Source organism: Chelonia mydas, chromosome 3 (assembly GCF_015237465.2).
Source record: "Chelonia mydas isolate rCheMyd1 chromosome 3, rCheMyd1.pri.v2, whole genome shotgun sequence".
Taxonomy (NCBI): Eukaryota; Metazoa; Chordata; order Testudines; family Cheloniidae; genus Chelonia; species Chelonia mydas.
Genome location: NC_057851.1, coordinates 148839413 through 148961308, shown reverse-complemented (window position 1 = coordinate 148961308; position 121896 = coordinate 148839413). Strand labels below are relative to the sequence as shown.

The 121896-nt window shown below is 44.8% G+C and overlaps 2 protein-coding genes and 1 long non-coding RNA gene across 6 annotated transcripts; 1 reads left to right on the top strand and 2 right to left on the bottom strand.

The window, feature by feature from the left end:
* Window positions 1-18305: 18305 nt before the first annotated feature.
* Window positions 18306-42070, bottom strand: LOC102942567 (solute carrier family 4 member 1 adaptor protein). The gene is made up of 14 exons (XM_037895556.2): window positions 41510-42070; window positions 38292-38484; window positions 37399-37521; window positions 36315-36375; window positions 35269-35408; window positions 34820-34980; window positions 33547-33616; window positions 28630-28819; window positions 28076-28187; window positions 27428-27650; window positions 26444-26533; window positions 25103-25173; window positions 22114-22186; window positions 18306-20910 (listed from the first exon to the last, which is right to left on the bottom strand). The coding sequence occupies exons 1-14, from the start codon at window positions 42068-42070 to the stop codon at window positions 20861-20863; spliced, it is 2118 nt and encodes a 705-aa protein (XP_037751484.1). The 3' UTR covers window positions 18306-20860.
* On the top strand, window positions 42071-63034 carry SUPT7L (SPT7 like, STAGA complex subunit gamma). Of its 4 annotated transcripts, none has more exons than XM_043543517.1 (5): window positions 42071-42198; window positions 43086-43677; window positions 52004-52328; window positions 55017-55254; window positions 61815-63034. In XM_043543517.1, the coding sequence occupies exons 2-5, from the start codon at window positions 43265-43267 to the stop codon at window positions 62075-62077; spliced, it is 1239 nt and encodes a 412-aa protein (XP_043399452.1). In that variant the 5' UTR covers window positions 42071-42198; window positions 43086-43264; the 3' UTR covers window positions 62078-63034. The 4 variants fall into 4 exon arrangements, with proteins under 4 accessions (XP_043399452.1, XP_037751485.1, XP_037751486.1 ...); XM_037895557.1 differs by lacking the exon at window positions 42071-42198 and adding an exon at window positions 42245-42375 and having other exon boundaries at window positions 43081-43677; XM_037895558.1 differs by lacking the exon at window positions 42071-42198 and adding an exon at window positions 42248-42375.
* LOC122465158 lies at window positions 46038-47172 on the bottom strand. The gene is made up of 2 exons (XR_006289771.1): window positions 46455-47172; window positions 46038-46314 (listed from the first exon to the last, which is right to left on the bottom strand). It is a non-coding gene; the product is annotated as an uncharacterized LOC122465158 (long non-coding RNA).
* Window positions 63035-121896: the final 58862 nt, after the last annotated feature.

Sequence of the window (121896 nt, the reverse complement as noted above, 5' to 3'; positions counted from 1 at the left end):
AGCTTGAACCATTTGATTAGGGACTGGGGGAAATGGTATTTTTTAGGGTGAATACATCCTAAGAAATATGGGTCTTGTTCAGGTTCTAGATTCATAGTTTCTTCAAACTCTGATTATATCACAATGTGTTTACATAGTAGTAACGTATATAACATGATGCTTAGCACAGTAGAGTTCATGCTATGAGGATGAAGCATGGGTGGTAGAGAGGGGCTGTCAGCATGGAGAACTCTCCTGACTTCTCTTTTCATGATGTTCCGTAAAGGGGTTTCTGGAATGCCACCTGCTGTAGAGACCCTCCTACCACTTACAGAGTTCACCTCCCAAACTGTAGGCTCTTCTTGTCCCGTCACACACCAGTGTCATGAGCCTGCTCCTACCACCTTTGCTCTGGGGACGGGTTCCTGGAGCATGAGTTCTTCTGGGCTGCAGTTGTAGCACAATCACCTGGCAACATGAACATCAATTACATGGTGGCATTGAGACTGCTACGCTCATAAGGTTGGGTTTTGGGTCAACAGACTCAAACAAGCCCGTTCAGAGAGGCTCAGAAATCCCCAGCCACCCTATTTTATAAGGGAGCCTAAGAGCGAAGGGAAGTAGTAGACTATCTGTGAATGATACTTATTGTGACAGGTATGGCAATTTCTTGGCCAAACCTGATTGAATTAATGTACACCTTACAGAATTAAATTTAAGTATTTTAGCAGCTCATTGTATTAAAAATGAAGCTGCCCCCTGAGGAGAAACCCATTGTCTGCTGATCACCTGTTACACGAGGACCAGACCAGAGGCTCAAACTGCATAAAGGAGTGATTCTCAGATTCATGGGGGTGCTTGTTCTGAGCTAACAGCTGTTATAAACTTGTGAGCTTGGAAGAACCCTTTGGGTGGGGTCTGAAGGACTGTTCACTGGCCAGAGTCCTTGCTGGAGTTGGGGGTGATCTGGTAACCTTGTTAGCACTTGAGTTGGTTCTTTTATTGTTTAGCAGTTTTCTCTGTAATGCTTTTACCTTAAGCATAAATGTGCTTGCTCAGAAAGGGCTGTGTGGTGCCATGTACCTAGGGGCAGTTACACTGTTTATAGCCTCTGGGGAAAAAGCTAAGCAGGCCTCCTGAGGCAGTCTGACTTGCGGGGGAACTCACAGTGTGGTCAGGGAACCATTTAGCCTGAAGATACCCCAGTCAGGAGGGAGCGACACGTGTGTCTCTGCCCAAGAAATGGGCGGAGAGCTGGGTGCCTGAATGTGGGTGCTCTTGCTGGACCCTGGAGGGGGAATACAGATGCTGTTGTCCCGAACTGTGACACTTATGAGCGCCTCACAATCTTTAATTCATTTATCCTCCCACCAACCCTGGGAGGCAGGACAGTACTACAATTCCCATTTTACAGATGGGAACTGAGGAACAGAGAGGCAAAGGCCCAGATCCACAAAGGTATTTAGGTTCCTAACTTCCATTGAAATTAGAAGCCTAAATACCTTTGTGGATCTGAGCCTATGTGACTTGCCCACAGTCACAGAGGAGGTTTGGGGCAGAACAGGAACTTGAGCCCAGGTCATCCAAGCCCTAGGCTGGTGCCCTAAGCACCGAGGCCATGGTTCTGTATGTCATGAGACTGACAAGAAGCTTGCTGATGCTTCGTAGTAGGTGGCGCTCTTCTCTCTGACTTCCTATTAGATCCATGTCCCAGCATGCTGGTGGGAGACACTGTGCTGCTGGGAGTTCAGTCTTTTTAAGGACAGGCGAGATCAAGGTTCTGACAAGAGGTGGGTGCTACTTTGTTCTTGTAAAATTCCAGTTGGGATAGTTACATTCTGCCTACCTTAAATTCCCCCTAAAATTACAACTGGATGCAATTGCCTTCTTCATCTCATGAATGAAACTCTTTAGCATCATTGGAGGGTGTTCTTCTGGATCTGCAATACTCCCCGCTAGTGGCTTCATTGCAGCAACAGACAAAGTGATAAAGCACTTTGGGATCCATTTGGATGAAAGGGTCTATATAACGTAGCAGAAGACAAGAACCCTTGATCCCAACTGCAGATCCAGATACAAACTTCTCATCTTGCAAAGAGAACAAGCTAAATCCCTGCCTGGATCTGTGCAATCCTAAACATTGGGATTGCAAATCTGAATTGCCACTGATTTCAGGGTGATGGAAATTGGTGTTTGGACTTGGGTCAGCAAGCTCCAACCTGGATCCAGATCCAGAGATGGTTCTGGCCTGTCTTTAATATAAAGATTGCTCTGATTCTCTAAATATTCCCTTGACTAGCTCAGGGAAAATATGGAGTCTGACATGAGACTAACCTCAGGAGCTCAGCTTTCAAAGAGGAAAAGGTTAGATTAGAGTTGCTGGAACTAGGGGTGCTGCTGCACCCCACCTTGAAGTGGTTTCCATCATAGACAGGGTTTACAGATTAGTTCAATGACTCTCAGCACTCCCACTATAAAAATTGTTCTAGTGCCCCGGGTTAGATATTCTAGCGTTGTGGGTGTTGGTCACGATATTCTAGAGACCACAAAAAGTGTGGGGGAAGGGTGGAGACAGAGAAAGGGAGTAAATGGAGTTTTTTCCTCCTTCCAAGACGCTTCAGGGTGTGACACAAAATGGCCTTCTCAGAATGGAAACAATGACCGCTCTTCAGGCTAAGTATTGTTCTGTGCTTATGAAGGGTGGGAGCAAAAGTTGCTATTTACTTTCCATACTGTTTGTGTTTGTTGACAGCTGGTATGCAAAGAGCCCCATAGCAACAGCCCCTCTTTTTAACTCTACCTGGCCAAGCACTTGGCCAGGGAGGGATAGCCGTCAACTGACTTCCCAGCTTGCCTTTGGGGGCAGAGAACCTACCAAACCCACCTGATGTCAAGGGCATGGAGAGAGTGAGTTGTGAAACATACAAAGAACATGCAGCTGCGTGGGGAGAGAGGTCCGAGGAGAAGAAAAGCCAATACATCCAGGACCTGACAGGAAGGTGAAGAAGAGCTCCATGCGAGACAGAAAGGAGGAGGATCCATGAAAGAGAGTGAGCTTGTGTGTGTGCGCATATGTAGATGGGCTCCCATGTCTGAATGTCACTGGAATTGTGTGAGGGGGCTCCCCTCACAAAGATAGGTTGTTCCAAACTCCCACCCCTTGCTTTGGGGTGGCAAACCCTACTACAGCCTTTGGGGAGCTGGGAACTCAGAGTCACAGAGCTAGTCCAACAACTTCATCTGCGTGGCCAGAACCACACTGCCATTAACTGGCAGAGTTAATGCAAGTAGAATGAATAAATCCAAGCTGCTTAACAAAGGAGCTCTAACGCCATCAGTGACCGTACAGTCCAATGGCTCCTCCAGCTTCAACCCACCAGCTCTCAGAGCAGAGGCTGATTCTTGAGTGAAGTGTAGTGCAAACCTAGTGACTTCATACTCAGGCATGCACCCCCCGGCCCCTTTTATGGTCTTTTATAGAATGTCCTTCCCATCTTCCAATGAGAGTACAGCTAGCAACAGGACAGGGTTAACATTTCCTACCAGAAGCCATGATGGGGATGGTCAGGCCTCATGGTCAGAGCCATGGGGCCATAGCCAGAATCAGGAGTCCAGAGCAGGGTTGGAGCAAGGCCAGAGTGGGAACAAGCCTGGAGCAGGACTAGGAACAGGTCTGGAGTAGGCCAAGGTTTGGGGAGTCTGTTGCCACTGTCAGGCAGGGAAGCGCTCCAAACTCTGGAGAGACATTGAGCAGACTGAGCTGCTAGGCCTCTTGTGAGGCTTATATACCTGCCCTGAGAGTCACCAGACCAGTTCCTAGCTTGTGGATTGGCTGGAGCCTAGCACAGGAATGACTCATCACCTTACACTACCCAACCAGGGCTTGGGGGAGAGCTTGTCCAGTCAGTCCATCTCCTAACCAATCAAGGTTGGTCTTCGCACCACTGCTCCTGCTATGCAGGGTGGAGCTCCATATTTGTGTATGAGTAAGACCATGAGGGGTTTTTCCCAAACCTGGGAAAGTTCTGATCCAAACTTGGTGGCTTGGACCTGTCGTGGGGAATGTTTGCGTCTGGCTCTGCACTGTGTGGCTCAGGCCCACCTCTTGAGCATCTCAGGCCCTAGACAGAAGTGAGGAGGGTCATCATCGGCTGCAGCAACATGTGAAACGCCACCGTTCCCGTTTGCAGGGGTTAAGACATGTGTCAGGCTGCAGGGCTTCGTGCAAACCCCTGGCCCTGCCCACCCCCGCCCTTGTTTTTCAGAGTGTGTGGGTTCATACTCTGAGTCTGGGGTTTGGCTTAAAATGATATTCATTGGAAACTGCTAGCTGCTGCATGGTTTCAAAGGGAACCATAAATCTTCCCTGGAAGCCAGGGATTCACTTGGAAGAGGGTGAGAGAGGCCCAGACCTGAAACCAGTGGAGTGGTTGGGGGCTTTTGAACAAAAGTCTTCCATAGCTCCCTGGAGGAGCTCCAGTGAGAGGCATGGCAAACGCATGGACAGACCCTGCTGCCCTCGCTCTCCAATCTGTTCCCATGGAATAAGGACCGGCAGTTCGGGGCTTCCTGAAATGGGCTCTGTGTATTCGCTCAAAGGCTGCCTCTGAGCAAATCACTGAGACTCACTTCCCATTAAGTTCCTGCCTCCCCCATTACTCTTCACAAGCCAGACAGCATCTGTCTGACTAATGACTGACTGGCCCGAAGCGTCAGGTTTCAGTTCTAAAAGTGATGGACGGTGTGCGTGGAGGGGTATGGCTATATGGAGGAAAACTGGACAAGATTTACCCTGCAGGGGACACATTCCCCCACCTTAGGGCTCATGGAGTTGCACCAACAGTGCGTTAGGGTAGGAGGCTTTTCTTTCATTTCACATTCCTTGATAGAAGCGCTGACTGCTTTGGGTGTTTGCTTCATACCTGCTCTAATCCTGCTGCTGCCACCAATGTTATTCCCCCCCATGACAACCCCCCCATGTCACCCCCTGAAGACCAAGAAATGCCTGCTGAATACATTGCCCGGGGGGGCACTCTGCACAGTCAGACCGGCCAGCCACTGTTCCAAACAAGGTACTAGTATTTCACAGACCAGATGTTAAAATAATCCCGCCCTCCCCTCTCTGGGTTTTTAATTGATCCCTCCAATAACCCAAACTTCCTACAAGAGGACTGGAGGCCTTTACTCAGATTAATGAATCCCAGAGCAGGATTTTCATTCCTTCAGCTGGAGATCATTAGAAACTGTTACGGCTCCTTCACCAGAAGAACCCCCCTCACTATCTTCCCCCCCACAACCAATGGGGACTCACTGCTGCTGCTTTCTTTATCCTCCTCCCTTTGCTTTTGCCCCCCCCCCCCATTCCCTTTCCATTCTGGGATTTCTATTGCATGTTTCGGCCCCAGTGGAATATCTGCCTCTCACAGCTCCCCACCACGCCACTCTACATGCGTACACGTGTCACACGTCACCTTCATCACAGTACATGCTGGGGAAATCTGCTACATGGAGCAAGGGAGGGTGACACATTCCTGTCAGTAACTCAGAGACCCCCTATTTCTGGTCCTAGTTCTTGATCTCTATCACCCCCCTCACTTTACTCACTCATGATTCACGATGTTACTTAGCATAACCCCCGAGTGTGGAATACTTAGCTACAGAACAGGCTACAGCTTCCTGGATCTTGAGGGATCAGCACAGTTTAGGGGTGAAGTGCTGCTTGTCTCAGGGGGGTGGCAAACCTTAACCCCTTGATGGAACAACTGGCGAAATCCTCTGGTAGGGGAACCACACGGAATTTGGCTCATCACCCTCCCCACTCCCTTGTCTCTCCTTCCACATGCTTTCCCTGGGGGAAGCAGTGATCTGGCCCAAATACTCCAGCTGGCCTAATTCCTCACGGCACAGTGCAATGGTGCACGTACAGAAGTCATAGGTGGCTAGGCTAGGCTGTTAACAGCTGTGAGTGGAGCATAGCACTGCGATGGAGGTGCATTCTTTTTGAAGATGCCTCAGATGCCTCGCTGGCAGGTCAGCCACTGCCCTTCCTCCTGTGAATAGTATGGAGCACACGGTGCACTGCAGAAGCCACTCCGCCCTCATGAGGGGAGAAGAAATTAAGCTGAACAGACATCACTGAGGTGGTTCTAGCTGTTCCTCAAGGACCAAAGCATGTGCCCTCTTGAATGGGCACACAACGCCTGCAAAGCATGGGCTCTGCAGCGGTTCTGTGGTGAGGGAGGTCAGGCCAGAGAAAAGCCCTGCAGGAGGCACTCCTGCAGGTGAAGGGGTTGGTGGAGTGTTGGGGAGATAGGCAGCAGGGGTGCAACTATGTGCATCCAGTGGCCCAAATCACTTTCTTATGTACATGGGGATGGGGGTAAAGGAAGTTCAGGCCACACTATGGCCTGTGGGCTGGAATAGCAGCAACAGAATGACTGCACTGGTATTCCATTCCCTGCCCCTGGGGATGTCTCATGTACTTAGTCTTTGCAAAGGCAAAACAGGATTTGGTCCTGAGGGAGAGGAACAGTCTAGTGTCCTGAGTACCGGGCTGGGAGCCTGGAATGCCTACAGCTCTGACACCCAGTCCGTGAGCTGCTTTGGGCAAGTCACACTGAACCTGTCTGTCTGTGAGCCCCTCTGTAAAGTTTGCTCAGTTGTGGGAGGCCAGTGTGATAACGGATTAGCTAATGTCTGCAAAGGGCTAATTACTTTTAGCCAATGTCCCTGGCTTCAGGCTTACCAGGGCCAACCACAGAACAGTGTTTGCTCTGCTATGGTACTCCAGGGTGTTGGCAGCATGTGAAATTACAGCCCCTTGTCAATGGCACATGTGTGGTCTTATAACTCCTTATTACTACACACACGTCCACTCACTTGCATGTTAATTTATATATCCCACGATGCACTTGTGCATCTGTTCCTTATTTCCTGTGTCTGCATTTGCTTTCCTAGTAGTCTTGAAAATATTGAAGCAGAGAAGGTGAAATGCATTGAACATTTTGATTTACTATTTAAGTCTTTCATTAATTCCTTTCAAAACACTCCCCATTTATTATGGCGGGAAAAGCAGCTAGAAATAACCATAACAGTGAATTACCGCACGCACGCACACACAGACTCTGGGGCAAGCTCTCGTCATGTAGGGATCTCTGGAATCCTGGCGTGTGGGCTCCAAGCTGGCTCCCCACGGACTGGACACCCTGCACGGCACTGATATCTCACTCATACTATAGCAAGAGGCAAGACCCCCTAAGTGAGATTTGCAAGGCCTTTGGCCAAGCATGGAGAGCAATATATTTAAAAGGTGCCTCCCATGGATTACAGGGGTACTGTTCCGATTTCCCATGTTCTGATGCTCCCTATTGTGTATTGCAATTGCTGGAGAATATTTTCATTCGACTAGTAAGTTCCATAGGGGATCAGTATGAGGCAGGTGCATGACTGTACAGTGACTCCCTATATTATTTTATATGCTTGAAGGTCATCACAAGTTGCTCTGGAACACTACCAACAGCCCATGACACATCTCTCTCCCACTCCTGGACTTATGCCCCTATTACATTGTCACCAATTATAGCAGTGTTCTATACCCATGCACATGGTTCAATCCCTCCCCCCAGAGATTTTCTGTTTGATAAAGGTTCAACAACACAGCTGACGACTGTGTATATAGGCTTATCTGAAACAAAAATATTCCACTTGACTCAAGAGGGTTACACCAAGGATGAATTTGGACACTCCCTCTTCTTCTCAGATTCTCCACTACATTCCCTTCCTCTTTGCTTCTTCAATCCCCTGTGCCAGTAAAAGTTAACAAGCATAAGCCAAGGAGATTTGTTACCATGGGAGAAAAGGACTAACTCTATCCAAATGTTTGTCTTCAAAAATGTCCCCTTCCTGCTCATTGGTTGTTAAAGACAAACAAGATGCACAATAGGAGGGTATGTGTATAAATGGCAAATAAAGGCAGGCAGGCAGACAGATGGGGGGAGTTGGGAAGGTGAGGTCACCCAACTACTGGTGTGTTACCCATGTAGCTCAGCAGCAAACAGTCACTCAGCTCTGACGCTCCCCCTCGGATAACGGTGGGCGCTAATCGAGCAGACAGTCTCCGGTGCAAATCCCATGACAAACTTCATCCCATTAATGTTATGTGCCACAGCCTGGGCAATGAATGTTGCATTGTGCCCAAATCACAGCACCCTTGTACGCACCGCTGGGTGGGGGGTGGAAGGTGGTAAACCGAAAAAGAAAAGGAGGGGATCGCACATAATATAAATGTCACGGCGGGTTCCAACATGTCATGGTACAAATGCCGCTGCTCTGATTCACACATCGGAATGGCAACAGCATATTGAACTGGGTTAAGAAGGTGAGGGCTCTGACTCTCCTATTCCCTTCCAAGGAGGGAGAACTCCGGGGCTAAAAGGCCCACAACTACAGGTGCTCCCTTAATACCAAGTCTTTGGCTAGAGAATAAATCCCTCTTCCTCCATCTGGAAATTCATGCTCTAAAGCCAGGCTCTCTGCAGGTTTGTCATTGTTGACCCGGAGTCTCCTAGTGTTGCTGATTTGTGAGGAATTGCTTTGTCAGCAAATGTCTGGCTCCAATTCCCACAAGAAGGAGCTTCTTTTGTTCTGGAGTGATAGCTAATTTCCTTCCTGGTTCCCTTGTCAGGCACCATCACCTACGGAACAGGGGGCTTATCACGACACCATTTGGAAATCTGTATTGGGTCATAGCTCAATGGTGCTGAAGGGCTGGAATTCGAGCAGATTAGGACTAGGGTTCCCCAGATAAGACTCACAAGGAGCCCAATCCTGCTCCAACGGATGCCAATGGGAGCAAGAGCAGGACCACATGCTGAAGATAGTTCGTGTTCCCCATGCAACCTTCTAGTGCGGAATCCCCCATGCCCTGGTTCACAGGTGGTGCTGCCCGTTTACCTAGGGACTGTCTCACTTCAATACTGAATCTGGAGTCTCAAAGGAAAGCTGTTTCTCAGCTTGTAGAAAATTCTTTGCCTTGGTTTACTGGCACTATTTGTTTGGGTAGTAGTTGGCCTGGAGGTGTCTGGGTCCACTGTATCACAGCCCACCCCATGTAAAGTGCAAACACGCTGCCTGTCTGGGGTTTGACCACAACAGTGGGATAAAGCTCAGCTCATGCCTTCTGCTCAAACTTGGCTGCTCCTAGGGTTCCTACCATAGGATTGTTCAACCCACACCACCTACCTCACTCAGTCAGCAGATCCTATTTAACTCTTTCCCAGCAGGATTAATCCCTGCTAACGGGGTGGGGAGTTTCAGACAAATGCTACCACCTTGCTACTAACCTTAGACTGGCACTGGATTTCGCTGTTAAAGGAAGCCAATAGCTAGGGATCCTCATCTTGGGAACTGCTCCCCAGTCCATGGGACCACAAATACTGGTTTCCCTAACAATCCAAGTCTTTGAATAAGAGAATCCTAAAATTCCCCAGAACATGGCAAAATCTACTGAAGGCAGAGCTAGTGCAAATCACCGATATAAGCTCAAAATCAGAGGAAATATGGCTGCAAGCCACGTTCACAGCTGGAATCTCCCATTGACCAAATGAGGTCGCCCCATAAGATTTCGACCCATTGCATAGAAAACTATTGACTGCACAATTAAATGAAGCTAAAGATCATTTCGCAGCTTGACAGAGGGATTTGTGATGTACACAAGGAATTACCAGCTATTTCAGCGTAATAATTGTTCACCCATTGTTTCTCTGCCTTCTACTGGCTTTTATAATTCATGCTGTGCAGTCTCCTACTTGACATTTCCAAACCCATTCAAAAGCACTGCCTTTTCCTTTTCGTCAACACGAGAGCAGTGTTTTCAATCACGATACACCCTTCATGTTTTCCTGACAAAAGGTTAACCTAGGAATTATTCTTAGGGAAAATATTTGCCTGTTTAGAAAGGATGTGTGTGTGTTGGAGTTTGCATTTACTCTGGTTATTTACAGGCTTCTGAAATAAGAGCTTCCCACCCACTCACAAGGGGAAGAACCAGTGCTATAAATGCAGAGACATTATTTCAGGCTGAAGGGAATTCAGAAATGCCCTAAGTTTCTGTGCAAAAGGTGACAGGAGCTAAAGGAAAAATAAGGCCCAATCCAGGATCTCATGAAAAGGGAATTAAATGGGCATCTTCCTCATACAGTGCTAATTTCTAACACTCTTTTATTGACAGAAGAGAATCATTTAATTGGTTCAGAGAGCTGATCATTTAATTAAACCGTAATAACCATCTACTGGTGTCACGGAGTCACAGTCTCAGTGCTCTGGAACTGCTCTGAACGAAGTCAGACAGGACTTGAGTGTAGCATGTCTCCCCTCAGGGCACACTCTCACGAGGGCAAGAAGCCTCCTCAGCATCAGTGCCCCTGGGTCTGACCTCGGAGCGTTCAGCACCCCGGTCACACCGTCAGCTTCCCGCAGGGAGTCCACCTGAATGGGACACCTGGGGAAGCATTACATGGGCCCTGCACCCCAACTTCGCAGTCTGCAGTGACTCTCAGCCAGCACTGTAAAACAGAATGGTTTATTAGTCGTTGGGAACACAACGCAGAACAGATCTCGTTAGCACAGAAAGTAGGAAGTTACAGCAAAGTCCATCTTGGAGGAAAGGGGGAATCCAGAGCCCAGAGCTCTGCCCCTGAGTCCCAAACCAGAAGACTGATCAGCTTCCAGCAGCCCAGACTCAGTCAAGACCCTCTGCCCCGCCTCCATCCTTTGTCTGTTTCCTGGGCAAATAGGTCACCTGGCCTGCACCTCCAACACCTCCAGCTGATTCTTGCAGAGGATGGGCCTGAGACATCAGCTGCCAGAATACAGTGTTGGCCCTTGTCTGTGCCTAGGCAGCCAGACGGCAGTCATACCTGCCCTCTTGGGGTCTCTGCAACGATCACACACCCTTGTCCCACCACCTAGATACTTGAGTAACACATAAGGGAAACTGAGGCATACACACAGTATTTAGAAAAACATTCAGAACATTCCCACTGCATCACATCTAGCCAGAAGATTGCACCGAATGATAGAATCACAATGGAAGATTAGTTTGTCCATCCACTCCTGCCAGGACAGGATAGCTTCCTACAGGATATTCTCCACTGCTTTCCCAGTCTGCTGTTATATGACTAGCTATGAGCCAGATCTTTCAAACACACAAATGAGTAGCATTACTCGCAGGAGTGGCCCCATTGCATTCAGTGGGACTATTTGCATGAGTAATACTACCTAACATGCATGTTACAGGATCAGGACCAATGGGGATTCCACCATCTCCCTGAGGAAACAGTCTAACTTTCTATAGCAGAGGTTCTCAATCTTTCTGGGCTCAGGACCCCTTTGTAAATGTTTATAGCCTATCGCAACCCAGTAAATAAGCCTTGGGGTGGGGGTCCAGGGGTGGTTTCCGTGGGTCCTGCCCCCCCGGGGGAGTTGGGTCCTGCCTGGCACTCACCCCACAGTGGCAACTCCTGCGCTTTGGGGCTGGCTGGGCTTGGCTCTCCGCTCTGGGCCCTGCCCCCTAACTGGATCAGATTTGTGCGAGTGGTGTTATGACCTGCCTCCTCGGGTTGCAGTGCCACTCACTCAAATTTGGCCTACCCTGACTCCTGTCATCATGATGGCTGGGCCAAACCTGAGTGGCACTGGGACCCCAGAGGTTGCAGTGCCCTGCAGCAGGGAGGTGAGCCCAGATAGCCCCGTGAGACAGGAGCTGCCACGCGACTCTTCAAAATGTTCTGGCAACCCAATTTTGGGTCCCGATCCACAGGTTGAGGAACCCTGGTCTATAGAGTCTGCCTTGCTGTGTATGAGTGACTGTGCTGTTTGCCTCTTTCCAGTGTTGCACAGACCCTCAATTCCTTTGTATTCTTTGTTTAGATTGATCTAAAACACACCCCTTCATGGCTCTGAACACACGGACACTTATTTTCCTTTAAACCCTACAGATATAAAAAAAACTGAACAAACATTCACAGTTAAAACCCTCTCTAGTCTACTCAGGCTTGGTCTATAGAGGGATTGTCTTGGAGAACATGTTCACTAACACAACGTTAAGCACATTTTAGCACCTAACACAGACCGAGGCAAGTCATGATTAAAACGTGTTGGCTACTCCTGGTTAAAGCGTAGAGCTGCCAGAGGTTTCTTCCTAACCCCCATCAGTCAGAGATTGGCTTATGCCCTAGAGCATGAAATTTTTTATTCAAATGAGATTGCAAAACTGTTTATAATCCTAATTACATAGTGGTCACCTTCTGCAAACACTACAGATGTGGCCAATGGCAATGACAAGATATCAGAACATGGTGGCATAAAATACATTAGATAAAGCTGTGTCTGTTCTTGTTTGGGTGGATTTGGTACTAGGTTCCCAAGTGGAATGAAACCTCCTGCTCTTTCCTGAGCTGGGACAGAAACTGGAAAATCTGTAGTTTGTCACTCTGATCTCTTAATGAGGAAGGTATCATTCTTGATTTTGGACTGTCTCAGTTCACTGATTGACGCTGGTTCACATGACCCCAGCTTGTGAATGGAAGATTAGAGAACACGAGGTGGATGGAGTTCATACATGTGATGGTTGGTTTTGGTGGTGGTTATAATGCTGGAGGCATTTCTCCCACGTGCAGGTAATGGGCTGAATATCCATTTCTCTGCTAGAGAGATTTCTTTGGGTTCAGCTGTACTGCATTTTAAAAGATGAACATACGTATCAATCAGAGCTGCAGTCTCTAGAATTTACTTCTGATCCCCAAAAGTCAACCTCTGTATTTGTTGTCAGGGAACTCCATTACCATGGTGCTTGTTACCTTTAGACAGGATACTTGTGGCAGGTGTTTTTGGCACACTGATACTGCAACCCCATTGTGACAGAGACGCCCATTTGTGATTCACTACTCTGCGTCAGCAACTCTTGTCAGGTTGGACATACTCACTATACCTAACAAACTGGTATATACCCAAAAGGTAGCATGTAACAGATCATTGGACAATAACTGATGCCTTGCGTGATGTGTGTACGAGGTGTGTTCAAATAGTTATGGATGTGTGCTAGAATTATGTTCTTAAAATGTACTTGTCGCACCTTAGAGACTAACAAATTTATTTGAGCATAAGCTTTCGTGAGCTACACTCACTTCATAAGCTCACGAAAGCTTATGCTCAAATAAATTTGTTAGTTTCTAAGGTGCCACAAGTACTCCTTTTCTTTTTGCGGATACAGACTAACACGGCTGCTACTCTGAAATCTGTTCTTAAAATGTGTATGGCAAGCAATGCATAAGCCCAGTCTGCCCTAGAATGTGTATCTGCTTGGCTGAGCAGCTGGTTTTCAGGCAGAGACAATGAAGGTGCACTTACATAAAAAGTAAACAAAGACATCAAGCTAACAAGGGGAGGAGGGAACGACTCAACTGTCACCAGCCGGGAAGGAAGTCTTCACCCAACCACATGGCGTCTCTTCCCAGATGGAGAAAAGGATCGTTATCTGAGACTACATTTCAATGGTTTACTGCACTATAAAGAGAGTAAACCAAATGATAATTAATTGAATCAGCTGATTTATATAATAGTACTCTATTATAAAAGTGTATCAGGTAAGATCTTATGTGAGAGCTAATGACACACTGGTGATTAATATCATTGTAAAATGCACATCTTAACACTGTATCAGGAACTATGAATACTCACTGACATTATGCTTCAAAGTCTATGACCAAAGGGATAAACAGGTTTCCTCCCAGACAGGAGGGAAGGAGGCTATTCACCTATCTCCAATGAAATTAAGCTAGGTGTGACCAAAAACAATGGAAACCCTATCTACATACAAATCAACAGGGGATGGATGGGCAGTCCACAGGAAGGGAAGAACAGCATGAAGTCAGCTTGAGTCTGGCGACGAAAGACTGAGTTTGGGAAGATATAAAGAGAGAGAAGCAGTCATCTTGGCATCCATCACTGGACAGACACAAGGGACCACAACTCTTGCAAACTGAGAAAGATGGGTCCTTCAGCCAGGGGGACTGAAGCCTCTGGGAACTGAATATAGGTGAGAAACCTGCAAAGATCTCTCACCTAAGATGACAAAGAGAACCAGCACTTTCTACTTCTGTGGAAGGTCTTGACTCAGAGAAAGTCAGACATGGCTGCAAAGAAGAAAGGTTGGGAAGAAATCTGCCTTGAACCAAGGCTGCAGCTGATTAAGTCTTAGGGTATGTCTACACTACGAAATTAGGTCGAATTTATAGAAGTCGGTTTTTTAGAAATCGGTTTTATATATTCAGGTGTGTGTCCCCCCCACAGAAAATGCTCTAAGTGCATTAACTCGGTGGAGTGCTTCCACAGTACCGAGGCAAGCGTCGACTTCCGGAGTGTTGCACTGTGGGTAGCTATCCCACAGTTCCCGCAGTCTCTGGAAATGAGATTCAAAAGTTTGCGGTTCTTTTCCTGTCTACCTGGCCAGTGCATCTGAATTGAGAGTGCTGTCCAGAGCGGTCACAATAGAGCACTCTGGGATAGCTCCCAGAGGCCAATACCATCGAATTGTGTCCACAGTACCCCAAATTCGACCCAGCAAGGCCGATTTAAGCGCTAATCCACTTGTCAGGTGTGGAGTAAGGAAATCGATTTTAAGAGCCCTTTAAGTCGAAAAAAAGGGCTTCATCGTGTGGATGGGTGCAGGTTTACATCGATTTAACGCCGCTAAATTCGACCTAAAGTCCTAGTGTAGACCAGGGCTAAGACACTAGAAAGCATATTTTACTTTTGCTTGTAACCATTTCGTATTTTCCTCTTGTGCTGAAACTCACTTAAAACCTCTCTTTTTGTTAATAAACTTGTTTTACTTTTAATCCAAACCAACCCAGTGCTGTGTTTAAATTGAAGGGATTGTTAACTCCAGTTAAAGCAACAAGCTGCTGTGCTTTTGTCTCTTTAAGGAGCAATGGACCTTATTACTCCTCCAAATCTTCCAGGAGAGGGCTGGATGTTTCAGGGCAGATGGTTTTGGGGAAATTAGGGACTGGGGATGCATCGGGATCACCCTGCAAGTAGTAACCAAGGCTGGGGGAGACGAGGGTGGGGCAGTTGCATTATAGGCAGGCTGCTGGGGTCCGAGTGCTGAACCAGGGCTGTGCAGCACACGGACATTCAGGGAACCGTATGCTTGCCTTCTTGCTGTTTCCGGACTATGAGCCACAGGAGCAGAGCATTTAAGGCACCAGGGTTACAGGGCAGGCGGTGATATGGTCTCTCACTGGTCTGAGTTGAACCTTAGAATGTGTCACCCAACCCATTTGCTGTCCACGACCGGCCCGTCACTGCTTTCCAAGTTCTGCTTTTCACCCATCTGCTCCCCCTTTGCTAGCCTGCATATGTCTTCCCTTAAGTGGCTCAACTTGCATTCGTCTAAGTAAATGCTTTAGCTCTCATTGGATTAGTTCCCTGTTTTCATGGGTGTTCATATCACTTCTAACAATATATGCAGATTTTAGGTGTGACCACAAGGTGCTAGGCCTCCTACTCATCCTTTGACTTCAGACCCCTAAATAATAATAATGCATTCAGGTTTCTCTTTTTTCTTGCTCTATCCTTCCCAGCATCTCCATGCTCTCCAGCTACCACAGTGGTCCTCATACGGCTTCCTTTTTATGATCTCATCCCAATCCTCAGTACTGGTTTCTGACAGTAGCATCAGCTGCTGTTCACACTCCTCCTCCTTCTAAGCAACGGAGATCCATTTGCCCTTCAACCATACTTACCCTCCTCTGCTGCTCTAATAATACATTTTACATAACACCTTTCAGCAGAGGATGCTAAAGCACTTTCCAAGCATAAGATGAAATCGTGGCCCCACTGAAGTTAAGGGGAGTTTTGTCATGGATGTCATAGGGGTCAAGATTTCACCCGATAAGGACATGGGTACACTAGAGAGTTTACAGCAGTGCAGCTACACCAATGCAGCTGCACCATTGTACGTTCTCTACTGAAGCTGCTCTAAGCTGATGGGAGAAAGCTTCTCCCATTGGCTTAACTACTCCAGCCCCTGCTAGCAGAAGCAGCTCTGTCAGCAGAGAAGCTCTCCTGCCAACATAGTGCTGTGCACACCGGTACTTATGTCCATGTATCTTATGTCACTCGGGGGTGGGTGGGTGGGTGTGTGTGTGTGTGTGCGCGCACGTGTGATTTATTCACCCCTCCAGAGTGACAGAAGTTATTCCGACACAAACTGTAGCGTAGACATAGCCTTAGTTTCTTAACGTCTCTGAGATAAGTTAATTATCTCCCTTTTACAACAGATGGGGAATTAGAGGTGCAGTGATTAAAATGGAGATAAGTAACTTCTTGCAGAGATGTTGAGAGACTTAACAGATGGAACTTTGACCCCTGGACATCAGTGGCAAAACTCCCATTAACTAGGCATTCAAAATGCCTGCATTCTGATCTTGACTCCCGTGCCTGAAGTCAGAGAGCGAATAGGAGTCAAGTTCAGAATATAGGAGTTACTAATACCCAAGCCTGAGCTTAAGCCACTTGCTCACACTTACCACTTATCTGAATGATTAGAGAGACAGAAGAGATACTGCAGCTTATCAACTATCAACACATCACAGTACATTTCCTTGTGTGACTGCTTCTCAAAAACAGAAGCCAGAAAACAGAGTTTGCAGGCAGTGCACTAATTTTTAGAAAGAAAACGGCTGTATCCGCTTTGTGGTGAGAAACACCTGAAGCTAAGGGAGCTGCTTTAGAAGCAAGAACAAAATGGTCTGCGGGGCTTACAGCTGTGCTTTCAACACTGGAAAATAAATCAGCATTTCAACACAGACCCCAGCAGAATTACATACAATAGCCTGTAAGAGCTGCTAGGGTGTTATTGGCTTGCTGTTATGAATCTGCCTTGGTTGATGTTTCTTAAAGACTGTTGAGAAGGTTATTTATGGTAAGGGGATAAAAAGGTTGATAAGCAAGTTACAAGACTTACAGATTTATAGTACCGTTTTGTTCTGACATCAGAGAAACATCACTCACTTCCTATCATGGGCTTATAGCACTGCCAACTACTTTCTGAGGAAATTCCCATGGACAATATGCTGCTGCTTCCAAAACAGAACAGATGCACGGCCGTTCTAAAAGGGAAATATTTCGCTAGTAGATCACCATACTTTCTTGTATTGTTTCACTTCACATTACTACAATTTTATTTATAGAGCAGCCTGCACAGCTCTGCACAAAGGCAGACATGGCCCCTCCTATAAGGAGCTTGCACTGAGACTCCAGTCCTGCAACTGACTCCAGGCAGCTGCAGAGCTCTTCCCACACAGAATTCGCTTCAGGACCAGGCCCTAAACCAGACAGACACTATAGATCAGCTGATAGGTCACCATCACAAAGTAGGGTGGGCATCTTTGAAGGATCACTGATGAAAGGCTTTGTGAAAGTGCATTCCGAAGATAATTTGAGTGAAGGGGAGGATATACTAAAAGAAAAGGGGTGATATGAAAAGAATATGCAAAGGGGAAGTAGGAGAAGGGTATAGGAGTGGTTTGTAGGAAACCTCAGGAGTTTAAACTGCAGGAGGAACTGAACACAAAGATACTGGTAAGATAAAATTGTGCTGTGCCTCAGAGGGGAGGATGAGAAGCTTGAACTTGATCTAAAGACAAGGGAGTGGTGGTGTGATAGGGAAGATCAGGGAGAGGAAGCTAGTAGCAGTGCTCTGTGTAAACTGGAGATGATAGGGAGCATAGGATGCAGAGTCAAAGGAAATCAGGAGAAGCTATTTTCAATTAGAGTGCCTAGAGGGTACCCACCCCTATATTGCAGGGTAAAGGCCAGACTATCTTCCCTCTACATAAAGATGTAATAAAGACAGCTCACACAAGCAATGTTCTCTCTTCAGAAACCATCTGTATTATATTTATACAATAATATCAATAACACCCCCTATACCGTTAAGGGTTACACCTGTCTCTAGGAGTGTGAACCTGGTACCTATGAAAGTGAGGGGCTAGTCAGATTAGTGCAGATAAGCACTATGCACATTTCTCCTGATCTGGAATTTCACAACTGCTGAAGTCTCAGGCTCCCTCCATACAGTTCTGCCAGTGCAGATCAGTTGTGACCTGCAGTTCCACTATTCTAGTCTAGGACATTCGTGAGCAGTTGTGTGCCAGAGAGAGTCAAAGTGTATGATAGTTTGGGAGAACAATCTTATTTTCACTTGCGATCAAAGACTAGATTTGAAGCCAGGCTCCAAGTGAAAGACTAGTCCGCTGAACTACAATTAGGCTGCATTTTTATTGAGTATGTCTAGTGAAAATATGAGACCGAACCTAGGTTTAACAGGTCATCAGAACCCAGAAACAATGCAATATATTCATGTTGGAAAGTATACATACACATGTGTATACATATAGGCACACACACTGGGGTATCAGAAAAAGAGAGCTTTTGACATTTCATTGCACTTAATTTCTATCATGATGCTGAGAGCATCTAACGCTAAATGTCGCACTTAAATCAGAATGTAAAAGCTTGTAAAAACCTATGGCATTTATATAACTATATTAAATGTATAATTGTTTGACGTGAAACAGCAGAATGTGTTATGCAAATTATCAAACCAACTGCTTCACGCACAGAGCTCCAAACCAAAATATTTTGAAGGCAGCTGGCCAGATATTAAGTGCTTAAAGGGCTTTGGGTATGCCTTATAAATTAAAATGTATTTATCAGGTGAATACATAAAAGGAAGGTTTGTAGCAAGGGAAAGTAATTACAATAATGAGGTAAACATGTGGCAGAGAATACAATAATCATGTCCTCTGCACGGGAAATGGCAGCTTTAGACAATTGGTCCTTGAATGCTGGAGAAAGCACTGTATCCTGGCCACATGTTGGCACAAGCAGCGAGAACAAGTGTGTGGATGCTGTAGCTTACTGCAGAAACAAAGACCCGTCTCAATAGCTGGGCGACTGAATGGGCGGGTGTGAAATCACTCTTCTACACCAGGGTTTGATTTTAAAGCTAGGGGCGTAAGTGTGGGTGAATTTTCAGCTTTATGGGAGCGGGGGGTGGGGGGGGGGGGGGAGAGTTAATTACGAAGGGAACACTTCAGAGGTCCAGAGGAAAGGAATTGGACATAATACAGCTCATAGATGGAAGAGACCTATGACACAGCATGGTTTGTGCTTCACTAGCTCCATCTGCAGGTATTTTCTCTTTAATTATGGATTTTGAAAGAACTGGTAAGAGGACATTGATGTGAGTGGACTTTGGTTACCAGGGAGAAATACTCTCAACCAAGCGGGTCTTGAATAGGGGAATACAAAAGGCATCTGCCCAAACACACAATGCTGAAAAGATAGAAAAGCCTGAACTATTATGACCATCCTAGAAACACGTCTGATGAAAAGAGGAAGGTGAAGAGACACGGTCAGGATAAAATTCATATTTTTAAAAGAAGAATTTCCTTATGTATAATACAACCACTACCGTAGCATTTTATAGAGCTACTTTACATAGGAAATGTTGGACTGCCTCAGACCTATGGTCAATTTAATCCAATATCTTGTCTCTTGACAGTGGCCAGCATCAATGCTTTAGAACAGTGGTGGGCACCTGTGGCCCGCATGTGGCCCATCAGGGTAATCCGATTGCGGGCCGCGAGACATTTTGCTGACGACAATCCGCAGGCATGGCCCTCGCAGCTCCCGGTGGCTGTGGTTTGCCAGGTTCCCGGACGCCGGTTCCTGGGCCACAGGTTGCCCACCACTGCTTTAGAAGAAGGTGCAAGAAACTGCACAGTAGGCAGATGGAGGGTAATCTGCTCCCAACAAGGTCTCTTCCTAATCTCTTAACATTCGGAATTATTTTAAGCCGCAAGTTTCATATTATAGATAAATGAGGTATTAGATTCTTTCCAATACTCTTTTTCAGCATGAATTTTTATAATTCTGGATATTCTTGTTATCCATAGAATGGTCAAATCCCTCTTTAGTCCTCACTAAGTTCTTGGCTCCAACAACATTCTGTGGCAATGAGTTCCACAGTCTAATTATGCACTGAGAGAATTATCTTTTATCAATTTTGAATGTATCATTTTTCAAATTTATCAAATGTCCCAATGTTCTTGTGTTATAACACAAGGAGAACAGAAACTCCTATCTCCCTTTTCTAGAGCATTCACTATTTTGGGGGCTTTTATCATCATGTCCCCTCAAATTTGTCTCTTTTGAAAGACAAATGGAAAATATTTGGATTGCTTGTCTTCATATGAGAGTTTTTCCATGCCTCTAATTATTGTATTTTTCTCAGTGTTTCCAGCCAATTTCATGCTCTGGTTTTCTTGCACTATTCAGTGCAGAAATGCTTGAGTTCCAAAAGTTAAAAAGGATTTGGGGGGGGGGGGGGGAGGGGGTTAAAAATATATTTTCTTTGAAATAAAATGTCATTTTAAGTATAATTTGGAGGCAAAAACACTAGTGTTCTCATTTTTATTGGATAAAACCAGCTTGGTCTCACCTCATCAAGCTTATAAACAAAGTCCTTACAAGTCTAACATTCCTATGCTGAATACAACGACCAGGCCAACTGCAGAAGGAAGAGGTGGAAAAATTTATGTGCAAGGCTCAGGAATCCTTAGAAGTGTTTTAAAAACAAAGAACAAATTCAATGCTTGAGATAACTGTCTGAATTGGTGCTGATGCCATTCAGTCTTCAACAACATCTGAGAAGCTAACTCTTTTACCCCTCACTCAACTCTGTGCAGGAAGCTGTCCAAAGTAGCACGGTCCCTTAGACCTCAGAGCCCCTGCCTGGGGCCTGTGAAGCTTAATAGCCATATTTTTCATTCAGATGAGTCTTGCCATCACCGCTTTGACCTGATTGACAAGAGACAAAAATATATATATATATTTTCTCTTCCAAGATCAACTCAGAGCAAAGAATGAAACTGTCTGCACAGAGCATACATTCGACAGGCAGAAAAAAAAGTATACCAACCCACACAATGGATACTACAATACTAGTCTCCTTTTGATACATAATTCCTGACAGCTGGGAGTTATATGCCTTTACAAGACTACATAATATCTTTCCTGTTTATTTGGTTCCTCCAGTGTCCCCATTATGCCAGCTCAGACAGGAGACAAATCCGCCCATTAGCAGCTGGAGACAGGAAAAGAGAGCTCCCTCAGAAAAGGAAGCTGGCTAGACACACCCAGTTCAGCCCCTCTTCTGGTCAGCTGAGCCAGGAATTTTGCTCTAGTTTTTACTAGTGCTAATGGAGTGCAGTCCTTCTGTTCACTGAGCTCTGGGATAGAGCTCTCCTCAGTGAAGTTCCTTCCCCGTCTCCTCCCTCCCAGTGAGGCCCGGCAATGTTTTAAACCCCTAATTATCTGTAATTTTGAGAAAGACTACCATGAAACCATATGAAATCTAATCTATGCACTTAATATGAAAAGCTATATGCATAAGCCATGCTCTCATTAAAAAAGTATAATTGAAAATTCATTGCATCATTAAAAATAACCACAGAAGGTTAAATCAAAACGATTTGAAGGTTAATTAGAAAAGTTAATCTTTACCTTTCACCCTCCACACAAACTGGATTTGTGCCCCTATTAAAAGTCATTCCATATCTCTGCCACAATAAGTTAATAAGGCTTGTCTCTCCAAAACATGTGATACGAGTTGTAGGAAGATTTGTGTTTCAAAGTTTTGGCCAAAAAGTCTTCACAAAAGTTTTAGAGGACCAATCCCACAGGTTGCGGAATGTCCCAATGACTTCAGTGAAAGTTGAGGCTGCTCAAAACCTCACAGGCTTTGATCTTCCTTTCAAATAATAAAACCACCACCATACTTGGCGTAATGAAGCGGATATAGAACTGCAGGAACTAATAGTAGCACATGTAGCAGCGTGAAAAGTACATGGTTGTTACATGTGGTATTTGGGATGGGTGTATGTGTGAAATATCCATACTGGTTGATTTTTTTGGGGGGCCACACTTCAGGGACCTCAGGACTATTTTGCAAATGGATTCCTGATTCATTGGAGTAAGAAGTTAGAGGAAATTGCTTGGTACCTGCAGGAGGCATCCACACACAGTAGTCTGGGTCATCTTCTGGGTACTGCGAGGAGGAAAGCGCTTGCTGGAGCTGCAAAAAATAAAAGATACAGCATTCCTAGCATAAAGTTCCCAAGTGTTTCAAATAGTCAGTTTTAAGCTGGAAAAAAAAAAAAAAGCTACCGAGAGGTGGAAGCAGTTTCCCTACTTTGAAGGGTCAATGAGGAAACACAACAGGAGTGCAGTGGGCTGGTAACAGAGCCGGTCTGTCAGGGCGTGTCTACATTACCCTCGGCATCGACGGGCAGCGTCAGCTGTCAACTGACCACAGTGAAGACATCGCGATAAGTAGATCTCAGTAAATCGACTTCAGATATGTTATTCATGTAGCTGAAGTTGCATAATTTAGATCAATCCCCACCCGCCCAGCATAGACCAGGCCTCAGAGTATAGATTGAAGGACAACTCCACCCTCCGATATAGCCATGAAATTCCCAATGAAGTCAGTAGGAATTGAGTGTACTAACGAGGGCAGAACTGTTTGTTGCTCTTGACAGCATTACAGATAATACAAAACACAGGATTGTGTCCGGGGTGTATGCAAATCGAGGTTACAATGAAAATGTTAATTTTTGTATTTGCTGACTCTCGAGGGTTTAAATTTGTAAGCTTAATGTTACATTGATGTCAATTTTACAGTGAATGTCCCTGTTTAAAGGAAAAAGGGGAAGGTGAGACTTAAGAGTATTTAAGTGATTTAGGAGCACAAGTCACACTGGGAAAAAAAAAAAAAAAAATCATATTAAGGCCAACAGTTTCAAACTTGAATGCCTGAAGTTAAGCTGTTAAAATAAGAGTGGCCTCGTTTTCCAAGGAGATACATGCTTCCAGCTCCCATTAATTTCAGTGGCATTTGTGACTGCTAAGTGCTCCTCAAAAATCAGGCTATTTTCATCGAGGCCTAAATATGGAGATAGCAAGTTAAAGTCAGGTTGAAAATTTAGGGCCGAAGCAGTAATCTTTTAACTGCTTTCATCTTTTACTTCCACAATTATGTAGTCAAAATCTAACAACTCCATAGTGAAACACTGAAAAACAAACAAACAAAAAAACCCAACCCACCTATATTTAAGTCTTTAAATCTACACAGAGCATACATTGCTTCAATAACTCAGCCAGAGGTTAGGGGTCTATTAGAGGAGTGGTGGGTGAGGGCCTGCAGTGTGCAGGAGGTCAGACTAGATGATCATGATGGTCCCTTCAAGTCTATGAGTCTATATTTACTAAGCATTGAATTTATGTACTGATTATTACATAAAACCTTAATACAGATCTATCAGCATGATCAAAGCAATGTTTCAGTCCGTCAAATCTGTTTAATTTTCTAAAATTAACCTGGATTAGAGACCTCTGGAAGATCTAGCCTCCTGGAAAGTGTCAGCATGTAAAATTCAGCTATTTTTATTCTTGTGCACAAAAAAGTCAAAATCTTTTCAGAAGGAGAAAGACTTTTTCCAGTTTTGCATGACTCAGAAGTGCATAAAAAGATTTTTTCCTCAAACTTTTTAAAAAAAAAATGCTACCTTTGGGCTGAAACCCACTATGGAAAATATCAAGCAAAAGGAGAGTGTGTGCAGAAGATCGCATGTGCAAAAAAAGTGATTTGTAATGAGAATGTGAAGATAACCTAAGGTATTTAATATTATGAGAATACTATAACATTAGAATGCTTGGAGTGAATTAGTGCTGGTTAGAGGTGCTGGGTCTGAAAGCCCTGGAGACTGATACCTTCTAGTTATCCACAGAAGGGGTACAGCACGGATTGTAGCAGTGCAAATGTATTGACACTTCCCTCACTAATATGCTTCAACCTAGCTACGGAGGGACCTCCTCTGAAGGATGTTCCCATTCAGTCCTTGGCCTCTTTGCTGGGATTGCTAACAATGGAATCAATTAACACCAATGGAAGTATTATTTTGGATTAGCGGATCCTGCTAGTGGCTGATGGGCAGTACATCTCTTTGCTACATGATGCAGTGTATTTGCATAGCATTCTATCAATTACAAAACCTACAACCAGAATGTGCTGCGTAGAAATTGCCACACTGGATAAACTTGTAGACCATCTAGTCCAGTACCCAGTCTCCAACAATGGTCAGTACCAGATGGTTTAGAGAAAGGTACAAGCCCCCATGATGCTAAATTATGCAGTAATATGCCCCCAGGAAAAGGTTCTTTCTAACCCCCAGCAGAAGTGGTTATCTTTATGCCCCAAAACATGGAGGGTTCATATCCTTTACAGATTTTTATCCTAGAAACAACTCTGTCCTCCTTGTGAATGCACTGAAGGCCACTTACACCTTGGCTCCCAGTTACAATAAATTCCACAGCACTAACAATGGTCCCTTTCCACAACTCCCAAAAGGATGAAGTTATATTAAAGGCAAGACACGTGGACTACAGAGGTGGCCCCCAGGTTTTTGTCCAACAGTATCAGTTTTCCAGACTAAGACCTTTGCTGCGTAAGCCAGTGTGTGCAACATCCCACGCTAATCCACAAGAAAGCTCTGCAGACACAGGACTGGGCCTTGGAGCATGCCAATTTTTATGGCAAGTTGGAGCACATACAAGCAAATGAGAGATCACATCACTGTGACACAGCACAAAGCGTTAGCAATACAGTTGGAAAGGAAGCTTTGATGAATGGACTGGTTTATTTTGACTGTAGTTTTTACGGAGCTTTGTCAATCCTGAAATGCTAGATCATAGCTTCTCAGCAGGCACACTCCTTGGTGACTTGTAATAGCTCTCTATGCCTGCTGCAGCAGTAGTGTATTAGAAGACTAGTCTCACACACCATGGAAGAGACATCACTGTCACAAAGCTGTACTCCAACCACGTCACCAGCCCGTTTCGCTCAGAGGGAATCTTTTAAATTAGACTGTTGACTTCTTGGGGCAGGGACTGTCTTCCTATGAGCGAGAGAGCTTCAGGTACCATTACTTACCCTGCTTGGGCCATAAACTTTCGTCTTTTTCTTGGGGCTCTCTTCAAATGTCCTGCACGCGCTCTCAGACGCTGGGAAGAAACAAGATCTGTTTTATAGCACACGGTATTGCTCCTACATCACAAACCAGCAGCTCTATCAGAAATAAGTTTACAAAAGGCCCACTTAAAAACAGACTTGTCAAAGGAAATGGTACATTAACCTTGTTGAACCAAAATTCAGTTCTTTTATCTGTTGAACAGGATCCTACTGTTATAAATTTATTGAGATTAAACAAACTACAGTTGTCACTTAAATGTAACGTATTCGATCCTCTATCTGGCACTCCATATATCGACCTGAAAGGGGTTAGGATCTAATAGGTCTTTTCTATGTGCAGTTACTATAATGATAAATTTTAATAGTCAAGCAATCTTCTCCCTGCAGATTACAAGAGGATATAATACTGAAGCTGGAGCATGGAAGTGCCCTGGACTTCGGCCATCAAGGGTCTGTACTCTGGGCCATGAAGACCGAAAGCTACTTTAGGAAACACATGGAACCAACATACGAAAATGCCACTTCTCTGGATACAGGAATATCAGTTAGTGGAAGAGAATAGTGAGGGAGCATGTAAGATGAATAGCCTTGACTCTCCTGCCATTTAACCTAAGTGACTCAAGATCTCAATCTCATCAGACATCAAAATTCACCCCTATAAGAGAAGAGGACAGTCTCCCTGAGGAATCTTAGGCTGCCATAGACTGTCAGGTGGGAGAGCAGAGTAAACGAATTCATACAGATCTCTTCCAAATGTTTTGCATGCCAAGTCAGGCTTTGATCTTGAGGATCAGATGGACTTTTGTAAAATGCACGGTAACATTTGGTCAGCTCAGAGTGCATGCTACTGCCATATGGTACTTGAGATTTGTATTGGCACAGATCTTCACATGCACTTCCCCTCTGACCAACTCTTAAGACAAGACAAGACAAGGAGGAGAAAAAGGGTGCATCATTTTTTATACTTGGTTCTTCCTCACAAGATCCTGCTGTCACGCTACTGCATTAAAATAATGTATTTATATAGTGTCTTTCATCCAAGGAACCCAAAGCGCCTTACAGATTTGGAGGGGCGAGGAGAATTGAAATACAGAGATGAAGTGACTTGCCCAGATGTCACATATTTAGACTGTGGCAGAGTTGAAAATAGCCCTTACACCCCCTGGATTCCTAGTTCCCTGCTTCAGAAACTAGACAATGCGGTTTCCTTTTGCTAATTTGCACAGATAATAGCTCCTTTGAATACATTTTTAAGTCCATAATCTCCTGCACAATTGCTGAGCCTCACATTGCATTGCTCACCTGGAGACTTCTCTTGTGATAGGTCCACCTGATATTCATTATCTGGTGTCTTTAACCGATTGCTGATGGGCCGAGACTGAAAACCAATCTCTGGGGAAAACAGCCAAAAAGTCAACAGAATACACTTATCAGGCATCCTAAAAAGTAGAGCACTAGTATCACTGAAACACAATATACTAGAGTAAACTTAACTGCATTCATTTCAGCACTGACATTCAAATAAAGGGACAATTCTCTCTAAACACCTAAAGGGTTTAAACATAGAAAGACTATTTCAATGCAACATTGGGAAGGGAGTTTAATTAACCCACAGAGCCAGTTTAAACTAACAACTTGGCCATATCGCACATGATACCATACATTAAAGCAAGGAGGTAGAGTTGCAGATATGAGGGAACAAAATAACTTACTGCAATGTTATGGCTGAGTTTTCACATGCACAGAGTTGGTGAATGCAAAAGGGTTTGAATTTGGATATACAGTGTCACAGACACAGACAGTGTCAAGATCCTGCCATTATGACTTTTAAAATATTTTACCTCTTCAGTTTATAAACCTTCAAATGTATTCTTACTCTGAAATCTGTTTTCTTTTTAATTATGTTCCTTTACAACAATGCCATGTACTAGTTTGTTACTGTAAGACACTCAAGTGCTGCACACACTGGTTTATCAATATGGCCCGTCACAATACAGAAAGATTTCTTTTCTTGTCTTTTTTTTTTTTTTTAATCCCAAAACTATGGGAAATTTGCTGTTGTGCAGAGCTTTAATACAAAACCAGGTGAAACTCTTTGGTTCCTGGATCTGTTTGTGCCCTGAATGCTGAACTCATAGGCACAAAGCTGTGAAAAGGAAATCTGCAAAGTGTCACATGAACATCTGTGAAGCCCAAAGCTCTGGAGGTTTGCAACTCTGAAAAATCCAGTAGTTTATACTCACATAACCTAATGCAGGGAAAAGGGAAAAAGCGGTCACTGTTTACCATGGGTGGGTTCCACATTCTTGCTAGGAGAACTGGCAGGAAGACTAATCTCTTGTTCTGCTTCTTCTCCTGCCATTTTCATCTCTGCTTTTTGTGTCCTGATATTTGTTGCTTTGATTTCCTGCTCCTTATCTTCATCCTCCTCTTCTTCCTCCACTTCAGGCCCATCATCTTTCATCTTTAACAAGCTTTCAGGGATAACTGGACGTCTGAGAGGCAACTTCTGTGGCGTAAAAGCAAACTGATGTAGCAGTGTTTAGGTAATCTGATGACGAGTGCTATAAAAAACCCTGAGATATATAGACAGGTTGATACAGAATGGCCACAGACAGACAAGACAGGACAAAGCATGTGTGTTCCACACATAGGAAGAACTAGGAAAGAAGTGCCAAATGGATGACGAGCTATTTTGTCCTAAGGAAAGGTATCAGTGCAGGTGAAAAAGAAGAAGGAAAAAAGAGATACAGTCATTGTCCCCAGAAGAGCAGGTCATAGTTTTTGGATAGTCATATTGAGAATTAAACCAATAATGCATCTGAATTTAACTAAAAGGCCAACAAGAATAGAAAAGAAAGTGAAGGGAAAGTCAACGACCTAAGGAAACGAAAGCAACGAATACCTGAAAACTGGCCTCTTCATCCAACTTACCCCTAGGTTTCCAGTTTTCAGTTTGAATTTTCTTCCCCCTTTCATTGCACCAAAGAGAGGCAGTGTTAGCTTTTTAGGCTTGTTCTCCATTTCCACACCAAGACTCCCAGTCCTAACAAAATTAGATACAAAGAAAAGTGATTAGCAAATGCACAGTCTACAGTAAATACCTAAGCATCAATCTCTTCTATTTAAGAACAGAAACATTTGCGGAACAAAGGTGATGCTATGAAACAAGAACTCAAACCTGTGCTGTGTGATGCTTCTGCAAGACATGTTATTAAGAAACACCACTGTGTGCGCGCATGTGCACACACACAGCAGGTGTTGATCTTACTGCTTTAACTCCACTGTTGCTGCATCTCTCTGCAGCATGCCTTTGACATGGCTATGGGTCAGTGGCACACTGACATGCCAAAGTGACATCTCAGATGTACCACAGGAGGTGGTACCCATTGTATATTTTGCTCTTTCTACATTTTGGCAGCATTTCACTTGCCAGGATAGCACAATTTCATATGGACAATATACAATGATTATTGATGTAGACTCACTGTGGCTTCAACTCCGGCAGCTCTGCAGGTTTAACAATCTTTATTAACCCTTTCAGTCTCTGCTGTTCTTGCTTCAATTCAAAGGACCGCAAGTGAAGCTTCTTCCTCATTACGCTGTCTAAGGAGCAGCCTGATTTTATTTCAGTCATGAACTCATCCAAGGAATCCTGAGAAGCCGGCTGGGATTGGGCTGGGCAAGAGGATTGCAAAATATACAAGGTGGCGGTAGGGGGGGAAGAATAGAAAAAAAGATGAGTCTCATACCCACCAAATTTAACCTTTAAAGATTGCAAAGTGTGTCATGGGGCAATATAAGTACCCAAGACAGATAACTAGCTAATACACCACCCTCTGTGCAAAACTCTCACCATTCAGCTAAATGATGGGCCAAATTTGTCCCTGGGGAAGAATTCAATGGAGTTCTCTAAAGGATGAATTTGATTCAATTCATTTTAGTCTGTGTAAACCCATTTCTGAATTTGTGACTGTTAACTCAAGTAATCACCCCCTTGAAGTCTGTAAGTATTTCCTATCTTACATAAAAAATACTTCATCTGTGACTCCTGTTCAGACAGCCTGACATACTGTTAGAAAACATTGCCAAAGTAACAGTTGGGAAGGCTGATTTATATTTGGGAAAATAAAAGATATGGGGTTTTTCCTCCCAAAGGTGAGAGTCCATCTCTTTGCAGACATTGCTGATTCCTCCCATATATGTAATAACAAAGTTGTTTCTTTTGCATCTCAAATTTTGGTTCATGAGGCTTTAGAGCCTCAGGTTTTTCTTGCTAATCCATGACTTAACAAGGATCAGAAAAGTTCTTTTCTTGGATTTTGACAATGCTACCGAATTTGCAACCTCTGAGTTATGTCAGAGGCAGACAATGAAGAGAACTAATTCTGTGTTGTCAGAATTTCTGAGCCCTTGTTGTTCGGTAAGAACTTCTGCCTTATTTTTACTATTATACGCTATGCTAAAATTCAGGCAAACTTAAATCTTTGTAACTGTATGATTATGTGTGCATGTAGATATGTACGTGTGTGTCTGTACGCAATTATGTAATTTGCAAATTTTTAAATATCTGCCCTAATTATAAGCCAGGCCAAAGTATTTTAACTTTCGGCCCTAATTAACTCAGCCTTAATTATAAATCAGAATTGGTTGAATGTAATTAAAGATGATTTTTTTTTTTGACTTTGTTTAAATTTTTTGTGATGAGTATATTTTTTAAAGTGATTGTAAGGAACTATTAAGCATTTCTTCTAGTTATGCAAACATTTTTAAAAGGCCTCAGTTCATAAACTGGGTATTTCTGATATAGAACAAAATATAGTTTCAAGTTTCACACACACACACACAAGCTGTAGCAGCGTGTAACAGTAATTACTCAAAGATCACTTAGTTAATAGGACGCAAGGAATTATTATTACTTGGCATGCTATGTGCCCTAATGTCCCTTAGGAAGATGATATATCAACGTTAATAAAAACGTATTGTAAGTAGTCCAGCCAAAGTAGCTCTCATTAAGTCTATTTCTCTCATATATAATTAATAACTTTACACTGAGTGTGAATCAGGACAAAAGCTACCCACGAACTGACTGTTTGAACCTTTTAAAATATAGAGATACTGTATATCAACATTCGCCCTTATGTGCATAAGGATGCCTACAAAATAACCTTGAATTAAAGGTGTGTATATACACACACACAGAGCACTTTAACTACTAAACTTACACACATTCTGCACTATATGATGCATTCTTAGAGAGATGTTTAGCATACCACCAGATTAAGTATCTGAACTTTGAAGTAAGCCAGTGAATAGACATGCATGCTCTAGACTCAAAAAGATCCTGACCTGGGAAAAAACCTTGAAGAAGTCAATGGGAATTAGGTGCTCAGCACCTCACAGGATTGGGCCTGAAGTTGGGCACAATGGACCAGCCCAGAAAATTGATACCTACAACCCTGCCCCAATGCAGAAAGGATTAGTTGTTTCTGCCTAAAGTGCTGCCACCATTTCAAAATAGAGACTCCGCAACGTGTAAGTGGATGTGGAAGTTTCAGCATTGGGTGGCAGCTACAGAGGACAGCCGTGTCCCAGGTAAATACAGCTTTGGACAAACCAGTCTGTCCTCTGATGAGCAAATGCACAGCAGGATCTATTACCTCAGCATCACAAAGGGAATCTCTACCCCCCTGCTGCTTGAGGGACCAGATTTCCCAAGCTCAGGCTATGGAATGCAGTTCACAGTCTCTCTTAGGAGGTGATATCTGCAATCGCACAGAAAATTGCTGGGGAGATGAAAATTAGTCATCACTAGGAGCAGGATTAATCATGGATATTGTATTTTATGTTATATGGACAAAAGCTCTAAGGCCATTTACTTCACTATCAGCTTGTCCGTGAAGAACATCATCATCGCTAACAAAAAATAAAAGTGAAAATCTCTGTGTATTTGATTTTCATTCAGCTGCACTGAAGTATGAGAGAGAGTTATCAAGCTTCCCCATCAGTAGGTAATTCAAAATGAGTTTAGGAAGCAATTTGTAAACCTCTATTGATGTCGCTCTGACAACCACTTAATTTCTACAAGTGCTGGGTAAGAGGCACAGTAATTCAGCCTGTCACTCACTCGTCCATCTTTCTGGAGTGCTGCCCTTAGAGGCCAGACATGTAATGACTTAGAGAAAGCCAAACCTTGATAAGGTTTCACAACCTTGTGCGCTGTAATAGTATTGACAGACTACCAATACAATGATAAAAATCACCTATCATTAGTGTAAGTGCTCTCAGAAGCTGTAGGCCAGCACCTATGGTTAATGTGAGCTACCAATTTAAATTGCAAAGAAAAAAGACACGCAGCCAACACAAGGATTAAAATAGACTGGCCAGTGATCTAAGACTAGTTATAGTCTATCCTGGCCCAATGTCAGGAAAGCATTGTTAAACTGAGGTACCAAAGTAGCCCCAGTACTGTTTCAAAGTAAGGTCTGATACCTCGCAGTCTGACAGGTCTAGCAATAAATGCTGGCATTCCCAGTGTTCCAGGGCTATAAAGGATTCATGTCCACCTCAGTGAGTCATGACACGCTGGAATTAACAGTACTAAATGCTTTCAGATAGATTTTCCAAGCAATGGTCCTGGACAAATGACCAGAAACAAAATTGTTGATCCAAACTGGCACTGGTATTGGGTTGGCTTACCAAAATGAAATAGCGGATCATGCAGACATAAAAGTATAGCTACCATAAGTTGAAATATATTACCACCTGGAAGACTCTACAATTCTCAGAGAAATCTTACTCACACAAGGAAGACCCATCCTTTGTTTATGCAAACTATTTCTGGTAGAAAATGTATAAACAAACACCTAAGTACATTTCCCCCAGATAACACCTGGCCACATTACACATAGCCTACAAGTACATTTTCTCTCAACTTTTTCTAGTGGACTTTTTATGTGCCCAATATTTGTTTTGTTTAAAGAGAGAGTCAATTTGAATTTTTTTTAAATTCAGCTTACAATTTAAAGGCTGTTCACTAGAGATATATTTTTTTTAAATTCCCTTTTGATAAAAGAGGGGAGGAGAGTTTGCATTTCCTTGCTGCATTATCAGGGTCTTTTGAGTGGGTCCAAGAGCAATGCCACAAAATGTCCTTGGGAATGCACCTGCCTGCTGCCTCTTCACCTTCAGTTGTTGCTAGCAATAAATACTTGCTTGCAGAGCCTGTGGAAGAGTATAATTTTCTCCCTCCCAACTACATCTCATGAGAGTGAAGCAACTAACCATTAGAAAGCAGCGTAACAGACTACTCAATAAGTGCCGTCAAATGCACAAAGTAAATCCGAAAAAAAGACAAAAATATGCTTTCCCCTCTGATCTTTCATTCTAGTAACCATAGCAGTTACTAAAACAAAAGGAGGTATAAAATTTGCAGATGGAAGTAGGATTTTTGAGTGACAGCATCCTTTTAACTACCTCTATGAAATGCAAGAGCACATTATTGGCAGACAAATTTAATGTGTTTACATACACCTATATTCAGAGGTCATTCCACAAGGAACCCTGAAGACAGAACCTTTTGTTTCCAAATATGTTTGCAGGGGATGAGGGGATTGGTTAAAGTTCTCTAGGATCCCCTAACCTATTCCTCACAGAGTCTCAAAAGCTTTGCCTTATAGTTCTCTTCAAGGAAGGTTAGGCCTGACTCGAGTTGTGGAATATGACCATCTCACCTGACAGTAGCTTTCCCCTACACTACACAGACCCAGCCCAGAAGAGGCTCCCCACCCACCCCAGAAGAGCAAGGCTGGAACCCAAACTCTGACCTCACGTGGCAACAAGTTGCAAATTCACCAGACGGACACAGGGTCCTAAACTTCAAGTACTTTCACTGTGCACTTTTCAGTTTTTCTTTGCTTTAAACTTTTACATCTGCAGTGACAAAGATGACCTGAATAGAGACCATCTGCAATTGGAGAAGCCTTTGGTCTTTTGTTTCCTGCAAAAGGATTTGGAGGTTGTGGAAGAATTCTCTTCAAATAGGGTTGGTTTCACAAACATGTTTAACACTGATGAGCACTAGTTTACCTTGTTAAACTCATCTAGTTAGTACACCATCCTCCCCTTACCTGAGATGTTATGTACTGTTAAGATACCCTGCATTTGTTATTAATGAGTAACTACACCTATATTATCTACTGTCTGATCCTGTGTACTGGATTAGGTACTCTCTTTGGGACTGGTGTGAAACAACAGTGAGCAAAATGACCTGTAAGTATGCCTGCTTCTAGACTCCACTCCTCCATTTTCATTTAGCAACTATATGTAAGACATATATACAGACTCTGCCCTCTCCTCCACAGCGCTCCCTAAAGCTCTTCAATCAGGGATACTTGGTGCCTTACCTTTCCCTGAAACCTTCAGCTTCTCTGTTATCTCAGAAAGTTCTTTTTCAGCTGCATTTAACTTTGCAACCTACGAAGAGCCACACAATTAAAAAACATTTTTATTTTAAAGATGTTTTTAAAATAAGTTATTCTGAAAACCAATATTCTACACATTATCCTGTCTTTACACTGCTGATCTTTGGCCAGGAGGTTTACTGGCTCAAAGGACTGACTCTGCTCCTAAACCATTTCTCATCTCATTTTCCTCCTGAAGCATCAAGACGTGCACATCCCTGGGTAACCATGTAATATTGTCATCACCCTTGTCCTTCCTTCTCACCCTCCTTGTCTGAGTATGACCCTAACTTGTCAAGCCAGGTTCAATCCAATTTGTATGGTCTTTGAAGCAGGGACCAGATCATCTTGTTTTGGGAGGTACCACGTGCACTTTCGACACTTGGAAATTATTTTGTGATGGCCTGAAACTGTTTGTGTCTTTGTTCTGATACTCAATTCACCCACCTCTCTGCCCTGTCCTGTCAAGCAGAAGAAAAACTGCACAGGCAAGCACAATAGACTACATTTCCCTAGAATAGAGTGTGCACTACTTTCTGGTAACTCATTAAGCTGAGTTTATTATTATTTTCACAGCTCTGATCAATGAAGTTGCAAATTCCTCTTGCCTCCCCTAGTTTGTGTGTGAGAATTTAGGGCTCATGCCAGATGACTGACTGGCCCGGGGACTGAAGTACTCTATCCACAGAGCAGGCACAGCAGAGACAGCAGCAGAGCAAACTTCCGCAGTATTGCCTTCCCTACACGCCTCAACCTTAAGCAGGCGCTGTTCTATGATGAGAAAGCTTGTTCTCCATGCACAATCAGTCCTCCTCCTTTCTGCTGAGGCTGCTAGTAGAAGTTAAGTTGTACCAAAAGTGGTGGCAGTTTCTGTGTTCACTCAGTTAGACTGGGACCACCAGATAAGTGCCCACATGCTACTGAAGTGCTGGTAGCAGCAGCTTTCTGGCACTTCCATCTTGTGCTGGAGTCAAAAGGTTCCATGCATACGCCAACATCAATCTTCAACCCTCCAAGTCTCTTGCTCTATGGACACGGAGCCCTACTGACTCCACTCCAGGCTGATCAATTGGTAATTACAGGCCTGAGATGGTATCAAAGCACTGTCTAACACAGAGCAATTTAAAATCCCTTTGATCTTTCTTTCCAGCAACAGTGTATGCAAGACTGAAGCTAACAATGCCCTGTCTGGCTAATAACCTGATGTTCTTCTTACCAGTGAATCAAAAGTCTCCGGCTTCTCTTCTATTTTCCCAGCTTTTTTCATTCTGTTCAGTCGTTTCTTTTCAACAACCCCAGTTCGGTCAAGGAAGGTGTCATCATCACTGTCATAAAAATCCTCCTCTTCCCAGTTCTTTGCTTTCCTTTTCCGGGATACTGAGGGGGGGGGGAGGGGGGGGGAGGGAAAAGGCAAGAAGCAAAAAAGTTAAAAGCTCTTGAAAAAGAGAACAGTTTGAAGCTAGTCATCTACATCATTGATTTAAGCCTACCTAGTCTAGTTAGTACCACATAATTGACGAGATATGTAACACACATTGGAGAATGCAAGATTGTTTAAATCAACTCTAGGCATATGCAGCAGGCTCAAGCTTTCTCGGCAACTAGACGCCGCCCCTCAGAGAGCATCTTCTAAATAGCTACCAAAGAACGTGACCAGTTACCGACCTGCCTCTTGCCGCAGCACACCTCTAGCATCCAGTATTCGGCAAGCTTCCAGCGCGCACTGTATCATTGCTTCCTTTTTCTTTCCTGAATGGATAGCCTCTGCCACCAGCTGCTTCCCTGATGCATCATCCACAGGCAACCTATTCAATTCAGAGTTACAGAACATCGCTGAGACACTACTAGGCTCCTATGTTCTTTATGTTGGACATCACTATTTCCATCCCACGCTATTCTCTTTTTCAGTAAATATTTTCATGTTACAATTTTTTACAACATTAGTCAAACCAGTTAGTTTCCAAAAAACTTTCAGGCAAATCTTTAACTAGCCTGAGGAACAGGACTTCCTATATCCAATCCCAGGCCATAGCAAAACAGCACAGACAAGCCAAAGGAACTAATTTAGGCCCCAAAGTACTTTTAAACACTCATGTCCTGTAAATTACCAATGCTAGAAATTAACATTATGCCATACTGGAGCAGAGATTCTCAAAATGGTATAAGCCATTCCAAGCTATTCTATTTGGTCATAAGCTATCAGTCCTTAAATGTCACATCATTCCAATTACAATCTTGCTTTCCCCTCACCAACACCAACATGAGATGTTAGTGGCCTCTCTGAAGAGCCTTTGAAGCTAGAAACCACTGTTTTATACCATCTGAAAGAAAGGAATCAGATTTCAAGTACTATAAAGCATGAATTTCTATCTCCATTAGTTTGTGAGATACTGCTAGCTAAATTCTTCCTCGCATAATATTTCAAATTGTTGTGTTTCTCACAGCAGGGACAACTGAAAGAGTTGTCACAATTTGATGTTCCTGGGGGATGGAAAATACGTAAGCAAGAAAGACTTAGGGAAAGAGTACAGACACTAAACTAGGTAATGATCCATCCATCATCCTTCTATTTCAATTTCAATGCTTAAGCCTAATTTCACTTTGGTCTCAGCTGCAGATGTACCAATCAAACAAATGACTCTCTCCGTTTCTGCTTGTGAAACTGAAAGGAAAGCCTCTAATTTCAGAAAGTCAATGCATAGTATACCTACTTAACCCTGCAGAGCCAGGTATTGTGTCCATGGTCATCATATTCATACTCTAGTTCTTCTCCTGTACAGGAAATAAAGAAAAAAGTTGATGCAGCTGCCCACATTGTAAAAACCAGCAACCATTACTTGTGGTAGGGGACGATAGCGAGGATTAAAGGAAAATAACCCCTTTTGTGCTTGATACTCCCCTGCTTATACATCAACAGATTGGACTTGCTCTTAGCCACCACAACATCCTGGGCAGTTTGTTACCCACTGTGACCTTAAGTTCTTTTCTGAGTCATGACTTTCCCAAACACAGTCCCTCACATCCTAAGAACGACCCATATTCTTGGTTCATCGTTTGTGATCTTACATTTTCTTATATTAAAACATATGCTGTTAAAGGGAGCCAAGCTTACAATGAGATCCAGATCCCCCTTAGAAGCAAGCTGTCATTATTTAACACTCCACCAATATTCGAGTCATCTGCATACTTTACCAGCAATGATTTTAAATTGACGTCAAGTTGTCACTGCCTTCTGTTTTTGCTGCTCTATAATACTTTCCTATAAAGCCTCATATCACAACCACCATCCCCTAATCAGATGGGTCTGAACTATGAGGCCTTTGGATCCCTTAAACATTACTTTTGAGAGTTGGTTGTAGAAGGGGTGTCACTCAAGAATGATTCAAGGTGCTTACACAATTCCCAGCCTGGGAGCCAGGAACAAAGTTTGAACTCAGAATATAAGAACAGCCATACTGGGTCAGAACAAAGGTCCATCTAGCCCAGTAGCCTGTCTTCCAACAGTGGCCAGTGCCAGGTGCTTCAGAGGAAATGAACAGAACAGGTAATCATCAAGTGATCCATCCCCTGTCGCTCACTCCCAGCTCCTGGCAAACAGAAGCTAGGAACACCATCCTTACCCATCCCGGCTAATAGCCATTCATGGACCTATCCTCCATTAACTTATCTAGTTCTTATTAGAACCTTGTTATAGTCTTGGCCTGTGCGTTGTGTGAAGAAATACTTAGTGGTGCATGTGGTGATGCCATAATCGGGAAATGCTCTGCTGACAAAGGACAGACACAATACACATACCTTCCCTGTCAAAGAAACCCTGCAGTGCCTTCCTAGGGTCCTTCAAATAAAAGGCTTCTTGCTCCTCCTGAAACTCTATGGCAATAGGATTTTCTTCAACTTCATCTTCCTCGGCATCTTCCCCTGGAGGAAAGCATGCACAGAAGTGCAGATGAAATAGGAAAGGAGGTTGGGAAGAGATGCAAGTAAAATTCAGCATTCATCAGTGTGAAAAATATGAGCCGCAATTCAGAAAAACCCCTGTATAACAAGTTTTGCTTAACCTTACTAGCAAAAGGCAGGTGAATCTGTGAGGGTAACTTATCAAAAGAATATAAAAGTTAAGTATATAATAGTAGTTTACCATTTTAAAGACATACTTAAAGTATTGGAACTTTAGCTATTTAAAATTATGGTCCACTTTGTCAGCTCTCATATGCTGACTTGAGAGGGTCGGTTTTCTTGAGAATTAAACCACAAAAATTAGAAAACCCAACCTTACTGCCAAACACACACACACACGCAAAGAATTCAGTTAGGGCTAACTCCACTGTGTAGTGGTCTCCAGCAATTGTATACATTACATTTGCTGCAATAATATACACAACATAGCAGAAGTTAAGGACAGAGCATAAACTTCAATTCTTAGTTTCTTGCCTTTTTGGTTTGAAGTCAGAACCTTAAAGTTGTGTTTTTTGTTTGGGCATAGATCTCCTTCTGTCTCTTCCACACAAACTTACTTACACAAACAATCCTTTTTATAAAAAGGAAATTATTTTTGTCTTCAAAAAGCTCTCATAATAATACACCACTGCAGCTGGAATTCAATGCTTAGTTTTCATCTCTCTAGTTTTTGCTCAAAAGACTTTAGCTCTTATTTTAGCAACTTTATTCAGGGGTACAATATCTCTTACCCATTCCCCATGAGCAACTCATATCATTACTCTGACTGCTCTCATTTCTTTTCTCTTCCTTTTCTTCTTGTTCATCTTCATCTGAGTCCTCGCCTAACATTGTCTTCTCTAGCTTTGCCTGTTGCTGCTTGTGCAGAGCCTTCAGCTGAGTCACAGTTAGTTCGGACTCAGACTCCTGATCCTCCTCAGGTCCCTGCAGCACAAGACACAGACAATATCTTTAAAGAGTGCATCTGGAAAAGATACCATTTTGTAACAGAAAAGCAAATTATTCTAGGATACTGTAAATCTCTCTTTACATTTTTTTTTAATAAAAAGTTCAGTTTACCTATTGTACTCCACAACCCTAAATCCCCTGCTACCGGACACAGTAGATTTAATTTCCTGTCTACAGACGAGCAGCATTACAGATGCAGCGTTCGATTCAAGATGTAGCTGCATTTTAATGGTAGGACAGGTGACCCCTATATATCCTTTAATTCACAAGGGTGTGTTTAAGTATGAGTAACTAATGCTTATGAAGCCCTTTGAGGGCCTCAAAAGAGCCTGTTATCACTACTTTTAATAAAAATTTTCCTGGACTGTTAGGCATTAGTGTTTTAACTCCTAGAAATATCATACAGCTAAACTAGAAAATGAAACTGATTGCTTTAGTTCCTTTTTCTTTTAACACAAAAAACCCCCCAACAAAAACAGATTTTAACTCTTAAATTTGATTTTTTAATTTAGATTAGTTTCATAAAGTCTGCATTTGCCAAAGCAGCACATGCAAGCTTTTCTTCAAAAATGCAACTTTCCAAGATATGCATCCAATTCTTTCACTACATATCTTGCTGCAAGAACTAAACATACAATGAAGACAACAAAGGCACTCCTCATGCAATCTACACTACAGGACCATATAGCTAACTTGTCACTTTGGAGAAAATAATAAAACAACAACAAAAATGTTCCATCTAGTTTGATGCTCCGTTTCTGAGCAGTGACTGGTACATTATATTTCAGAAGGTGATTCTTTTTTCCAGTTAATGATCAACCAAGCCAATTAGAGAGCATTTTTACAGGTGGTGAATCAAATTCCTTCCCATTTCCCACAAGTCTAACCTATTTTCTTAAGTTGCTGAATAAGGAAGTTAAGCTACATGCAATAGTGTCCTTAAAAGGATGCTGTCAGTTTGAAAGCTGGTCAATTTCAGGGTTGCCAATTCTTGCAACTTTATTATAGCTTTTACAAGGGGTAAACACTGAGATGGCAAAATCTGCAGACAATACAAAACTACTCAAGATAGTTAAGTCCCAAACAGACTGTGAAGAGCTGTGAAGAGCTCACAAAACTGGGTGACTCGGCAACAAAATGGTAGATGAAACTGAAAGGTGATAAATGAAAAGTAACGTACATTGGAAAACAATCCCAATTATACATATAAAATGATGGGGTCAAACGTAGTTGTTACCACTCAAGAAAGAGATCTTGGATAGTTCTCTGAAAGCATCCAGTCAATGCGCAACAGCAGTCCAAAAAGTGAACAGAATGTTGGGAATCATTAAGAAAGGGATAGATAAGACAGAAAATATTATATTGCCTCTATATAAATCCCTGGTACGCCCACATCTTGAATACTGCATGCAGATGTGGTCATCCCATCTCAAAAAAGGATATATTAGAATTAGAAAAGATTCAGAAAAGGGCAACAAAAATAATTAGAGGCATGGCCCAGCTACTACATGAGGAGCTACTAATAAGCTTAGGACTTTTCAGCTTGGAAAAGAGACGACTAATGGGGATATGATAGAGGTCTATAAAATCATGACTTGGGTGGAGACAGTAATTAAGGAAGTGTTATTTACTCCTTCTCATAACACAAGAACAGTAGTTCTCAAACTTGTGTTCTCGTGACCCCTTTCACATAGCAAGCTTCTGAATGTGACCCCCCTTAAATATATAAAAAAGCATTTTTAATTTATAACACCATTATAAATGCTGGATGCAAAGCGGGGTTTGGGGTGGAGGCTGACAGCTCACGAATCCCAGTTTGAGAACCCCTGCACAAGAACTAGAGGTCACCAAATGAAATTAATTGGCAGCAGATTTAAACAAACAAAAAGAAGTATTTCTTCACACAATGCATAGCCAACCTGTGAATTCTTTGCCAGAGGATGTTGTGAAGGCCAAGACTATAATGAGGTTCCAATAAGAACTAGATAAGTTCATGGAGGATAGGTTCATCAATGATTATTATCCAGGATGGGCAGGGATGGTGTCCCTAGCCTCTGTTGCCAGAAGCTAGGAATGGGCGACAGGGGATGGATCACTTGATGATTACCTTTTCCGTTCATTCCCTCTAGCCACTGTTGGAAGAAAGGGTACTGGGCTAGATGGACCTTTGGTCTGACCCCGTAAGGCCGTTCTTATGTTTTTACAATGTCTAGTGCATTCTTAATGCTCCAGTTCCTGGAATCACGTGAACGTGAGAGACTCAACTTTTTTAAAAAGTGAGTTTCTTGCCTTCATGGTTGCAAAGCCAAGCCTGAAAATGTGACCCAAGAGCACACTAAATGCTGAGAAGCCAGAAGACTAAGAAAGAGACTCTGAAATATTTTTTCAAGAGTCATGAATTTTAACTCATGATTTCTGAACACATGGGTTTGACATAACTGCATAACTGCATAACATAGCTGTAACTGCAAAGAGTGAGAGTCAGACTCTGTGTACACTCAGGGCAGCATGTAGAGCACAGGAACCATATGAATGAGTACCCACTACAGTGAAAGGCAGGTTCCATCCATACTTGTCCGATGTTGTGTAGCTACAAGGGTGGCAGTAGGATGCTACAGAGCTAACAATAGCAGTGTAGACCCGAAGGGCATGGTTTGGGTGGGTAGAGCCCTGCAGGCCACATACCTAGGTTCAGGTACATATGGAACTTTGCTCTATTCCCTAAAGCAGTGCTGCTGTTAATTAATCCCGGTGCTAACTGGGCACGCAGTCTGTACTCTGCGCATCACTGCAAGTGCAGCCCCACTTTCAGAGGCATTTTTGGTGTTGCCTGGGGACAGTTTTGGGGGCTTACAGCTCACAGACAACTTTCCCCCCCCCCCGTACCATAGATGCTGGAACTAGAGGCGCCGCTGCACTCCCTGGCTTGAAGTGGTTCCCATCCTATACAGGATTTACCCGTTTGGGTCAATGGCTCTCAGCGCCCCCGCTCCGCACCCACCTGCAGCACGAAGAGGCGGGAGCTGCCCCCGAAGCGCAGCGCGTGCCCCACGCGCACCCGGCAGTAGGTGCGGGGCGGGAGCCGGGCCTTGTTGAGGAAGGTGCCGTGGGTGCTGTCCAGGTCGTAGACGTAGAAGCCGGGCTGGGCCTGGCCGCGGTACTGCAGCACGGCGTGGTGCCGCGACACGGACGGGTGCTCCAGGGCCAGGGCGCAGCCCGGCAGCCGCCCCACCAGGAACCAGCTCCTGCCCTCCAAGCGCAGCGTACCCACGATGACGCCGCCCTTCAGGGTCTCCAGGCCGTAGCCGGCCTCGGCCGGGGGGCAGGCGCCCCACGGCGGCTCCTGGTAGCGGGGCCGCAGGGCCGCGGCGGGGAGGGGGCCCGGGGCCGAGCTCTGCTCCCGGGGCTGGGGCGGGCTCTCCGCCGGCGGCTCCTCACCCGCTGCTTCCCCTTCAGCGTCCCGGGGAGCGGCGCCCACCTCCTTGCCGCGGAGCGGGACCGCCGGCGGCAGCGCCGGTCTCTTGAAGGCCCCGAAGTCGGGTCCCTCGGCCACCGGCTCCATCCCTCTTGGGCTCAGCCGCCACCAGCCGAGCGGGTCCCCCCCCCCGGAAACCTGCTCCACGGCAGCTCGGGTTCCGCCCGCGTCTCAGCGCCGCAAGGGCTCAGAGCCCCGGAACCAAACAAGCAGGGGTAGGAAGAGCGCGGCGAACACCCCCACCCTCCGGGCAGCGCGGGACTCCGGGGGGCCATTTCCGCGGCGGAACATCGTTTGCATCCGGGTCAGCGGCTCAGGGGCAAGTCGGAGTCGGTCGGTTGCGAGGTCTCCGCAGCGGGAGGCGGCCGGCGTCTGTTGCGGGCCGGGGCTCGGTAAGGGCGGGGCGGGATCCTCTGTCCCGGCCCCTCCCCCTGTGCTCCGCGCAGGGCTCAGCCTGACCTACGGGCCCCGCTCCCTGGTTCCCCTCCAGCCGGGCCGCAGCGCTCAGAGCTCCGGGGGCTGCTCCCGGGCTTCGCCACGGACTCGTTGCGCGGTCCTGGTCCGGCCCCTCTCGGCCAGTGCGGGCTGCCGCCCCCAGCACGGTGCAGCCGCGTGCGGGGCCCGGACTTCCCTAAGGTCTGGAAAGCCCCTGGGAGCCTGCGGGGGACAGCGCTGCACAAGTGCAAGGCGCTGCTGGGAAGAATACTTCGTGCCTCTGCAGCCAGCCTGGGGCTCCGTCTCCGGGGGGGGGGGCGGGGGGAGGTATAGACCAGGCCCGCCGGCTGGGGGGGGGCGGGGAGGGAGTAAACTAAGGCAGTAAGTCATATGGTTTGTTCCAAAGTCTTACTGCTCTGGCGTACCGAAAATAGATTGATGTGGCGTGCTCAGATGAGTGATCACCGAACACCCCAGAAGCTAATTCCATACACACACAGTGGATTTGGGACCCACTGAACTTGTAAACTTCTGAAATTTCCCCCTAGACAGGGCAGAGTGGGTTGTCAGGTCTCCTGTGAATTCTTCCTTTAGGTCAGGGAGAACTAAAGTCTGCATTATAAATATGAAACAACCTTACATCCGTCTCTCTTTTTCTTAAGAACAGCACCATCTTGCAAGTGTTCTGAAGACCATACTTCTCAGCATGTCCTTGAATGAGAAGTTGTTGCTGTTGATAACTGGAAGGGTGCTTGGAGTTTCCTAACTCCTTTGTTTCTTCTATCAAAAGCCCACTGTCTTCTCAAAAGTCTGTTACTTTAGGTACTATACCTTATTTGTGACAAAATGCTGCGATATTGGGGTGAGATTCCAGTGTCGACCAGTCAGGCCAACCGTAGCTCCTTTGATTTGCTTCAGCGGGAGTTTCGCACTGTGGAAGTCCAGGATCCTCCATTACATCAGCCCTCTGCAAACAAGCCCAGGCCACCCACCATGCTGGACATCCCCTCGGAGCCCTGTAGCCTCACCATTCACACCATTCAGCTCATCCAGCACAACAGACGGCTGCGCAGCCTCATCGCCATGGCTCAGGCCCAGAACCAGCAGCAAGTGGAGGGCATAAAGACGGATGAGAGCGAGCCTCTGCCATCCTGTCCTGCCTCCCCACCCCTCCCTGATGACCTGCTTCCTCTGGATAGCAAAACCCCCAAAATGCCATTTCAGCTAAGGCACAGTGACCCAGAGAGCGACTTTTATAGGTGTGTTGGTGTCACATTGGATTAAGTCTCTGCTGCAGTGAAGTCAGGCAAATTTATATGTACAGAGTCAGTCAGATGGATCCTTTTTGGGGAGTGGCTATCAGAGGATCATTAAGGAGGGAGGGAGACTAAGGTCAGAAATCCTGAATTCTACTCTTGTCTGTATTCATTTCCTATCTGTAAAATGCGGTTAGCAATTCTAATTTATGTCTCAGTAGGGTGCGGCTTAGTGTTTATAAACGTGTTTTGACATCTGATGGAAGGAGCTGTAGAAGTTCAATTATGGGTTGTCACGGGAGATAGTCTTTCATCTTTAGATTCCTCATTTAAATCCAGTTGCTGATTCAAATCCAGTTTAGTTTTGTAATGGCTGAAAGTCTATAAGCCTTACATGTGAGCATTTGGCTGTTCAGTGGCCTGTAATGATGAAAGTAGTTGATGGTATCCCTCCAGTTCCTAATGGCTACACAACATAAACTTCCCTGCACCACAGTTGGCATTGTTCTCTGCTGAGATTATCAAGAAGTTGAGAATTGTATGGTCATGGACACTGAATTCCCTTCTCCCTAAAACTGGCTTTTCCAACAGAGGGAAAGTGGGACAGTTTGTAGGAAACTTATATTGCCTCTGCTCTACCTGTTCTTTTGGGGTAAATAATAGGGGTCCAATCTCTGGGGTTTTCCAACAGCAATCTTTATTTTGCCAGCACTACATTAACAAGAGAAAGTGCTTTTTCTACAGGATGCTGAGGTGCTTTACAGACTGTAGAGTTTTATTTACAGAGATCACTCTCTCACCATTATAATACACTATGTTCTTAGGTGGAATAAGGTAGCAGCCACTCCATACATGTTGTAGGTGAGAACAACAACTTCTATTGAAATAGGGGAAGTTTAGGTCAACAGAAAGTGATTAACCAATTGGGTTCAGATAGGACCCCAGGGTTAACACCCTTCCTACTCCTGCTGTGGGATCTTTAATGACCACAAATGGTTAAGAATTCTACTTTGTCTTACTTGAAAGTGGAGCTGGGTGACAATTTTCAGCCAAAACTTTTTTTCCAGTGAGGAATGCAGATTTAACACCAAAATATTTTTCCAGTTTGTATAGATTTTGCCAAATTGTTTGGTTTAAAACCAAGCAAAAAATGAGAAAAAAAATCAATGTTTTGACATCTTCGGAACAATATTGTGGTTTTTTTATTTGAAACAAAACTAAGTCAAATGTTAAATGGTCTAAATCAAAACAAAATATTTTGATTTTGCTGAAACTAAACAATTTGTTTGGATTTTCTGAAAATTAAAAAACAATTTTTGGTTCAACCCAAAACAATTTTTTAAAATTGCCAGTGAACTGGAAAGTCCTAGCTGTAGTAATGCAGTTCCCACCATACACTATGTTGGGGCACTGTTTGAGTAATCACTTTGAAAGATCATCATCATCTTGTAGAGAAAAGGTGAGCTGAATAAAGATAAGACTGGGAAAGCGAATTACATCAGAAAATAGTTTAGTTGTTTATATCAAGTTAAAAAATAGTAACAGTAATATGTACTTCAGTATGGTGCCTTATGTCCTCGTGGTTTATAAATATCAGTGAATCAAGTCTTGTAGTACTCTTGCAAAAACGGGCATCATCCCTGTTTTACAAATGGGGAACAGAGGCGTATGAGTGAAGTGGCTTGTCCAAGGTCACTCAAAAAAAACTCATGTTCCCAACAGAGCCTAGATCATGACTCGTAGTCATGTAGTTTAACCATTAGATGCAATTAATGCATTTGCCCTACTGACTTCCTTTTTCAGAGCTCTTCAGGAACCTAAGATGAGAAGTCAAGGGAGGCTTACTTGGATCTTGTTTGATTTTGCATGCAGTTTGCATAGCTAACTCATTCTAACTTGTTTCATTTCACAGATGAGTTAAGCTTTTTTTTTTTCCTTCAGTTGAGCTTTCATTGTAAAGGTTCAAAATATTTTTGATCAGATTTCACTTTGGTTTAGACAAATGTAAATCCATTTCATGTTTAGAGTAATTAAGATAGTTATTGATAAAAACAGAACCCCAACCCTGTCCTTGTCCACTACAGTCATTGAGGATGGTCGAGGGAAACAACATTTATAGCAGTTAGACACCTGGGAAAGCTTAAGGACAGAATTGTGAAAAATTGGTGCAGTGCAACTTGGGAGTGACATGTTTTGTGGATTATAAAGAGGGAGTTTTTAAATGGGATGCGGTGAATTTGGAGTTTAATGCAAAACATGGTTTAATTGTGTGCCTCACAGATTAAACTGTTTTAAACTCTTGCAGAACAGGAACTTGAAGGTCCATGTAGTGTATGCTTTTTTCTCTGTTCTAGCCTAGAACAGAGAAAATCTGCTGTATAGACATTTTATGTGAATAAAAATAGCAGCTGTAGTTGCACTAGCTAGAATAAAAGTACAAAGGGTATCAGCCCTTATTCCTCTTCAATGTGTAAGATGATCATAAACAGAGATAGGGAAGTCTTTTCCTCCTTATGATACAGTTAGCTTTTATGTTTTCCTCTGAAACATCCATTGTGTTCCACTGCCAGAGATGTAGTATCAGACTAATCAGTTGACTGAACTATTTCAGTTCCTTTATCCACTGTAAAAACAGTCATTCTAGAGGAAATGGAGTGTGTATATACACTTACAAAAAGAAAGACTAGAAGGTTTTCATTGGTGTAGGAACTGAAAACAGAGGGTTAAGTTCTCAGCATTGAAAGTTTAATGTATAGCAGCGTGACAGGGTTGGGACTCACCACCACAGCGCCTCCCGCTGGCACGTCTGGGAATTAGCTCTGTCCTCTGCAGGGTGCCCTCTGCTGGTGATATCCCATCCATCATTTGCTCCCCTATTGGTATCCGGACCCACATTGCTTCCTGCTCGGCAATATCCGCTTCTGGTCACTGCCCTCCAACAGTGCCCCTTAGTCCATCCTCACACCCTTCCAGGGGCAGGGGGCTTTTAACAACAGTCTTTCTGCTCACTTCTGCTGCATTGGCCAACCACAACCCAAAGTCTAGCCTCTCACGTGTGGGGCACGTTGCAGTCAGCCAGGTGCACGCAATGTGAGGGGAAAGGGGTTGGGGGGAGACCCAGGCCTACCTGCTACTCTGGGTCCTGGACCAGGGACCCTCTAGCAGCAGCCTCCCTGCCCTCCTTCTTGTCTCTTGCTCATCTATCCTCCCTGAGCTAATTCCCCTCTGGCCCCTCGCACCCTCTAGGCCCTTCCAGTCAGGGCCTGCAGCCTGGCAGGTATTGGGCTGGAGCTCTCCTCAGCTCCCCCAAGCCTATGCTGCACTGTCCAGGTATTCTTCCCTCAGGAGACAGACCTTCTCCCTTGAAGGTCTGGGAGCAACTGCCTAGGCTGCTCCTGGGCAGCTTTTATATAGGGCTGAGCCCTGGCCCTGATTGGCTCTCCCACAGGCCCTCCCTAATTGGCTGCCAGTCTGCGCAGCCGCTCTGGCCTGCTCTAGCCCAATCTCTCATAGGGGTGGGGCTGCTGCCCCACCACAAGCAGACTTATAATTACTGTCTGAGCTGGAGACTTCTACCATAACATGACTGCTAGTTTTCTCTCTGTCTGCCTCCAACTGCCATGGAACCATCTTCAAAAGAGACACAACCTACTCCCTCACCCTCTCCCCACAAAGCATCTCAGATGCCTTTTCTCACTTGTCAGTAGATGGTTTCTTAGCTGGCCTCCGTTGCTGTTCTCTCTGACTCTGTTAGTTGCCTCCCTGACCTTCTGGTTGAGGTGCAGGCTCCACACCCCTTGCGGGTTGGGGAGTGGCAGCAGGCAGGAAGTATCCACTAATGGTTAGGAATTGATTTTTTACAATGGGGTGGCAACTTCAATGGGGAGAATGTGCTGAGGATTAGGATTTCTGATAATAGCGACTGGGGGATGCAGAGCAGATCAGCCCTCTTTCTCTGGACTAGTACCCCAGTTTATCCCCAAAACCCAGCGAGTTTAGGTATATAACCCACCTGGGAACTAGTCAGTTTTCCAAGGGTGAAATCAGCACTAATTATACCAGTTGCTGGATATCCCTAGACAATTGGGTGCAGGCAGGTGAAAGACAATGGAGACACTAAAAAAGAGGTGTATTCAGAAAGGGAAAAGAGTCCCCTACCCCAGCAAAGCTCCCCTTATTGTAATCATTGTTCTCCAGCACACAGGCTCTCAACCTTTCCAGACTACTGTACCCTTTTCCGGCATCTGATTTGTTTTGTGTACCCCCAAGTTTCACCTCATTTAAAAACTACTTGCTTACAGAATCAGACATTAAAAATACAAAAGTGTCACAGCACACTATTACTGAAAATTGCTTACTTTTTAATTTTTACCATAAAATTATAAAATAAATCAATTGGAATATAAATATTGTACTCCCATTTCAGCGTATAGTATATAGAGCAGTATAAACAAGTCATATGAAATTTTAGTTTGTACTGACTTCGCTACTGCTTTTTATGTAGCCTGGTGTAAAATCAGGCAAATATCTAGATAAGTTGATGAACCCCCCTTGAAAACCTCTTTGTACTCCCAAGGGTACATGTACCCCTGGTTGTGAACCACTGCTCCAGCACACTTTGTAACTAATTTACCCTTGTTTTTCCAGCATCATCTTTTGCTCTTTTGCATGGGGGGAAAATGGTTCTCAAGTGATGGGAATTTTTGCACCTCATTTGGTAGAAATCAGCTCAGCAGTGTAATGTTTCATAAAATTGAAGTGCTTATGAGAAAGCAGTCTTTTCTTTCCCTAGACCTGCTGCTAGCTCAGTGCTCACTTTTGACAACCTATGACTTCCTTCCATTATTTTACATGAGTAAAGCTCAGTTGTTGCTCCACATATTGAATTGGCCCAATTACTTTCACTTTAACACGCTAGTTAAACAGGAAAGGGCCCACCAGATTTTCCTTCCTTTAAAGGAAATGGCCTTGCTAGAGAGTGGCTTGGACACAAGAATGCTTTTGATTACTTCATATGGGAGCCGTAGATGGCATGCTGTCATGTTAAGAGACTGCCACAGAAAATGTGTCATTTTAGGAGGCTGGCAACCTCATTCACTCTGAAGGTTACGTTTGATTGATCTGAGTTGGCACATTTGTCAGTCTGCTCTAAAGTGATATTCTGTACATTATGGGCCCATTGACGGGGATGGGGAAAAAACAGCATTTCAGTTTATATATTCTTGGTTTGGGTAGATGGTTTTTCCTCCGTATTGTCTCCTGCAGTGGTGGTCCATAAAAACGTAGAGGTATTCCTAGATCTTTATGTAGATCTCTGATGTAAGTGAGGATTTATTATTGTCAAATGGGCCAGTATCTCATAGTATTTATGGTAACTGAAAATAGCCTAGATCCTCTTCTGCAGAGATGATCACATTCTAAGCTTTCCAATTGCACACTTGCAAGTCTGGTGCTTGCCAACCCACAGTGACTAAATCTTAGGGGTAAAGATTCTTCTGTTTATTCACAGCTATGTGACACCGATTAAGTGTTAAGCAGGCTCAGGTTTGGTTGGTAGCTGGATGGGAGACTTCTTAGAAAGCATTAGAAGCTGTAGGAAGTGGCATTCTGCTGTCAAAGTCAGTAGAGATAAGTGTTTAGGAGTGCTGTGTTTCTGGAGATGCCAAACTTTGAATGAGGTGTAAAGCCAAGGTTCTTACTAGTTATGGCCATGTGAAAAAATAAAATAAAAAATCTTATGGCCTTTTTTGCAGAGGTTTGTTGGTACAGGGACATGTGCAATTTAAAACTCGCTCTTCTGCCTGAAAATGTTTTCCTGTTGATACAAGCATGGGCAAATATGAGTATAACTCAAAGGAGTTGAGTGGGGGAATTTTCTCTCTCCCCGACCCCAGCCCCCCAGTCTGTTTACATTGGACAGCACTTTGTTTATGGGAAGTTTCACTGTTTCCCCTGTATAACTAATTCGTTAATCATCTTCTCCTGTTGTTCCTGTGAGGGAAAAAACCCACCAAAACAAAAACAAACAAAAAACGCAACCAGGAAACTGTGTTCATAAAACTACAAAAATTGGGATGGATACACAGAGAGAGGCACAGTACCTGGAAACTGTCTGTTTCTGTCTCTTTCTCTCTCTCTAAATGGGTTAGATTTTAGATTGACTATATTCTTTGACCTCAGTGTCCTGGCCACATACTAATTGGGTAATTAGGTTCTTTTCCAGCATTCTTCTTTGTTGCTAAATATTGCTGTGCATTGTTAAACAGTAGCTGGAGGTGGTGGTGGTGTATCCCAAATGGGCTAACTGAATTATGTCTCTAGTGTATTAGTTTAAGCTTGCAAAGTGCCTCATTTGACAGCTAGTAATTATATTTAACCATACCCCTCTACCCACCTAAAAAGAAAGGACCAGTCCCTGGCTTTGACAGTGGTTCTCTCCCGCTGTGGAAGAAAATGGAGAACTAGGCCCCTGTGTTGATGTTGTAAGAGGCCTAGGGCTCTCCGTGAGCTACTGAAGAGTAGGACAATACAAAAAGGGTACAAAACAGCATGGATGATGCTTGGGCTACAGAGAAACTAGATGATCTTTCAATTGGTGTATTAGAGGTTCTGTTTTTTCCATTCTAAGGCAAATGACATAATTAAATAAAAATCCAGGTGAGTCACTTCACAGAGATTAATAACTAGGAGTTAATGACCTGAGGTCCACACAACTATTCTTATTCCCAGGTAATACCTTGAACTGAGGCTTTTCCTGTACTATTAATTGTTTTCTTTAACTTCATTATTTAAAAGCATTTCATACTAGTGAAAAATGTGGAGTTGTGAACCTGGCAAATGATGAAGCCCTCTAGTTATCCACAGAAGGGTTTTGGTACTGATAGCAATAGTGCAAGCTTCCCTCTCACTACCTGACACACACATACCATGGCTCAGCCCTGTTTTGCGGGGGCCCTTTTTAAGGATCAGAGGGGAGCTGAAGCTCTGAGGTCCGTGCATTTTTTCTGAGACTGAAAGGTGCCAGTTGTGATGGATGTTCTATGGCGTAGACACCTGCGTGCTAGGCACTGCAGTGAGACCAATCTCTCATCTTAAGTAAGCCACTAAGCAGTTAGCAGATGATATCTGTAAGGTATCAACTGGTGGCAAGTCATTGGAAACGCTTGGTGGTGCAAGTGTTTGTGGAGGAGGTGAGGAATTAGGAAGTTGGGTTTGTAAGGAGATCAGAAAAGGAAACTGATCAGAAACTAAACGTGAAATTGACTGGTCTACTTTAACCACTGGAACTGAGTGAAGTATTAAAAAGCAAACAAAAACCATACCAAGTGAACAGAAACTATGAATTTTAAAGTCTGTTGGGCCAGACACATGCTCTTTTGTCTTTCAAATTCTTCAAAGCTTTTCTTTCCCCTGTGAAACTCTCAAATACTAACCCACCTCAGTAAAAAATTCTCACCCACTCATTACAAGAATATTGTAAATGTTGTAAGCTAGTGGTTCTCAACCTCTCCCATACTGGGACCTCTCCTACCTTCTGCTTCCCATCTAGCTGGGATGTAGCCAGGACCCCCCTCTCCCATTTAGCAATATGAGGAAGGGCAGTGTGGTCACAACCCGCAAGCTGTGAACCCTTGTTTTAAGACAGCACCTTCCTCTGGATCTTCCAGCATGCTTTGTGTTACATTGCAAATTGTACTGTCTCTCTCTTCCTGCTTCTTCCATAGCACCAAGTGCATTGCTTAGAGGTGACATGGAAAAAATGGGCTTGTACCTTTTTGTGTATACTTTGATTTAACAAAGTGTGTGTGCTCTGCTTGGTTTTTGTACATTACAAATTTACATCTTGTCTGTCTTGGAAGCCTCTGTGGATGACTGGAGAGCTAATAGGCCTGTGACATTAGAGATAACAAAGAAGTGAAACCTGATTAAGAGGGGAAGAGATTTGCATTCATGTTGTTAAAACTCCTTTTTTGTGTGTTTAGCACCTGTTTAATTCAGACCTCTGGGATAAAAGCTCTTGGTTTAATTAAGGGCTGAGAAAGCTCAGTCCGCATTTGAGTCACCCCAGGAGTCTTCTAGCATAAAAAAGAAAGATGAGACTTGACATTTTTGATATTTGTAAGGAAAAAAAAAGCAGCCATAAACCTTCCAGGCCTCCTCCATACATAAGATGCCATAAGGGACCCAAACCCAACTGCATTTCCTTTGCAGGTCAGGTCACCTCTGCTAAATTAATGGCACAGACCTTTTAACAGTCAACAGTTTTTTCCTCTTCCCCATTTTCCTGAGGTGGGCAAAGGCCTGCTCATGTTGTCTTCTCTGCTTTTAGAGGGAAAGGGGAACCAGTAACTGAGCTGAGTTGGACCTCCTGCCGGCAGCTTCTCTACCAGTCCATGGCCACCATCCTGGCCCATGCGGGGTTCGAGTGTGCCAATGAGAGCGTCCTGGAGACCCTGACAGACATTGCTCATGAGTACTGCTTGAAGTTCACCAAGCTGCTGCGCTTCACTGTAGACCGAGAAGCTCGGCTTGGGCAGACGCCTTTCCCGGACGTAATGGAACAGGTGTTCCACGAAGTGGGCATTGGCAGCGTGCTCTCTCTGCAGAAGTTCTGGCAGCATCGCATTAAGGATTATCACAGCTACATGCTGCAGGTGAGGATAGAGATGTAAAAAATGCTGCTTAATGAAAGACACTCCCAGTGCAATCTCTTGTTGCTATATAGAGAACTGTCTGGATGAGTGAATTAACGTGCAACAAGATCTCTTACTTTGGGGGGGGGTCAGGGAGGGTTTTAGTAAACAACCAGAAGGCAATAACCTCCCCATGTGGGCTGCTAGGGGGCTAGGAGCGTTGTGGTAGTAGCATGCCTGCCCTCTAAGGGAGGAAGCCCCTTAGCTGTCCACCCTTTTGCTGATCTAGAAGTATGCGAGTGGTTGGCCTGGGAGGAAGCTGTGTTTCAGAAAAGTGAGTCAGCTCAAAGAAGGAGATAAGGAAGGAAAATTGTTGGGATCTTCCCCAAATTCTTTTCTCCACCAGAAGCTCCCACAACTTGTTTAATATTGAAGAGATCTATTGTTTGAAAATAGATGATCAAACAAGTAAATTCTTCTACAGAGAGAGCCTATTCAAGCAGAGAATTTGTGATTAAATTACATCAAATACTGGATCCATAATTTATCTGATCTTCCATGGATTTGTGTAAACCATCCAACAACAGAAACAGGATACTTTGATTTCCTCAGGTTCTCTAGAGTCTAGTTGAATAGAATGGTAATCATGCAGTGAGTGAGGAGATATGCATAGTACTAGAAAGCCCCTGGTATTTATCAGAATGACAGAGTGCATTAAACAGTGTTCAGCTTGACATGAAACAGTTTCCATGTAAACAAAAATTCAGAAGAAGAAAAAAGTCAGTACCGATTTATCAACTTGATTTCTATTTCTGTGGGTCAATGGGATGTTTAGCTGTATTTTAGTAATGTAAAGCAGTGAGCACACAAACCAACCTAATTTTAATGTATAGCTTGTGACTTGAGGTGGTTTGTTGAAACTGTACAGAAAGTTCAGTCTGAGAATACGCTGCCATGTAGTTTTTCTGTGAGCTGTTAAACATCTGCTGCCTCCTATTCCCAGCAGTGGCTGCATTTTTCGGTGAATGCTGAACCAACTCCAGATTTGATAAAGCTCTTTGGAGTGAAAAATGCAATATAAATTTCTGTTACCCCTGCAGGGAGCTGGTTTCTTTTGAACTAGTTTTTCCAGAGTTAAACGCTGGCATATTGTTTTAGTGACATAGACATAAAGATATTCTCCCCTTCATGTACTCATGTAATGCTATGAATGTGAAGGAGAATAATATTGAGGCTCACTGAGAGGAGAATTGTACCCCCTGTAGAGTACATGACCTGAGGCAAAATCTGTCTGGTCTGAGCTTCCTAGGGATTTATTCTGTGCTTCCTACCTTGGTATTTGAGAGACTTCTGGAGCAGCTCAGTTGCACTCCCACACTCTTCCTGCATGGCACCCTGTGACTTGCACAGAGTTTGCATAAATCAGAGACCTGCAAATGTCAGTGGCATATAAATTGTTAGTGGTTCTGATGTTTATCAAAAAAGCTACATCATCTGGATTCCTCTTCACTAAAAGATTTTTTTGATTCAAAAATGCTGATTGTATTAGTTAAAAGACTCTTTTTGCATTATGAATACCTTTTAGTTCAATGTAAATGTTTATAAAACAGATGGACTTTAGGTAGTAATATCAGTCCCCACCTACAGCACTCCCTGCTGTTTTGAGGTCTGGGTTTCCTGCATAGCTGTAAGCCAGGGAGGGGGAAGGGATAGCTCAGTGGTTTGAGCATTGGCCTGCTAAACCCGGGGTTGTGAGTTCAATCCTTGAGGGGCCATTTAGGGATCTGGGGCAAAAATTAGGGATTGGTCCTGCTTTGAGCAGGGGGTTGGACTAGATGACCTCCTTAGGTCCCTTCCAACCCTAATATTCTATGATTCACTACAGCTCACTCTTGACTTGCAGTAACCTCTGCTACTTCAGGGTGTGTGTAGATGAGGAAGTAGGTTTTGTTTTAAAACAGCAGTACCACTGCACCTCAGTCTAGACCTTAACAGTCACTGTAATTCCAACCTGGGCCTATCTGGAGCAAAAGGCTATTGAACATTACAGAAATGTGTGATACAGACAAGTACTAGTAGTAGCTAGACTTAGACTGCAAAATTCACTTAATTGATGGTGTACGGTTGATAAAAACCTAAGTTTCTAGAGGTGAAGGGTTGCTGCTGAATTTCATCCCTATATTCATTTCACTGAAATAGCGGGAGAAAATGTTCATTGCATTTCTGTTGTTGATTGAACAGAAGATAGCCAGGTTCTGTAGGTTGTGATTAAAAATGGTGACAGACAGCTCAGAAGTTAAGTAGTTAAAGTTTAGGAGTGGGACTCAGGACACACATGGGTTCTATTTCTTGTTGTGTCCCAGACTTGCTATGTGATTGTGTGTATGTGTGTGTTAATTTCTGGGCCCCCGTTTCCCCATCTATGAAATAAGGCTGCTGATACTTATTCACCAGACAGGTGTGAATAACTTATTGGAGCCTTAGTAAATTAACCCCGTTGAAGTACTTTGAAATCATCAGATGGAAGAAGTTCTGAAAGGACAAACCATCATAATTATTATTAATGTGTATAATTTATATCTGCTCGAGTACCTGTTTCCTTTGATTAGAAACCAGTGATCTTTTGGGGAGAGGGAACACTGTAACACAGTTGCTTTCACTGCTTTGTCTGAAAACTCCAGCCTTTGTGTCTCCAATGATCACTGGCAGGTTAGCAAGCAGCTCTCCGAAGAGTACGAGAAGATTGTCAACCCTGAAAAGGCAGCAGAAGATACAAAACCTGTGAAGATTAAGGAGGAGCCAGTCAGTGATATCACCTTTCCCATAAGTGAGGAGCTGGAGGGAGATCTGGCATCTGGCGACCAGTCTTTGCCTGTGGGAGTCCTTGGAGCTCAGAGTGAGCGTTTTTCTGCCAATCTGGAAGTAGAGGCGTCCCCGCAGGCTACAGGTAAGGGGCAGCCTTCTGTTGTAAACACTCCCTCAGCTTTTCCAAATGGCCTCATGTATTTTACTTTAGCAAAGCTACAGCTGATGGGAGTTGTTTTTGGTCATGTGAGAGGAGGGTTCCGTTTTAAATTAAAAAGCAGCAGTGAGATTTGTTTAAAACCTTGCACAAATACAAGATACAAAACAGGGAGCAAAATGTAATGTAGTTAATGAAGTGCTAGAGATTTACACCACAAAAATAGATAGGAGTATTCTGCAGTAATACTGCAAGATGCAGAGTTTGCACTAATGTTACTCTAATGATAGCAGCCATTGTGCCAGCATAAAAAGTATACAGTAGAAAATATTCTACAGCAATGGCTACAGTCAATGGAAGCATGTGAGCCCTTATGGTGTTATATTCTACAGGAGGGGTGGGCAAACTTTTTGGCCTGAGGGCCACATCTGGGTATGAAAATTGTATGATGGGCCATGAATGCTCATGAAATTGGGGGTTGGGGTGCAGGAGGGGGTGTGGGCTCTTGGATTGGGCAAGAAATGAGGAGTTCAGGGTGCAGGAGGGGGCTCCGGATTGGGGCACAGGAAGTGGTTAGGGGTTGAGGCTCAGGGTGGCGCTTACTTCAAGCAGCTCCCGGAAGCAGCGGCATGTCCCCACTCTGGCTCCTATGTGGAGGTGTGGCGCCGGCCAGGCGGCTCTGCGTGCTGCCCCATCTGCAGATGCTGGCTCGGCAGCTTCCATTGGCCACGGTTCCTGGCCAATGGGAGCTGCAGAGCCAGCACTTGGGGTGGGGGCAGGATGTGGAGCCCCCTGGCTGCCCCTACATGTAGGAGCTGGAGGGGGGACATACCACTGCTTCCGGGTGCTGCACAGAGCCAGGCAAGCCCCTAACCCTGCTCCCCAGCTGGAGCTCGAGGGCTGGATTAAAAGGTCTGATGGGCTGGGTGCAGCCCACAGGCCGTAGTTTGCTCACCCCTGTTCTACAGTAATGGTTCAAGCACTGCAACTTACAATGATATTACTCAAGTGTTTGCTGCTACTATCGTAGAATTATGGTAGTATATGTTTGAATAAGGGTAACCTTCTGCCAATCCAGTATAACGAAGGGAAAATACTTTTGAACACTTGTAAAATGTGTATAAGAGGAGGGCCAACAGACTTCCCTTTTGTATATGAAGCAACAAAAAAAAAGCTGCTTTTTATTCTAATTCCTAATGAATAAACAGTTACAAAAAGGATTCAGTTGATTTTCCTTTTCTGAGGTGGTGCCAGGAGTTTACCACTTCCTGAAACGAACAGCACAGGAATAGTTTCACTTGCAATGAGGAGCTTGCTTGAGGATGCCTGTTGCTGGATTATTTGGGGCTTGTTTAGTTCTACCAGCTGACTGCTGTGGGGAGCTTCTACTTTATTAGTATTCTGTGAAGTTTTACAGTACTGAACACACTAATCAAACTTGCCAGGTAGCTCATGACTCAAGGCCAGAACTTCATGTTATCAAAAAATTGTGGTTCACATTCTTTGATCCAGGAATAAGAACAAGAACACAAATAATGAGGGAAGGGGGAACTGGTTGAGTCAAAAATTGTTAATGGGACTTACAGCTCATTTGTCCCAAGTTGGTAGTGATTGATCATCACCTTCTGACTGCTGTTTAGATTCATAGATATTAAGGTCAGAAGGGACCATTATGATCATCTAGTCTGACCTCCTGCACAATGCAGGCCACAGAATCTCACCCACCCACTCCTGCGATAAACCTCTCACCTATGTCTGAGCTATTGAAGTACTCAAATCCTGGTTTAAAGACTTCAAGGTGCAGAGAATCCTCCAGCAAGTGACCTGTGCCCCATGCTACAGAGGAAGGTGAAAAACCCCCAGGGCCTCTTCCAATCTGCCCTGGAGGAAAATTCCTTCTCGACCCCAAATATGGCGATCAGCTGAACCCTGAGCAAATGGGCAAGATTCACCAACCAGGTACCCAGGAAAGAATTCTCTGTAGTAACTCAGATCCCACCCCATCTAACATCCCATCACAGGCCATTGGGCCTATTTACCATCCATATTTAAAGATCAATTAATTGTCAGAATCATGTTATCCCATCATAACATCTCGTCCATAAACTTATTGAGTTTAATTTTAAAGCCAGATAGGTCTTTTGTCCCCGCTGCTTCCCTTGGAAGGCTATTCCAGAACTTCACTCCTCTGATGATTAGAAACCTTCGTCTAATTTCAAGTCTAAACTTCCCAATGGCCGGTTTATATCCATTTGCTCTTGTGTCCATATTTGATCATTTACGTGAAATGGGCTGGCAGCACTCTGTTCCATTCTAGTAGATGAGTGTTCACATCACAAAACCACCACTCCAGTTAGCAGCTTCAGCAATGATAGCGAGGCCTGATTGGGCCATGGAGACTGAACTCCCCTCTTGCTCCTAGAAGTCATCGCTCCAGGTCAGAATTGAGGCACGTTGATTGGCAGTGTGGGAGAATCTTGTACCACTACAGCCTGTGTTTGTACCTGTTCGGAATCTACATACAAGTTTCAGTATCTATGGCTTTCAGTCCAGCACCATGCACCGACTCTGCGTTCTCTGGAAAATTCTGAAGAACCCCCACACTCAAAGAACCTGTGTTTTGATTCGTATATACAACCACCTGAACTCAGCCATTCCCCGCAGAAATAAGTGTTACACTCAGAAACCCAGATAAAAGTGATGAGGTCTCTTCTATTAACCTTAATCCAAGTGAGGGGAGACGTCAGAGTCTACTGGTTGTTTAAAGAATAACACACTGTTGAGTTTTAAAAAACATAAATCCCTCAGATGTTTTGCTGGGAACTTGTATTGTTTTCTGCAGTGCCTCTGAAATGTGAAGTGCTCTTATTTTGTGTGAGAGGGAATGGTGAACTACTCTGGTGCCGTAATGGATTATGACTGATTCATCTGAAAAGCTCGGTATTAGCATTTACCACTTGAGACCCAGAGGATAACATACTAGCTGTATATTAAATGCCCTGTGCTCCTCTGATATCAGATTGATGTTCTCTACTTATGAATATAAGTGTTCTATTCCTTTCTGAAAATCCCTGTTCACTGCACAAGGGCCTCTGTGTGCTGGAAACCACATCTCTCTAAAGGAGTCCCACTGTGGAGCTGGGCAATGTTGAGTGCATAACATCAGATGGAGGGAGAGGAAACTACTGGAATTAGGATATAAGCATCTTCAAAATGGGAATGAGCCTATTAGGAAGGCAGCAATGTCCAGTGGTTTGAGCACAAAACTAGGAGCCGGAGGCTCCTGAGTTCTAATCCTGCCTCTGAGTATGCCCTTTGTTGTGGTCATGGGCAAATCACTTCATCTCTTTGCAGATGGGGGAATGGAGACAAACTTTGGAATACTATTTCCTTGTCATGTTGTGAGAGTGTTGTGAGGATTAATCCGTTAATTTGTTATGTGCTTTGATGTTAAAGTGCTCTGAAGATGAAATGTCCTGTGTAAACGTTAAGTAGTTTTACTCATTGGTGACAACACTCAGTGACAAAGGGAGCTAAAGGGAATAGGCCTTAATGGTGAATCAACATTGGTGAAAGCAGGAAACCCTCCGATTCTTGCTTAGACTGGGACTGTAGCCTTAAACCTGAGAGCATGTTAATGATGTATCCTCGTGGTTGAGAAGAGGGTAGATTCACTTGAAATGAACATAATGGGGATTTTTAGTGAAGCTTCTGGACACCAATAGGCCCTGTAGTTCTTCCTGGCTGTCTAGCTCATAGACCAGGGGTGGCCAACCTGTGGCTCCAGAGCCACATGTGGCTCTTCAGAAGTGAATATGTGGCTCCTTGTATAGGCACCGACTCCGGAGCTGGAGCTACAGGCGCCAGCTTTCCAATGTGCCAGGGGGTGCTCACTGCTCAATCCCTGGCTCTGCCACAGGCTCTGCCCCCACTCCACCCCTGAGCCTGCCATGCCCTTGCTCCTCCCCCCAGAGCCTCCTGCATGCCAAAAAACAGCTGATTGGGAGGTGTGGGGAAGGAGGGGGAGGTGCTGATCAGCAGGGCTGCCAGTGTGCGGGAGGGGCTAGGAGCGGGGCCGGGAAGCTGCTGACTTATTACTGTGGCTCTTTGGCAATGTACATTGGTAAATTCTGTCTCCTTCTCAGGCTCAGGTTGGCCACCCCTGTCCTAGACCAGCACAGCCTGTGCTGCCTGATGCCCACCACATAGGGTCTCCCTCAGCCCTGGTTTAGGCTAAGCAGTTGTGGAAGGTTTACAATGCAAACACCATTGTGATGTTAATGGAAGGATTCTCTTTGTATAACTGCTAGTAACAGGGGAAGTTCAAAATGTTTGGTTCAGCACCCAGAAGCTTAGATGCTTATTCAAACTTGAGGTAAGCCTCTTGAGTCTGCAAACTAGGTTTGGAAATATCCCAAGCTGGCTTCTTAGTTTGCATCTACATTTTATTTTTCATGTGAATTTAACCCTGACGTCCAGGGACCACATGTGAGGAGCGAGACAGGATTTCAGTCTCCCTTCAGTCCTTGGTTGTTATGCTAAGACTCTCAACAAGGGGCCCAATTAGTATCAGTTGCGGTAGTGGGTATTTTGTCTTTTTTTCTTTCAAAATAAATTTGCAGAAATAACAAAATCTATAATTATCCCTCTTAAGGACAAAATTAAAATAAAACAAAATCCACCCATCACTGTGTTGGGAAAAAAAAACAACTTGGATATAATCTTACACAAAATGCCATCATAAAAATGAAAAATGGGCAAAGGTTTGGTGGTCCATTAACCCAGCTTTCACTGACCTCCTAAAGGACTTCTTGGTTGAAGTTTTGGGAAGAAATTATTACCACCTTTTTATTTTGCATTGTGGTAACACCCAAGAGTCCCAAGTAGACTCTGGACCCCATTGTGCTAGGTGCTATACAAACACCTAGGACGTCACAGTCCCTAACCTGAAGCACTCAGTGTAACTGAAGAGAAGATGCAAGAAAATGAGTGTAACAAACAATAAGAGGGAAGGGCGGGAGAGAAGATGAAGGTGACTTTAAGAACATCAGACAGTGGCGTGGGTGAACAATGTGCATGACCAATAATAATGAAGAATGTTTATAACATTTATTTAAACCAATCACTCTTAAAATTCCTTATGAACTCCTGGTCTCCTTAACAACTGTTCTTCCTCCTTCCTAGGTCATCTTAGGGCTTGCTGCCTAGTTTGTTTGTTTTTCTTTCTAAACAGACTATCCCTAGTTGGCACCTACCTAGAATGATCAGTTCCTTTAAAATAAATACAAACTATACCCACAGCTCCCTCAAACAGCGCCTCCCACCATAGAGCATCTGCTCAGCAGGCCTCAGGGAATCACTGAGTCGAGGATTCCCCCATTTCCCATCTCTTCATAGAACAGCTTGGAGTCCGGCACTGCTGGCACTTTAGGGCCTGCTGAGGCCATCAAGGCATCACCCCATGGTGATACTGCTGTGTCCTCCAAGGCCAGGCTCCATGGAGGGCCTGGGCATCTTGGGTAGAGCCCTGTGCTCTTGGCACTAGCTGATGCTGCTGAGTTCTTGGAGGATGCCTGGCCCTTCTAAAACTGACTCATTCAATAGCCACACTATCAGAGGCTCGTTCACCTGCACATCTACCAGTGTGTTATATGCCATCACGAGCAAGCAATGCCCCTCTGCCATGTACATTGGCCAAACTGGACAGTCTCTACGTAAAAGAATAAATGGACACAAATCAGACGTCAAGAGTTATAACATTCAAAAACCAGTCGGAGAACACTTCAATCTCTTTGGTCACTCGATTACAGACCTAAAAGTGGCAATTCTTCAACAAAAAAACTTCAGAAACAGACTCCAGCTAGAGACTGCTGAATTGGAATTAATTTGCAAACTGGACACCATTTAGGCTTGAGTAAAGACTGGGAGTGGATGTGTCGTTACACAAAGTAAAACTATTTCCCTGTGTTTATTCCCCCCACTCCCACTGTTCCTCACACATTCTTGTCAGCTGCTGGAAAGGGCCCACCTTGATTATTACTACAAAAGGTTTGTTTTCTCTCCTGCTGGTAATAGCTCACCTTACCTGATCACTCTCGTTACAGTGTGTATGGTAACACCCATTGTTTCATGTTCTCTGTGTATATAAATCTCCCCACTGTATTTTCCACTGCATGCATCCGATGAAGTGGGCTGTAGCTCACGAAAGCTTATGCTCAAATACATTTCTTAGTCTCTAAGGTGCCACAAGTACTCCTTTTCTTCATTCTCTTCGGAAATTCCATGGATGGCTGCACTGAAAAAGAGGCAAGGGGCTTAGTCAGCCCCTGCTCTAAGCGGAAGGTGATCAAAGTAAATACTGCTTTTATATGCTTTGTCTTTTTGTTTCACAGCTGTTCTATCTCCAGCCTCATGAGCCCAGCCTTAGGGGTTAGCCTGCTCTTGCTCTTTCTCCACTGATCGGGCTGTCCTTTGCACCCGTACATCTGTTCCCATGCACTCTTTACTAGGTGACTAATGAGTACTCTCTCTCTCTCTCTCTCCAGGTGCCGAGGTCAATGCTTCCCCTCTCTGGAACTTGGCTCAGGTGAAAATGGAGCCTCAGGAAAGTGAGGAGAGCAATGTTCATGGGCATGGGGTCCTAGGCAGTGACGTCTTTGAGGAGCCCATGTCAGGCATGAGCGAAGCTGGGATGCCACAGAGCCCCCATGGCTCCGAGAGCAGTTATGGTTCTCATTCCCCTGATAGCCTGATGGGATCCTCACCTGTCTTCAACCAACGCTGCAAGAAGAAGATGAAGAAGATGTGAAAGGGAAGAGGGCTTTTTTTTTTCGAATCCTGCTCATGGCTTGAAATGAGCCAACAGGCCCTTGGTACCACGTGGACTATAATAAACAGGGCTGGCCCTGAGTTTTGGGGGACAGTCTGTGAAATTATCATGTGAGGTTCGATCTGCAGTGCACGTCAACCCACCCATCTTCATTCTGCCCACGACTCCTCTTCCTTGGGCTCTGCTCTGTATCCCCATCCACGAGATTGCAGGAGAACTCAAAATGGGACCCATCCCCATCCTACAAACATGGCAGTGTCACCAGATCTCTGGCAGGGTGGGAGTGCGGGGGAGAAAGCAGGCTAGTAGTCTTGTTGACAGTGGCTGTTTATACTCACTGAGCCGGGGGGGGCAGGGGTCAAGGCTGCATCTTGACAGTGAGCTTCTCAAAGTGGAACCAGGAGCAATTAGCCTTACCTAGCGCTGGCCCTGGTAATAAACAGCTTCCTTTATTTTGTTGGATTGTATGTGGCAATTTCAACCCAGCTGAGTTGCCCTGTTTGAAGCTGCTATCTTGACAATTTGAAATAGCTTCTGTTTTGGTTCCTGTTTTTTTTTAAAATGGCGTAGCTGATTGATGGCAATAATTATTTTTGTATTGTGGATCCACAGATGATGTTCAACTCTGAGCCTTTAATTTGATTCATTAAGTGTCTCTCTTAACAAAAGCTGGAATGATCATGAGTCAAGTAGGAACTCTGGCTTAAACCAGCTCTATAGCTATAACCCATTGGGAGGTTCAAGGGAGGTTTACTGAGCCTCATATTTGTCCTTACAGTTGCACATTAATCTTCTGAAAGAACAAGCTCCAGGCACATTGTTTTTGTTTGTTCATATAACAGTTATGGTCTTAATTCTCTTTCTTGATTGTATTTCATGTTCATTGTACAGAAATAGAAGCCAAACAAATAAAACTCTCCTGCGTGTCTAATAAGACTCAGTGGCAATAGGGTTTCATGGACATCTATGTTGTCTCAATGTTAAAGGTACTGTCTAGTGGTTAAAGAACTATCCAAATATTTAAAGCATGGTTGGTTAAACAGAGGACTTGGGAAACGGGAGATCTTTGTTTTGTTCTGTTCCCGGCTCTGTCAGTGACTCATGTAACCTAGGGAAGATGCAACCCTCCTGATTTTGTTTCCTTACTTGTAAAAAGGGAAAAGTAATGTGATGGGTTCGGTCATAGAGATCCCCTTGGGACTGTCACCTGATGTGCTGAAATTACCTCTGAGCCTGTTTTCCTTGCCAGCTTGGGACTTCCAGAACCCTGTCTTGTTGAGCCAGACACACTAGCCTGCTGCAACACAGACCAGGGTCTGGTCCACGCACCAAAAGCTGCAGACTTAACTGAAAACAGCTCAGCAGGTTACCTATCTCCAGCACCCAAACACTCAGCTCCCAATGGGATCCAAACCCCAAATAAATATGTTTTACTCTGTGTAAAGCTTATACAGGGTAAACTCACGAATTGTCCACCGTCTATAACACTGATAGAGAGATATGCACAGCTGTTTGCTCCCCCAGGTATTAATCACTTACTCTGGGTTTATTAATAAACAAAAGTGATTTTATTAAGTATAAAAAGTAGGATTTAAGTTTCAAGTAATAACAGAACAAAGTAAGTCACAAAGCAAAATAAAACAAAACATGCAAGTCTAAGCCTAATACATTAAGAAACTGATTACAGGTAGTATCTCACCCTCAGAGATGTTCCAATAAGCTTCTTTCACAGACTAGATTCCTTCCTGGTCTGGGCCCAATCTTTTCCCCTGGTACACTCCTTGTTAGTTCCAGCAGACATCTCAGGTGGTAAGCAGGGGCTTTCTCATGACTGGCAGCCCCCTTTGTCCTGCTCCACCCCCTTTTATAACTTTGGCACAAGGCAGGAATCTTTTGTCTCTCTGGGGTCCCACCTCTCCTAAATGGAAAAGTACCAGATTTAAGATGGATTCCAGTATCATGTGACATGGTCTCATGTCACTGTAAGACCCCTAGTCTCCATTCTTCCTGGGTTGGCCCACAGGTACACGGGAAGGCTTGCAGGTAAATAAACCATTTACAACCTTTTGACCTAGTCAACAGGAGCCATCAAGATTCTAAAGCACCATTAATGGCCCACGCTTTGCATAATTACAATAGGACCTCAGAGTTATATTTCATATTTCTAGCTTCAGATACAAGAATGATACATACATACAAATAGGAGGAATGTATTTAGTATGTTATAACCTTTATTATACCTTACAAGAAACCTTTTGCATAAAGCATATTCCAGTTACATCATATTTATAAGCATATTTCCATAAATAATATGGAGTGCAACATCACAAGTAATACCTGCCTTCCAGTGGTGGTGTGAGGCTTAATTAATATCCATAGAGCATGTCGAGATCCTCTGATGAAACGTATTATGGGAACTAGTATAACTGGGTGGGATTGTTGCAGGATGGAATGGGGAAGGAGAGCCCTGGCCACTGAATGTTTTCAGGACTTTTAACTGGCTAAGGATGAAAGAATAGTGTATCTGCCACTCTCTGGAGCTTTAGAAGAATCTCTTAAGCCTTAGTCTTTTTTTAGATTGCCCAGGTACACATGCTTCTCTCATTTTTAATCATGTTTTTGTACTGCTTCCCTTCCACCCCCATTTCCCCCATAATACACTCTGTAACAAGCCAGGCCTGCATGCTTCAAATATATATTTAAATACAGTGGAAATTCACCCTGTATTGATTCTGCAGTGTAGCTGCAGTGGCAGAGATGTGCTATTGATTCTTTTTTGAGGGTTGTTTATGCAGAGATTAGAAATGTACCAGCGTAGCTTGTACATTTTAAAATGATGGCAGAGTAAAATCTTTACTTTCTCTCTCTCTCCTCCCCACTCCCCCATGTATACTAAGTGTTGCTTCTGACATTTGTCTGCTTGGTGCTTCTTTCTCTTTTACAGATGGAAGGTTTAAATTCTGGGCAAGTAATTCCCCTAGAACAGTCCACAGATTTACAAAGACATTTATCATGCACAAAATAGTGACATTTCAAGCCTCACTTGGCAAATGATAATATGGACAATGTGCTCTTTTGAGGTATCAAACACGATTTTACTATGCATTAATGCTTGCTGGGGCTCATAGCAGCTAGTGCTGCCTCTGAGGAGTCCATAGACCCATGGGTATAGAGATTATTGTAGGAGTTAGAATTGGTGCATTAACAGCTTGATCATGAAAAGGAGCTCTCCCACTGTTTATTTTTGTCGACTCTTGGGAAGGAGCTGCGCTGAACTAGCCTTTTCAGAATCCTTCAGTTTCATTGGCTGCCTGTTCTTCCTCTCTTGTTTCTGGCTGCGAGTGATAGTGTGGATGGCCAGTCAAAGTGCAGAATATTGACAAAGCTCCGGTCTCGGCAGGATCTGCCCCGCTGTCTGAGTCAATGGCAAGCCTGCTCCATACTATATTTGTAGGGTGTTTTGATTAGGGGTGGAGGAAGGGCAGTTCAGGTGGGGTCCCTTTATATATAATGTTGAGGTCTCAAATCTTTTCTCTCTTGAAAGCTCTCCCTATCCTCCCATCTGGATACCAATGTTGTTGTACCAATAAAATAAAAACCAGCAGGATCTTATTAAAGGGAAAAAGGCAAAATACCACATTTATTGTGAATACAGAAAGAATCATAGTAAGCAGTTAGTTACAGCTATAACATTCCATTCAATCTCATCTTTATTCACACATTCATTCATTCATACACACACACACACACACAAGTTCTGCAAGGTTGTTATCATAGTAAGCAGTTAATTATAGCTATAACATTCCATTCAATCTCATATTTATTCACACATTCACACACACACACACACACACACACTTACACACACACACACACACAGGTTCTGCAAGGTTGTTATCATAGTTACCAGCCTTAGAGTCGCTCATGCCAAGCCACTGGCCAGGTGGCCTGGACATGAGGAGGGAGCAGGGCCTTGTCAGATGCTCATCTGATGCTCCTGGAAGTTGGTTTGCAGAATCAGACCCCAAAGTTCTCACTTTTTAGAGTCTATTTTTATAGGAATTTCTTCCTATGCCAGTCTATGGGAATTGCTGCATCATGCTGTTGCTGAATCAATCAGCAAATGGCACATTCCTGACGGCTCCAAGATGTTATCTTGTTCTTTGGTTCTCCCATTCTTGAGGCTGTTGGGTGGATTCCAGTCTGCCCTCCGGGGGTCCTCTGGTTATTTCCACTTGACGCCTTCTTCAGCCGATGGACACTGGATTCTTAGGCTGGCACCTCCCTGATCATTCAGTTATTATCCACACCAAGCATCCATCCACATACATCCTCTATCTCTATTTTAATCACAATTGTTAATACAACAAAAGGGCGGGGAGTCTCTGGGTGCTGTTTCTGTTGTTAGAGTATTGCTTTGAGTCTCTGTGAATTGCTTTGAGAACAGACTCTGTCTTAGAATGTACTAACACAATTAGCAGCTTGCAAGTTTCACACACAGAGGGAGAGAAACAGTACCAAAAACCAAGAGACCTCTTAATTAGTAATACCCTGGAATTTAAACTATGGGGAATCAAACTCATTTGTGATTTTAATACAGAACTTCTTTAATATGATCCAACAATGTCAGACGGGGGTTTGCAATATAAGGTTCCCTGCAAACCTACACAGGAGCCTTTGCATGCAGCTCAGAATCCCTCTGTAGCTTGAGCCTTAATTTCAAGACCAGCCTTGCTGCCTTAGATGTGCCTGATGCTTTACAGAAAGATCGAGATTTCCCCACCTGGAAGAACTTAAAAGTTGCAAAGAGAATGGGTAACAAAACTGAGAGGTAGGAGGGGCCAATCTGATTAGAGGCTCACTGCTGAGGCTTAAGGCATGTGTCTAGTGGGTGATGAAGGGTAGTGTAGTTAAAATGTTTGTTTTTTTTAAAAATGTATAAAAGTGAAATATGCAACGCAGGCTGTGTTACCTGGGAGCAAAAGGTGGCTTGCAATGCAAATCCTTTTCTTTTTACTCTATTGAAGGGAGTTCCCAAGAAAATAAAAATTCCATCTCTGGAAATTTCAATCCCCAAGGTGAAATTTTCAGAATGGGGTGTGTGTGAAATGAGGATTGGGTTAAAATGAAAGCTTCCCTGTAAGCGTCCCTCCAGATTTTGAACTTGGGCAAGCTGTAGTACTAGTGCTGTAGCACAGAGAGCGCCCCAGTGGTTTGTAGCACTTGTCTGTTTGAGAGCTGAGTAGATTACCCAGGCGCTGTGGGCATTAGAAACACCATAGGAAAAGGGAGTGAGGGCTGGGAATGTTACTCCAGAGTATTTCCATGGGGTACCAGCCAATTTACATTAGTGCCAGAAGAATTAGTCCCTGTGAGCCCAAGATGTTGTACTGGGGCTCTGTTGCTTCTGCAGCAGAAGCAATTCAATGCCTCAGAAGCATTATTATTCTTTATTGTATTAGCACCAAGGAGCCTTAGACAGGCATGGCTGCCAGCTGTCTCACGTGCTAGCCTGCTAGTGCTGCCTGTTGAGAGAGAGAAGAGAGCACGTTCTGTTCCCATCGTGGGGTAAGTAGTGCTTGGATTGCAGTGACTGGAGGGGAGGATGATCCCTCAGTAATGGAGGGATGGAAGAGTTATTGCTCAGACTTCGGGACCAGCCTTGGGTTGTAATAGGGAGCCAAAGGTAAATGAAGTTCCTGGCTAACATCAAGATAGTGGCCTTTACATGCAACTCTAGGTCAGAATCCTAGAGGCAAGTGCTTTAATCCTAAAACTGGCATCAGATCTGTGGCTGGGATCCTTGCAGTGCAGGATTCTGCTGCCTTTTAGAATATGCGGTGGCCTCAACTATTCAACCTGCTAGAAAGTAGGGCATTTAATATCTGATGAGAACTCTGTGGTGGGACTACACTCTGCCATGCAGGAGTGTGGACTCAATGCTCCCCTAAGTCTTCTCCATCTCTTTACTGTGATCCTAAAACCTCATGTTAGAAGCACTTGAGTTTTACATTTTTGGAGCTGGGGTGAAATTTTCCCCTTTGGCCACATGGTGGCACTGGCTGCACATGTGAATTAGGACAAGCCTATAGACAGGAGGCCCATTTCAGTGCAGGAATTTGTTTAAAAAAACCAAAACTCTGTCATTTTCAATGGGGGTTTTAAACTGGAGATTAGAATCACCTCCATTTGTTGCTATGGAAACACCCAAGAGAAAGAAAACTACCTTATTATTATTCACACTGATGAAATCTCCTCGGGTGTGCTCGGTGCTGTGTTCCTGTTACTGGTATTGGTGGAACTGGGGTGAAGGGGCTGACTCTCTGCTGGAAAGTCACCCCTTTGAGCGTTGATAGTCTCTGGGCCCAGCTGTGTGTGATATGATCCCTTGGTGCAAGCACTTTGTTCTCATTTATCTCAGTCCTCTCCTTTTTGGAGGATACACAGATTCACTGGACTGCAGACAACTTCTGTTCACAGAGCCACTCTTCTGATGCAAAATCATCTGCAGGAGCAGCCTGGCTTTGAGTCACTTCTGTGCCAAGGCTGATGATAGATTGTTTTTGCAGAGTTGCAGTGTTGGTGAAATAAGCAAGATGCCTGCTATCTGGGGCTAGAACCTGCCCAGCTGTGGGGGAGGGGAGGGGAGAGGGAGGATCTGATGTTCTAAAGGGCCTTCTCCTTTTGTTGGTGTCCTTTAGGTTTTCAGCCTGTCCATTTATCCCTCAACTTTTTCTTCCTTCGCTCCGACCTCCGTGCCAATGATTCTCAAATCTATCTTTCCACCCTTGACCTCTCTTACATCCCTGGCTCTTTCTGCCCTCTCCTCCTGAATGACCGACCTCCTTCAGCTCAACATTTCCAACCCTGAACTACCCCTCCTTTCCTGTAGTCCTCCTCCGTTTCCTCTTTTTTCATCACTGTTTAGAAGTCCATTTTCCTTCTCACCTCAGTTTTGGGGTCCTGTTTGACTCTTCTTTCCCCCCATATTCAGCGTCTCACTAAACCCTGCTGCCTTTTTCCTCTTTCAGACCTGGCTGGTAAGCAATTTTTTTTCTAGTGAAAAAATGGACAAATTTTTAAAAATGTCATTTTAAAAAAACTTTTCTTAAATGTCAAACAACTGAAATTTGGAGGTGCTTTGAAACCCTTGAATGAAAGATGCCATATAGAAGGGCTAAGGTTTATGACGATGGTAGTGCTGCCCCACTTCATTTAGGGGAATTTGATCAGTGCCATTGGGTCAGTTTGTCCCTTCTTTACATGGGACTCCCCTTATAAGAGGGCTTTGGGTGGAGCAGTGTCTCGTGGGGGGAACTCATGGAGTTTTCAGTACCCAGTGTGGGTTTTTTCCACTCAGGGGACGGTCTGGCCGTTCCCTTTAATTTACATTTAAATCTGTGTAGATCAAATGCTGATGACTTATGTTCAGCTGAGGGGCACGTGGAGATTGTATCTTAGGTGAGTTTTGAACTTCTACCATTCATTTGCCAACTTCCCTCCTGGTCTGCTCTGCAGATCACATCCCACCAGGCATACAGCTGGGCACGTTCATGCCCCAGGAGAAACAGACAATGAAATCCTGGCTTTTTTATGAGGCTTATTCATCTGTGATGCAGCCCCCATCGGAGGACAGAGCTGAAAAAGGGCCTGGTGCAGATCTCACTCATCAGAGATTGAACACCAGGCAGGATTCTGTGCCTCTGTGTGAGCAGCACACGGAGCCTGTTGCTAGACTTGTGAGGAAGATGACGGTCACCACTGTAGCCCTTGGGCTGGACCTAAGGACTGGTTTTGCTGTAATGAATGAAAATAAACAATTCTCTCAGTTGGATGTGTAGGCTCCCAGGCAGCGTGAAACTGGAGGACAGTTGGAATCCCAGAGGGAGCAGGATCTGGGGACAGTCAACTTTGCTGCTCTGACAGAAAACCTCTTTGAGGCAAATCCCATTGTGGAGGAAATGCTGCAAAACAAATCCTTCCTGGTCTTCTCTGACTACTGCTGTTTTAATCAGGAGCAGGGATGGGAAAATTCTTCCCTTTGCAAGCCCTGCATACAAGCACCATCCAGACTTCAGAGCTGGCACTCACACTGCCATCAAAGAGAAGGAGTGCAAGGACCCGGTGATCTTACGGCACTACTGGCCCTCCCTCTGTTGTCTGGTTCTGAGAAGGAAGGGTTAAAGTTTGCCAAACAACTTGGCTGCATTACTGTGGACCTAATGAGTGAGACCTTGTCTTCACTTCTAAAAAAATGTGCGTGTTTTACCTCCTGGAAACTAATGTGCATTAACTATCCTGAGGTAAAATGCCATGAAGACAAGGCACTTGAGTTTTACCATGAAGTCAACCCCAAGCAGGGGTATAGAGCTGACCTCAATGAGTTTGCCTCATGATAAAATGGAAGTGCCTTGCTTTTACCTCAGAATAGCTCATGTGTGTTTGCCTGAGGTAAAAAAAAACATACCATTTTGGCAGTGAAGACAAGGGCTGAGAGTCCCATTCCACCCCATTTTCTTTCCAAATGCCATTCAAGGAAGTATCTTAATTTGCAAACAGCTCCATTAGTATCCCCTCAAATGCCCTAGGGGTGTTCCACTACTTGGGCCTGGTCCTGCTTTTATTGCATCAAAGAAAATTTTGCCATTCAGTGGGAGCAGGATCATGCTGTGTGTGGGTGGAGAATGAATTTGTGTGTGCATTAGCTAAAATTTGCAAAGCTGGGTACATATTAGAGGTGACCAGGAAGGGACTCCTTAAAAAGGCAGGTTTGTCCTTTTTCTGCCTTTTTTTTTTTATGGCGGACAAGGAAGGCCATAAAAGTAATTGTTTTTAAAAACTATTAATAAACCCTGCTTTTGTTTTGTTTTTGGTCTTATTTTTTTAACCTTGAAAACCACAGGAATGTCAAATGTAGTCTTCTCTGGCTTTGCTAGAAGAAATCTTGAGGTGATCAGAGTGTGCATAGTGCGAACTCTTGCCCCTCCACTGAAGGGAGAGTGATGTTGGATCTTTAACAGAAACATCTTCTCTCTTAAATAATCATTAGTGAGTGGAGTCCAATGGGTGTTAACAAAACAGACAGCAGAATTTAAAATGCCCATCTTCCCCTCTGGTGGTCAGTTTTCAATCTCTTGACTCTTTTGATATCATTTCACTAATTCTCCAGTAACTATAGAATCTTCCCCTATGACCTGAAGTAAGAAAGAAATCTATGTACATGTAACTCTTATGTATAACATCTCACCCATATGGATTTTGTTAATCTTTAATAAAAGTTAGTGACTTAAAACAAAGCAAAAACCAACTTTCAGGACTTTCTTGTGCACCATAAAGAACCAAACAAGGGTATGTCCCCTTTTTTGCCCCCATTGAGGGTTATGTTGAAAGTACAGCATCTCCATTTTTGTTTAGGCATCTGAATAAAAGTGGCCTGATTTTCAGAGGGGCCGAGTATCTACAACACCCATTGACCCATCTGCAAACCAGACTACTGGCTTAGGTGCCTAAATATGGATTTAGGTGCCTAGCTTTCAGCAGCCAAAGGGTAGAACCCAGGAAGTCTGGTCCCAGTTCTGACCATTCAGGTTCATACAGTGTCATTTCAGACAATAATTCGAGACAATATAATTGTGGCTGTCTAGCCATTGACTGAATTTTCCGATGGAAAAGACTGACTAAACCAGTTCCCCTCAACAAACCCTAGTCTCCAACAAAGGATGACAGGTTTCAGAGTAGCAGCCATGTTAGTCTGTATCCGCAAAAAGAACACGAGTACTTTTGGCACCTTAGAGCCTAACAAATTTATTTGAGCATAAGCTTTCGTGAGCTACGGCTCATTTCCATCAGATGCATGCAGTGGAAAATACAGTGAGGAGATTTTATATACACAGAGAACATGAAACAACGGGTGTTACCATACACACTGTAACGAGAGTGATCAGGTAAGGTGAGCTATTACCAGCAGGAGAGAAAACAAACCTTTTGTAGTGATAATCAAGGTGGGCCATTTCCAGCAGTTGACAAGAACGTGCTCTCTGTGTATATAAAAATCTCGTATTTTCACTGCACGCATCCAATGAAGTGGGCTTCATGAAAGCTTATGCCCAAATAAATGTGTTAGTCTCTAAGGTGCCACAAGGACTCCTGTTCTTTTAACAAAGGAGGAGACTCACAGAAACTGGAGAAGAAATTAAAACCCTGAATAAAAAAGATCCTCTGCTTTAAATGTTTAGAACAAAATTGCTCCTCTAGCCTCAGCGGCTTTTGTGCACTGGCTTCAAGTGTCTTTTAAAAAATGAGCTTTATGAAACAGATCAGCAGGGGCTCTTTAGCTACTTCAGTGCTGTAACTACAGCTCATTCCAGCATAATTCCTTTGCCTCTCCCTTCAGTACCTTGCCATTCGTTTTAATTTTGCAGGACCAGTAAGCTGAATTTCTCCTGTGTGGATGCAGCATGTGTTTCCAAGACAGATCCCCCATGAGGGTTCTGCTCGTACAGAATTCCTAGCGTGAAGGATACTGGCTGAGGGCCTGAGCATGCCAGGTGCTGCGGCTGCCTGAAATGAATGGGAGGTGAGGATGCTCAGATTCAGGTCAGAAGGATATTTGTTTTGTAACTTGGCACTCGGCCCATAGGCATGGATCTGCCATCTGTCTGGATTCACGAATCCTTCATTATCATGATATTGTCTATGCTCCATGGCAAGTTTGCAGCCTAGACACAAAAGGATGCACACATCTCTAATGTGTTGGGGGTGGGGGGAAGGAAGAGGAGTTCTAGGGCCACGCCTCTGGAGGTGGACGTATTTTTGCTGACTCATGCTGAGGTTAGATGAGATATGTCCAATTAGCTCTACTCTAGGAATTTAGAAGGGCTGGATTCCCCCTCTCTTAATGGCAGAAGGCATGAGAGGCAAAGACAGTGAGGATCTGTAAGGAAATTCGAAAACAGCAACACTTGAGAAGAAAGGTTAGGTTATGAGTTATGTTATTTCAGTTACCAATAAGGCCAAACCCCAGGTAGAGGGTAAATATGGACTTTATAAAATGGGGCTGTACTCTGTTTGGAGCAGGGTGGGAACTCTACCTGTTCAGAGTTACCTTAAGGCAAGACCTACTCTTATGAAGTCAGGGAATATTTTCAGCAACAGTCTGAAGAAATGAGGATAGATCAGTGATTAAGGCTTATAAATATCAAAGAGGTGGGTGATAGTAGCAGATGAAGTCACAGAGCTAGTACTAAGCCAAATGTGAATACTGGCATGATAAAACCCTTACTGCCAACTTTCCTCCCAGCATGCTTAAGATTTGATGACTCAGGGGCATTAGCAGAGCAGCAAGCTAGGAATAGTTTGGGGGTGCTGCGTGTCAGGATTGAGAGGCACTGCGACAGCTATTGGGGTAGCCCTAGCATGACATAGGAAAGGCTCCTGCTGCAAGATGGGATTGAAGGGTACTGACAGAAGTGTGAGTATATCCAAAGCTGGAATAACAAGGGATGGCAGAAGTCAGGAATGTGGTACATTGTGTATGGTGAAAATGTATATAGGACCTGCCAGCACTATACCTGTACCAACTCTTCTTATCACAAATAGTGAATTCAGTCACAAACTTTAGGAATAATAATGGTGGCAAAGATGGTCTTTGATGAGCTATTTACTGGTCACTAGCGTTGAGGGGAATGGAGGTGCCCCGATGATGGCTCTGGTTTTCCATTCCAGACTGGCATGCTTTGCCAATGGAAACTTGCCCCCAGCTCTGCAGGTGGTTCTCATGAAATAAGACATGGACGCAGGTAGCTGCAGAAGTGGCTGTTTGAGAACCTAAAAGTGCACGATACTTTCATTGCCAGTGCACCCATCAGAAGAAAAGACGCTTCAAGAGCCGTGGCTAAGTGCCACTCCCTCCCCTGGGGTGACTGAGTCAGCACCAATAAGTCCAACAGTAAGTCTCTAATTCCAACAAGGTGTTTTGGGGCTCTCATAAATGTTAATGGAGAATTTGGGCTTGGTCTACACCAGGAACTTATGGTGGTAGAAGTACGTCACTCAGGGGTGTGGAAAATCCACACCTCTGAGCGATATCGTTATACCGAGCTGACCCCTGGGAGAGCTTCTCTTGTTGACATAGCTACCGCCTCTTGGGGAGGAGTACCACCTATGCTAATGTGAGAAGCTCTTCACTGAGCACTACAGTGGTGCAGCTGGACCAGTGCAGCACTGTAAGTGTAGACAAGCCCTAAGTATGTGTCTTCAGAAACTTGCAAGGAAACGTCTTGTGTTGCTGTTGTGCATAACAGTGTCTGGATTCCCCAAAAAGCCAACAAGTTGTTGTATCACTAATCTATCATGCCCCTAAAGGCACGTCTACACAGCAAAAAAAACCTGCGTCAGCAAGTCTCAGAATCCGGGTCAACTGACTTGGGCTTGTGCTATGGGGCTAGAAACAACAGGGTAGACGTTCCCCACTTGTGCTGGAATCCAGGTTCTCAAATCTGCTGAGGGCTCCAGCCCAAGCCCGAGCATCTACGCAGCTATTTTTAGCCCCATACTGCGAGCCCCAGTCAATTGATCCAGTGTGATTAAGTGAGAATTTTCTGTAATATTTTTAACCCCCTGTGTGCCTCAGTTTCTCTTATATTTCACATGGCTCCCTAAGGCAGGGGGAGATGATGGAAAAGACTGTTTGCTGTCAGGGCAGGCTACGAGAATAGGTATGAATGACGCCTAGCTGTCTGAGCCTGAATGAGTCATTAAAGTGGACCGACCCCATATCAGTGGAGAATCTGAGAAGACCAGGGCAAATCCAGTTACCAGGACATTTATACCTGGTAACCAACGACCCAGAGGGAGATGGATTTCCCCACCTCTCAGCAGGGAAGACCCTGAGCAAAGACACCAGCTGGAGAACAAAGGACTGGGAAGTTGTAAGATGGGGAGGGGTGGGTGGCTGGGAGAGAAGAGTTGGCTGTCAGAAGGAGTCATGTTTCAGAGTAGCAGCTGTATTAGTCTGTATCTGCAAAAAGAACAGGAGTACTTGTGGCACCTTAGAGACTAACACATTTATTTGAGCATAAGCTTTTGTGGGCTACAGCCCACTGCATCGGATGCATAGAATGGAACAGATAGTAAGATGATATATAGATATATATAGATATATATATATACACACACACACACAACATGAAAAGGTGGAAGTAGCCATACCAACTGTAAGAGGCTAATTAATTAAGATGAACTATTCTCTCACGTGCAACCTGACTAAGGAGGTCAGACTGACAGAGACAAGACTTGAACAATGGGGTTCGCTACAGCTTTGCTGGGCTAACCACAATGACCTGCTTTAACCTTCCTTTCTCTACAGTAACCTGACGACTTCCAATGCTGTGTTCCAGTTCACTAATAAACATGACTGTGTTGACAAAGCTATGTGGGTGTCACTGCAAATGCTTGGTGAGGTACACTCTTCAGCGATTAATGCACAAGTCTCTTCCAGGAACCTGGCTCAGTTAGACTCACTGAAAAGAGCTCACGGCATGAAACAGGAGTGGTGGAGCCCGAGAGGTTCAGTCTAAGGAGGTGGTGAGGCTATGTGGCCTACCCTGTGCAGGAAGAGTGAGACCCTTGGAGGTCTGGCACACTCCTAGAGACTGCTCCGTAGCTGGGGGTGAAGCACTGATCCTGTGGTTCTGCAGCTCTGAGACTTGTGGCTGTGTTTTTGTTTTGTAGTGTAGTGTAGATGTATCCTAAGTGGTTTGTCCTCTGTGTTATGATTAGTAACACAGCAGATATAGTGAACTAAATAGACCTAAGACGTCCTGATGAAGGACAAAACAGCACAAGGAATATCAACACTGAGGGCTTAACCTCCTCCCCCTTAACATACATACATATTGCAGATGCTTTCTAGTGTTTAGGTTTTGCATGAAACCATACCATATGCTCTGTACATTTTGCTATGTCCACTGCATCCCACTTGTCACCAGAGTCTGTTATTGTTTGAAAAAAGTAAATCAAGTTAGTTTGCAACCTTTTATTCTTGTGTATGCCCCAGGAGCTGAGCATGTAACTCTTCAGGCCAAGAACCTGATGGTTTCTTCTAGTGTTTTATGTGGTGCCAAGGTAAAATTAACAGTCTTGCAACTTCCTGGCTTTACCCTCTCTACTCTGCACCCTCTTTTGGGGATATTTAAGGGAGACTTTAATCTCTGGTATATATATTGGGAAGTGTTTGCACCTTGAGCTGCTATTAAAAACTATTAAAGTGGGGAAGGGTCTAAAAAGAGAAGCGTGCAAGAAGGGGAAATAATGAAAATAGTTTCTTCTGGGAAATAGAAAACCAAAATGCAGCTTTTTTTCTTCCCCTCTAGAGCCTGATGCATCAATGAAAGGCTTTTAGGAAGGCACTACAATTAGAATCCAATATCTCTGTCTGTCATCCTCATATCTTGGGGCCAAATATTGATGCAAATATCATTTACAGCAGCCAGAGGAACTCAGGGCTTTTCTTATATTTCGAGTGATTGACAATATGTCTGCTACATGGGGTGCCTGGCCGGGAGAGTTGTCAGGAAGTGGCGTATCCATTGCACTTAAAGATACCACAGTGCAAAGGTTAGCGCTGAGCACTCATAAGGTTTGATCCTGAAGAACAGTTGAGTACCTGCTTGACTATAAGCATGTGAGCCGTCTTATTTACTTCAATGAGATTATGCACATGCTTTGAGTTAAGCATATACTTAAGGGCCTTGCTGGATCAGTGCAATATAACCCAGTGAGAGGTACATTAGAAATACTTATTGTGACTGATTAAATAGCAGGAATTTCAATACTTGTCTCTGGACACCAGAATGTCTCTAACTAGCTGGCAGGATTTCACTACTATGTGAATGCTTTTATATGCCACTGCTCTGACAGCACCCATTATTATGTCATACACAAATATCCACATCACTGAATCCTCCCTGCCATCATTAACATTAATTGGCTTCCTTGCAGGCAGCCTCGTAGAGTAGCCAAGGGGTGAATGGAGACTGAATGGCCCTCTCCTCTCAGAGCAGCATTGAGACACACTATTGAGGCAGTCAGTGTGGGTAGGTTAGCTTACTTTGTTCATACTGAACCTGTTTTCTCTGGATACAGAGAGGGTTTCAATAGTCAGAGATATCAGTCTGGCTAGTTTCCACCAGCACTGACTCCGCACACACAAACACCAAAAGAAAAAGTGTTAAGCATTTGTAATATTTACTTGCAGTGATATTATTCAGCTACTACATGTCTCTGTGCACTGTATAGCATAGCAGCAAATTGTGGTCCCTGGTAAACAAGACAGACAAAGCTGGAATGTGAGCTGAGTGGAAACCTGTTTGATGGTCTGTATGTAGTAGCTCTTTATTAAAGAAAACACTTCACATATAAGATGTCCTGTGATTTTTATGTATCATGTTAGGGAGTGGAAAGAAAAAAGTGATCAACTTCTTGCCACAGTGAAATAAGTTCATTTTTTAAGAGATTTTTTATTTTATTCAAACTCACTTCAAAGTCCCTAGTGAGAAATCTCTGTTCACCATTTCCCACGGGCATTCTCCTTCTTTAGCATTTCACCAGGTGATCTTTAAACACAATTTCAGTGAGTGTCAATGCTACTTTCAGAAATTAAATAAAAAACTTGCCCTCCATCTTGTGGAAAGATTATTCTATTTGCTAACGGGAGATGCCAGTTCCTGAATTTACTGCGGGAGACGGGAAGGGAGAAAGGAAGACACATGGCTAATGCCAATAATCTTTCATATAGCAAAATTGGATTCTGCTATGTTAGCTTCCTTGTTAGTATTTTTATATATATATATATAAATAAGAGAGAGAGAGAGCACATGCCTTGAAGTGCATCTTTAAAGAATGTGAAAATGAGATTGTGGAAGAGGAAGTGGCCGTGTCTTGACTTCATTCCAAGGATGCTGTGGCGGGAAAAGCATAAAGAAAACGCTCGACGAAAAGGTATTGCTGGTTCCCTGGTTCTCTCCAACCATAGTGGGACTACTCAAGAAAATAAAAATGACCAAGAGGTAGAGAAATTATTTCACACATTTTCAAAGTCAGTTCCCATGCACTGGCTTCTACATTTCCTTTTGATCTGGTTAGTTTTGGGCCTCGTTCCTTTCTGCATGGGGTGTATGTGAATTGTGACATCCTCTTTGCTCTCTTCCATCCCCTTTAAGGGCTCTGCTTCATTTCCAGGCAGGGTGCACAGAGATTTATTATCTAGCACAAAGCAATATCTGTGATGGTGCCCCCCCCCAAGGCTTTATGGAAATATGCTTATGAATATATGTGACATAACTGGAATATGTTCTATGCTACATATGCCATGTAACATATCTGTGTAAAGATTATGATCTACTGAATCTATTAATCCTAGTTGTATGCATGTATCATTTTTGTATTCAAAGTTATGCATATTGGCTGTGTACTGGCTTGATTTCTAAATAACTTTAGTAGAGCATTTGGTCAGTTCCTGGAGAAAGGAATTCGCAAAGTTAAGTGCCCAATCAGGAAGCACTTAAGGAACAATGCATCTTGGAATGCTCCAATCCACATAAGAAGTCTTCCTGGAGACATTCAAGATGCTCTGTGGGCAATGGCTTTTGCTTGTAAAAACTGAGTCATGCATGGACATGTGACTTGCCCAGGTGACTCCAGAACTCCATCTTGGAGCTGGACTTTGCATAGGAGAGAGGAGGGGGTCTCCACCCACAAGAGAAAATCTATTTAAGCCTCTCCACCCTCAAGGATACCTGAAAGAAACTGGAACAAAGGACAGTAACTACAGGGGGTGTGAGTGATTGCTGGACCTGGACTAGAAGGAGATTAGTCTGTAAAAAGGAAGCTTACTGAAACTGGTGAGGTTTTGTCTGTATTCAGTTTTATTAGACATAGACTTGCGGGTTTTATTTTGCTTGGTAATTCACTTTGTTCTGTCTGTTACTACTTGGAACCACTTACATCCTACTTTCTGTATTTAATAAAAATCACTTTTTACTTATTAATTAACCCAGAGTATGTATTAATACTTGGGGGGGGGGGGGAGCAAACAGCTGTGCATATTTCTCTATCAGTGTTATAGAGGGCAAACAATTTATGAGTTTACCCTGTATAAGCTTTATACAGGGTAAAACGGATTTATTTGGGGTTTGGACCCCATTGGGAGTTGGGCATCTGAGTGTTAAAGACAGGCACACTTCTGTAAGCGGCTTTCAGTTAAGCCTACAGCTGGGTCTGGGTTTGCAGCAGGCTAGGGGGTCTGGCTCAAACCAGGCAGGGCACTGAAGTCCTAAGCTGACTAGGCAGGAAAGCAGGGGCAGAAGTAGTCTTGGTACATCAGATGGCAGCTCCCCAGTGGGTTTCTGTGATCCAACCCGTCACAATATCAATATTCCATACTGAACTCTACAGCTTATACTACGGTCTCCTTCCAGCTTTGCCTTCATAAGTGAATGGAATGCTACTGAAAGGTGCTGGAGGAGGAGCTCTGACAATTGAAATCCTCTGTTCATCTCCAGAGCTGCACAGACAGCAGCAGGTGAGTGGGTTGGTGCCATCTTGGCCAATGGTGGGGCTTGAACTGGGGACACTCCAGAGCTAAAAGCATGAATGGCTCTACAACCTGGGCTAAAGAGCTAGCTTCTGTAACAGGTCCATATTCTCTGTGTATGAGTCACATAAAGGGGTGGGGAGGGGAGCGACACAATGCAGAGTGGCCCATGGATAACATTTCCCCTGGACAGAGGAAGTTCATTCCAAGCATCTGAGTTCCATAGCATTTGAAATCCCAGATGGGCCCCCACTTAAGTGATGGCTGTTGTCTTAGCCCACATGGTAGGCACTGTGATTCAGTCATAACCTAGAGGGAAGCCAAGTCACAGTCACATTCAGTCCTTGGCTTCACTGCAGAGCCTGCTGAACAAGGGTCCACAGGGAGAGTTGTGCTTTAGTGATGTTGATGTTGTTACAGTTACCAAGCTAAATGCTCCTCTGACTCCTCCTGGTCTCACTGAGCAGATTCCTCCCCCGCCCACCCATATTCAGGTCTCAGGCCTTGAGCCATGACCTCTACCTGGGTGACAGGCCTCTGTATCAACTGTGATTACCTGAGCAGGTCTCACTGCCCCTGCGATTCTGTCCCCTCGGGGACCAATGACCATGGTACCCAGTGACCAGATAGCCTTCCTAAAGCAAACTGTTATTCATTACAACAAAAAACTTAGAGAAAAGCTCTTTAAACAATAAAACAGACTGCTTGTCTGGCTTACCGGCTATCTAACTATCTTCCCCAGGGGACCCTGGTTTTCTAACTTCCTATGGACTCCTCTGCAAAGTCAAGTTCTGCCTGGGTGACAGTCTCTTCCCATAACACTCAAACCAGTACACTCCCTCCCTGCTTTGAGGGAGGAGGGAAGTGTCTCTTTATATCTTGGCCAGTCCTCTTATAACCCCCCACTCACAGGAATCAAACTTTTTAACTGTTTATAGCCCTTTGATTTGGTAACTCCCAGCTCTGGCAAGACAAGGCTGGCGACTTGTTGGAGAGAAGGTAGGATCGTTGAAGCTAGTAGCTTTTACTATGGTCTTCCAGTGTGTGTCTGGATGTTCATATCTGGGGAGCCACTGTGTCACAATTCTGCACAGTCCCCACTGAATTAAAGCATCAGGCATATAAAAAAAAGTCACTGCCTCCAATAGGAGTTATACAGTCTCTCTTAATAACTAGGTTACATATCAAGATTCTTAGCTTTTTCACATAGAAGACCAGTGACTATCTCATGCTTACCCGTTAGGAAAGGGGTTGAGACTAAGATTGGATTTAGAACTTAGTTGAAATAATTTTTCTGGCCCAGTGACCCCATTCGTTCAGTCTCTAGTAGCTAGTAAAAATTAGACTGGCCAAACGCAGAATACTGCAAGGAACTAGCCAGCTTGCTTCTAGAGAGGGGCTAACAGGCAGCCAGCATGCTCCAGTGGGGCAGGCTGGAGGTTAGAAGCACTGCATTATTTTTCTGGCTCTGACACTGACTTACTGTGTGACCCTGGGCAAGTCACTTAAGTGCTGTACGTCTCAGTATCCTCAGCTGTAAAATGGGGGCTAAAGAGACTTCCCTTTTGTCTGTGAAGTGCTTTGAGAAATACAGATGAAAAGTATAATTAACAGAACCTTTCCATTGCTCATTTCTAGGATTCCTCTTCCCCCCCCACCAGTAAATCGTCATTCTCTACACTCCCTCCTTCTTCTTGTCTCTGTTCTGCTGTGTGTCTTATACTGTGCTCCAGCACCATGGTATCTGACCTTCTCCATTTACTGTCTCCCTCCTTGTGGTCAGGAGGAGACAGTGGACAGTCTTTTCTCTTGTCCCCTCCCCCACATGATGTGACCAGGCCTTTATTCCAAGTGACCCAGCAGGGAGTCCATATATTTTCACTCTGTTAGCTCTGTTTAAAGAGCCCCCACAGTCCCATGCAGAATCCAGGACCATGCTGAGAGCTAGACATACCAGAGCCTGTAATCCACCTGCGTGTGGTGTTTAGACGTTGCTTGCAATTATTAGAATTGGGAGCACTGGCTGTTGGGAGTCTGAAAGGACAGGAAACAGGAAGGAGGGGGGAGGAGCATTTGAAATTGCCAGGATATGAGCCAGATCAGGTTTTAGTCCAGCCTGTGAAATTGTATGCCCCAGAAAGGAGAGTTCAATTTGTCAATTTGAGGCCTGCTTTGCTGATGCAGTTTAGTATAGACTGCAGGTTATTGTCATGCTCCTCCAAAGTATTTCCAAACATGGTATCATCATCCAAATAGCACTGAACTCCATGTTGATTCTTCAAAATCAATGACATTTTTTGGAAGGCACTTGGGGCTGATGCGAGACCGTATGGAACACGTTTAACACGGAATAGTCCCTCATGTGTAATAAATGCTGTGAGGTCTCTGCTATCTTCATGCAACATAACCTGGTGGTATGCGCTCTGCAAATCAAGAGTAGAAAACATCTTTGCTCCATGGAGTTCTGCAAATACTTGTGTGAGAGGAAGAGGATGGCTGTCAATCACAACAGCTTTATCTGGCTCCCTTAAGTCCACACAAAGGCGAATGCCTCCACCCTTCTTCTGTATCACTACTATAGGTGAAACCCCTTCCAAGGAGTTAATCTCTTCAATAATGTCCTCTTGAACAAATTTTCTAAGTTCCTCTGAAACAGCTTCCCTGACTGAAAATGGTAAGTGCCGTAATTTCTGTCATACAGGCATCACATTATTCCGCATTTTAATTTTATGCAGAAACCCATAAGCACAGCCAAATTTCTCCTTAACCTGGTGTTGGGTCCCAGCTGAAACTGGTGTGTGTACCGCAAGAATGCTTTGCTGAGGAAGATCAATTAGTCCATTAACTACCCTGAGATTTAAAGCAGCCAATAAATCTCTGCCAAGGATACGAGTGCCTTTGTGGACAATGTAGAACTCTGTAGTTACACAGCAATCGCCAAAAGTAACTATTGCTGGCAGGCAGCCACGTACTGGTTCAGTAAGAGGCACATCTTTCAAGTAATGCAAATAGGTAGAATCAGGTAGTATAGATACTGCTGAGCCAGTGTCCAACATTAGCTGAATAGTGTGTGATTTACCTGAGGGTATGGCAGAAACGTTTACCGTGCACTTGATTTGTTCTGGAATATGTGCAGTAGTGATTTTGTTCATGCTCAGCACAGTAACATCTGTTATAGTAACTGCATGCACCTGTTGATTGAACTGGCTGCTGTGACATACTTTAGCAAAATGCCCAATCTTTTTGCAATGATTGCACTGAGCTACTTTTGCCGGACATCCTGTGTAGCTTGCAAGGTATTGTGGGGATCTACTGCAAAAGCATGCTTTTACTGTATTTTGAATTTGCTGATTGGTGGCTTTTCATTAGTTTTCCTCTTGTAATTGTTTGTCTGCAACGATAGTGAACTTTTCTGCAAAGGACTCACAGCCTGGACTGTGCCTCCTGTATCCATGCTCATTATTTTGGCTTCAGCTGTTGCTGACTCAATCTGGGTAGCAATGTTTATTGCTTTTTCTAGTGTAAGTTGTGGTTCTAGAAGTAAACGTTCTCTTACACAAAGCATGGTGGTTTTCTCAATGAGCTGGTCTCTAATCATCTCATTTGCCATATTCCCAAAGTCACAAGTTACAATCAGACTCCTCAGGGAAGCAATATACTGCATTATAGTCTCCCCTGCTTTCTGCTCACACTGGCGAAATCTGTAGTTACTACATTCACTTTTGGTACAAAAAAGTTCTTTAATGCAGTGAGTGCAGTCTCGTTTATCATCTGCAAGGGGAAAAGTGTAAAATATACGCTGCCCTTCTGCTCCAAGGCAGTGGATTAGCAGAGCATGCTTTCTTACTTCAGAAATCTCTCACCCATGGGTTTTGTGGGTCCTCAAAGCCAGAGCTGGCAGGAAGACTCCTTCTCTGGCTGGAAAGAGGAAAAGATAGGTGGGCTGGGATGCATTGCACTGGCATGTGCGAGTTGTAATACTTATTACAATTGTTCATTTGCTGCAAAGCAGGTGTTAGCTTGAAAAAACAAACCAACGCTGCATTTTGCATTGTTTGTTCCTCGCTAAAATGATCTGGGCCCCTGTGGGTATATGTCGCCTTAATATTCTGGGGCTGAGAAGTGCCACATTTTCATAATGAAAGCTGTTGTCGGAAAGCAATTCCAACCTCAGATAAAAAGAGAAGATTACACTTGCCACTTGAGTTACAATATTAGAACAACTGATTTTATTTGTTTTCATTTAATTTTCCCCGTCAGCTGCTGCTGAACCTCTGTACGACGTTCTTTGGAGACGGTAATTGTATTCTGCATGTCTGGATCCCCCTAAGAAATGACAAACGCTTTCACTCACAAATTAGATGTCTCTTTTCATTTAAACACCAAAAAGGGAAGCTAATTTAGAAATGTTGGGGCCAGCAAGGGCCCTGGCTTATGATGGAAGCTGACAGATAGATGTGGAGCAGTGAACTCCATGCTGGGAATGCAGATCTCAGAGATATTCATTTAATTTTGCCCCCAGCTGGCACACCAATGAAAAAAAGACACTCAGCTCCTTCCTGCCTGCATAGCAATATAACAATAATAGGGATAACTACCCTTAAGTTAATTTTAAAAGGACACAGTCAAGTAATGTAGGACCAGCATTTAAGGGGCCAAATACTGCAGCCTGCTGAAGAAGCTCCCTGGAACTCCAGTGGGTGCTTTGCCAGAATAAAGATTGCAGGGTTTGTTCTATGTTTTGGCAAATAAATAAATGAAAGGCCAGGGAGGGGGAGCAGGCTTTGTATAAACCTGACACAAATAGAAATATTTTCTTGGGAAGGGAAGATACATCACTACAGATTGAGCAGAACGGGGTGGGGTGGATTGTGAACTGCCACATGGAAACCAGAAAGTGACATCAGTTTGAAAGTGAAATGGACCGGTCTAGTTTCACTCGGTCCAGGCTGAGTGAAAGCGTAATTAAAACATGCAGAAAGGGGAAAGAACAGAAAGTCTTTAAACCCATTTCTGGGGGCTATTTTTGTAACCTACAGAATATCCAGACTACTGAGCAGGACTTTAGAACAACCAAAGAAGAGATTGTAGCTCGCAGAAAATCACTCCTAACTTTTACATTGATCCTGGTGCGGGTTGAGACAGAGCTGTGAGCATATGGTCAGTGCTACATGGATATCCGATGCAGTGCAGACATGGTCAGTAAAACTCATTTGTCCACCTTGCTGATGAATCTCAGTTCCTTAACTCAAAGACCAAGACACAACCACCAATTCTCCACAACAAAGACGTTTCTAGTGTACATGGGGCTTTATTTACTATTGTTCCAAACACTATTATCAATGTTGATAAAAGGTGGTAGTTTCTTTAAAGTGCTGGAACTTTTACCTCATTATGGGGATTCTTATGGACAGCAGCATCTTCATTAATAGAATTACCTTCTCATGTGTAAATAAGTCTTCACCTCACCCAGTTCTTGTTTCATGTATCTAATATTTCTGTGGATGAGACGTTGACAGGTACATTACAGCAGGGTGTGTGCCAGGGAAACCAATGCAGAATAGCAGCTGTATCATTATGTCTCTGACTGCAGGTTACCCATGCCCTGGGGCAGATGCAAAAGCCATTTGCAAGATGTGTTGTGTTCCAAGCACAGTGAATGTAAATGAAATAAGATTGAGAGAAAACAACCAGATGAAAGGCAGCTGTTTAGTCTCAGTATGCGCTTGATACCGGATTGTCACCGACCTTTGAGAGACATGAGCACTACCTCCACATCAGCTGCATAGTTGTGCACAGTTGTGACTGAACCAGTCTCTTCCGAGGTGCTGTTACCTTTGTGTATGGCATTAGTGAGAGCATTACTGAAACACTGTCCAGCTCTGAGGTCCACACTTCAAAAAGGATGTTGAAAAATTACAAGGGTTCAGAAAAGAACCACAAGAAAGATTTGAAGTCTGGAAAACCTGCGGTAGAGAGACTAAAGACGCTCAATCTATTTAGGTTTATCCAAAAGAAGGTTAAAAGGTGACTTGTATTGAGAGCCAGTGGTTGGAAGCAGCAGCTAGACAAATTCAGACTAGAAATAAGGCACCGTTTTTTAACAACAAAGGCAATTAACCATTGGAACAAGCTGGCTAGAGACATGGTGGATTCTCAAATCAAGACTGGAGAACTTTTCTAAAGATACCAGACAGCTCATAGAGAAGCTATGGACTCAGTGCAGAAATTATTGGGTGAGATTTTGTGGCTTGTGTTATGCAGGAGGTCCCTTATGGCCTTATAATGGATACATCATTTCTCTGTGTCCATTTACACATTGCCTAGTACAATGGTGCCCTAATTTTCTTTTCTTTTTGTGTGTGAGGGGTCCTTAGATGTTGCAGCACTAGAGGTAATAATAATGTAGTTTCAGTCCTTAAACACAAAAGAAAAACAAACCCATATCTAGAGCGATGCCTTGTGTCTTGACCCCTGGCTTGTTCTGCCCCCCTGAAAGGAACTCAGCTTCTTTTTAAGGTGCTGAGCCTAACTATCTACATCTCCAACTCCTAGTTCAGAAAGCCACTCTTGTTAAAGGAGATAGTCTAGTTAATCACAGGTTGTTGGCCTTGATGCATGAATCACTGGGTGAAATTCTATGTCCAGCCCATATGATCATAATGGTCCCTTGTGGCCTTAAAATCATGCCACTGTGTGGTATAGCAGAGCCTGCCCTGAAGGGCAATACTAGAGCTAGGTACAACATGGTTGTGGGTCCTCTCCACCAAACGACTTATGCATAACACCAGGCCCTTGAGTGGGTCAGTGGCAGCAGGGTTTGAAACTGGGACCTTTGGATCTTAAAGCAAGAGCCTCTATTCCAGAGGTTCTCAAACTGTAGTCCGTGAGGTCCATTCAGGTGATCTGCGGACAGTTCCCTCTAAGGTGTGCACCTGGGTGGCTGCACATGAGAGAATGAAGGGCCACCCACCTAATTAGTGGAGCCGTGCAGGCATCGCTCCACTAATTAGGTGCCTGGACCCTGGAGAAGATGCACATGTAAGGTGAGGTGGTGGCCTTGGGGGGAATAGGGGATAAGTGGGAAGGAGCAGTGGGGTGAGAAGAGAGGGGGGGTGGAATCTGGGATGTGCAGGGCTGTGGTGGCCAGAGAAAGAGGCAACTTTCCCCAGCTCCAGGGCTATGGCTGCCAGGGAGAGATGGCCCTCCTTCCCAGCCTCAGCTCTGTGGCTGCCGTGAGGGGGGAAAGACCTCCCCCCCCACTTCCAGCCCCAGCTCGGGGAGTTCCGTGGCAGGGGAGAGACCCCCCCTCCTTCCCAGCCCCAGCTTGGGGGCTGCCATGGTGGGGAGAGGGCACATCCATTGCATTAGTAAGGTAAGACTATTGATATTAAAATATGAGTTGTGCACTTTTATTTGTAGAACAAAAAGCGTTGTTTATTAAGGTTTCTTTATATATAGCGCTTTTATCTGAAGCACTTTACAATAGTTAGCTAACGGTACAAACAACATTTGGAAAGATTATTAAGTGGTCTGCCGAGATCCTCAGCAATTTTCAAGTAGCCTGCGGAAAAAAAGTTTGAGAACCACTGCTCTATTCTGTTATCCAAGGCTATAGCAGGCACATCAACCTCTGTATGTGCCCCAGCTGCCGCTAAAGGGGGGACAGAGAGCACTACGCTGAGTGGGTTATAGGTGCATCCTGTCACAATGCCCCTCAATGGAACCTGGCCACTTAGAGGACTTTGAGTTGCATGAAGTGGTTACAGATGTTGGTCCCTATATTTACTCCTGCTGTGTGGTATGGAGCCATACCAATTCACATAGAGGTGCTGAAAGCCACTGAACAAAACTAAAGCATTCAGTTGCTATTTTTCCTGCAAGTCAGGGGGTGCTGCTACACCCACAGCACTTCTCCTTCCAGTGTCCCTGAATTCAGAGAAATCCCACTGAAGGGGGTCTGGTGGTGGGGGCACACAGAAGAGAAATGATGAGGTTGCACAGAACCTTTCCTCCCTCAAGGTAGCCAACACTTTCCAGCCCTCAAATGCTAGATGGCTGAAGTGCATGTGAAAAAGGGGAGTGGCCACGGCAGGAAGGGAGGAATCTCTCTGTAAGTGGCATGATACCCTCTGACACAACCCGGCTTCCTGCACAGGTTTCACAGTAGGCAGTCAGGATCCATTGCTTTGGATTCTCATTTTCTCATGTCTATGGAGCTGTGCTCCTAACAGAGATGGCTAAACATTACAAAGGTAACAAAGCTTCCTCCAACTCTCACATTGCTTGTGAGAGTGCAACAATCCATGACCAGAAACAGACAGATGCTGGGTTCCTCAGCCAGCTGCACAGTGGCAGCTCCTCGACACAGTTCTGAGCCAAGCTCTGCTTGTAGTTGTTTTGTGGGATTGCTAGTTACAACAAACCCCATCAGACTCAATCCAGCCACTTAGAGAACAGAGTTTTTCTTAGCTGTAAGTGGGCCAGTGCAAGAGGCACCCATCTTCACTCACTCTAGGGTTGCAGAAGGCTCAGGATTAGGGGAGGACAAAGGTGGCTTCAAGCTACCTTAGCTCCCTTTTTTTGACTTGGGCTGACAGTAGCTTGGGCCCCACTGGAGAATCTGGCCCATAATACAGAAACTAAAATTAATTAACTCTTAAGTGCTGAGCTGATGAAGTCATTCAGATTTCTAATGGCCCCACGTGATGGCTGAGCTGGTATTCTGGGGAGACAGTGGTGGCATGGTGCATTGTTTATAGCATATTTTTTTGCGCCGTTGAACTCGTGTTATCTTCCATTGTAGGCTATATGTTTTATGGGCCAGATCCTGCCAAGCTGAGTAGTACATTACTTCATGTGTGGTCTTATTGAATCAGTGGAGTAAGATACGACTCAGTGCGAGGAAGGTGAGCAGAATCAGGTCCTAAATAGTTGGGAGATAAAAGTCTGGCAAACAAGCTAATTAGAGCTCATTTGCATACAAATGGCAATAAGTCAGAGAGGGAAGTACATATATGAGCGCAAATGCAAGCAATTAGCACAGCACCATTACTGTAATGGCTGTGATGATTTTTTATTATTATTATTGAAATGCATTAGCCATATCTTTTAAAAAAAATGTAAATACACAGTGCAAGCTTGGGTCTCTGCCAGAGCATATAGTAACCCCATTTCAATGCTATATGCAAATAGCTTTGTGGAGGAAATGTTAGGCTCTTCACCATCAAATGCAGTGGATACTAATATAGGCAATACTGGGGAGCATTGGAGAAAGGCAGCAATCCTTATTTACTGACAAACTTTCCAAACACTGTCTAGAAATCCCCACTGCTCTTTCCCTAGCTCCATGGCTAGGAAGGGCGTTTCCAGAGCTGCAATTTCTCTTGTTTCCCCAACAGGAAGTTCACTCTGTGCTGGATTAGGACTCAGGGAATTTCATTCCTGTTTGAATATGAGACTGTCAGAATTTTATTTACTTGGGGATGGATCCAAAGTCTGTTGAAAGACTCCCATCAATTTCAGTGGGATCTTGCTCAGGCTTGGTTTTTAAGTTCAATCCATCCAATTAACATTTCTAAAATGCTTGCTGCTGTACTGAGGAGAGCTGTTATAGGGTTGGTCAAAAAGGAGGGACTCTTCTCTCTGAAAAATGTTGAATGAAATGAAGCATTTTGGTTGTGTTTGAATTTTTTTGGTGGAATTTTCCCTATTTTTGATTAAATGAACAGAATAAAAAATGGTTTTCTTTATTTTTTTTTTAACCCTTTTGTGCCCTTTTTCCCCCTGGAAAAGGGAGAGAAAGGAGGGGAACCACCCCAAAACTGGAAAAAAAATGGTTTCAGTTTGATTCTAATGGAATCAAAAGGAAATTTTGTTGTATTATTATTAGCAGCATTACTCTAGCCCCTAGGAGTCCCAGTCATGGACCTGGACCTCATTGTACTACATGCTGTACAAACGCAGAACAAAAAAGTTGTACGTTTTTGAACTATGAAGTTTTTACGAGCAGCTCAACCTACCGGAGCTTTGGGAGTTTGAGAACGGCTTTTTCCATTTACCAAAAATGGTGCCACCCCAATACTTTGTGGCTCTCCCAAAAGTCTTCATGAATTAATTTGAGGGCACCATTGGCCATAACTTGAGAACTGCTGGCATAGTAGCTCTATCTCTATCAAAGCAGCCTTAGAGAGACACAAAACATTCTAAGGCCCGTCTATATTAGAGATGCTCCCACCAGTGTAAGTTTCAGCTGTTCAAATGCTTAAGGAAAACACACTGCACAGATATCGATCAAGGCTAAGGCCTGTGCAACTAAGTAAGTGTGGTTACACCAGTGCAAATTTCTCTGCTGTATACCAGGACTAAGACAGAGAAATGTTCCTTGGCATACCCGGGGAAGTCTCCATCCTTTTCCAGTGCTGAGCAGCACTTCCTTGATTATAAATTAGCGACCAAACCTTGCTTGCCTAAGGCTATGTCTACACTAGAAGGCTTGCGCTGGCATAGCTATGTTAGTTAGGGAAGTGTGGCTTTTACTGACATAACTCTGCTGGCAAAAAGGCCCTATCAGAAGCAGCTGCACTGGCAAAAAGAACAGTTTTGCCTGTATAGCTGTGTCCCCCCTAGAAGCGGTTTGCTGGATAACTACACTGGCTAAGTCTTCTAGACACAGCTTATTGATGCTAGTAGCTCTCTGGATTTCAGTGCACACAGTGGGGCTGTTGGTGTGAGCAGAGGATACTTCAGTAGTTAGCCTGACCGCAGTTAAGTTATTTAACATGAGCTGGATTTGGCCCGATGTCAGCAGACCAGCAAAAGATGGCTGCTTAAGCCAAATTCTGTCCTTGGATATATGTGCATGGCTCCCAGTAAAGTCAATGGAGCTAAAGGTGCCCCACACACAAGAGAAGGGGGTAAGAAGAATTATTTACTCTTCTGTGTAATCAGATTAAAGTGATTCCATAGTACTTTGCATCTGCTCTTACCCATGGGTGAACCCCTCCCCACCACTTGCACAGGGGGCGTGTGTAATTTACACCTCCCTGGACAGGTTTCAGTGAATCTGAATCTGGCCCATAGCTGGTCTGAGAGATGCTGTCCAGAATAAAGATGTATCATATTTTCAAGCTGCTGTTTGGGATTCAGCGATATGACAAATAAAAGCCTTTTATTGTATTCTTACAACTGCTTATCAGGGGCTGACAAAGTCCAGAAGAGAAGCCCTAAATGGTGAACTGCTGTTATTTATATCCAAGGCTATCTTCACTAAATTTTAATAACTGAGTGAAGTCCTAGACCCCACCAAGCCAGCCTTCCAGAGATCTCTCTGCCCTAGGAGCTCTAGTAACTCAGTGCAGTTTCTGGGGCATCTTCAACCTCCACTGATTTCAGCTGGAGCTGTGGATATCCAGTACTGCAAAAATCATGCCCTAGGTTTCTTTTTCCAATGACATTCAGAATTGTTGCACCCAGGATGCGAATGTCTGCCTACAATTAGACCCTTGGTTCAGCAAAGCACTTAAGCACACGCTTAATTTTAGGCAAGTAAATAATTCCATTCCTATTCACCAAAACACTTGAATTTGTGCTTAAGTTTATGCACATGAGTAAGCCCACTGAGGTCAATGAAGTTCCATTGCAGGTAAACATAGGGAGATGACGTGCTTTGCTGAATCAGGGCTTCAGTTTGCTGCATCTGCTTTTACGGATTCTTCTTTGGCTACTGTGGTTTATTTCACGTAACTTGTGCAATGTAAAGATAGATCTACTATGTAAACATGCAAAGGCATAACTTTGTTAGAGATTTAGATCTCAGTTCTCAACTGAATCCAAGCAGAGTTCAGATGCAGGAAACAGGGGCCACAAGGAACTGGTTGCAGCTCCCTGATCCTGCACCCCCTGGTGAGGAACAAGCTTATACCAATGAAGGTTAGGTGTAGCAGAGTTCCACTCTACCCCATCTCCTTCCTGCCCCTAGCCGACCCCCAGGTACCCTCTCCCAACATGTTTTCTACACTGGAGTTGTGGGGTGGCTGATGGAGGAGGTGGCTAAGCCATCTCCACATGCTTCATGCCAGCGGAGAGTTCCTGTGTGTAAGGGGAATTCTCTGTTGACCACCTTTGGTTAGAATACAGCCATTATGCATCGCTTGAATGGCACAAAGTGTACTTAGCAGGCTAAAGAATCCAGCTCTTAACATCCAATGCACCATAGCTACTGAGAAAAATAAGACAACACTCAGCTTTTATAATAGCCCCTGGCAAAGATAGCCAAGGATTTTACAAAGGTGGTGTTAGTATTGTTATCCCCATCATGTCTTCCTGGCTGAGCAGTGTCCAAACCAATGAGACAAACACAAAAGGCTAACTCCAAGCTACCTCTTCTGGTTGGCGTTTCCTCATGCAGCAGGCAGCGCTTTCAAACCCCTCATCAAAACCCCCTATTTCTGCATGCCCACAATTCACAACTATAAGAGTTCGCCCTTCCGTTCATTACATTTAAAATAAAGCTCTAAGACAGAACCTCCTATCCTGGCAAAATAACCCCAAATGCATGATGCAAGGACCATGAATGGAACAGGCAAGAGTGTTCTTTACTAGCCACAATCTTTGCATTAAACCTTGAATAATTGTTTCCACGCAACCAATTGTGACTCCACACAGACACCACAGGGGATCAAATCTGAGCTTTCAGCCATCCCCGCCGCACAAGCCCCAATGCCTTGAGCTCCAGAGGTAAGGTCTTCATCTGTTATTCAGCATTTTAGATCAGCCACCAGGGGGAGACAGGATAATATGGACTAAGCCAGCGTATTTCAGTTTCACCCTCTATGTTGTATCCTTGCACTTTTACTACTCTGGGCTTCCACTGGGTCTCCCAGTACAAAAATAATGAGATTGACTTCAGGAGATTTTTAGAAAGCATCAACAACATTTGGGGTTCTTTTGGTTTTTGAGCCTTTACAGGTCACCTTTTGTAGCTATTTTTTCAAATACAAAGGCTAGAAATAACTTTTAAAAAAGCAAAAGCTGAAATGCTTTTGTATTCACATGATTCCAGGAGCTGGGTCTTTAATAAAAACACTAAATCTTGGAAGACTCATGATAAAGTCATGAGCGTTGGCAACAGTATTTAGAATAGTAGCTTTTTGAGACCATGCCCATAACTTAGTCTCATACAGGGACGAACAAACTGCCAGTGCTTAAAGAATGATAATTAATAATAGATGAACACTTAAAAATAACAAATTGCTACATTGTGAAACCAAATAAAAATCAATCCCTTCTTCTGTTACCAAAGGGTCTGTGTTAACAGCCGTATGCAGCAGAGCAGTAAATGCAGGGAAAAGCTGAGTTAGGACCTATTTATATGCACTTACCCTTTGGTGGGAGACCGAGTCAGAGGACTATCCTGTTATAACAGTTATAAACCATGCTCTAAACAGGTTCTTGAACCATGGATACAGCTGTGATATTTTCAAGGGCAGTGGGAGTGGGCAATGTGATTTGCCAACACGGCTATACCACATTCAGTTATAATGATACAGTAAAGGTCAAAGTGTGTGATAACATTCTGGGGGACTGAGGTATTATAAGATGATGCCCACCGTGTGGCAGGCACTGAGGTGCTCCAAATAGGTCACAGGTGTATGCACTGAATCCTAAACTCAGGCTTTGTCCAGTTAATTGGAGGAGGAAAATGTTTTTCCAATTGTTTTGCTCTGAACGACAATGATTTGTTAATTTTTAAGCCTATATGTGTATTTTCCCAGGGCTCTGGGGCATTAAGCAGATTTTAAACTTCCCAGTTCACATTTAGTATTGATTGCAGAGGGGGAAATAAATAAATAAAAAGAGAATAGAATAAATTAAAGTGATCCCAGGACAGATCCAGCTCCAGACTGGATTTTTTCTAAAATTGACAACTTTTTTCACTCTTTCTGGGGCAGAGAAGGGAGTTCATAAACAAGTAAAACTAGCCTGACTCCTGCTTGCCACAGGAATAACTTCTGTTGCTAATTTGCGCAGTTGAACTAATTGGTACCTGTGTTGGCAGGCCTAGCAAAGAGACAAAATGTCAACAGGGTCTGGAGGCTGAGCTTCCGTCCCCCCATAGACATGATCCACCCAGGTTAGGAGGGGGGCACAGTGTGGGAGAGGATTTTGTACTGCCAGTGCAATCATCGCCCTGGGTATGTGGACCAACGTCTGCATGTGGTTGTATTTTCCCCACGTGCACGTACTTTTCCCTTCTAGGTGACTTTGAGACTAGGAAAAACAAGAAGCAAAGAACAAACAAATATGAATCAGGTCTCCATGAGCAAGAGAACAGTCTGTACCTGAAATGAAACATTTTGATTCCTCTTAAAGAGCCACTTCTGCTGTCCTGCTTATACTGAACTGAATTGACTTGTACATTGTGACAGGTGCTCTACTCACCGCTAGGATGGTACCTCCTCCTGGCCGCTCTGGGGATTAGCTCTGCGAGACCAACACCCCTTCCTGTGGTTGCAGGCCATCTCTCTGTCCTTCCTCTCCAGGTCTGCAGCCTCTCTCTTGCTGAAGGAGCTGCCTCTTCCTGACTTGGCCCTCCAACCAGGTCAGTAGATGCATTTCCCCCTTCTGGAGTATCAAAGTCTTTCTTCAGCAATCTTGGGCAGTCTTCCCACTCATTGCCCCATGGTGCCACATCCTCAGTGGCTGGCAGGGGAACATGGGCCCACATCCTCTACCCTGGATTCTGGCTCAAGGGACCCTCCAGTCAGCAGCCCAGGTCTGTTACTGTCTTTCCCTGAGCCCTTTCCTTACCATCTGGCACTCCCTGCTCTCTGGGTTTGCCAGCCTCCCAGGGAGTAAATTTAGGCTACTTGTCTCTGCAGCCCCAAACACTCCTCCCAGGGAGTGACTGCAATCTTTCCTAGCAGCCCCTTCAGCTGCTAATTTCCTGTCTTTATATAAACTCAGCCCAGGGCTCCCTCCCTCAGTCAGGGAATTGCTTAGCCACCTGATTCTCCTCAGCTGTGGCCTGTCAGGTTAATTAGCCCCCTTCTCAATCTGCCTTAACCCTTTCGGGGCAAGTGTGGGGTAGCCTCGCACACCCTGCCACATACATAAAGGGCCTGATTCAGTTACACTAAGGGTCTGGCTACACTTTGAGCGGCGGATGTGCTTCCCAGCTCAAGGAGACATACTCGCTCTTGTTCTGGTCGAGCTAGGACCTTAAAAGCAAAGTTAGGTCCTGCAGCCCATGTGGCGGGGTGTGCAAGGCTACCCTGAGTACCTGCCTAGGATCTTGGACAGGTGGGCACTCAGTGCAGCTAGCCCCGCCCTCCTGCTGCTAGCACAGCCACAGCTATGTTCTAAGTTCAGCACACTAGCTCCATCAGAGCTCCCTCGAGTCTGTCTCCTTGCACGGGGAGTCACATCCCCCCCTTGAAGTGTACAGTACCCTCACACCCCTTTCCCCACTCTGGCAGGATAAAGAGGCTTTAAGGTAAGTATAAATTACATTTGTGGCCACTTTAGGGCCCCTTTACCCTCCCAGAAGGGTGAACATTGGCCATAGGGTATGTCTACACTACGAAATTAGGTCGAATTTATAGAAGTCGGTTTTTTAGAAATCGGTTTTATATATTTGAGTGTGTGTCCCCACAGAAAATGCTCTAAGTGCATTAAGTGCATTAACTCGACGGAGTGCTTCCACAGTACCGAGGCAAGCGTCGACTTCTGGAGTGTTGCACTGTGGGTAGCTATCCCACAGTTCCCGCAGTCTCCGCTGCCCATTGGAATTCTGGGTTGAGATCCCAATGCCTGATGGGGCTAAAACATTGTCGCGAGTGGTTCTGGGTACATATCGTCAGGCCCCCGTTCCCTCCCTCCCTCCGTGAAAGCAGCAGCAGACTATCGTTTCGCGCCTTTTTTCCTGATTTACCTGTGCAGACGCCATACCACGGGAAGCATGGAGCCCGCTCAGCTCACTGTCACCGTATGTCTCCTGGATGCTGGCAGAAGTGGTACTGCATTGCTACACAGCAGCAGCAACCCCTTGCCTTGTGGCAGCAGAGGGTACAATAGGACTGGTAGCTGTCATCGTCATGTCCGAGGTGCTCCTGGTCGCCTCTGTGAGGTCGATCAGGAGCGCCTGGGCAGACATGGGCGCAGGGACTAAATTTGGAGTGGCTTGATCAGGTCATTTTCTTTAGTCCTGCAGTCAGTCCTATTGAACCGTCTTATGGTGAGCAGGCAGGCGATACGGATTGCTAGCAGCCCTATCGTACCATCTTATGCCGGGCAGGCAAGAGATGAGGATGGCTAGCAGTTCTATTGTACCATCTTCTGCCGAGCAGCCATGAGATGTGGATGGCTTGCAGTCCTTCTGCACCATCTGCTGCCAGGCAAAGATGTAAAAGATAGATGGAGTGTATCAAAACAAGAAATAGACCAGATTTGTTTTGTACTCATTTGCTTCCCCCTCTCCCCCGTCTAGGGGACTCATTCCTCTAGGTCACACTGCAGTCACTCACAGAGAAGGTGCAGCGAGGTAAATCTAGCCATGTATCAATCAGAGGCTAGACCAACCTGCTTGTTCCAATAAGAACAATTACTTAGGTGCACCATTTCTTATTGGAACCCTCCGTGAAGTTCTGCCTGAAATACTCATTGATGTAAAGCCACCCCCTTTGTTGATTTTAATTCCCTGTAAGCCAAACCTGTAAGCCGTGTCGTCAGTCGCCCCTCCCTCCGTCAGAGCAACGGCAGACAATCGTTCCGCGCCTTTTTTCTGTGCGGACGCCATACCAAGGCAAGCATGGAGGCCGCTCAGCTCACTTTGGCAATTAGGAGCACATTAAACACCACATGCATTATCCAGCAGTATATGCAGCACCAGAACCTGGCAGAGCGATGCCGGGCGAGGAGGCGACGTCAGCACGGTCACGTGAGTGATCAGGACATGGACACAGATTTCTCTGAAAGCATGGGCCCTGCCAATGCATGCATCATGGTGCTAATGGGGCAGGTTCATGCTGTGGAATGCCGATTCTGGGCTCGGGAAACAAGCACAGACCGGTGGGATCGCATAGTGTTGCAGGTCTGGGACGATTCCCAGTGGCTGCGAAACTTTCGCATGTGTAAGGCCACTTTCATGGAACTTTGTGACTTGCTTTCCCCTGCCCTGAAGCGCATGAATACTAAGATGAGAGCAGCTCTCACAGTTGAGAAGCGAGTGGCGATAGCCCTGTGGAAGCTTGTAACGCCAGACAGCTACCGGTCAGTCGGGAATCAATTTGGAGTGGGCAAATCTACTGTGGGGGCTGCTGTGATGCAAGTAGCCCACGCAATCAAAGATCTGCTGATATCAAGGGTAGTGATGCTGGGAAATGTGCAGGTCATAGTGGATGGCTTTGCTGCAATGGGATTCCCTAACTGTGGTGGGGCCATAGACAGAACCCATATCCCTATCTTGGCACTGGAGCACCAAGCCGGCGAGTACATAAACCGCAAGGGGTACTTTTCAATAGTGCTGCAAGCTCTGGTGGATCACAAGGGACGTTTCACCAATATCAACGTGGGATGGCCGGGAAAGGTAAATGACGCTCGCATCTTCAGGAACTCTGGTCTGTTTCAAAAGCTGCAGGAAGGGACTTTATTCCCAGACCAGAAAATAACTGTTGGGGATGCTGAAATGCCTATAGTTATCCTTGGGGACCCAGCCCACCCCTTAATGCCATGGCTCATGAAGCCGTACACAGGCAGCCTGGACAGTAGTCAGGAGCTGTTCAACTACAGGCTGAGCAAGTGCAGAATGGTGGTAGAATGTGCATTTGGACGTTTAAAGGCACGCTGGCGCAGTTTACTGACTCGCTTAGACCTCAGCGAAACCAATATTCCCACTGTTATTACTGCTTGCTGTGCGCTCTACAATATCTGTGAGAGTAAGGGGGAGACGTTTATGGCGGGGTGGGAGGTTGAGGCAAATCGCCTGGCTGCTGGTTACGCGCAGCCAGACACCAGGGCGGTTAGAAGAGCACAGGAGGGCGCGGTACGCATCAGAGAAGCTTTGAAAACCAGTTTCATGACCGACCAGGCTACAGTGTGAAAGTTCTCTTTGTTTCTTCTTGATGAAACCCCCCGCCCCTTGGTTCACTCTACTTCCCTGTAAGCTAACCACCCTCCCCTCCTCCCTTCGATCACCGCTTGCAGAGGCAATAAAGTCATTGTTGCTTCACATTCATGCATTCTTTATTCATTCATCACACAAATAGGGGGATGACTACCAAAGTAGCCCAGGAGGGGTGGTGGAGGAGGGAAGGAAAATGCCACACAGCACTTTAAAAGTTTACAACTTTAAAATTTATTGAATGCCAGCCTTCTGTTTTTTGGGCAATCCTCTGTGGCGGAGTGGCTGGTTGGCCAGAGGCCCCCCCCACCGCGTTCTTGGGTGTCTGGGTGTGGAGGCTATGGAACTTGGGGAGGAGGGCGGTTGGTTACACAGGGGCTGTAGTGGCAGTCTGTGCTCCAGCTGCCTTTGCTGCAGCTCGACCATACACTGGAGCATACTGGTTTGATCCTCCAGCAGCCTCAGCATTGAATCCTGCCTCCTCTCATCACGCTGCCGCCACATTTGAGCTTCAGCCCTCTCTTCAGCCCGCCACTTACTCTCTTCAGCCCGCCACTTACTCTCTTCAGCCCGCCACCTCTCCTCCCGGTCATTTTGTACTTTCCTGCACTCTGACATTATTTGCCTCCATGCATTCGTCTGTGCTCTGTCAGTGTGGGAGGACAGCATGAGCTCAGAGAACATTTCATCACGAGTGCGTTTTTTTTTTCTTTCTAATCTTCACGAGCCTCTGGGAAGGAGAAGATCCTGTGATCATTGAAACACATGCAGCTGGTGGAGAAAAAAAAAGGGACAGCGGCATTTAAAAAGACACATTTTATAAAACACTGGCTACACTCTTTCAGGGTAAACCTTGCTGTTAACATTACATACATAGCACATGTGCTTTCGTTACAAGGTCGCATTTTGCCTCCCCCCACCGCGTGGCTACCCCCTCAATCTTCCCCCCTCCCCGTGGCTAACAGCGGGGAAAATTTCTGTTCAGCCACAGGCAAAGAAAAGAAAAAAAAGAAAAGCACCCTATTTCAACCAGGTGACCATGAATGATATCTCACTCTCCTGAGGATAACACAGAGAGATAAATAACAGATGTTGTTTGAACGCCAGCAAACATACACTGCAATGCTTTGTTGTACAATGATTCCCGAGTACGTGTTACTGGCCTGGAGTGGTAAAGTGTCCTACCATGGAGGATGCAATAAGGCTGCCCTCCCCAGAAACCTTTTTCAAAGGCTTTGGGAGTACATCCAGGAGAGCCGCGAATGCCAGGGCAAATTAATCCTTTCACATGCTTGCTTTTAAACCATGTATAGTATTTTAAAAGGTACACTCACCGGAGGTCCCTTCTCCGCCTGCCGGGTCCAGGAGGCAGCCTTGGGTGGGTTCGGGGGGTACTGGCTCCAGGTCCAGGGTGAGAAACAGTTCCTGGCTGTCGGGAAAACCGGTTTCTCCGCTTGCTTGCTGTGAGCTGTCTACAACCTCCTCCTCATCATCCTCTTCTTCTTCGTCCCCAAAACCTGCTTCCGTGTTGCCTCCATCTCCATTGAAGGAGTCAAACAACACGGCTGGGGTAGTGGTGGCTGAACCCCCTAAAACGGCATGCAGCTCATCATAGAAGCGGCATATTTGGGGCTCTGACCCGGAGCGGCCATTCGCCTCTCTGGTTTTCTGGTAGGCTTGCATCAGCTCCTTAAGTTTCACGCGGCACTGCTTCGGGTCCCTGTTATGGCCTCTGTCCTTCATGCCCTGGGAGATTTTGATAAAGGTTTTGGCATTTCGAAAACTGGAACGGAGTTCTGATAGCACGGATTCCTCTCCCCATACAGCGATCAGATTCCGTACCTCCCGTTCAGTCCATGCTGGAGCTCTTTTGCGATTCTGGGACTCCATCATGGTCACCTCTGCTGATGAGCTCTGCATGGTCACCTGCAGCTTGCCACGCTGGCCAAACAGGAAATGAGATTCAAAAGTTCGCGGTTCTTTTCCTGTCTACCTGGCCAGTGCATCTGAGTTGAGAGTGCTGTCCAGAGCGGTCACAATGGAGCACTCTGGGATAGCTCCCGGAGGCCAATACCGTCGAATTGTGTCCACAGTACCCCAAATTTGACCCGGCAAGGCCGATTTAAGCGCTAATCCACTTGTCAGGTGTGGAGTAAGGAAATCGATTTTAAGAGCCCTTTAAGTCGAAATAAAGGGCTTCATCGTGTGGACGGGTGCAGGTTTACATCGATTTAACGCTGCTAAATTCGACCTAAAGTCCTAGAGTAGACCAGGGCTTAGTGTAAATAAGAATCAGACCCAAATTGTCAATTTGCCCTCTAACCTCGGTCTACTTGCCTGCATGTCCTTAGAGCATGTGGAAAGCACCTAGCCTATAGTCCAGGCTGCTGTGAATAAATCATGAAAAATTACAGCTATTGCTCTTATTTAGGGTCAGTTTTGATTACCAGTGTCCATAACTCCCAAATCAGGATTCCTCACCCAGACTTTCAAAGGGCTACTTGTGGGGAGCTACCAAATGAGAGGGAGCCGAGAACTTTCCGAGGCTGACCAGAAATCCGGAGAGATTATCTGCTTCTGTTTGGTTTCTTAGACCGGAAGTTCTCAAACTGAGCTCCATTCAGATGGCCCGCGGACAGTTCCCTCTAAGGTGTGCACCTGGGCGGCCACACATGCGAGAATGAAGGGCCCCCTACCTAATTAGGGGAGCCGCGCAGGCCTGGCTCCACTACTTAGGTGCCTGGACCCTGGAGAAGATGCACATGTAAGGTGAGGTGATGGCCTTGGGGGGAATAAGGGGTAGGTGGGAGGGGGCAATGGGGTGAGAAGAGGGGGTGGAGGGAATTTGGGATGGGCAGGGCTGCAGCGGCAAGAGAAAGAGGTGACTTTTCCCAGCTCCAGGGCTGCAGCTGCCGGGGAGATACCCCCCTCTTTCCCAGCCCCACCTCGGGGGCTGCCGTGGCAGGGGAGAGAGGGCACATCCATCGCATTAGAAAGGTAAGACTACTGATACTAAACTATGAGTTGTGTGCTTTTATTTGTAGAACAAAAAATTTTATTACTAAGTTATTTTTTATATAGTGCTTTTATCCAAAGCACTTTACAATAGTTAGCTAATGGTACAAACAACGTTTGGAAAGATCATTAAGTGGTCCACCGAGACTCTCAGCAATTTTCAAGTAGTCCACGAAAAAAAAGGTTTGAGAACCACTGTCTCAGACAAAACTCCCCTACCTTTCTGCTCAAAAATTCATCTTTGTTACATAATACTTTTAAAGTGCTTCTGCAAAATCCTTACACTCCATTTCACCCATATGGAAACGTAAGTCTTTATGCGCTTCAACTATTGCTTTTCCCACTTGTGCTCAACAAAGAGACCTCTTGCCTCAGTTCTCAATAGTATTTGCATAAAAATACCACACAAGCTTCAAATTCTTCCTTCTTTTCATTAACCTGGAAACTTTTCATATTTCCATTCTACCTCTCCCTCGTTTTAACCAGGAGAGCTCTTCACTCCACTTCATCGCTTTCTCTGACCTCTTTCTTCTTTTTCAGTCCCGCCCTACTCACCAGATTTCTTCATTTGCTCAAACACAAAGGAAAAAGACCCACCTCATATTTCCCCCCATCCTTGATGACTTTTAGGTCAGCTTAATGAAAACAGTGAACAAAGAAAGAATGAATATAAAGAATCCATTATAATTACTGTTTATTATTTGTAGTGTGGTAGAACCTGGGAACCCCAGTCATGGACCAGAACCACATAGTGCTAAGCGCTGTACAAACACAGAGCTAAGAGATTGGTCCCTGCTCCAAAGAGCTTACAGAAATATAATACATTTGACAACAAGTGGATACAGAGAGTGGAGCACAAGGAAACAGTGAGACTATATTGGTCAGCATGAGAGGGAGTAGTCTCAACACATCAGGGGACAAACACACACACATTCAGAGTCACATTCTTCATCGGAGTCGAAACACAAAATACAAGCTGCCCGCTATAGAGAGAAAGGGGGACTTCTCTGTATATTAAAGATGCAGTATACTGAAACCTAAAGGATTCCTTTGGGATGGCCCCTTTCACTTACATTGTTACATATGCCACAGCCTTCATTACCTAGGTTTCTTTATTCAAGACCTTTAACTGGCACTTAAATTTACTTGAAAAAAGAAAGGAAAAAAAAATTCCACGTCCTCCATGGGTGTAACTCCTTTTCTGCAGTTTGAGCTTGACACCAAAGTTACTGGCTGTCCTGGGGGGTGGAGGTGGGGGGGAGGGGCGTGTTGGGGCGGGTAAACAAGGGAAGAAAAAATTTGTGAGGTTTCCAATTACAAATGTCATGGTCTCCACAGAATAGAAAGCAATATCTGTCTGTAATGCAGACAGATTGAAATAGAAGACGGAGAGGAGGAATAATAGAAAGGAGAGGGTGACACACACATGTGCACAGATGCTTTTGACATCTATCCCCCGAAGATCCTCTGTCATTATTTGCCGAAAAACTCAATTTACTTGTTTGGGGAAAAAAACTCAATTTACTTGTTTGGGGAAAAAAACAGATGAAAAAAACAGAGCCGGAGTGGGGGAGCATTCTGCCTCCCTTCACACACCACTTCCATGCTTTCTAGGAAGTGAGCCCTCTCAGACAGATGCTTTATGCCATGTACCAGTTGGCAGCCTTTCTTTTTTTTTAAAAGTGCTCTATAACAACAACTTTGCTAGAGTCACTGGGCCTGATTTTGCTCTTAGTTCTGCCAGTGAAATTGGGGGTGTTGCTCCGGACTGACATTGGGGTAATTGAGATCAGAATCTGGCCCCATGGGGGCAATGAGATTGTGTGCTGGCTCTCCCGTCTCAGAGAACAGAACTCCCAGTGGGAAGCGCTTCCCAGCATCTGAGGGGAATCAAATCAATATACTTTGCTGGCTGTGCAGACCATGAGAGTCCTTGTCTGGTTTTTGGTAATATTTCTTGATCCTGATTCCCCCCCCCCCCCCCCCGCAATTGCCTCCAAAACAAACATCCTTTTGACCTCCACTGCTGTTGTTTTCCTTTCTCCCAAGGGCTTGTGTAACCGAGCAGCTTAAAACATTTGACTCATTGAGTGCATTTGTAGATGCTGCGGAGTAAGAGGGGAAGTTAATATAACAAGCAGACATAACCGTTAAACCCCGGTCTTGTCACACAGTTTAGATGCTATTTTCCCTGCTGCTGGAGCATCAAGCCTATTTTACCATTCCTCCTGCATGCTGTCATTTGTAAAATATTTGACCCCAGTGCATTAACAGGGAAGGGTTGTTTCTGTCTGTAATGAGGGCAGCAGTTCTGCACATGGACTTGGCGGGAAGCCAGTGGAAAGAGAAAGCTGTGGGAGGCTGGGTAGGAGGCTCAACATCGTCCCCCTTGATGAGATGAGAGACTGGACGATTCCAGCTGGCAGTGTTCAAAGGTTGCATTAGTGCACCAGCAATGACAGGGCATCAGGAATGTTTTAAAGCAATGCTTTAGCACCATGAGCAAGATGCACCTGAAAGGGGAAGGGCTTTAAACATAAACGGATAAATAGCAGCCATGTGACACCAATGGGACCAAAGCAAGTTAGTGCTTTCAAACCACTGGGTGATACCGTGTTCTGTAACTCTAAGAGGCGCAGCACACACATGCACAGCCACAGGGAAATGGTGAATAAGATAGCTTTAAGGTACCGGTGCACCCTCCTTATTCAGGGCTGCTGTGAAGGCCGGTACAACCCATGGCTCAGTAACTCCCAACTCCCTGGCTGCCTACGGCTTACTTTAATGCCTCCAACAATCAAGAATTCCACAGCAGTGTAAACTATGGGGACACACCCTCCATGCCAGGCTGGCAAGGTGGCCTGCGTGGGGTAGATGGCAGCAGCATACCAGTGCTGCAATGGATGGGAGAACCCCTCCCATCTTCGTTAGTTTTGCTCCTCTCACCTGTGGAAAGATGCTCCAAGAGGGTTTATTCCTTCTTTAAACATTTTTTCTTTTATGTTTTTTGGAATGTCAGCAATGGCAAGTTTTTTTCTTCCTTTATTTTTGCTGGAGGACTCCTTGGCTCACTGACGCTTGGCCTACGTTGAAAGTTTTGCTAGCATAGCCACATCGGTTAGCAGTGTGAGAAAATCACATCCTCATACTGACATAGCAGTGCCAGCAAAAAGCCCAGTGCAGACACAGTTATACCAACAAAAAAAGCCCTTTTGCTCGTGTTGCTTGTTTCATTCAGGGAACTGGCAGAGGCTATTCCAGCAAGAAGAACTCTTTTGCCAGTGTAAGCTGCATCTGGGCTTGGAGGGTTTGCCCTCCATTCTAGCCCCCAAGAAAGGGAAGGTGGCTGTGACCTTCCGAAAGCTGTTCATGGCCCTCCTGCCAAGTCATGACCCCTTCCCCCAGATTGAGAACCCATAGTCTAATGCATTCAGCTTGGAATGAGGTCTCTTGACCAATAGTACTGTCACAGCATCTGTAAAGCCCATAATGTATATTTCAGGATCTATCTCTGCTTGGGTGTTCCTAAGTCCTGGTCTGGAACATAGGGGGGGTACTGGCGGATGGTACAACTAGTTGCACTAAGGTACCAGGTTAGTGTAGCAAAGTGAATCTGAAATCCAGGTGTGTTTGGTTCAGGAGATCACCTGGTTAACACACTACTGTGCACTGAAAGCCTGTAGGAGACGTATGGCTGAATATGTACCAGGGGCTGCATGGCACGATGGAACAAGGGATGGCAGCATAGATAACTCACTCCTAGTGTCCCACTGAAGAGCTTTGTTATCCATTTCATACACTGTAGGCCAGAGGCATTGACAGCTATTAAGTCTCATGTCAGTCAGCTGTTCCATTGTAGGTAATCTTGGTGATCAGCTCTGGCAGGCTCCCTTTGCCATGACAGCCAATAGGTTGGCCACTCGGTCCGTGATGCACTGTGCTTCAAGAGGGGGGCTAGACCATGAACAAACCTGGTGCAAAGATTGAATTGGTTTTACATTATAGGTGGAAGGACACAGGGACATAGGATTGGAAGGGACCTCCTGGATCATCAAATCCTGGCCCCAGCTATCACAGGCAACCATATCATGTAGTCCCTTTCATAAATGTATCAAGCTGTATCTAAAAACTAGTTTGGTTTCTTGCCCCCACTACTCTGACTGGGAGGCTGTTCTAGAACCTCATTCCTCCAGTGGCTAGAAACCCTCTAATCTCCAGCCTAAAGTGTTTCATTTGTTCTTGTGCCCGCATTGTCCTTTAGCTTAAATAGCTTGTCTTCCTGCTCCGCAATGTACTTACAGCAGTCATGTCCCCGCTCAGCCTTGTTTTGCTAGGCTACGGTTAAAGCCCTGTTCATGAGACTCAATTCAGAACAAGTGCAGTCTGGAGTTAGTGGAGAGGGCACACTGGGAAGCCCTGATGAAGGAATAACTCAGAATGATCTATTGTATGCATTGTGGCAGCAATGAGTTTTTAAGGGTCCTTGAATGTGGAGAGGGTCGAGGGGACCCCGATGGGAAGGGCATTTTGTACAATGAGGGCAGAGCGGAAAAAGACACATAAGCTGAAGGGAAAGAGGAGGAATGGGATCTCAAGGCTGGCATCACTGGTGGGGTGGAACTTATGAGTAGAGACCTGCAAATCCGCAGGTATCCGCTTCATATCCATGGACCATTTTTGAGGATAGCCGCTCGGATACGGATACAAATTTTGTATCTGTGCAGGGCTCCGACGGTAAGAGCCGGGCGGACAGTTGCGTGGACCCTCCATGTGTCCTGGACGCAGAGTCTGGGGGGCAGGGACACAGGCCAGAGGCTGCTCGGGCCCCCTGCCCATGGCGGGGGGGGTCTGCCGTGGTTCCCCACAGCTGCCAGCATGGCTCTCCCTGATTCGGCTCTGATGTGGGGGGGCGGGGAAAGAGAGCGGGGAAGAGCTTGGAGCCACAGCCCAGCCATGGTAAGAGCAGGGCGGGCAGCTATGGGGAGAACCGTGGTGGACCCTCCACCCGCCCTGGGTGGGGGGCCCAAGCAGCCCCCGGGAAGCTCCACAGGTCACTGCACAGCAGTGACCAGCGGCGCCGGAATGGAGGGATGGGGGTGGGGCTCACCTGTCCAGTCTTCACAGGGGCGTACCCCTCCCCCTTTCCCTCTTCTTTCCTCCCCCCCGGAGGCCCCCGCCTCCTCCCCCCCGGCCAGGCCAGCGTGGAGCCCAGCCGGGGAGCTGCAGCAGACCCTCCACCTGCCCTTGCTTTGGGGGGGTGTGTGTGTCAGAGCAGTCCCCGGCCATGCCCCTGCCCCCCAGGCTCTGCATCCGGTCAAGGGTAGGTGTAGGATCCTCAACCTTGGGCCGGCTCCCCACAGCTGCCCATGCAGCTCTCTCCCACCCAGTTCTGGCAGGGGTGTGTGTGTGCCTCAGAGCCTCAGCCCGGCCATGGTAAGGAGAACCCTGCAAATGCGCGTATATGCGCGTTCGCGGATATAGATATCCACAGACAATTTTTGCGGATTGCGGATTAGAACCGGATACATATTTTTGTATCTGCGCAGGGCTCTGCTCATGACAGGGGACAGGATGATGCAGGATGAAGATGGGAGATGCAGGCTGGACCAGAATTATGAACAGTCTCTAGTCCCAAAGAGGGACTGCAACGTTGCTCTCCTTTCTCCCTGCAATCTCCTTCTTTTATCTTTGTCTTATGGCACTGCAGACTTGACTGGATAGTCTACAGCCGCCACCAACTATAATTCCTAACTATCTAGTGATTTATATTCTCTCATTCTGCCCCGTGTCTTTCAGGTCATGTAACAAAGTCTGTCTAATGCAACCCCAGTTCTCTGACATTATTACTAAATAACGTAATGTAACATTTGTTACCTCAAGCCGTTTAAATTGCTCAGAAAGCATTTCCCTTTCTTTATCAAATCCTGGCATATCCATGAAAGGTGATCAATTATTTCTTCTATCGTACAGAGCACACATAGTCCATCTTTGTGTCTATTCATTCAAAAAAGATTTTTTTTTCAACCAAAATGGCCAGTTAGCTCTATAAACAAAATCACTTCATGTTTCCTATCAGGGCGCTGAAGTGTGTCATTATCCTCAACTCTAGGGAACAATTCCAAAAAATCTTTTTTTGTTGATCTATTTTTTTTATAATTTTTTGTTTGCCATTCCGCCTTTAAATTTTCCCTTACTAGGCTTTTGAATTCCTGTTTACTCAAGGGCATTTCCATGTCAGTCCTTCCATTTCTTACAGTGTTTTTAGCTGCTCTGTCCAGCCATTTCATTCCCTGTTATCCTGATGTGTGCTGGGAGTCAGTGAGCCTTGCTATATGCCCTGCCCATCACATTTTACAGTGCCTGCTCTCAACAACAACGTCCTGCACTCCACTCTGCTGTCTGATGACTTCAGTGGGGACTTGGTCACGGATTGAAATTCTTCTTTCCATCACCCTCTCCGTGACAGATAGTCGCTGCTCCTCTGTCTTCGTCAGTGACCATGTTTTGCTGCCATACAACATTGCTGGCAGTACTGATGAGTTGAAGAGGCTGGTGTGTGTTGCCTTGTTGATTTTTCCTTGGAGGACACCCTTGATAGAATTGAATGCACACCAACCTGCTTTCTTTCTTTGCGAGAGGTCGCCTTCCTGATCGTGGCGCATGTTAATTTCTTGACCCAAATAGACATATTGCTCAATTTCTTCTATTTGTTCTCCCTTGATTGTTATTTGGGCTTTTGGCAAGGTATCAGACCATTTGGAGCGGTTAATTTTCAGTCCAACTTGGCTGCTTTTTGTGTTGAGTGAAGTACAACATCTAAACCAGCAGCAAAAGTAAATGAGATTTAAAGAATGGCTTAGCTCACAATCAAAGATGTGGGCTCGAAAAGAGTCACGTTTGAGACTCTAACATGCTTTATTAATAACCCAGGGGAGGAGACGATACATTTTTAAATGTGATTTGTTGCGGCAGTGTCCCTTTAAGAAGTCAGAAATGTAGTACCAATATTGAAAGGCTTCACTCTCATCAATAGGCCCTGCTGTGAGGGTTGTTATTCTGATCTGCTTTGACATCATATAAAATAGCATTTATTCTCCAAGTAATCTTAGAGTCTCTTCAGAACTCATGAGATTTAAGTCCAAATAATTACATTCATTGATCTCCGCTGTGTGAAGAACATTTCCAATCTAACACAGACTTGTTTGGTGTGAGCCCTCAAATTAGGCCATGTCAGGAGTTTCTCTCTTTTTCTGTCTTTTTTTTTGTTTTTTTGGACATGAGCTTATTTCACCCAATATTAAAAGTCATCAAATCTGCTATGGATAAGTAGGTTAAATGAGATCTGTGTCACAGTAATGAGACTCTGTAAAAGGCAGTGCAGCCTAGTGATTAGAACACAGGTCTGCCACTCACTCAGGGCTCTGGCGTTCTAATCCCACCACTGCCACCAACTGCCTGTGTGACGTTTGGGGAATAAAATGGGGCTAACACTTTGCAGGAGTGTTGTGAACCTGAATCCATTGCATTGTGTTAAGTGCTTTGAGCTCCTTAGATGGAAAGTGTCATAGGTGTCCTAAGTTCTAATAATAATAGTTGGGTGGGTCAAGCCATGAACAGAAGGAACTGCTTGTAAATATTTTACTAGGTGGAGAGGACATCTGTTCCTCCTGGACATCTGTTCCTGCTGTACTGGCCCACTGATCACAGAGTTTGGGGAAGAAGTAGAAAACACTCATAAAGTGTGGTCTGTCTTTGCACAATCCTTTTATCTCTAGGGCAGGTCTTCACTACTCACCGGATCTAGTCGAGATGCGATAAATTGATCCCTGATAGATCGATCACTACCTGCCAGATCGGTGGGTAGTGATCGATCTGTCGGGGATCGATTTATCGCATCGTGTCTAGACGCAATAAATCAATCCCCGAACACGCTCCTCGTCAACTCCGGAACTCCTGCTCGCGAGAGGCGGAAGCGGCATTAACGGGGGAGCGGCAGTGGTCGACTTGCCGCCGTCCTCACGGCCAGGTAAGTCAACCTAAGATACGCCGACTTCAGCTACGCTATTTGCGTAGCTGAAGTTGCATATCTTAGGTTGACCCACACCCCCAGTGTAGACCAGGAAAAAGGAGTTTAAATTCCTGTTCAAGTCACAACTAAATTGGTCTCAGGTAGTAAATGGTGGATTCTCTGTCACTTGGAGTCTTTAAATCAAGCTTTGAGGACTTCAGTAACTCAGCCAGAGGTTAGGGGTCTATTACAGGAGTGGGTGGGTGGGGTTCTGTGGCCTGCAGTGTGAGGGAGGTCAGACTGGATGATCATGATGGTCCCTTCTGGCTTTTGAGTCTATGATCCCCCATTCCAATTTGCTCATATCATAAAGCCACCACACAAGCTGACATGATTACCACACTCGTGCTGAACGAAACTCAGTGCTGTAAAAGCAGAGGTTGTTGCGGATCAGGACTGAGTTGTGCCAGTGAAAGAACCATGTGAGACTCCTGGTTGGGGAAGAGCAAAGGTTGCTGCCGGTCTGGATTGAGGGGCATTGGCAGAATTGCATGGGGACACTAGGACTGGAATAGCAGGAGGGGCTGTAGATCAGGACAGAGGCACACGACAGAGCTCTGTGGGTATCCAGGAGAGGAACCTGCAGTGTCAGAACTGCGTGGGAGAAACTGGCACAGCATCTGCTAGTTCCGTGCCTGGCTCTAGCCATCACAGATTCACCCGCTAGTTGTTGAACGAGAGTATGTATGTGTGTAAGGCAATGCAGAGTATTTCTTTCTTTTGTTCCATCTCTATGGACTGCACAACTCACTAAATGAAACTAGCCACACTGTACTTCACTTGTTACACGTGATACGCTCATTAAAATCAATAGCTATATTACTCCAGGGGAATGGAGCCATCAGATTGGCCCTGTTGAGGAAGTTGTTCTTTGTGATGGCTCTGGACCCCATGTGTCCCTGAGACATTTGTTGCACCTGAGCCAGAGCTACTTTCCTCCAAGGAGCAGGGCAGGACCTGGCAGAGGAATTTGTCACACATTCTGTCAGAGCAGCACCCATAGCATCTCACTTCTTCCTGCCTGATGAATGAGGCGGCATTCCTAGTAAGGTGCCAAGTGAATAAATCATTTAAAAATCAATCGTCCTGATAACTTTCAGCAAAGCTCGGGGCCCAGGAGGGAACCTACAGCTTGTTTTGGAGATACACTCTTTGTTTCTAGGGGCTTGTCTACATGGGGAGTTATACTGGTATAAGGTTAGGGTGTGAAGTTAAATAGCTGTCATTATACCAGTATAACTCTCCATGAGGACACTTATTCTGGCATAAGCGTTTCCTTTTCTGGGTTATTTTATGTCACTGTGGAAATGGTCTAAGCTAAACTGAAAAAGCCACTCTTATTCCAGAATAAGTGTCCACATAGGGAGTTATACCAGTATAACTATGCTGGTATAACTGAAAAAATCTTCCATGTAGACAAGCTATAAGGCATGTGTCCAACTGGAGTTCCAAACTCAGGCACTGATCTAGCAAAGCACTTAAGTTTGTGCTTAACTTTAAGCATAAGAGTAGTTCCACTGTCTTCAACGGGACTGCACAACTTCTTAAAGATCAATATGTGCTTAAGTACCTTGCTGGATCAGGGCCATGATACCTCGATGGACGGGGACATATAAGAGCCTAGGCAAAAGTGACAGACAGCAAATTATGCACTGAGATATTGTACACACTGGATTTTTGTCAGGGAAAGTAGAGACCTTAACGTTGGCTGCTAGCCATCTCCCATTGTTTATATTTTTCACTCTCCATAGCAAGCACTCCCCACTTCCCAGGGAGTGCAGCCTAATGAGCACTTCCTGAACGAAGGAGGACTCTCATTGGAACTACCACTAGAGGTCACCCCAAACACTACGTGAACAGATGACTACATTACGCTTCATCTTAGGCACGCTGGTATGTGGATCTCTGTGCTCTGCAAGTAATTAAGCAAAGGAGGAGAGGAATGTTTGTGCTGCGGGCTTCCTTGGAGACTGGAAGGTGTTGGCAACAGCTTAATAAATGATGCCTTCCCAGAATACGCATTTAGATTTAGATCTCAATTTAATAAGGCAGTCGTTGCATGTTCTTTCAGTGCACATGTATTATTCAAAACACATTTATTAAGGATTAATGTAATCTGGAGCCCCACTGACACAAATCCCCATCATCTTCAATGCCACAAGCCTAAACAGCCCAGCTGATGCTGAGAAACCCTTTTTATTTGTGTGTTTATCAGTGAATCTGGCACAGGAACAATATTCTAGCTTGACAGTCCTTTGTTCATCCGCAGACAAGGAACAACACAGGCAGTGCTGACGCAAGCTATTGCCGTGCCGAGCCTGTCCTCGGGACTTTGCACTGATTTCGGGTTTTCTCTCAGAATCTTCAGGCACTTTATAGGCATTGATTAATTAGGCCGGCTATTACATGGGCAGGACACCTGTGGTCTATCTTCCTCTGTTAACCATCATCAAACTGTGTCTCTAATGCCTAGCCCTTTGAGATCTACGGATGGTAAGGGTTAGGGGGGCTATTGAGGTATGAGCGCTCACCATTTACTTTTGCAGTAGGAAAATCTGAGCTTCATCCCTGCTGTCACTAGGTGGTTCCCAGTGGTGCCGTTGCTACCTGACCACAGGTTTGTCACAGCAGCTCTGACGAGGGTGACAACAATATCCACGTGAAACTCATATTTGGGATCCTTAATTTAAACCAGTGCTGAGCTGTCAGCCTGCTGGAGGGGCACATTAGCTCTAGGCTGTGAATCCTACCAGCAGGCAGGTGCTGGGAGGTTTCCGTGGCATCCTAACATCTGCTTCTTTTTAGCTGACATCCAGAGTGTAGGGACTGTCTCAGGTGATTGGGGTTTGCCTTGGGCTACATAAAGAGTAGGGGACTCATTTTAATGTTTCCCATAACAGCCAATGACAGAAATAGCAAATACACATTTGTCTTTACCTGCATTATGCCCCAGTGTTCTGCCATCGTTCTGACAGACCTGTGTTCCTCACTAGACAGTTCTGCTGCTATCTGCCTAATCCAATAAAATGACAACCAAAAGGCAGGACACACAACCGTCTGACTGGCGGCTCTGTTCCTAGGTATGTTTTATCACTTATTGTGTCTGTATGGATGTTTCCATTCTATAAATGACCTTGCATTTATACATCGCCGTTCATCCTCCAACCCCTTCAAAGGGATCACTTCATCCACTGATGAAATGCAACCACCTCCGTGGTGGAACATGGCAGCTGAGTAACAGTGCGCAGTAATACCATGCAATGGTTTGTGACAGGAAGTAAAGATGAATCCAGTCTTTGGTTGAAAATGGGGATGGGTTTGGGCTTGGAATTACCCAGTTTGGTGACACGCTGGGTGGAGAATGAGAGTTTATGTCTCATCTCAGAGATGGCACCATTCAGCTGTATAGTGGCACCCTGTTGGGGCATCGTTTCAGTGCTCAGGGAGGAGTGCCACCTACTGATTCCCCAATACCACTCCCTGCAGCATTTAGGTGTTCCTTGGAAATCTCCCATACTGCTGCTGACCCTGATCCCTGCCACAGAGATCCGGTGAGATCACTGGAGACAGCATGAGAGCGCTTTAGCTACATCCTGGGAGGCTGACACCTCAAACCCAAAGCCATAATCACTAAGAGCCAAGTCAGACCTCAGATCATGCAGCTATTGAAAGCAACAGGAATCTGGCCCGACTAAGAGCTGCAGGCTTCAGACCTGCCATTCTCAGGCTACTTTATAGTCCTGGTACAGAATATTTGTTTCTTTTTCCAGTCTCTCTTACAATTCTGAGGACAGCAGAATCTCTCTTGGGAATGCTGTTGGCTTCCTCTCCCGAATTTTGTAGAGAAGCTGCCCAGTGATCAGGGAAGTGAGATCCCCTTCTAGTCTCTCCTCGTTACTGAATGATCCACTTCCGTCCTTTAAAGGAAGGTAAGCAGCGTCATTGACCACACGTACAAATGGGAGAACTGAGGAACAGAGAATGCAAGGGACTTGAGCTCAGGCTGCAGAAGCACATAAGCCACTATCCACTGGGGAAAATAGAGCACACAGGGCTAGCGTGGATTACATATGGTCATGCAATGAATGGCATGACAGTCAAGAATAGATCCCAGGTCTGTGGCTAGTAGGCTTCTGTGCTAGCCAGTAGGCCATGCTGGCTTGGTTAAAGTGATATTGGACCAGTGGCATGTATTTCTAAGCACTCTCTTTTGACTACTTGTACATTTTAACCTACATTCTTGTGCAGTAACTCTCCAAGTGACACGTCCTTTGAGATGCTGAAGGTGCTGAATGCTCTCAACTCTTGTGGAATCCAGTTAGAGACTGGGGCACTCAGCACCTCACAGGATCTGGCCCTAAGTTTGTTTAATTTAATTAATCTCTGTAGTTTTCCCTTTAAATTAAAGATGGTGTCTGGTGTCACTTTTCTGAACCCCACCCCTCCACTTCATTATCTCTGAACTCCAGGGATTTGGATAAAATGAATCCTAGGTTGGGACAAAGATCTTGCAAAATCCAAACCACTCCAGTGTTGTCCATCTCTGTTAAAACAAGAGGTGAGCCCTTTCCAGTTCTACACCTGATTGCAAGATTCAGAGCTTCCCTTGCGCTGCAATAGGTTGGGCGGTGCTGTTAGAATCAGCAAACCCTCCTACTCAAAAGTGAATTGGTTTCTCTTAGTCTGCCTTGTAGCTCTTGAATATCTGCTTGGTTCCCCACTCGGTGGAGGAGGCAATGCGGTGGATTCACTTTTCCATTAGCATTTCAGAAGGTAGCCGATCATTAGCTATCAGAATTCATTCGGACTCAACATCTTAGCAAATTATTGGTGCACTTTTATTTTATTCAATAAATCAAAGTCTGGTGCCAAAGGTTGTTAAATTCCTCCTGCCCCACTGTTTTCTCTCTGTCATTTGGGAGATGAAAGTTGCGAAATATGTTGAATAATGAGGACAGTGACACGTGTATGGAAGAGAACTGTATACTAGAAAGATGATCAAAGATAATGCATTAGCCTTGGTGAGGGATTATGGTGTTGCTAATAGGGGTTGCTGGCTACTGGCATAATATCAAAAACCACTGTAACACTGACACAATCCTATGCTGTACTTCTGGGGAAAAATATGATAGCTTTGCAGAAGGGGTGTCATAGAAACATTTCTATGGTATTTTCATGCCTTACGTGGTAGGAAAGTTCAGTTGGATGAGCCAAACTCTTGCCTCTGAATTTAAAGGCTGTTGAGGAGATCAAGTTGGTCAAAAAAAAAAATCCAATTTCATTTTCATGAAACATTTGGGGAAAAATATAAAAAATTCTGTTTCATTCAAAATGTTTCATGATATTTTGATGAAAAGGTTTTGAACTAAAATGAAACTGATTGTTTCTTTCGGATTGTTTTGTTTAATTTTGGTTTCAGAAAACTGAAAACACTTCAGTTTTTGATTTTCAATTTCAGTGTTCTGTTTTGTTGACGTTTCTTTCCCTTTTTACTCCCCCGCCCTTTTTTCCACTTGTTAAAACTTTTTTTATTTTTACTTTCCCCCACTTTTCCAGTGGAGGGAGGGAAAGCAAAGAAAGGGGGTGGGGGGAACAACCCAAAAATGAAAAAAAGATTTGTACTTGTTTTTGATTTTGCAAACTCCGACTTTTTTTCAACGAAATAAAATTTTTTCATTTTTTAATCGAAATATAAAAATGTTGACGGAATAGAATTTTTTGCTGAAAGTTTTAGATTCTGTCAAAATCCATTTTTTGGCAAAAGAGTTTTCAAAAACAACCACCACAACAGAGATGTCAACCCAAGTGGTACTGACAGACTTATTCAGTGCAAAATATGTTGAGAGGCACTTTGGGTGAAATTCATCCCGGAGGTAACTCCACCGGCCCAGCATGCTGCTCTCTGCCTGCCAGGAGGTATTTGCCTCAGGAAACATATTGCAGCTGTATTTTTCAACAGCTGCATTGACTTCCTTTAGGTTTCTTGGTGCAATTCAGCTTTGCTCTGTGAATCCCTACATGATTTGGGGCCTGGCTACCTGAGGAAACAACCTCTCCCTCCATATGCTACCATGGCAGTCGAGGTCAGCTGAGGTAAGAGTATCTTGATTTAGGCATCTGGGACCTGATGTCAGGGCTTTGTCACACTGGAGAGCCCTTGATGCTGGAATTCACTGTCCTAGACTGGTTTGAATGGGGCTGTGGCTAGGACATTTAGGTCTTTCTCTCATCCCAGGCTTTTGCCTCAGGGAGTGGCAGGTGAGTTGGTGATAGCTTTGCTTTGCGGTGCGTCCATCCATCAATGAGGCTGATGAATAATGGTGTGTATCTGTTACAGGGAATATCTAATACAGAGCACTTCCAGAAATCTTGGTGACATGGCTGTGAGTTCTTGCCACCCACAAAGAGCTCACCACCCACTCTGGCACCTCCAGCCACTTCTTCCTTAAAGAGCACCTTGTCACTTCTTCACTCCTGCCCCGTCCCTGGGGTTCCACCCTCCTTCCATTTGCTGTTCTGATTGCTCTGCCCAAGCTGCGCAGTGTGATCAGTGCATTTTGGTAGCAGTCCCTCCTGTGGGGCAGTTGCAGCAACGCTCTGAAGCAGGCCTGGTTCCAGAAGTACCAACACTAATTAGCACATATATAGCGCTTATCATGTTCAAAGGACATTAATCCTCCATAAGTGCACCCCTATGTGGCAGGTAAAGATTGCGCTCATTTTGCAGATGTGGAAAATGAAGCAGAGAGGTGCAATGACTTGTTCAAGATCACACAGCAAGTTAGCGTCAGTAGTGAGATTTGAACTCGGGAGCGCCTGGCTTCCACTCCTGTGCTCAGATCTCTACACTATCCATTTTTAAAAAATAGCCTTCAGAAAGACTAGTCCATGAGCGCAGCACTCAGCCCTAATCCAGGCAAGGGGTACCTATAATTTCTGTATATAATAGAGCTAGGCTTTTGGATTTCCCTTACAAGTAGAAAAAGATTTTGCTACCAAATCAGAAAGCAGGTCCCATAAAGAAAGATCTAAATATTTACAAGGCAGAACAACTGGTTGAATCTGTCAATTGCTTTTCATGGAAAAATTTGAAAAAATGTTTCTCCCCCCAGTATTTCCCATGCAGATTTGTTGTTCCGTCAATGAAAACTAGAAATATTGCAGTTTGCAAAAAATGAAGTTTTTGGATTTTCCCCTCTCCCTTTTGCCAGTGGCAAAATGGAAAACAGAAAAAGAGATTTCCCCCCCCCCCAGCTTTGGATTTTTTTTTTTAATGAAAGACCCCCAAAATGTCAATAGAAATGAAAATTTTCCACGGAAATGTTTATTTTAGGGGAAAAAGGCCTTCATTTGTCAAATGTTTTCGATGGAAACTACTAGGCAGCAATGTCCCACTACAAAGTACAATCAGTCTCCTAAGAGGGTACTTCCTTGTGCTGAGCATCTCTTCCCTGATCATTTATCCAACGTTCTGATGGCCGATCTTTTAAAAAATAAAAAGTACTGTGAAGCAGAGCATAACCTTCTCTTCCATCTCCCACCTCCAATATGTTGGTACGGACCCAGTGCTGAAGAAATCCCTGGTGTTCCCAAATGGAAGGGAGATGGAACAATAATGCCAGTGCTCCCTACAAAGCAGTACAATGTATATGGCAATTGTATTAGTTCTCCTTCCAATCTACAAAATAGAGAGTCTGCTAAGGCGTGGGGGAGGAAGAGGGAAAAAGAGGGAAAGAAATGAGGGGTAGGGGAGAGGAAAAGTAGGACAGGGAGAGGAAGAGGGAAGGAATAAGCAGGGGGAGAGCGATTTGAGAAAGAGGCTGCGAGAAAAATGGAAAGAATGAAAAATTAGATGAGGGAAAGGGAAGAGGAGTAGGAAGCAAAAATCAAGGCAAGATGGGAGAGAGAAGGAAGGAGCGGCAAAGTCAGTGCAGCAAAAGTGGGACAAGAAGAAAAGCAAGACTGGGAAAGAGACCAGGGGAGCTAAAAAGAGGGAATGAGAGAGGGCAAGGAAGTGTGGGGAGACACAGAGAAAGAGCCCAATTCAAGGCAATGGAAAGACTTTGATTCATGACCTCAGTGGCCTTTGACTCAGGCCCAGAGAGGGGGAAAGAAAGGGAGGATGAAAGGCGAGAGGATAGCAAACCCCAGAGGGATGTCTCTGATTGCATCAGGAATGCACTCCAGTGACATCTGCTAAAGACAAACCAATGACAGAGAGCTAGGAAAGCAGGGAGGAGGAAAAGCATCAGTTGGTATAAAAGGGTTACAGGATCACAGAACACATGGCATGAGATCTGCATCTCATTCTGACAGTGATGGAGCCAGACTAGAGCCACGGCAGATGCAATAACTGCTTCCCATGCTACTTAAAGCTCACTTTGCTCTTCCCATAGTACTTTAAATGATGCGTCTCCTATAAGGATTGAATCTGATTTCATAGGCGGCTGGTTAGCGTATATTGATACAGCAGCCAAGCTGGTGGGGGCGACTGGAGTGGGGGTGTTGGGTGAAGAGGATGCTGAGGGCCTGTACGTGACAGTGGAGCGGTGACTGCAGGGTAACGCCACCCACTGCTGTCTCACCTGTGCCAAAGCGTGTCCAGAGCGGGGCCTTCATCTTCTCTAATGGGCGCAACTCTGAAGGTTTTCAGACAAGCAAGAGAGGTCAAAGCATCTCAATGGCTCAGCCCCAACTGGTTGCTGGGAACATTTTCTCATGTTCAGCTACCCTGCTGCAGAAAGGCTTGAATTATTGGTGGTGACTAATTATCCGATGAATTTTCAGAGGCCTTTTAAAAAAAACAAATCTGCTCATGACCTAGACACATTCCAATATTACTATCCAGCTATCTCAGCAATTCCTACTGCTCCCGTCACCATGGCATCTGAGCACCATTCACCTCAAGTGGGTCAGGGGTAGTAAAGTCTCTACTGGACTTTACTTGAATGTTAAATTACTGGTGAGGGGCAGCCTTCCCAATGACAGGAGATTTAGCCTAGGAGGCCATCAGCTCTGTTGTCTTGATGTGTTGTCAACTGCTGTCTTCGCTCTGCTAGCATAGCCAGCTTTCACTGCCTGCTAGTTCACGTCTCCATAAACTTCTCTGCACTTCTTCCCATCATGCCACCACTTGCTCCTCCTCCAAATTCCTCCTTAAGACATCCTGTGATGCTACAGAACAATGGCAGCAGAAGAGTGTCTTAAGGTGGAATCTGAAAGGGCATCAGGCCGGTGGTGGGCTACACCTGTCCACAGTTAGTCTATGTGAAAACATCCCGGTATTATTGTTACATTTTCCCACCCACCCTACCTGTTTGTTTCACCCGCCTTTTGCATCTTATTACTAACCAAGATTGTAAGCTCTTTACACCAGTGTTTTTGCTCCATGTGTTTACAGTGTGTAGTGTAACTACTGGTGACTGTGTGTTACAGGTCCTCCTCTGTGCTAACCTGCAGTGGAGATGAGTCTGTTACAGCCCCCAGCTACAGAGCTTTTGCATAAGCTGAAGCAGCGGCCGATGCTTTTATTTTTGGAGGTTCACTCCCTGGTGCAGTGGCCAAAATGGTGACCGTCCCACTAGCAGAATAGGGCCCTGATCCCTGACTGGATCCTCTAGTTGCTATTGCAACTTGCATAGTAATAGTAATAATATCTCTGTGTGTAGAAAAACACAAGAATTCTGGCTGCAAGGAGGTGACCGTGGGTATCCGAGCTCCAAAGACCACAGTCCCGGTTGGAGCCAAGAAGTGCAGTTGGAACAAGGAAAATGAAAAAAAAAAAATGCAAGTGAAACTTTTTCCAATCTCAATAATGTCTCTTTTGGGTCCTACAGTTAGTTCTGATTTGATCAATACCAGTTCGCCTATCTCCCTACCTGTGATATTTGCTTATTGCCTCTGAGAGTTACCAGCCATAGGGTCACATCCCTTCTAAGCAAGCTGGGGAAAGTTCTGTATTTCTTCGCTTGGAAAATTAAACATGTGGACACTGGTGGCTGCTCCTCTGGCAGTTTCTGTTAATGAAGAAGAATTACCTATTATGTTAGCATCAGGCAGGATTGACAATTCCATTACAAATTACTAATAGTGCTATTAATGCCTAGTAGCTTATCGTTATAGCGTGTGCATGCGTGTGTCTGTACACGCATGTGTGTGTGGTGAGGGCTGGGGAAGGATGGAGAAATAGAATAGGAGTCTGTGTGCTCTGAATGCAGAAGCCCCTGCTTTCAATAATTCATGTTGTCTGATGCTGAGACCGAGCTGACAGGGAATACGCCAGCCTGGGCTGAGTAACGGGCTCTCGGCTATTGGTTTCCTCTAGGGAGCCAGATGGGGAAAGAGGAAGCAAAGTGGGAACAGGGAGGCTGATCTTTGATAATTCATGAGGCATAGTTCTTGGGCACTCTGTGCGACAAAGGTCACCCAGAGTACATCCTGATAGGCGATCAGGAAAGCTGATAATCATATTCCCTTCTGTTTTATGCATGGTGTCTCGCCCACTCAGCTGCTTCTCCCATCCTCCTCCCTTCTGTCCTGGTCTTTGAACAGTGCACACGTGAACTAGTGCACTTTCTGCACTGAAGTCAATAACCCCATAGTTAGGCTATGCACTTTTGAAAATCCCACACATTTTGTCTAGATAACAAGCGGCTCCACTGTGTGTGTAAAACTGTACACATTTTGTACCATTCGCCTTCCCCTGCCCTTCACATGCCTGGAACAAACGGCAGGCAATTTGGAACTAATGACATGTGTCTGTCCTTATCCTGATCCCTTTGTTTATATACTGCTCTTCCTCCCTTTGTCTGTTTAGATTGCAAGATCTTTTGGGCAGAGACTGCTTCCTACAATGTGTGTGTACAGTGCCTAACATAATGGCACTCCAATCCTGACTGGGGCCTCTGGTGGCTCCTATAATACAAATAAACAACAATAAGCTGCTACTGACTTGCTGTGTGACCTTTGGCTACTCACTTATCTGCCCCCGCCTCAGTTTCCCCAGAAGTGCAATGGGTGTGATACTATATACCTGCTTGGCATTGTGAAGCTTAGGCTTTGCAAAGCACTTTGAGAGCCTCTTCAGTGACAATGTTATATATAGGGGCAAAGTATGGTGATATCAAACTGTGGCATATTTAAAAAACAGGCCTCATTTCATGACTTACATGTTTTGTTGTTGCCAAACCTATTAAATGTATATAATTGAAACCACAGGGAAGCTAACATTGTCTCTGCCTGAGAAGATGCCCAACAAGCTCTGAGTAGGGAAGACCTCCAGAAGGCTTGGGTTTAGGTGCAGGCATCCCAAGGTATAGATGATTACTCAAAGTTCATCCAAACTATCTGAACGTTTTGAGTCTGAGAAACTGAGTCGTATGTCACACGAACAGGATTTTATGGCATTTTTGCTTCCAATCCCATCCAGAAACCAGAAGCTAATGCTCTCAAGGAAGATTAATTTTGGCCTCTATGCTCAATAATGGGTTTGCTGAAGAGTGGCGGTCATAGAGAGGTTATTTTAGCTGGCTGTATTTTGCCCATCCTTAGTCCTTAGGATTAATTCCACTGTGTAAAGGGCCATTGCTAGACCACTTGGCTGCTGTCACACACCTCCATCTACATCAGCTGACTGCCTCCTGCTCTCAGAGAAGAAGGAGATTAGAAGGGGATCCAATCATAGAAAAAACAAGGCTGATCTTACAACTTTTGGGCCACTAAGCAAGAATAGGAGAGAGCCAAAGCTGCTGGAGGAGGGGGATCAGGACATGAGTTTTTAATCTTCATCTGCTCCCTTTTCTGGGTCAATATGCGTGTTGCCAAGACAGTGCAAAACAAGAGGGCTCTCAAGTGGTCACTTGTGTTGCTTGGGCCTCAGGCTGGCTGGGGTTGGAGCACTTCACAGGGGGGTGAGAGCCAGACAGTCGTCTTCTAGAGGGGACCAGTGAATGGCCTGGGGCGAGACTCTGTGCTGCTCGTCTTAGAGCCCTGGGGGAGGGGGATAGCTACTGTGGTGTTAAGCCACATTTGCAACCTGCTGATCGTGGGCTGTTCTGGGGACTGGCGAGGCCTGCAGCGTAACTTAGACAGCCCTGGAGACCTATCTAAGGGCTTGGCTACACTTGCGAGTTAGAGCGCATTAAAGCAGCCCCGGGCGCCCTAACTCACGACCTGTCCACACTGGCAAGGCACATAGCGTGCCTGGACTCTGCAGCTGGAGCGCTCCGGGTAATCCACCTCCACCAGAAGCAGAACGCTTGGTGCATCTCGGCTGAAACGCCCGGGCGTCAGTGTAAACGAGATGTTGCATTACTGCGCTTTGATCGGCCTCCGGAAACGTCCCATAATCCTCTTAAGTCAAGCGGCCTCTCTTCTCGTTGTTTTGAACTCGCTGTAGGAATGCGGAAATGCCCTTTCAAAGCTCTGTTTCTGACAGCCGGCTGCTTATCTGCTCCGGGACAAAGCAACCATTACTGTGGAATGCTGTGTGTGAGAGAGAGAGGTGGGGGGAGGAGGGTCTGCTGCTGTCTGAACTTACAAGACAGCATGCTGATATGCTCTCAGCCCCCCAAAAACCCACTCTCTCTCCCCCCACATACACACAACACGCTCCCTGTTACACTCCACCCCCCCATTTGAAAAGCACGTTGCAGCCACTTGCATGCTGGGATAGCTACCACAATGCACTGCTCTCTGTGGCATTGCAAGAACTGCTAATGTGGCCGTGCCAGTGCGCTTGCAGCTATCAGTGTGGACAGACTGCAGCGCTTTCCCTGCTGCGCTCTCCGAAGGCTGGTTTAACTCAAAGCGCTCTATATCTGCAAGTGTAGCCATGCCCCAAGTTACAGCAGCCTCCTCAGGCTGCCGTATGGACTGCAGTGCCGAGGGCCTGACCCTGGCACTCCCCACTTCCCCTGGCATGCCTCCTACAAGGGGGTGCGCTGAGGATAGGCCTACTGCTGCTTTCTGCAGTGCATGCACTGGGGGAATCCTTCCTTCAG

What these genes read in the sequence shown, in the direction of transcription:
- LOC102942567 (XM_037895556.2), bottom strand. Translation starts at nt 42,070, where the DNA reads ATGGAGCCGGTGGCCGAGGGACCCGACTTCGGGGCCTTCAAGAGACCG. An exon ending in AAGTTTATGGCCCAAGCAGG is followed by an intron (nt 22,187 to 25,102) that starts GTAAGTAATGGT and finishes TATTTTTTGCAG; the next exon opens with CTCCAGCAAGCGCTTTCCTC. An exon ending in TGTGTGGATGCCTCCTGCAG is followed by an intron (nt 20,911 to 22,113) that starts GTACCAAGCAAT and finishes CTTGTCAATCAG; the next exon opens with GTCAAAGCGGTGATGGCAAG.
- SUPT7L (XM_043543517.1), top strand. Translation starts at nt 43,265, where the DNA reads ATGCTGCGATATTGGGGTGAGATTCCAGTGTCGACCAGTCAGGCCAAC. An exon ending in ATCACAGCTACATGCTGCAG is followed by an intron (nt 52,329 to 55,016) that starts GTGAGGATAGAG and finishes GATCACTGGCAG; the next exon opens with GTTAGCAAGCAGCTCTCCGA. An exon ending in GGCGTCCCCGCAGGCTACAG is followed by an intron (nt 55,255 to 61,814) that starts GTAAGGGGCAGC and finishes CTCTCTCTCCAG; the next exon opens with GTGCCGAGGTCAATGCTTCC.